At 42.3% G+C, this 144,179-nt stretch overlaps 1 protein-coding gene and 1 long non-coding RNA gene across 2 annotated transcripts; one reads left to right on the forward strand and one right to left on the reverse strand.

Annotated features, from left to right (window-relative positions):
• The first annotated feature begins 11,738 nt into the window (after positions 1 to 11,738).
• On the forward strand, positions 11,739 to 97,218 carry htr2aa (5-hydroxytryptamine (serotonin) receptor 2A, genome duplicate a). Its single transcript, XM_033617027.2, has 3 exons — positions 11,739 to 13,675; positions 65,193 to 65,393; positions 95,587 to 97,218. The coding sequence occupies exons 1-3, from the start codon at positions 13,207 to 13,209 to the stop codon at positions 96,447 to 96,449; spliced, it is 1,533 nt and encodes a 510-aa protein (XP_033472918.1). The 5' UTR covers positions 11,739 to 13,206; the 3' UTR covers positions 96,450 to 97,218.
• Positions 51,688 to 52,435, reverse strand: LOC144466878 (uncharacterized). The gene is made up of 3 exons (XR_013493294.1): positions 52,369 to 52,435; positions 52,049 to 52,139; positions 51,688 to 51,800 (listed from the first exon to the last, which is right to left on the reverse strand). It is a non-coding gene; the product is annotated as an uncharacterized LOC144466878 (long non-coding RNA).
• Positions 97,219 to 144,179: the final 46,961 nt, after the last annotated feature.

Genomic DNA, 144,179 nt, shown 5'->3' on the forward strand with positions numbered 1-144,179 from the left:
AGTTAATAACAGGAGGTTATGGTGTTTCATTCTCTCCTCTCTATGACACTTGTATCTCGACCAGTAGCCTACTTTTGTTGCGTTTGCTGATCCTCTATGGTACACAAATACAGTACAGCCTAGTATAATCACATATCGGAACAACGGGACGTCGGACCAATGGGCTGTCGGACCAATGACATGGACCCAACATAGCTAGTATGAAGCGTGGACTCTTTCATGACCAGTGTAGACACAGGTGCCAGGAAATGGTCATGAATGTCATGTGATTGGTTGCCACATGCTTATTTATGTCACAACGTTTTGTGTATGTTTACTTGTCCTTTTGAGGACAAGTTACGCTGATGTTTTCAACAGCATCATGGGAGCACAACAAATTCTAATTTATTTTTTCAATGTAATAAGACAACTGCTGTGTCAAAGATGCTGCATCATCACCGTATTATATTAGGATATTACCACTTGTTTACTAGAGTTGGGACGATATGCTTAAGCCCCAATTCAACTAATTCTGTTGGTAGGAGAGCTGGGACGGACTCAGTAGCAGCTGTAGCAGCTTGAATTGAGCTGGTGCAAACCTCAGTGCCAGAACAACACTGGGATTCACAGTAGGCTGGTGGTCTCCTCTGTGTAATGGCAGCAACTGAAAGTTTACTGATCCAGTGGCAAGTTTGAGCTGTACTGGCTGAATTTGAGTTTCCATTAGAGCGACTGAAGGTCTGTTCTTGGACTGTCCACCATTTTCTGCTTCCTCGCTTCAGCTTTGTTTTTCTTGAAACAGATATGACATCACATTACTTGTAGATCGCCACAATAAAAGGTGCAACTCCTTCCCACCTCTGCATTTGAATTATATAATCAAGCATTGCATCAATTAGAAATTGTACAAAGAAAAAATTGAATCAATTTGCTTTCCAACACCTATTTTCTTATGATAACTTGATGTACCGTGGTTCATTTGTCTAATTTTATGCTCATATATAAAATTAAAAACACAGAGAAGCATAAATATGACAGTTTTCAGCCATCAGTGTTTTTCCATTGAAGGTGTCAGACAGCTGTTAGACCGCTAACACAAGCTGAGATAGTGTCTGTAATATTCTCCTAATACTGAGAACACTTCTCTGAGGTATAGTCCATATCTGGTGAGAAAAACTTGTTATATCTGCAAAATGTCAGCTTTCCAGGCACAAAGAAAAACGCAGCTTCCAGTTTGCATTTTTCATTGGATCCACTGAGGCTTTGAAAGGACTTCATGTGCCGGAGGGCTGAAAGAATCCGTCAACAATGGGAACATGTAATCCGTCAGATGGAGTCAAAATATGAAAATCAACAAAATTAGAGTGGCGAGTTTTTCAATCCGAGGTACGGGCTATTTAAAAAATGTTCTACCTGCCATTTCATTTTTCTATATCTTGTTCCGCTCTGCGAGGCTGACAAATATTTATGAGGCACAAAACTAAAAGTGCATCTGTTGTGTGTTTGTGTCTGTGTGTGGAGGACTGTGTTGTGTATGTGGTGAAGATAACACACAAACCACCACTGCCACTTCTTCATCCCTCTCATCCTCTTTGTCTCCTCTTCCTCCTATTTATCTCTGCCATCCATCTATTGCTAAATTATCTTCACCCTCTTTTTACTCCTACTTATCTCGGCTTCTCCTCTTAATGTTACAAGACAGTTCAGTGTGTGTGTGTGTGTGTGTGTGTGTGTGTGTGCACTGTCTATCCTCACTGCCTGTGCATGAGAGATATTCCTCCCATCCCATAGAGTTCAGAATAAGCAGCCATTTAAAGAGAACCTATTCTGCTCGTTTTCAGATTCATGCTTGTAATTTGGGTTCCTACTAGAACATGTTTAGATGCTTTAATGTTCCAAAAACACTTCATCTCCTCACACCGCCTGTGCTGGAACACCTTCCCTCTGTCTAAGTGCCTGTCTCTTTAAGCTCCTTAAAAAAGCCCAGTCTGCTCTGATTGGTCAGCATTTCCGGGTCTTCCACACCTTGGCATCTTTACATCATCAGTGCTGCAGGGATTAAGTTTTTGTCGCATTTAGGTCAACCTGGACGTTGGCGTTGCCATGGTTCCCTCGACAAAAAGCCAATGGGATTTCCCAACTGCTATTTTGTCAGTGGACCTACATGACAAAATACGCTGCCACCAATTTAAACTGTGAAGCTGTGTTCACGCTACACAACAATTTTGTTTGTCCTGACAGTCACTATGTCAGATTAGGAGATTATGGGGTTATGAAATTGTGGCGTGACTTGGCCGACAGACATGACAAACACGTTGGTCCACAACCAATCATCGCTATCAATCATCGTGTGTAATGTCATTGGGTTGTTCTTTTAGTATCATTAGGGTCCGGGCAGCTAAACTGCCAGGACACTATTGTAATCCTCGGTATTCTTCTTCAGAGGAAATCATACTTCCCATGGGTGAAAACTCACCAAACTTTGCACAAAGGTCCAGTCTCATGCCAGATATCCTCAGCTGTAAACTCAAGCCAATAGTCCTGATGGTGGCGCTACAGCAAGCGTCTAAAGTTCAAAACTTTGAAAATTCATAACAAATCAACCATATGTGCTACAACTTAACAACTTTCATCAAACTGTAGCCCCAATACTGAAGAAACTTTTGTACATTTAAACCTATTAAAAATTATGAAGTCCATCACTTTTCAAAAACTGTAAAACTTCTTAAACCTATCTCCTCTCACAATTTTTGCTCAATTGACACCAAACTTGCTACAGAGCATCTTCTGTAAACGGTACTGTAAACATATACATGCAAATTCTTGCTAAATAAATCTTCAGTGTTCATGAAAAAAAGACAAAATTCTAGAGTCATGGTAGATGATGTGTGGCAAATTTCAGAATTTTATCTCAAAAACTGAATTTTTGACAGCATTTTGAATTTTGCTCTAATGTGAACAATTGGAGTCAATGTAAAAATGGCAATTTTAAACATCAGTTTTTCACTTATGGAGCAAATCAATCATTGTTACAAACAAATTACCAACATCTTCATGCTGTCTAGATGCAATATGTGTATTTTCAGATTTTTGTTTCGATAACTGAATTTTTTACAGTGGTTTGAAATCTGCTTTTCCATGCATGGACGGCTGCTAAACCTGCACGTCTGGCTTAGTCAATTTGTGAAGCTGCACATGAATTGTCACTGACTAATTAGCTCAGTGAGATAGAAATTGATTCTTAGTTTCAGAGGTTGTGAGTTCAAGCCTCAGCTGATGCAAAAGGCTGCTTGTTGCTCAGAATTGCCTAAAAATGCCCAGACCCGACCCATCGCTGCACAGCAGCTATAATTATTACTGTTATTTTAGTCACTGTGGCTGTTCATGTTCCAGCTGAACTACTATTTTTTAATGTTATTACTTTTATATTCATCTCCATTATGAAGAGATAACAAAGTACACAGCAGGTTGACAAAGTGCCTCTGCTGTTTCACGCCATCATTTTTCCCTTTTTATTCTGTGTGCTAACATCCTTACAGGAGATATCTAAAAGGCTGGGCTGTTGTTGTCGTTCAGTTTCCATGGCAGCAGATCACTCTGTGTTCCTATTGGTCAAATTGATGGATGTGACGGGAAAAGTCGTGAACGACAAATAGAATCAAACATGCTAGACTTTCAGTTGGGATGTCGTGAGGTGTTCCAGACGTGACGTCGGTTGTCGTCTACTATGTCATTCACGATCTGAGCCGACACCGTACGAGGCTGCGCTGGGCTATAATCTGGCTGATATCGTGTAGTGTGAACCCAGCATAATGGAAGACAGCTACTTGTATTTTGTATTTTAAATGTGCAGTGCACTTACTTGTACTTGTTACTCACAAACCCAGGATATTTGAAATTTTGACCGTGTTTAATACTTGATATTGTGACATTTTAGATATGACAGAAAACAAGGAAAAGTACATCTGGTCGTCTTTAAAGTTATTATTCTTTAGATTTCCATGAAATCAAACCCAGTCTATCCTCCTGAGACCCTGTGTCCTCATGTGAGCACACCACATTTTGGGTTTACCTGACCTTACACTTCATTCTACTTAACTCAGACCTTTTGTCCTCGTTCATGGACACTTTTTTGTGCCATCTAGTGGCAGTAAGAGGACAATACACTAATCCATGTAAAAACAAGATGGCAGCCATCTCTGCCAAGTCAGTCTGCAGCCAACCCCGACACAAAAGTGGACAAGGTATAAAACCTGATCAGATTTTATGTTTGAAACTTGTTTCTTTATGATTAATAATGGCTGTAGTTTGATATGGCAACCATACACCAGAGGGATAAAAGTTCAGGGGTTTTAATGGAGCACAAGTCAGCACACAGGCACAGGGATCCAAATCAGTGGGCAAAACAGGAGCAAATGATGAAACACACACTAAGAATACTACAACAACATCCACCAACTCGCATACTGAGGCAAAGACGATCTGACACAGAAGAAGACACAGACGAAACACACTCAGAGAGGGAAAACAATGAGACCCAGGTGCAACACGTTAGGGCAGGGCAGGGAATCACACAGGGGGGAAGCCTCTGTCAAAGACTGACTGCTTCAAAAAAGGCAGTAAATCTGACAGTTTTCATTAATCAGCTGTCTTTTCAAATGTAGAGCAAATTCTGACACTCAAACACACACACACACACACACACACACACACACACACACACACGCACACGACCGAGTGTGTCATTGCCGAGACCTCATTTGATTGATTCATGGATCAAGATTTTCTGAGAGGCTCTTTAATGGTGTGATTCCTGCTGTCGCTGCACAACACAGAGACGCAGGAGACACATCAGAAAATGGAAATGCAGAGAGACGGAGCAAGAGGGGTTGAGAGACAGTCAGCTCGAAAGAGAAGGAGATTCAGTAAATGACAGAGAGTGTAAGAGACACTTTGAGACTGAGCGGCTGAACGAGGGAGACAGTAATTACCCTTCAGACTGAGAGGGAGCATGAGGTGGAGACACACAGAGACTCCGTCAGACCGTTTCATTCATCCACTCTGAGTCAGACTTAATGTCCCTGATGTGGTTTTAAACTGAGGAAATCTTAATTCATCAGCAGAATATGCAACAGCTTCAGGATTCATGTCAAGATTTGTTTTCATAAGTGTCGGCAAACCACTTACAGAGCAGTTTATACTCCGACAGAGGAGGCTGAATGAAGGTGGATGGTGCAACAGCTGATATGATAAGATTAAACTTTATTTATCCTGAGGGAAACCGCTGTGCAGCAATTACAACACAAAGTGGGAAGAGTGAGAATACAGAGTGGAGATATAAAAGTCTGAGGGGCAAATACAGTCCAAATCCAAAATATTCAACAACATATACAATGCTAAAATACATCCTGATAGATGCCTCCATTTTGGATTCTCCGTCTCCTTCAATGTCAGCACTGTGACGACCGCCAAAATCAAAATTCTGCTAAGTTGAACTTGATGCAAAAAAATGTGCAAGAATATAAAGTTTTTGGGTTGTCTATCCATCCTTCCCATTCTCATGAACGCCTCGAGGCAATGTCTTCAAATTTGGCACAAACATCCACTTGGACTCAACGATGAAGTGATTGAATTTTGATGGTCAAAGGTCAAGGTCACATTGACCTTGTGTAGGTCCTATTCTTGTAAACACAATATCTCTAGAACACCTTGAGGCAGTCTCTTCAAATTTGGCAAAAACGTTCACTGGGATTCAATGATATACTTGTTAGTTTTGGTGGTCAAAGTCGAGGTCACTGTGACCTTGCATCCGTCTCACTCTCATGAATGCAATATCTCAAGAACGCCTGGGGGAATTTCCTCAAATTTGGCAAAAACCTCCACTCAGACTCAGCAATAAAGTGATTTAATTTTTAGTGGTCAAAGGTCAAGGTCACTATGACTTTGTGTATGTCCTATTCCTGTAAAATAAATATCTCAAGAACACCTTAAAGGATTTTTCCCCCCAAATTTGGCAAAAAATGTCCACTTAGACGCAGCAATGAGTGTTTTAATTTTTGGTAGTCAAAAGGTCAAGGTCACTGTGACCTCGTATATGTCCTTTTCCTGTAAAGACAGTATCTCTAGAACAGCTTAAGAAAATTTCTTCAAATTTGGCGCAAATATTCACTTGGATTCATCGATGAATTGATGACATTTTGGTGGTTAAAAGTCAAGGTCACTGTGTCCTTGCATCTGTCTCATTCTTGTGAACATGATACCTCATGAACACCTTGAGGATTTTTTTTTTTCAAATGTGGCACAAATGTCCACTTAGACTCAACAATGAAGTGATTCGATTTTGGCAGTCATAGGTCAAAGGTCAAGGTCAGTGTGACCTTGTCTGTCTCATTGTTGTGAACACGATATTTCAAGAACACCTTGAAAAAATTTTTCAAATGTGGCACAAACTTTCACTTGGACTCAGAGACAAACTTATTAGATTTTGGAGGTCAAAAGTCAAGGTCACTGTGACCTTGCATCTGTCCTACTCTTGACGATAACACGATATCTCAAGAACGCCTCAATGAGGGAATTCCCTCAAATTTGACAAAAACATACACTTGGACTGAAGAATAAACAGATTAGAATTTGTGGTCGAAGGTCAGTGTGACCTCACAAAATGTTTTTGGTCATAACTCTAGAATTCTCACGCTGATTATGACAAAACTTCATACAAATGTTCGATTGCTTTGTCGTTTTATCATAAGGGTCAAAGGTAACTTCACTGTGACATCATAATGTTCTGCATAAAACACTTTCCAGTCCATTATTCAACATCATATCTCAGGAACAGAAGGGGAGACATTTGGTCAGATACTGAATTGGTGACTCTAATCTTGAAACTGTGCTGACTGTATAGATCTTCTGTGTGTGAAGCATCCATGTTTTCACTGACATGGATGGAAACTGTGAGAGAAACTCAACTGGTGTGCGCAGTCAATAAAACAGCAAGGTGGTCATTCTGGTTTTATTTTTAATATTCTTTTCTATCAAAATACAGAAATACCTGATGGTTCAAAGGAGAGAAAGAAAGAAGCTAAGACATAATTCTGTTGCGTCAGAGAACACACATAACATCCATTAAGTGTGTGTGAGTCACAGGAGGAAATGTTTTATAATCTTCATTGTGATTTTAACTGTTCTGTGCTTCATTGAGGAGCTTCTGTCTGATGATGGCTTTTTTTATTCCAGCAGCTGTTCTGGAGCGTAAAACAGCTTTTACTTCACCTGAAGGGACGTGAAAGGAAAATGTCAGCAGAGCAAAGAAATTACATGATTTAAAATTGGTTTGTAGCTGAAACAACGAAGCGGAGACACTGTTTGATGTGGCCAAATACAAAGACTCCAGTCTTTTCCAGTCATCATTAGACAGATAATTAGCACCTTCATTACGGCCAGTTACAATACACCACGAACAAATGAGGACTGGTTGCTAATTAGGCCGCAGTGGGGGTCACATGGTGAATTCCAGGTGACGTACATTCCCACAGCTCTAATATCTTAGCAACAGGGTCTTGTCATGCTGTCAGGTTCTCTTTCTAGCAACAATGATGTGCAATACTCAGACACAGGGGGTTTGAAGGTTTAATATATTATTTTATTTTTGGATCAGTGGGTGAAGACTGTGCCATACTGTTTACCAACGGATTCTGTTCGGGTTTTTCCAAAGATGTTTATTAGGGACTGTTTGTTATTTACTAGAGGGGAGGAGTGGTACAAAAAGAGGTGAGTCAATATTTCAAATATTTTGTCATATGTCAAATATTTTTTAAGCACCTGGCAGAACTGTATGTTTCTTATTTTGGCTTAAAGGTGTTCACACAAATTTAAATGGTTGCATTTTGTATTTATTTTATCACTATTTTTTTTAAGAAGACATGCCTTCCAAACTGGTGGGTGGGTTTAGAAAGCATGTTTTATTCAAAAATCACCAAAATACACCATTTTTTACAGCCAGAAACTGTAAAAACTGAAATTATCATTGGATTTTCAAATTCCTGATGTTCTTCAGACACATGATGTGCGATGAACGCATCCGTCAGAAAAATACACAACCATATATAAGCTTAATATAGTGATATTTTATCTAAATCATTTTGTTCTATGTCTCCTTCAAAATTTGGCCAAAAATAAATCGTTTATATGAACAGCATGCAGGACAAGAGTGAAAAACCGAGGCTGTTTTCAACTCCAGGATTTCGTCATCAAATTTTAACTTTCAAACATCAAAGGGTACAACACGGTCTCACTCCGAAGTCGTCGAAAACCGGCACTTGGGCAGTGACTTGCAGCGTGAGGGAGGCTCAAGGACAAATATTTGTAGCTTCAGGGAGGATAAAAAAAAAAGCCACTTCCCCTAAATACAGAACAGTCCCTTATCTCTGCGGCTTGAGTGCATGAGGCACAAATATTACCACAATACAGTTGAGATGAATGAAGACTCCAGACAGTGTTTAATATCATGTAGAAATGATCAATTACTTTACAATTGGAAGACCATTAATGCAACATTAAAGGTATCAACAGCTTTTAAGTTGATCTGTTGAACTTGTCAGCCAACAGTTTGCATTTTCATTTCCTCTAACTCTAATGCTTTCCATGTACACTCTTGCTTTCCACCACACCCATCAGTGCTCTGCACAGGGGTGTTAAACATATGGACAGTTGGCCAGAACAGGCGGCCAAAAGGTCCAATTCATGACTCTAAACATATAATATTGATTGATTGAGCTTCCTTTGTGAAAAATGCAGCTTCAGAGGCTTTTTTTACCCTTAACAGAAGACAGTTCTTCAAACAGTGAAACAGTGTGGTCATATTTAAAGATATTGAACATTGTACAAAATATTGTCAATCAGCAGCTTCGGCACAAAACAATCTGTATCAGGTGGAGCCCTGATGCCAAGGCACTGCAAACTGCCTACATGTTAATGTGCTTCCTCAACAGCTTCCACTTTAGCTTGGTGTGGTGATGCCAGCATTACAGGAGTGGAAATGTTTGGGGAAATGCACCTGTAATGACAGTCAGAAGTCGACTGACTGAATGTGGAAAATCTGAGACATATTGTTGAAAGTCCACATATTTCTCTAGAGACATCTCAGGCTCTGCTTCTGTTTTGTAAATGGATGAAACTTTTTTTACTTCTTTACACTAAAGCAAGGGAAACCTCCAGAGGTGTTGTTATGCAATGGCTTTACTGGTGTGAACACAAGAGCTCAAAAATATCACCCCCCTTTTTTTTTTTTTTCTAGGAAGCAGCAACCACACCTCACACAACCAAACCAAGAATCAAACACAGACTGAACTAAAAAGGGCTTAAATACAGACTAGTCTAATGAGGGGATGAAGTGCAGGTGGAGGAAAAGGGCGGAGCAGCTTAGATGAGGGAAATAAAGTCACGAAGCAGGGAGCTGATAGGCTGGGAGAAACTCAGGAGCAGGGACGGACTAATGAGGCTAACGCAGGGCAGGTGTGCAGCTGGGTAAATAAAGGAAAGGCACTAACTGGGGGAGTGAGAACAGGTGAGTGAAACTAATCAGGGCAGGGCTGACAAGGCGGGAAAAGACACAAAGACAGGAAATAAAATTAGACATGACACATATGGAGTGAATCTACAAAGGAAGAGTACAAACAGAAAACCCAGCAAACGAAATCTGAGAGATCCCACTAGAGATCAAACTGGATCAAACTAAAACCAGTTTGGCACACCTGTCCTGTTATGTTCTGACTGTAAAGATCCCTCACTGACAAACACATAAAGATGGACTGCATTGCCAGGACAGACGGACCGAGTGTTAGCATCAGGTCTTTAGATCTTCCTTTATGTTAAAAAAATGAAAATAAGGTATGGTGGCGGCTCAGGAAGCGGCCTGTGTTGCCTGTGGGAACATCCCCCACTGATATCAGTCCAATATTCTCCCTCTGTTAGCTCTGTTTTTGGTTTCCACCGACTCCTGAGGGAAATTTCTCTTGAGCTGCTCAATGCCAAACCTCCAAACTACTCATGAAGGTTGTGCCATCGATATGCGAATATATGTGTGAATGATAAGATTGGAACCTGATGAGCAGGTTGGCACTTTAAATGATAGCCTCTGCTGTCAGTGTATGAATGTGTGAATGTGACTCTGGTGTGGAAAGTGCTTTGAGTGGTCAGAAGACTAGAGGGGGTGCTGTGTAAATGCAAGTCCATCCATGCATTAATGACGTCCATTTTTACAGTGTAATGTTATGTAAGTGTGTGTCCTGCAACAGAACAATAATCCCCCTGACAGGAGTGGGTGGAAAATTTGAACTATATTTGGATGGAAAACTGAAGACGACAGTGATAAGAGATAATGGAGCTAATCAGACATGCAGGTTAATTGGTGACTCTAGATTGTCCGTAGGTGTGAATGTGAGTGTGAATGGTTGTCTGTCACAGAAGCCCTTTTTAGATAGGAATGGTGCAAATTTGCAGGAAAGCCCAATCAGTCTTTTTTCAGCATTGGCAGTGTAAAAACAAAATCGGGGAGTGCAGCAAAATGCCGCCTACCTACTTTTGTTTATACAGAATGCATCTTTTTTGGGGCAATAGGGGGCGTGAGCAAGTAACAAAACGTGTAGCTCAGCGTGTGACGTAAACAGTGACGTGGGAGGGAAGCCGCGGCTGGTCAGTCCTTCGGTGATTCTCTCATAAGTCGGCCCGTTCTTCACCGTCCCCGTCATCTGACGGTTAATGGCCTCTTCGTTTGCGAGGACAAGGAGGGCGCGCAATTCCTTGTCTCCCCAGTTGCTCATCTTTACAGTGTCTGTCAGGTTTGTGTTTCCCTCTTGCTACTAGCTGCTTGCTAATTTCTGCCATCAGCTGTTTCCTGTTTATCCACAGCCAGTGGCTCGCACGTGCGGCGTCATCAACAGCTCCTCCCACAAGTCTTCAACAGCCCCTCCTGTTGCGGAAGGCCGCCTTGGTCTGTTTAAACTAAAAGGGTTCCAACAATATGTCTACCCTACGAGGCGGAAAATTGGGCACCTCAGATCAACTTGACAACACAACACGACTTGTGTGTCAGTCCTGTGATAGTCTGGTGACCTGTCCAATGTGTACCCTGCCTCTCACTCAATGTCAGCTGGGATAGGCTCCAGCCCCCCCACAACCCCCAACAGGATAAGCAGTTACGGAACATGAGTGAATGAATATTCTGTATGAATACGATATCCATCTATCGAATAAACAGTATGAAGAATACACCATTATACACTTTAAATGTGCTAAAATAATAATACTAAAATAGTATAAAAAATATAGACATAGAACAGGTGCACATTTGTTGAAGTTTGTTTTTTAGTAATGCAGTGAGGTGAAGTGGGAGAATGATTCAAATTTGCCCTATGCAAGGTTTAGCAGTTTAGTTGGGACAGAACTACACAGCTGACAGGTTTGTTAGACAGAAGTGAGATGAACTTCCTGTATCCGTCCTTGTGTCAGTAAATTTTCAGGATATTCAGTTAAAATCTTGAATCACATTTGGATGGAAACTTGTCCGTAGAGGCAGAGGGAGACTCACAGAGGTTCAGCTGACTTAAGGAGTTAGTAAAAAGCAGAGAGAACAGGACTTACAGATTCAGCAAAAGAGAGAAAGGCAATGAATGCGAGAGAGAACGAGAGACGCTTAAGACAGAGAGAGAGAGCCAATACGATACGAGGGAGAGAGACCCTGGGTACAGAGACGGAGAGGGAGCACAGTGAGAGAGCTGCGGAGAGGAGCAGCGTGAGGAGAGTGAGAGCAGAAAATCATTCAGCTCCTGATTATCACTGAGGACGACTCAACAACTTACACACTCACGCTGGAAACCTGAAATCCACATGGAGCCTCCTCTGTGAGCTGCTGGGAACACGCGTAACATTTCCCTTCTTCTTCTTCTGTTTTCTTTCAGGAAAGAGGTGTGGAAATATCCCAAAACCTGAAGATTTATGGAGCTGAAGGAATACTGAGCCAGGATCTGTGGAGTGACTGACATTTTCCACTGAGCGCTTGTGCGAGCAGGAGGAAAAATTAAAGGAATATTTAAGATCTCTGGGGGGCTGACATTGTTTTTGGGAAAAGAGGAATATTTTTGCTGTGAGTCAGGACTTTCTTATCGCCAAACTGAGTGTGTGAGTGTGTGTGAGGAGGGAGGAGAGGAGAAAGTTAGTGAGGTGTCTTTGGGTAACACACACACACACACACGTCAAATATCATCATGTTCATCATCAACCTCTGTCAGCTGCCGACGCACTCTCACAGGTGCAGGGATGAGTTGAGACAAGGCGGCAAGGACACTCGAGGATTTCCACACACATTCATGAACACGCACACACAGTGATACATCTGTGCAGGTATGTAGTGCAGAGTAAACCCAGCCTTACACTCAGTATGTCTTAAAATCTGCAGCAAAACTGATAAAAGTTTTAAAATGCAAAGATTAGTGCTGCCGAAAATCAAAGCCTAAAGGTCAGACTTCATCTTGTTTGAAAAGAAACAGACACTTTGAGGAGATGAAATTCAGATTCGTAACCTCCAAGACTTCAGATGGGCGTGATGTTTTTACCATGAGTGCAGCTTTGGCGAGGCCAGACTTCAAGGATGAGAAACCTGCAACAGTGTCCCCCATCGCTCCGGCTTCAAATGGATTCTATAATCAGAAGATGAGAAGAGAAGGAGACTGAAAACATGTGAGTCAAAATCACTCCATCTCCAACATTTGGTTTTGGGAATATTCTGAGCCGAGCTCAACTGGAACACTTCTTTCTGTTTGTTTTTGCAGGACTGTGGGACGGGGCTGCACAGTCACGATATTAACCAGGCGATTTAATTTTTATCCATTCAGCATTGTCCTTTGAAAATGAACAGCTGCTCTTTCTGTTGTGCTGAATTCAGCAGTCTGCTATTTTTGTTTCCCCGTGTGGACACGATCCGTTGATCCTCTGACGGAGAGTTCCCTCTGAGATGATGGAGCAAATAACTGACAGCACATATTGAAACACACAATTCATTACTCGGGTGATAAATGGTGTTATATTTATGGCTTTCACCTGGGGAGAGGAAACGGAGCGCGAGTAAATGATGACAAGACTTTCCTCTTTCTTTCTCCACTCTGACCCAATTTCCAGGCGGCGGTCCTGAGGCGTTTCTGTCTCCGGCTGTGACGGTGTCACCGAGCCGACACCATGAACCTGCGTGGTGGGAACGTGTCAGAGTTGATCTCTAACACAGTCAGAGCCATTACCACTCTGGAGTCCAACACCTGGTCTCCACGTGGACTCGAGGAAAACACCCTGCGACTCAACAACGTGACAAACTCGGGGTGTCAGGGAAATGACGTGGTCCGTAATGGCGTTGACGCGCAGTTAGGGAACTGGTCATATCGTAACGTTGGAGTTTACAGCGAGGACGGTGGCAGGATTTACGGGTCTCAGTGTCCTCAACAAGAAATGGCGGTGGAGAAGAACTGGGCGGCGCTGCTGATCTTAATCGTCATCGCCGTCACGGTCATGGGCAACATCCTGGTGATCCTGGCGGTCTCTCTGGAGAAGAAGCTGCAGAATGCCACTAACTATTTCTTGATGTCCTTGGCAGTCGCTGACATGCTCCTGGGCATCCTGGTCATGCCGGTCTCCATGGTGACCATTCTCTACGGTAAGCTCTGAGTGACACTGATATTGGGCTTTATTAAGTTGACATTTGGTGTGTTGCTGACTCGAGTTCACACAGCTCCCCCCTCCCCAAGTGTTTGAATTGTTATCTGACTGCACAAACTGCACCTGCCTGCATGTTTCAGGCTTCACTCTCTCTGCAGGAGCAAGTGGGACAAATCGAATGGTAATGACAGCAGGAAGAAAATAAATTAAATCTGACATTCCCTCTCTCTGCTCCCTGTGTGTCTCTCACGTCTGCCGTTCAGATCAGGTGTCTGAGTTGTGGCGACGTGACCTCGGTTGTATCGGAGCTCATGCCTCATGACTCTGTGGGCAGATGGAGAGCAGCAGTGATGGAGGTGTTTGGCGTTGTTGTTGACTGTGATGTGTTTATTCAGAGTGATGCTTCAGTGCACAAAGACGGTGGCAAAACCAGTGCACGTACAGAGATGAGTGAAGGGGCCACAGGACGGTGTGGATGCAGTAAAAGTTTCATGCAAAAAATATCTGTGAGGAAAAATGAAATGAAAGAAGCATGAAGGCAGGGAAAGATCTCCAGATCAACCTGTTTGAAGCGTGCACCCTATCACCTCCTAGTTTCCTTTACATACAGTGCACAGAGCAGACTCACAGAGACCAACCAGTCCTCCTCTGCTGGAGTAACACTCAGTGTGTTCGTTTGTGCTGACTGGATTTGATTATGCACCGTGTGAGCACATCCATCCATTTTCCTCCGCTTATCCGTGGCCCATTCGAGAGGCAGCAGGCTGAGCAAAGCACCCCAGACGTCCCTCTCCTCAGCAACACTTTCCAGCACCTCCTGGGGGACCCCAAGGTGTTCCCAGGCCAGATGAGATACGTAGTCCCTCCAGCGTGTTCTGGGTCTGCCCCGGGGCCTCCTACCCCTGTGTTTATTATGCTCCTATGTGAACACAATAATGAAGTCTGGCAAAATGATTTAAACTCTGGGGTTTGGTTCAGCTGTCACCCTCTAACAGCAGGTGCTCATATATGACGAAAGCTATAGGTGGACCTTGTGTTATGAATATTTGTCACTAATATTTGCTTCTCTCAAGGTCAATGAAGAATAACACTCAAGTCTAGAGTTTAGATTTTGACATCAGAGCCCTGGACAAGACAGTTAAAGCAGCTATAAGGAGCTTTGACTTTTTGTTGACTGTGGTGCCTCCCCACACCCCAACGGACGAAAGCAGCGGTGTTTCCCATTTAGCTGACCCAAATAGTCTACTGCTGTACACTTCAATCTAAGGCGCCTGATTCGACTGCCAATCTCACAGCCGAATTGTCGCAGTTGCAGGAAGATGTGGTTATGCAACAAAGGCTCATTCCACTTGGGCTAAATAGGGGTGCTTGCTGTCTGATGTTACATAGAATTGCTTGGTTTCTCCCAATAATTCATGATATGTCACCTATGTTGGTATAAATGTATTAGGCATCTGAGCACTCACATTAGAAATGGCTGCTTGCAGAGTTCAAAGTATTTTTTGTACTTATAAACGTCTGTCAAAATAAACTGGGGGAGGCGTGTAGAAACAGCTGTGTGCTGCTTAAGTCTCTCTTTTGCTTTCTCATTCTAAGACAGGATTGAAAGTTCTTTCTACAGCCATGTAAAGCGAGCAGAACCCGAACTAACTGATGTGTCTGTCAGTGTCTCAACCTCTTCTGTCCCCTTTCAGTACTGTGGACAACACCACTGCCACACACACACACACACACACACACGCTCCTGCAACACACAACAAGCAGGGCTCGGACAAATTGTTTCAGCTTTTTTGTCTGGTGTGGAAAACAATTGGAAACTAATGTCTTAGATGACAATATAGACCAATGAACCAAAAAAAACATGATTTGATAATCAGTCAAAGAAGACCTGATGAATCAGACTCAAATAAGTAAATTCCTGAGTCCAATTCAGACCAATGATTTTGCAAGATGAAACTGTTTTAGAACTGGCCTGTCTCAGCTCAACTCAAGTCGGCTGATGGTTCTCTAGTGAATGATGGAGCTGCACGGTGCTGAGCTGTGAGCACAGGTCCCACTAGAGGACGTGGGGCCCTCATGCCTCCCTCATGGAGTCTGTTTCTGACAGTGTGGTCAGAAACATGCACACCAGTAGCCTGCTGGAGGTCATTTTGTAGGGCTCTGGCAGTGCTCCTCCTGTTCCTCCTCACACAAAGGAACAGATACCGGTCCTGCTGCTGGGTTGATGCCCTTCTACGGCCCTGTCCAGCTCTCCTGGTGTAACGAGTGGTCTCCATGCTCTTGAGACTGTGCTGGGAGACACAGCAAACCTTCATGTATGGATGTGCCACCCTGGAGGAGCTGGACTACCTGTGCGACCTGATTGGGCTGCAGGTACGGCCTCATGCTACCAGTAGTGACAAGGACACTAGCAGAAGACCAAACTAGAGAAGAATCAGTCAGGAAGGATAAGGAGAGAGCAGCTGTCTGTGGACACCACATGTAAAACCATTCCCTTTTTGGGTGTTGTCTTGCTTTTGCCTCTCCATTGCACCTGTTGTCACTTTGATTTGCACCAAAGCAGCTGAAACTGATTCACAATCACTTGTGCTCCCTAAATGGACACATTGATATCGCTGATGTTTAACTGACTTGGTGTTTTACTGTTCCTTTAATTTTTAAGCAGTGTATATAGACAGTTAATCTTCTCACTGATGGTCTTGTTTGCTTATGTGGGTCATACAGAGGCATCAGTATTAAACTGAGACTGTTTCATAACCATTAAAAACTCCTAGTAGCTGCTTTAATAATGCAGGACCCCCCTCTCAGCAACCAGATGTTTGCTTTGTTGCCTCAGGGCAGTCGTCCATATGGGTGTTAACATTTTCTGCACTCTGCCTTCGCATAAGAAATACAAAGCACAATATATATATATATATATATATAACCTTTATTTAATCTCACTGAGATGAGATGATGACCTCTCCTGAGAAACAGACTGAGTGCAGCAGAGAGAAGGACACAGGCACATAACAAAGCAGAGACAGCACCACAGACAATCACAGATGTCACTAAATTGATTATAAGATGAAAGTTTAAAATTGGCCGGCAGGATGAAGTTTTAAAATCCTCTATAATTTATTTGATTTATGAGTAACAAAGTCTAGTATTTACCTGAGGGTTAAACTGCACTTTTTAAATTGGAGGAGTGATAAACTGAGGCAGCTTTTACCTTTAGACCTTAGAATAATAAACTTGTGTGTGTTGTTGCCAGAGAGGACAAGTTAGTCTGGCTCACAGGATACAGACTGTGGGTATCAGCCCATCAACTCTCCAGGAAAATATTGACTGTGGGTATCAGAGATTGACGTTGCTACGTGAAACTACTCTCACAAAACACTACAGTATCTGTGGCATTTTCTTCTGCCAGAATTCAAGCATGTAAATGTCAGGGCTCGCTGCCACACATGCAAATTTCCCACCAAAACAAGCTCCCTCCTGAATCTATTTTGAAGAGCACTGTTGCTGCTTTCGCTGCATCCTCCACCTCTTGATACTGCGCAGACTCTGGCTCCTAATGATGTCACCAGCGCAGGATGGCACCAGCTGCATCTGGGATATTTTGGCTTCATTTCTGTACAGTGGGAGGAAGTTTACATACACAGTGTGCATTCAGCAGCTTTATAAGTCCTCCATCCAACCACTTATCTGGCGCCGAGTCACGGGGGCAGCAGGCTGAGCAAGGTACTCCCGATGTCCCTCTCCCCAGCAACGCTTTACAGCTCCTCCTGGAGGATCCCAAGGCGTTCCCAGGCCAGATGAGATATATAATCCCTTCAGCATTTTCTGGGTCTGCCCTGCGGCCCCCTACCAGTTGGATGTACCCGGTGTTGAACCACCTCAATTGACCTGTCGTCATTTTTTTAAGCCAAAGAGATTCGCTTCAGAGTTTTGGTTCTCTCACTCTCACAGACAGACACACATGAAGAAAGACTAACAGTTAAGATACGTCACACACACTCCTTCACCAGGTCAGAGCACTCTCTTCAAAGAGATTGCAGGAGAGACGTGTTTCTCATCTGCAAGGCTCCAGAACTTTTCTGTTTAGTCTCATTTTGTGACCATGGAGCACCAGTGCAACTTACAAATATTTTTAATATATGAATTGGAGTTCTGTTAGTTTGTTTCCAGCTCACAGTGAATAAGTCATCACCTTTTAAAGCACAGCAACAACACTTTAACTTAATAAGTTTAACAATAGTGTGAGCAGATGAAGCATGTTTTTGTATCTGCAGGGCCCTGACAGTGATTAATTAGTCGTATTTTGGAACCATGGAGCACCACTATTATTATATGAACTTGAGGGCTGTGAGGGTGTTTCCAGCTTACAGTAAATCAGTCTTCACGTTTTAGGATGCAGTGGCAACAGTTAATCTTTGTGTTAACTGCTAAAATCCATTACAGCACAGCAACACTTCTGGCCTATGATGAGCTTTATTCAACTTTATTGTAATTGTAGAACATTTATAATTTTGAATTTCAGTAGTACAGTACTTTGGAGGAGATTTCAAAACATCACTATATATTTGTGTATTGTGATACCTAAAAATATTGCAGTATTATTTTTAAGCCATATCGCCCAGCCCTACTCTACAACCATTCTCACAGAGTGCAAATAGACATTCCAACTTTTTAGCAAATTGCATCTCTGCAGCAAATTCGGTGGCAATCCAGGAAACAGTTGGCAAGATGTTTCACTCTGAACCCTGCATATCAGCGCTGGAGGAAAAGTCAGGAGGATTCATGAATGTCATCCAATAGCTGTTGAGATATTTCAGTCTGGGCCAAAGTGACGGAATGAAATTGCCATCCCTTAAACCATGCCGTGGCTAATAAATCTTTAAAATGTGAATTTACAGTTGGGAACAATAACTTCAGAACCTGCAGCTCTTCTCTGTATCTGAAAACTCTCCTGGCTGTTCAGGTGTCTGCTGACTAATGCTTGTTGCAGTCAGCTTCAGGAAGCTGAATGTTTCCTCTGCTCGCCCTCATTGTCTCTGTTTATCTGTCTGTCTCACATACACACACACACACACACACACACACACACACACACACACAACGATAACCTCTCTCAAACACACACACACACCTTCCTCCGTCCTTTACTGTCGCCCATGCCCATCGGATCCCTGCTCCTCTGCCTCCCTGAGCTTCCTCTCTGTGTCTCTGGAAATGTCACGAGCCGCTGCTCACATAAGGAGCTTTAAGCCCTAAGCAGCAAATTCATTTGCATGAGAACGAGCGGCGGCAAATTAGTCAGAAGGAAGAGCGCTTCCAAAAGAATGACCTCCAGTGCTTATTACTCGCCTTCCCCGCTCTTTAATGAGAAGACAAAAGAAGTCATTAGCCACGCCGACGCCAAACACAAACACACACACACACACACACACACACATGCTGCAGTTATTCTCTCGTTTTGCTTCACGGCTGCAGCATTTCACATTCATTTACTGACTGAGGGAGCAAACACTGCATTGTGTCAGGGTGAGAGGTCACGACGATAATATCACAGTGAGATGGCGGCCACCAGAGAGGTTATTATTGGTGTCAAAAAGAAGATTATAGGGGGAAACCAGAGATGGGACTGTGAGTGGATATTAATGAGGTCATAGATTGGTTTGTGGTTGATGTCATGGCCGTGGAAATTAGATTATTAATGAGGTGTTGGGTGCTCATGCATGAAATAAAAACGTGATGTCACAGGTGATCATTTCAGGGATGACATAATATATTAGACAAACTGAAATGATACGTGACAATATAATATGAATAAGATAAATTAAGTAAAAGCAGCTGCAAATTCAGTCGATGCATCATTAAAGGCTTAGCGCCCACTAGCAGCAGGAACTGGAAAATTACTGTTTAGGCATCCGTTTCACTGGCATCCTCCAGACAACCTCTGGCACACTTTCTGCAATCTGAAAAATTGGAACATGACATTGCAGCTCTCTGTCCATACTCCGAAAATGTGATTTTATGATTGGCAAAATTTTTAACTAAATAAAATAGTGATAATTTGGCTAAGAAGTGCCGTCCAGTGCTGTTGCATGTTTGTGTCATATTTTTTTGATATGACACAAACATGCAACAGCACTGGACGGCTGTGTCAAATGCAGTATGCCAAAAATACCGGGATGTTCTACTAAATCCGGTTGTATTTTGCAGTATAGAAAGCCAGCATGCTTTTCAGGCTATTCCCACCCACAGTCCTCTGCACAGTGGAAGACTCATCACATCAACTGAGCCGCAAACAGATGACAGCTTGACAGCTGAATGACAGCTGTCAGAAGTCACAATGACGGCTGACAGCCAATTCAAGTAAGTGATGACCAGTCAAATAGTAATAACAGGAATATTAATTGTTTAAATGAACAAAATATCAGGAAGTTGACCACCAACAACAGGACATGAATTGAGTATAACGTTACTTTAGGCAGGACAAGATCACATCCCAGCTACACTGAACAACTGATGGGTCAGCTGATTGATGGATCACATGATTCCTTTCTATGCAACCCTCATTCAGGGCACCCTGTTTAAACTGCTCTGGCCTGCCTACTGTTGCTGCTTCCTCCGTAAACCACTCTGCAACCTGCCTCCACCCCAGCTCCTCCTTTTCTTGCTGTGTCTGACTTATCAATGTCATTTCTGTTTGTCATTGATGCTGCTCTGTTCTGTTCCTGGGGGGTCTTTGCTGCTGCTCTCCCTAACTTAGGCTCTCAATGTAGGTGCATGGAAGGGCAGGGAGGTTTGCTCTCTTTGCCTCAGGCTTTCCTCATTTGCACGAGGAAGGGCAGAGAAATGTGCTCTCTGTCTTATGATTTCCATGTAGGTGCATGGAAGGGCAGGGAGGTTTGCTCTTTGCCGCATTTGCACGAGGAAGGGCAGAGAAGTGTGCTCTCTGTCTTATGCTTTCCACGAAGGCACGTGGATGAGCTGACTACGTCACTTTAGAAACATTGATATGATACATATGAAATGTGCAAATGTTACGTGGTTGTGGTTTGCCAACTTTTTCTTTCAGCAACTGGACTGGTAAAGGCACAAGACAATAATGTTTCTGCATGTAGTGCATGTGTGAACAGTTAAAAGTCACTAGCAGTGCCTTTTGTCATGATCTATTTAAAAGAGGCTTTAGAAACTTTGCACTCTCCTGAATGTCTTCATGGCCCTGTAGGTGTCACTCATTTAAGCTTTAGATTTTAGAATAAGTTTTCTGAACGGCATAATATTTAGCTTCTGCCCACCTAAGTGGCACACACGCTCTGTAATTGCATGTTTCTTGGGAGTCAAAGTTAACTTCTCCCCAGGTGTGTACCTTTGACTTTTACGTGTTGAAGAACCAGATATTTTCTAACCAGCTGTAAATCAACCAAAACTGTCCATGGAGGACTTAAATGAGATGAATTTATTTCCTCTAAAGTTCAACACACAACAGGGATGTACGCTGCATGTTAAAACCGCTGTCTGGATTCTAAAAACATTCATGTACATCAACTCTCCAGGAAAATGTTGATTTGATCAAATTTGTTCCCTCGATCAGCAACTGCCAGCTCCACCACTGTGACTACTAATGCCAATGATGCATTCAGTGTGTGCTTCATTTTACATTTAGACAGAGAATTATCTCATGTTGACAGCAACTATCTGCTAAAGCTGCATTTCCACCCCACGTACAACCAGTCCATAAGAGCTCACTGAAAATAAAATGCAAAATTACTTCCTTTACGAGGTTCACCTCAGAACATTTTCACATGGAAATGACAAATGCTAAAACTCAGTATGTTTTATTGAACGATAACTGTTCAGTCTTTTAAATACTTACTTAGAGTACTGCACTTTAAATCCTGCTCCCCATAGTGTCATAGAAACAACATGAGGCATGTCCAGCCCGGTGGACTTATAAAGAGAATAGCTACTGATTGAAACAGAGGATAAGTGCCTTGCCAGCTGGAAGACATTGTGGTTTGCGTCCGCCAACAGGAGCAGTGGAAATTGACACTGAGCCCTTTGGAAACTGTTGTTACCTGTAATCACATTTTTCACAAGTGTCCAAGGACAAAATGTTCTGTTTAGAGGTGGAAATTTTGGTTCAGTGTTTTGGTCGAAACTGAAATATCTCAACAACCATCTGATGGATTGGCCATAAAATGGATGGATGGACACTCATTCATGTCCATTGAAATATGTCAAGATCTATTTTATAGATTGGGACATTTACAATTCTTAGACGTTATATCCTAATAATGTGTAAGTTTTCTTAGCGCCCCGAACATGTCAAACTTTAAATGCATCCAACACAGATAATGATGGTTCCCAGATGATGACTCTAACTGACCTCTAGTGACACCATGAGGTAGACTTTTTAGTTATTTAGTGAAATATATTAAAGGGATAGTTCATGTTTTTGGACATGAAGTTGTGTGAAACGCTGACCATCTGTAGCTCTGATGTGACGGTGTCACTACTCTCAACGAGCCTCCTGCTCTGAGAAATCACCCGTAGCTTACCGGAGAAAAAGTAGTTATGAAGATGTACGGGGGACACGTAACCAAAAGGTTTTAAGCTACAAAAAAGTATGCATGTGTTTTGTTAGACTACTTCAATTGTTTTAAAACATCCCTGCATTACGTCAGACTTTGCTATCAATTGGAACTATTTTCTGGCCAGTATCACTCCGCCGTGCAGGCCCGCAAGACAGCACGGCAACAGAAATCAATAAGACAGTTCATCACCACGCCGTGCAGGTGCACAGGATAGCAACGGCTAACGAAAACTTCATCGGCTGTTTCCAACAGAGAACCAGTAGGCTATTATTAGTGAAGATGTACTAGCCCTATATATACCTACTACTACAGCACAAACACCGGCTCAGGCTCATGACACACCCTCGTCAGCTGCTGTAGGTAAACAGAGGAATACCAAGATAGTGCAAACTTGTGATTTCCCTAGCTGTGGGAATAAAAACATTGCCAGCTCCCAATTTCCTGTTACAGATGTAACCCGTAGGCAACTTTGGCTTGTGTCAATTGGGATGAACCTCGCTACTGCCGCCCTAGTATTTGGTCATAAACCAAAGACAGTCCCATCAGCATCAGCAGCATATCTTAACATGCTAATCTTCTGAACCAACATGGTCCCAAAGTCTCTATTGGGCTGGTTGGAGTGGCGGTGAATGGATCCAACAAACCCTGGACTTTCACCCAGGAGCCCGGTGTTTGCTTCCTGTATGAATGTAGAGCTAAACAATTATTTTCTAAACCTAACAACGTGCTTTTGTTGACGTCCTGGCATTGGTTGTTGCATCCTGGAACAACAACAGCAGGCACAAGAGGATACCTAGTGTGTAATATGTAGAGGTGAAAGTCTGCTGACAAAGCGGTGACAATTTGGGATTAGGAAGTGTTGGAATGGCCCTTTATTCTTGTTTCTTACCAGCGTCTGATTAAAAACTATCCATAATTTAAAAGATTCCTCTTGTCAAAGAGCGGCCCCAGAAACCTTCTGTCCTCCCAAAATGTGTCATCTCTGTATAAATCTCACTCTGGGACACATTATGAGGGTTTGTGTTGTTGTTGTCTTCGGGATTACTCTCTGTTATTTAACCCAGTGACGGAGTCCAGTCACATCTGATACGACGGGGCTTATTGAGCATGTCAAATACTAATCAGCTTTGCAGCCAAATGCTGATACACTTTGGCTGATGTGTTTGTTTTGTCTGGCCACTTTGGCAGGTTTCCCAGCGATGATTTAGAGATCCAGTTCTAAAACAAGCATTTGGAGTGTCCTGGGAAATTAGGGATTAGCCCGAGCACTGTGGCTGTGTGGACACCGTGGACAAAGAGCTGGAATCCTGTCTGTTGTATATGAACATACAGAAGGCGAATAGCGTTCCTGCTGTGTGGTTCTGGTTTGTTTCTCCCCGTCGTCGCCTTGTTTTTGTCGTGCGTTCCCCGGGGACGGGCTGTCAAAATAAACTCGACAGACTGATGCGCGTTCTCACCGTAAACAATCCTCCTGACACTCCACTCACTGGTGTAAAGAGCTTGAATAACTTAGGGTTTCACTTGACTACAAGTTGCACCCATGATAATTGGAGAAGTAAAGGGCTTCTGTTTTTAAATATCTGGCATCTCAAACAGAGGAAAGGGTTGTGATTGGCTCCTTTTAAAAGATGCTTCCTGCATATTTTGAAAAGAAATTGGACAAATCTATCTTTTCCCAGAGAGATCGACTGCAATTTGAAATCCAATTGTTCATTTCAGTTTGTCAGACTGAGACTCAGGTCAGCTGCTGCAGCAGCAGTTCGTCACATTTGTTAACATTTGTCAGCAGCTGACCTGCTTTGGAGGCAGAAATAATCTCACTCAGTCAAGTTTAATTTGCTGCAGTGTGAAAAGTCTAGAACTGGAAGAAGCCTTCAGAGAGAAACTTTAGCTAATTGGCAAACTTGAATTATAAACAGGGAACTCACAAATAGACATGGCGCTGGATTTGTTCCTTATTCATTGTGTTGAAGGTCAGCTCAAATATAACTCCTCTGAAACCTTAATGTGTTGGTTTAAAATCACTTTTATTCCATTTTGCTCTGTACAGACTGATTCATGATAAACACTGTCACCAACAGCAACCTGTGCACTGCAAATTCAAAGATTTAGAAAGATTTTACACCCCTACAACAGAGGGAGAGAAGAAGACTTGGAGGACTCGGTATCTTAAAAGACTTTGTATTTTAAAGTGTGGTCTGTGAAAAGTTTGAGGGCCAGTGGCAGCCCTCAGAAACATTGTGTGCAGCCTCTGAACATGACATGAAATGTGTGCATTATATTTTAATCCATTTCAGTACTTTCACTTTGAACAGCTCACATTTAAAACACTTTTCCCCTATTGTGTCAGACTGCAGAACTCTAACAATCGTCTGTCAGGTTACACCATCTCTTAACAGCAAGCGAGCTGCATTGCATCACATCTGACGCTCTCTGTCCACACTGAATCCATTAAATATAGAACTCTGTTAGGTCATGAAAATGATCTCTTTCAGGGGTGCAATATTATGGTATGCCAATCTATCATTGTTGTAGCTTCCATACTGTATCATACCAGCAACTTCTCTTTGTTAATCAAGCTAGCCCTGCAGAGCATCCCACACAACAATATTTAGAGAAACTTTCAGCGCCCTGGTGATCTCCCTCCAACCAACTGTCACCTTATTTAGGTTTTGTAGTGAAATGTTGTATCTTATACTCCCCATTTCAACCTTTTGAATCAGCTGTTCCTCATCTATTGCAGCATGTTAAACACAAGCAACAGGAATAAAATAGAAACAGGCAGCCAGTTAGGACAAAGCATCAAATTGATAGTCGCTGACACTCGCTTGCATCACATCCATTATGGACACGGAGTTAAGAATGACAACTAAGTCACTGGTTCAGACTGATCTCATGTAGTGTTTGTACATTTTCCTACGAAAAGTCATCCACCAAAATTCATACGTATCATATGTGATCACGAGCCAGTAATTTGTGTTTATTCCATATATTTGTGAAGGCTGCAATCGTTTGACCAATGCGCTGAAGAAGAGCTAAAGAAGGGAGGGGGCTTGTAAGGACGCAGGCTGGGGTGGTGGATGGGTCACAAAACGGACGTTAAGGATGTATCGTCATTCATGGGGTGCTGATTCATAGGATATCATACGAACCACTGTATGAGGATTCGTTGACTGGTTTCATGCTAACTACACCTAACGGGTGTCATAGGGATGATGATTTGTCATCTGTTGTTAGCTAAAGTTAGCAATTACAACAACCTGTTCTCACTCCACAGTCATCAAATACTATAGCTTGAGCAGTGACTTCCGGCGTCAGACACTGACGAAAAAAGCCGTCCTTTCATGTCAGCACGATACACAGCCAGTCACCCTTATCATTTAACGCTGCCCAGTGGCGTCAGGGGTAAATGTGCGGAACGACATCATGAGATATGGGGGCAGAAGTCTGAGTGGGACTTTCAACTGGCAGGCCACTGTTCCTTTTCTGTAAGATTGTAAAGTTTGCTAATCCCATGCGTTAGTTGATAAAAGAAAACACGTCCATTTGCGGTGTTGTACCGACATGTGTGGGCATTTGTTTTGAAAGAGACTGTATGCAAACCGTACGTTTCCTGTGAAACCAGAAGTGTATTTTGTAAAAGGCAGTGCATGTAACAACCAACGCACCCAGGATCTCCACATGGAAAGTCCATGACCAAACATTGATATGTTACGAGGTTGGAGTGAGACTGTGTTGACCTCAGTGGACACCTCACAACGGCACTTTTCCTGTGTAGCCCTAAATCATATGCTGGCTTCTTAAAATGGCCCCCCTGCGTTTACTTAAATTATCATGACAAACCCTCCTTAAAATTATTTACTTATATAAAAAAAGAAGCTTTGCAGTTTAACAAATGATATTTTGACTTTTAGATTTAATGGGTTACAGGATCATAATCTAATCTAAGATAAGATAAGATAAGATAAGATACATCTTTACTGATCCCATAATTGAGAAATTCCAGTGTTACAGCAGTCAAGGAAAAAGAGTCAGATTAAAGATTTCAAAATTAGACTTAAAAAACTTAAATAACTAGGCATGCAGATAAGTACAAAAATCCAAGAGTCGGCGATAACGAATTCTAAGTTATTAAAAATAATGAGAATGTGTTATTCAGCCAACAGTATGTGTGCACTAAAGTGCAACACACACCACCGCCATATGCCACGCATCACAACGCCCGCCTCCATTATATTCTATGAACAAACCCACACTGGTCCCGGCCGCTGCGCCACTCTGCTTCAGCCCACTGCTCTATTTCCAGCGTGGCCGACACTGCGAGAAAAGCCTTTTATATACGTCTCGGCCGCCGTAGTTTCATTTGCAGCTTTCAAAGGGGTATCTGGATGCTTAACGTTATTAAGTTTTTCAAATTTTTAATAAGACGATTTTGATAAAAAAAACTCACTCACCCATCAAATCCAAGTTGTTGTTGCCTCAAAGTTTTTCCTCTTCTTCTTCCGTTACTAGCAGTTGGCAACTGTTGGCAACTAGTGTAGGTACAGCCGCTTAGCGGGCTGGGGTGGGAAATACACTCAATGGTGCCGCTGTGTGCCGCTGCCAATATGTGTTGGGGGACGGTACTTGATGGCCACCACGCCGCACCGGCGGCAGTGTGTGTTGCACTTAAGAGTGAAGCGTACTGTGTGTGTGCGTGTGTGTTCTGATTACACTTGTCTCTTGATTTGTCTTTAATAGATTTTGTTTAAGTACAGTGTGACATGCAGCTCACTGAATTGGTGCCAGTTGCATCATTTTATGGCTTTTTGGGGGTCGAGATGCAAATGTTTTTGATGCCCGTCTAATGTCTTTCTAGTGCATTTATCTTGTCTGTTCTTTCACATAACTGAAAATATAGAGGTGTAAAAAAATAGGCCAAGTCAAATTATTCCAAGGGACATGATAAGGGTGTCCCTGGTGTAGTCTCTACCTTGTAAGGGTCTTTGGCCAAAAGACAACAAAACAGTTGAGAACATGTGCCTTAAAGGACAGGTTCACCATTTTTCAAGTCTGTCTAAAATATTCCCTTTGTGTCACCCATATCCATATCCTCATAATAACTCCAGATCAACTTTGGTATATATTTTTGTACAGAACAAAGACTGTAGATTTTGTCCCCTGTCCTATCAGATTAAAAACATGTACATACAGTAAAGTGACTTTACAGGAGCTGTCCGTTCAGCACCACAGAACACACCAGACATCACTGACTCTGACCACAGACATGTCACATGACTGTCCACTTTATTTTTGTAGCCCAGTATCACAAATCACACTCTAGCCTCAGGGGGCTTTCATTTGTATTTTTCAGCATCTCCAACACTGGAGTCACGCCATGTTTCACCAGACGACAGATCTGTCTCCTCGGCAGGATTTACAACTCCGAGGAAGCTCTGGAGACTCTGCTGTTGGCATCGTCGCTCGATCAGTCCGCCGGTTTGTTTCTGACTGAAATATCTCAGCAACTATTGGGCGATTTGCCATGAAATGTTTTACAGTAATTTGATTCCTCCGGCAGTAATCTAGTCGTGTTGATCAGGTTATTCCTAATCCTTTAAAAAGATTTACATATTAATTATTCTTAGTCTTAATTCTTAAATCCCATTTTGCCATCAGATTGATGCTGAAGCTGAGAAATGAACAGATTTAACTTGTTCTTTAGTGACCTTCAGTTAAAGGTCTTCTCATATGTCACATCTCCAGCCTGGTTCATTAAGCAGAACACAAACACCTTGAGTGGCGGAAGTGAGCTGGACCTACTGTATCTGTGTGTGGAGCTCTTACACAGTTTGCTTTTAGCATAAAGTAAATTCTCCCAACCCCCCGTCTCTTTGCACTCAGGAGAGAGCTTTTGTGATGCAGTTGCTCAGTAATCAGTGCCTCTCGCTGTAAAGCCTCTCAGCCTTTGGTCCTTTGGTCACTAGAGGCAACAGCAGAGAAACAGAGGACCTGCAGGAACACAGTATTCCAGTCTGAGCTCGGTGGAAACCTGCCGAGTCTCCCAGTCTGCCAGCTCTGATCTCTGTCCTGCTTCAGTCCCACCTCTGCTCTTTAGAGGCTCACACATAAGTTGATTTTCTCTGTCGTCCCTGTCTCTGAGCTTCTGATGTCTGTCAGCCGGTTAATGTCTCTCCTCTTTTTTACTTTGAAGACTTTAACCCCGCCATCTATCCATCACTCCTGCCTGGTTGTTGGCTCTCCCCTCGGGCTGTATGACAGACAGAAGACAAACACTCGTGTTTCAAAGCTCTCGGGTTTTGTCCTCTTTCTGTGGACGGGCAGCTGTGCGGGATGAGATTTACTGAAAAGATTAGGTTCAGTTTCTTTTCTGTGATTCGTGCTAAATCCCTGCAGTTTTCAAGCAAGTGCTGCCTTTAAATCCTGCAAAGTTATTCAGGAACAAATAATCTCATATGAGGACAAACACTGGAAGTCTTTTTATCTCTGGTCTATTTACTCTGCAGATCACCTGTCAGTCAAACGCTGTGACGTCACCTTTGGATTTTGGATTTTCTCGTTCTTTTTTAAAAAATTACTTCTAGGATTGTTATAATATACTGACTGATTGATATATTGATTACCAGGGGCAGAGTGGCCCATGTCGTCTGAGGTTGCTAAGGAGACAGTAAAGGTCCCAATCTGACACAGCTCCAAATCAATAACATCATAATTAAAATATCAACATTTTATGTTCTGAAAGAATACCTTAAAATCCCACATAAAGCCACACCATCTATTAGCGTAAGAAAGTTTATTAAGTGAGTACACCACATCCAGGAAATACACTCAGTTGCCAGTTTGTTAGGTACACCTAGCTAAAACTAATCAGTCCTGCAATAAATCTGCTTCATGAAGGTTTTAATGGCGGCACGGTGGTGCAGTGGTTAGCATTGTCACCTCACAGCAAGAGGGTGGAGGAGCCCTTCTGTGCAGAGTTTGCATGTTCTCCCTGTGTCAGCGTGGGTTTCCTCCAGGTGCTCCAGCTTCCTCCCACAGTCCAAAGACATGCAGGTTAACTGGTGACTCTAAATTGTCCATAGGTGTGAATGTGAGTGTGAATGGTTGTCTGTCTCTATGTGTCAGCCCTGTGATAGTCTGGTGACCTGTCCAGGGTGAACCCTGCCTCTCGCCCAGTGTCAGCTGGGATAGGCTCCAGGCCCCTGAGACCCCTAACAGGATAAGCGGTTAAAGAAAATGAATGGATGAAATGAAAATGAATGAAGGTTGAAATGTTTTGAACACAGTTTTATCTTCTATTCAGATCTTACCGCATGCCAATCCGTTTGGTGACCTCAGAATGTCATCTCTGCTGTTTGCAGATGATGTAGCTCTGTTCGCTGTATCACACCGTGACCTCCAGCATGCACTGGGGCTGTTTGCAGCTAAAGTGTAAAGCAGTCAGGATGTGAGTCAGCCCCTCCAAGTCTGAGGCCATGGTTTTCTGCTGGAAAATGATGGATTACCTGCTCTATGTTGGGAGAGGCTCAAAATTTCCAAGGGGGGGACCTCCAGACCGGCCACTTTATGTGTCCCTCACAATGTTTAAACAATATGACGCCCGTGTCTGCATCACTGCATGGGTTTTAAAATAAATATGTTACTGAGCAAAAAGTGTCACTGTATATAACTTTTAAAAAAATGAATAATCGTTAGATAATAATGTGATTATCATAATAATTATGTCCGCATACTTGACACAAAGACAAACATGTTCTCAGTGGGTGTTGGCCTCCACCAGGGTTGTCCCTTGTCCCCGATTTGTGAAATTCATGGACAGAATCTCACGGGGAGGAAGGGGTCTGGTTTGGTGACCTCAGAATTGCATCTCTGCTCTTTGCAGATGATGTAGCTCTGTTCGCTGTATCCCACCGTGACCTCCAGCATGCACTGGGGCTGTTTGCAGCTGAGTGTGAAGCGGTCAGGATGAGAGTCAGCACCTCCAAGTTTGAGGCCATGGAAAAGTGATGGATTGCCCCCTCTATGTTGGGAGAGAGTTGCTGCTCCAAGCGAAAGAGTTCACTCGGGGTCTTTTTCACGAGTGAGGGTAAAATGGAGCGTGAGATGGACAGGCGGCCTGATGTGGTGTAATCAGTGATGTGGATCTGTGGTGAAGAGGGAGCAGAGCTGGAAGGTAAATTTACTGGTCCATGAGCTTTGGGTAGTGACCTAAATTATGAAATTGTGGGTACAAGCAGCTGAAATGAGTTTGAGGAGGAGCTCAGACATCCAAAGGGAGCTTAGAGTAGAGTTGCTGCTCCTTCACGTATAGAAAGGGGTCAGTTGAGGTGGTTCGACATCTGATCAGGATCCTCCTAGGTGCCTCCTGTTACAGGTGTTCCTGCCCCGGGGCAGACCCAGAACACACTGGAGGGATTACATATCTCATCTGGCCTGGGAACACCTCGGGATCCCCCAGGAGGAGCTGGAAAGCGTGGAGCACTTTGTTTAACCTGCTGCCCCAACAGGCCCCAGATAACTGGATGAAAACATAAGTATGGAGGAATCTTGGTCAATCGTGACATCACTTTTGGGTGTGCTTACAGGTGCAACAGAGAAGTTACTTTCTTATTCCGGTCAGTGAGTGCTGTGAAAGAAGTACTGTCTGTGCAGTGATAGTTAGCAAGACACATTGAGGATGCTGCAGCATACACACACTGACATAGACCTCCTGCCAGCATGGCGGTTAGAGATAAAGTGATTACATGACATGATCGTTGAGCAGATGAGCCATATGACGTCGTAGAAGCAGAAAAGGTTAAATAGATGACACATGGGTCAGAAGTTTTTGCTTTATGTTGCTCTGGAGTCTGTTTCCAGTGGAGTTAAAGCCTTGTGACAGGCTCTGGACACAGCTTGGGCTTTAATAATCTGAGCTCACATTTTACTCTGAGAAGTAGGGCGGGGGTAACAAGTCTTATACAACAGAGGAAACGTCCTCAGATGCTGGTTCGATGAGGCCGTCCCTGAGCAACAATAACCTCTAATTCCTCACTTGATAGAAGAAAGGATGAGGAAGGGATCCGGGCGCAAAGTGAGATAGAGAGCCCTGAGTAGAAAATAGCCGGTGTTGTGCTCATCCATTTGTGCTCAACTGCATGAGATTGAGGAGATTTTTCTTTTTGTGTGTCCCTGTGCTGCAGAGAGGAGCACAAAGCAGGCGGTCAGGCAGGCGGCCCTCTCCTCTCTCTCGCATGACCAGACGGAACAAAATGAAACAGATGCAAACAAAAGGGCAGAGCCATTATCAGGCTCTGCTGGCCAGATGTGAGACAGCAGGCCAAAAGGTCAAGATGTGGAGGGGAAATGCAAAATTAAGAGAGGGGAGGGTAAGAGCAGATGAACACCAGAGACAGAGGAGACAGAGAGATGAGACGAGGCTTTAAAGTTGCTTTGTAGCAAATACAATAGCTTACACATTATATAATCCATTTAAATAGCGGAAAAAGAAAAGCAGATTTGTTCAGTGTGGCTCAATGATATAGACGAAGTCCCATTTTACTGAGAGCCAGGCACTTAATGGTTTAGGTTTGATAAAAACAGAATTATATATGTAGGTTAGAAGGTCACTCTGAGAAAGCTTTGGAGACGAGGAGATCAACCTTTTATCAGAGGGGACAGTGTTCATATGTTACATACATTAACCTGTGGATTTATAGATAATGTTACAATTGCTGTTTTTCTTTTGGCTTTTTTAATGCTTCACCGGAAGACGTGTCGTAACCAGGCTTTTCCACCCAATCAAGATATTTTTGACGAACCAATAAAAATATAAAATCACCACCACAGTTTAATTGTTAAAGCCTCTACAAGGAACTTTCATTTTGAGTTGATTTTGACGACCCTGTGGACAAAAGCGGTAGTGTTTTGCAGAATGAAGCCTACATTTCCCATGAGCTCTAGCGCGTATTGTCGTAAAGACGCTTACCTGGCTCGCGCATGTGTTTGTTTTGGGGATGAATGAAACAACAAGATGGGAAAACTTTGCCCCCGCTCCTATTGGGGATCCCAGCTCACCTCTGCCGCGCCCCAGCTCCACCTCTCCGGCGTAAGCGCCACCGCCGGCGGGGTAAACGCAGCGGTCGGCTGGTAAGGCTGAAGGCCTGTTTGGCGAGCACTTCCACAGCTTCTTGGACTGAGTATGGAGCGGTGCCTCGCCTCTTTATTTCTCGGCACTCGCTGGACCCTGTAGACGCCTGGCTGGTACCTGTCGTCGGCCCGGATGAGGTGTTCCAGCCCCGCGGCCCCTGCTCTCCTCGTCCCCGCTGGCGCAGGGTGAATCTGCGCAACCTGCGGCCTCTGTGTGTGGCTCCCCGGACAGCTAACGCCGTGGACCCGCCGGCTCCTGCCAGGATTGGGCTGGTAAATGCTAGATCGATAGCGAACAAAACGTTTATCCTGAAGGATTTCCTGACTTCCCGAGGATTGGATTTTCTCTGTGTGACTGAGACGTGGCTGACTGTTGGTGAGTCCAGTGCTTTCACAGAACTTTTACCCGATGATTGCTGCTATTTTAACTCCCCGCGGATGTTGGGTCGAGGAGGAGGAATAGCGACTATTTATAAGAGTCACTATAAATGTAAGCAGCTAGGTAAGATGACGTGTGCCGTCTGAGTGCCGTAAATCGTTTCATCCTGGAAGCGACCTGGGGCGGACCCGGAGACAGTTTCCTAAAGGTATGGATATACACTATATAGAAATAGCTTATCTTCACACCGATGGTCTCATTTGCTGTTGTAGGTCACGCACAGACATCAGCAGAAACCAGAGACTTTTGCATATCCAGTTAAAAGTTCCTTGTAGCGGCTTTAAGCTGTATTTCCAGTATGAATCTTTCATAAATGTTTCCAAGCCTTCTCCACACTCCCAGGATTAAAACACACCTCTTACTTTACTGAAATGTTTTATCATTTTGCTGGAAAAAGCAAGAATTGAAAAACAAAAATCTAATTAAGCCAAAACCCCTTCATGTATTATTTGTGTGTAACTGTTCAACACAAACTCTTCAGGTAATTAAAACCCTCCTGGAAACAACACAGCAGAAGATGTTAGATGTTTGACATACAGCTGTGTTTTGTATTCATGTGTGTCAAATGTTTGAGATAATGATTTAGGAATCAAAACTAACAATTTTTAATAACAGTCTAGATAACTATAACATATCATATGACTCGACAGATATTTAGTATAACATAATGACGTGACATGTAACACTAGAAAAGCACTCAGAGACTGCAGACCTCCGGCAAGTAAGTGATATTCCCTCTCCCTCTGCACCAGATTTTGCAGCCTGCATCACAGTTAGGTTATTTGCATCACTATCATTATTAGGTTATATATGCCTTCACCATGGAGACACTGTGGTGTATTTATTTCATTTTTATTTTGTACCAACACAGAATATAATGTTTTTTTCTATTTTTCACTTTTTTTCCCAACACAAAATATTTCAACTTTAGAATTACAACAATATTTAGCAAGTAGAACAAGACGTGCTTTCCGGCCACCAGATGGCGCTATTTTCATGGTCTTTAGAAATTGGAATTGCTGCTGAGGCTGTCAGACCATAGACTTTATTATTTTATCCACTTTGCTTCAACTGGCCACCACCAACATTTTATCATCTGTTCCTTGTCCCATTATCCACCTGAAAATTTCATCCAAATCCGTTCATAACTTTTTGAGTTATTTTGCAGACAAACAAACTAACAGACAAACAGACCAGCGCCGGCGAAAACATAACCTCCTTGGCGGAGGTAACTATGGTGAAAAGTATCACTATTGGGGCTAAAATGTGGTGAGGTTTGAATCCCTGCATCTCTTTTTCCATGTTTAGCAAATATGGAAAATTCAAAGCTAAACAAGAAAACAGAACAAAAAATCAGGAAATAGATCATTTTTCTTTTGAGAGTTTGATCATTATTTGTATGTCCAGGGCATGTTTAGTTTAGCTTAGTTTAGCACAAAACTGGATGGGCAGAAACCGCTAGTATATCAATAATCGATGCTGTGTGGACTCCTACAAAAGTAATCCATCTCAATCGTCACTGATAACCCACTCTGCAGAGACTCTGCCCTCTGCCTGGACTTTATCATTTTCTTCTTATTTCCTGTTTGGGATGTTTATCGGCGTGTACCCCTACAGTGCTCAGGTGAGGTCAGGGCTTTATAAAAAGGTACAGTGAACAGGTGTCAGATAGTAAGCAGCAGACGAAGTGCCAAGATTTTTTTTTTTTTTTTAATATAGTAAGGCAAAACGAATGAGAGTAAATCTGCGTGTTGGTTGTTACTGTCACTTTCACTGCAGTTCCTCTTATGGCCACTTGAGGTTGGCTCCAAGAGCAAGTTAGTCCCAACAGACCCCCGTGATAAAATGTTCAGCTATACAGCAGAAATAAACATGTTTACAGCCTGGTACAAAAAATGTTTTTTGTCTAATTTTAACATTCATGACAACTGTACAGGGGCTGAATTTATATATAACTCACTTGTTTATATTTTATCAAGGCTTAGAGTTATGCATAATTAAAGGCGGGTCATTCTGAGTGACAGGCTGTCTGCTGTAAGTGACCGTGGCTTCTCAGTCAGATCCACCTACTCGCCAAAATATGGCCACTACTGGCTCCAAAATTTCAAAATAGTGAGGGTTGAAATGTTGAACTGAAGGTCTTAAAATGGGAGTTCACAAACCAATGGGTGAAGTTACAGTGCCGACATCCTTTATTTTATACAGTCTATGTTGTAAAGGCCCTGACACACGAAGCCGACAGCTGGCTGTTGGTCACAGTTGGGGTGTCGGTGAGCATCTGCTGCCCTCATTAGAGCAGTGTGTCTTGCACTGTTGCCCCTCATCCCCCTAGGTTGGCTATTTTTTGGGTGATTCAACATGTTGAGGATTACAGGATTACAGGTGACTGCTATCTAACAGTATGGTGAGTAACTTCATCTTACGTAGGCGTAGAATGTACGTGTTGGTTGGCTATCGGCTGTAGTCTTTGCGGTGCGTACATGTGCTACTTTTTTGGCCGAGGCACAGTGATGTCAGGCGACGCAACAGAGGGGCTTTTGTCGCCACTAGTTCTCTGTGGTTCAGTGTGTCTGTTCTTAACATAGACTCTATCACCAACAGTCAGCCTTTCTGGCTACCTCCCCCAGTCCAACCACAATTAAGTAAATTTAATTTTGCAAGATTTCTAAACGCAACATAACCTTGTCAGAACCCTGAACCCTTGTCTTGATGTGTAGAACTGTAGTAAAATTTTCTGGCTGTCGATGGTTGTTGACGTTCACTTGTGGAAACTTTTCGACGTCCTCCTGAGAGCAGCGTGTAATTAATGTGAATAATTAGAGCTTATGATGACACACTGCTGTGGCACGCTGTAATTTGGATCCAGCACGTTTGGTTCACTCTCAGGGGACCAAACTCACTTCTCTGTCCAAGACACCCATCAGATTCTCCCTCACATGTACGGTGGCCATCTAAACACTGTTTCATCTGTGAGTGTGTTGATTGTATTTATGCACTTCCAGTTGTTCCTCTCTCTGGCCTGGAGCACTTTTCCGTTTATAGCCGTGTTGAGCGCACTCATGCTCACCCTGCCATATTTTTACTTAGCCATGTTGCACCAGTGGTATTTTCTAATCATGTACATTTGACTTATATTGGTCTCTGCTGCCCCGTCATGTTTCTCCCTCATGGTTCGTATTTGTGTTTTGCCTCTGCAACAGTTGCTCAAACAGTTTCCCCTCAGCTCCTCTTTGGCTTCAGCGCTCGTCTGTTCCAATAAATATGGACTTGATTATTATAATTACCGCTGCTGCCGCTGTTATTCTAATTATGATTGAGAAAAAGTCTGTAAAGCTGCTGCTAAACAATGACATCATTTCTCTCAGTGATTTAACCTCTGCACCTTTTCTTCTTCTTCTACACCTTTGACGTCTTACATGGACACAGGTTGTGTTTTATCACTGGGGATTAACTCTGCAGGCCGCCGTGGTTCCTTTGCCTGAAACCTGCGGTCACGCTGCTTCCTTTTTAATTGGTCCTCCTTAATGAGTTAATTAGCGCAGAGCCTTGAACTCCTGTTATATGGAAAGTCATTGTGTTCACCGCTTATATAATGTTGTCAGGCCTGTAAACTGTGAGCTGTTTATTTCTGGTTTCTTTATGTAGCTGTAGAGATCTTGAAGCTCATAATAATGTGACAAAAGAGCACATGAAGCTCCTGCTGCACTTTGTTTACAGAGGCGGAGGCTCTGAGGAGAGGAGACAAAGAGCTAAAGAAGGAGCTTCTTTAAAAAACGGCACCCAGCTACTCATTAATATCCACTGAACACTTCTTACACACTTTATGTCTTTTAAGGAGCTGCAGCGTCTGTACACGTCTCCGTCTCTGAGAGGAAGAGCTTTCGTCTCACTGCTAAAGAAAAAATGTCTCCTTGTTAACAAACAAATAAACAAAAACCAGAGACAAACAAAGCAAATTTCATCAGAATGGATTGTCGTGCAGCTGATTACCAGAATTGTTTGGGGAAAAAACATGAAGCAAACATCTTGTAAAGATGTGAGTCCTGTGAGTGAAGGAACTCTGTTCTGTGAGGGTTATTAGTGGCTGTCAGTGTCCTAGATGTGGATTAGCAGGGTCCTGTTACACAGACTTGTATGTAACAGAGGAAGTGAGCTGATGTAATGTTTGTATATGTTTGGGGTGGCTGTGGCTCAGCAGGAAGAGCAGGTTGTCAGCAGCTCGAACCCCGGTACCTCCAGTCTGCACGTCGAAGCATCCTTGAGCAAGATACTAGACCAGTGGCTGTGTGAGTGTGAGTGGTAGGAAGACTAAAAAGGAGCTATACAAATGCAGGTCCATTTACTGTTTACCAAAAAGAGCGAGAACATCCTTGTAGAAACATCTCATCTAGCCTGGGAACGCCTCAGGGTCCTCCAGGAGGAGCTGGAAAGAGTTGGTGGGGAGAGGGACGTCTGGGGTGCTTTGCTCGGCCTGCTGCCCCCAAGACCTGGCTCCAGATAAGTGGATGAAAATGGAGGTGCCCTTCTGCAGGATCCTGAGGCCTGATGGGACGTTTAATCCCTCCTGCAGGTCCTGCGTCTGCCCCACAGGTCTCTGTCCACTTCAGTGAGTTGGAGCCTGATTTTAATTCAGCCTTTATTTGGTAGGCTTTTAACAATAATGTAAATTAGTCACATACTATATTGGTTATTTGCATCAGCTGTTTATAATGTGCTCCACAGTCATGGGCTCATTCACAGCTGTGCAGCTCGTAACATCATATGCTGTGCAGGAGTACAGGCGGTTAGTCTGCTGATCTGCGCTGCGTCCACTGCTCAAATCTTCCTCCGTATCACTGTGGATTTAACTCTGATTTATGTCCCTGTATGTGTTCATTAAGTTGGATTAGCTCTCTCTTGGCAGAACCTTGTCGTTCTTCAGATTCTTTGAAAGCTCAAACAGCAGAAACCTTTTAATTGCGACTATTTGCAGGACTGCAACTAATGCTCATCTTCAATGTCAGTCTGCTGATTACTGTGTCTCCAAGTCCAAAATTCTAAAATTGTCAGTTTAATATGAAAGAAAACAGAGAAAAGAAGCATCCATCCATCCATTCCTTTTCATCTGCGTATCCGGGGCTGGGTCGCGGGGGCAGCAGGCTGAACAAAGCACCCCAGACGTCCCTCTGCCCAGCAACACTTTCCAGCTCCTCCTGGGGGACCCCAAGATGTTCCCAGGCCAGATGAGATATATAATCCCTCCAGTGTGTTCTGGGTCTGCCCCGGGGCCTCCTACCAGTGAGGCGCCCGGGAGGATCCTGATCAGATGCCAACTCAACTGACCCCTTTCGATGCAAAGGAGCAGGACCTTATTCTGTGTCAGAGAATAGGAAAGTAAAAAACCTGGAGTACATGTGTCTGAGGTTTTCTTCTACATGTCTGCAAATATTAACTCAGTCATTAGACGTCAGTTTAATGACACAGGAGGATCACTCAGTGTGTTTGGTAGTTTACCTTTGTTCTCATGTGTGTGTGTGAGTGTGTTCATGTGTGTGTGTGCTCTGTGCGTTCATTGCCAAACCTTTTCATGTGCAAAACAGATTCTCTGCCGGCTAATTAAACGTCTATTTACATCTTTCCTGTTTCACTCTGAAGTGTTCTACAACAAAGACAATTAAGACGTCATGACAGTTCCTGCGGCTCCACACGCACACACACACACACACACACACACACACACACACACACACACAGACACACACACACACACACACGCTGGAGAAAGGTATGTGAGGTTATAATAAATGCAGGTGAAAGGGAGAGTCATGTGACCACTGCAGCCGTGTGACTCAGAGACGGCTGTTTGCCTCATGGCGGAGCTCTGGTCTCCACAGAGATGGAGGTTGTGAGAGCGCGTCTGGAGTGTTACCATGGCGATAGTAAAGCCACCATGTTGCGGGCTGGAGATGATTCTTCAGCTGACAGATGAGAGGATGTTTGACTGTGTTTGTTACAGTGGATTAAACATCTGTGAACACTTGGTGAGATGCCTCAGTTCACAGCTGAGGAATGGAAGTCAGGATTCTACACACAATGTGATGAGTTAGTACAATGATGTTCATTAAAACTTCACCTTGGAACCAGAGCTGACAATTTTTCTTGTAGTTTGGAGTTTGGAGAGTTTCATGGTCACAGTCCGGGTCGTCCTGAACAAGGTTACATTACAAACCTCTAAAGGAAACATTATATATTTAATTTACAAGTTTAGAAATGAGCATATTTTGTGTGTTGGTGTGAGTTGACTTTCTTTGAACAGTAATGTGCTGTGAGGCCACTTCACATTTTATATGGTCACAGAAACATTTTGAGCAGCTTCTCAGCAAATCAAACTGTTTATCAAATTAGGATTTGTTTCCTTATGGTTTTATTTGGTGAATAAAATGTGAGAAACTGTTGCTTTGAGTCTCAGCTCCAAGTTCAGGTACCGTACCAGCATGCATAGATGTGCACCAAAATCAAAATAAAGGCTGGCTTGATCACCTGCTGCTCTGTGCTGCTCTGTCTGTACGATGTCCTTGTCTTCTTTTTGCAATGCAACTTTAACAGTTAACTTTGTTTTTCACTGCATGAGAAAATGGACCACGGTGAAATGTTCTCACTGTATTTAAAAAGGTGTTGGTAGTGGTTATCAGCATTATAGATATACAGCCCCTTCTTACTCACAACTCACCAAATATCGCAGTTTTGACAGTGTCAATGCACAACAGATGCAGCAGGGTATGATACGTACCCTGGGTCAGCAACTGCCGTAGTATAAAGAGCGAGAAAGTCTGTGTAGGGCGGGCAGGAGGGGAGGTGGATGGGTCAGACAAACCCAGGACTTTCACCCTCGAGTCTGCTGTTGGTTTCTCATGTGAAACCAAAGTCAGTTGAGTTGCTTTAATACAAAGGTAGTGTGCTTATATGCATGCAATGCTACTTACATATGTCCCATGATTTATGTCCAGTGACGTTAGTAACAACTGTCATTTTAAGACAAGCCATTATGTTTTTTTCTAAACCTAGCCACATGCTTTTTGCGCCTAAACTTAAAGAAATAAACGTGAAAACTGTTCACTTGACATTGTAAGTTCATCATTAAAGACTGTACGCATGTTACGAGCAGAACATGTACATTTCCTGTGAAAAGAGAAGTGTATTTTGAAAGGAAACAATGCATACAACAAATGTACATTTACACGCCATCCCTGAATGTCTAAAACAGATACAGGAGGGTACAGAGCGCATCATATTTTGACATATATGTCCATGTGAACGTGTTGAGATACAGGTTAGAAGGCTCCTGCTACATCATGTTTGGAATGTTGTTAACAGCTGTTTAGGTTGTGTTTAACATGCTGTGACATGTATACAAGATGAGTTTGTCATCTGGAGATGGAGTGGATGGAGGTTAGAATGGCACCTAGGCAATATGGCTGCCAAGATGCTGGTTGTTTTTTAGTGGGACATCGAGGCATTTCGTTTTATGCCTGGACCACAGCCCTGGCAACGGCTGTTTAATTCAAAACACTGATGTGTGATTTGGGAATGTGTGAAAAGTGAAGGTAGACTGTTTTTAACACAGTATGAGGTGGAGAGTTTAGCGTATAGTTCAGGGATGGGCTTTGATAGCATCATCAAATCTGAATCCTCTGAATTTCTTGTCAACTCTTCTCAGAGAGCTTGTTCAGTGGAGAATGAAGACATCTCCGATTATATTTATTTCACTCAGTATCAAACCTCGGTGCAGAGATGCTATGGTGCTGGAAGATATGAACCCTGTCCTGTTGATTTACCTATAATGTAAATAAAATATTAAATCTAATTTATCACTGAGCAGCAAATATCCACTGAACAAACTGTCTGCGTGTGCTCATTGTTACCTGAAGGTAAATTTGTTGCTGCTCTGCTGCAGGTCACAGAACATGATGTAACATCGGCAGCAGGCTGAGCACGAGCACTTGTCCTTCTTAAGTTATCAAAACATGATAGAAGCTAAATAAATATCTCAGCAGGGACTTGAACCCTCCTGCAGATATTACATTTGTTTGATTGACTTTGGAGAAGTGTTTTCATTCTTTAAATGAAGGTTGTCAGTCATGTTCACACAGCCAGTCTTGTTAACAACTGTCTCACTGAGTTAAAAGCGTTTGTATATGCCATCAGTTTTTATTTGCAGATGTCTGAAGTATCGGAAGGTAGTAAGAGGGATGATTTAGGGAAGATTGTGAACAAACGACTCCATACGAGTTCATTTGTTTGCCACACATCTGCGTATTTTACCAACATCGAACCATATCCAAAGTTTAGCTACAAAACACCGGAGACATTTGAAGGTTTGGTGCTATGGTAACATCTGACATTAGCTCTGACACAACGTACTGAAACAGTGTGCTTCACAGGAGTGATAAAAAGTTTTGATGCTTCGGTATCATTCATGTTCCACCTCTTTGCCTGAACAACTGGGAAAAGATAGGATGCTTTTCATCATGACATCTTATGCTTTCTCATTTCCTCTAAACTCCCGTGGGAAATCGATTCCCCGTTGCCATGGAGCGCCCTCTAATCCCTTAAACGTGTCTGGAGGCTTTTGTAGGAGCTTACAGAGCGAGGAAACACAGGTGTAGCCTACGCATCTCTTCCTCACATCTCTGCAACATCCTTGCTGGAAACAGCTAAACACGTTAGCATGAAGGAATGCACCCATAATCATAAAGTCCAGGCTTTAAAGACCAGTTGGGTCCATGTTCTGTCAGCGAGGCCGGGGTGGAGGAACGGATCCGTCAATGTTCTCAAGAAAGAGAGAGAGCATTAATAAAAGGATCTGGTGAAGCACATTCGCCTGGAATATCTTTACAATAATCTCGTGTTCTTTGTCTTCGCTCCAACAAAGCCGGAGGAAACTGATATTAAGATGAAACGTTAACTGACAGAAAAATGACTCTGCTTTTTATTAAGATGCTGTAACAGACTGTGTGTTGTCAGAGTATCAGACACAGAATGTAAAGTGTGGAAACAGATGAGTGAAATGTTCAACACTCTCAGGTTTACTACGGGTTCACTGTGAGTAATATCTCTTTGTTTTTTGACCACAAATAACAGATTTCAGCACCAACTTCTCTGCATAACATTTCTCACTAACTGATTAAATGCATGCTGTTGAAGAAAAACAAACTTTTGAGTAGAAGGCTGCAGGGCTTTTGTTTTCCTGCTGAATGTGCACATTAAGTGGTCAGTGTGGGTGGAAAACATTAATCTGTCATCACAGCGCTGTTACCATGTCTTTGTTGTGGCTGCTGCCGCAGCTCCCTGTGTACTGATTACAGTCATCACAGCTCTTATTTGTGCAATTACATTAACACTTAGAGTGGGCTGTGAACCTGTACCACGCAACAAGCTTTAACTTCAGATGTAGAGAGAAATGATGATGAAGAGGAGGAGAAAAAGGTTCATCATTCAGAGATCTTGTGAGAGTAATCACAGGTTTTTGGAGGCTTTCAGGTCAAAAGATGTCGAGCTGGAAAACTACACTTTAAGTTTAAAGTATTTGAAAAGTTTGTTTGCAGCTCTCTGTCAAGGTTCACTTAAAATTAGGGCTGTCAGCGTTAATGCAGTAATCAGATGTGATCGAGGTCTGAACATAGCACTTTTTTTTTTTAACCACATGCTGCTATTTTGTTACTTCAGTGCACCTTTATTTGTAGTCAAGCTGCGGCTTCCTGCTGCAGCAGAGATGGAAAATAAGACACCACTGAGCTGCCGAATGGCTCATTTCACTTTAAAAAACTCCCAGAGGGCTCAGTTAACAAGTCAAAAGTCATATGCACTTTGTGTCGTAGAATTAAATATGACCAAGTTCTTCAAATTTAAGCTTGCACCTACGAGCTGAGCACACAGGTGCAGCTAATCAGACTGATGTCAGCGGGCAGCAGCATCACTGAAGATGGCAAAGAAGCACCAATTTGGAGTGAGTGAATCACCACAGACCTGTGGATGAAACTAAATCAAAAAAGTTAAGCACAGCGTTTGCTAAATTGGTGGAAACTGACTACAGAGCAGTCAACATCATGACAAACTCAGTCTAAGGAAAATCCTCAGGTTGGCACGATGTGATCAGTTATGTCTTACCATCGCAGGAACAGTAGTTTCAGGCATATAGGACCTCTATGAATCAGAGAAAGCAACTTAACTAGACTCCAGACATCCCTCTCCCCAGCAACGCTTTCCAGCTCCTCCTGGGGAACCCCGAGGTGTTCCCAGGCAACCCGGTCTCACTCTGAAGTCGTCGAAATCCAGCACTTGGGTAGTAGTCTCTATATACAGACTCTACATTCAGTGAATGTAGAGTCTGTAGGCAAACCCCGGAGATCTTGCCTCTGGAAGAAGAGCGGAAGAGCCCTGAATTCCGGTTGTAGGCTGTTTGTAGTCCGCATGATATTGACCAATCACGTTTGTGCCGGCTGCAGTTGTTGCCAGGTTAAATGGTCCGTGCGGTGAACTAACCAGGCGGAACATAATTGCCGTCACTGCAAACTCTGAATCCATCACAATGGTTCAGCATATTATTTATATATAAACGGAAGTCGCAAACGGAAATTTGCCTCCTCTGCCCAAATCAAACCGGAATGCCAAAAAATCGGGGGTCTGCCCCCAGAGGCTGTATCGCCGTCTGACGCAGAGTACAGCCGATGGGTTCAGAGAATGCTTGGGTAGTGACTTGTGGTGTCCGACACTGACGAAAAAGCTGTCCTTAAATGTCGGCATGATATGTGGCCAGTCGCCGTTACAGTTTAACAACACTTGGCGGCATCATGGGGAAATGCAGCAGGATCAGAACAAAAGTTAAGGCGGCAAAAGTCTGAGTGAGGCGGGGGAGCTGTGGTGGATGGGTCCAACAAACACCGACCTTTTTTCCTAAACTCAACCACATGCATTAGTTGTTGGAGGATAAAAAACATCAATTTACGGTGTTGTACTGACGTAGTGCTTTTATTTTGAAAGAGACTGTATGTAAAGGGTACATTTCCTGTGAAAACAGAAGTGTATGTTGACATGGCGTCCCAGAACGTACCTTGGATGTCATACGTTGACGTGGAAAGTCCATGACCAAATGTCAATATGTGACGAGGTTGGAGTGGGAATGTTTTGTCCCAGGCCTGTGTGAGAATCTCTGGGTACGATTTTTAAAATCGGATCTTGTTCTGGATCTTGTTAATACCAGCTCACACTGTACGAGTGAATCGTCTGCGATGTGCGGCCAAAGCTCACGATTTATGTGCTCACACTGTACGTTCCGATCATAAAGCACGATCAGAGAGCTCACACTGTACGGGTGAAAACGGCTCGTCGGCCCCTGCTGACTGTCCTGCCCGTTGACAGTTGTCAATAAAGATACATTTGAAAGCTCCGATTTGTTCCGGAAGTGCCAATGTTGCCAACGAAACAGGACAAGCGGTTTGCTTTGATGAGTTGCGCTATACTGTGTGCTGAAACGTCCAAAAAGAAGAGGCGTCAGCGCATATGGACTCGCAGATGTCTTGAGAGACATGGACAGTATGGTTTGTCCATTTTACAACGAGAGTTGGAGGTAAGCCAGCTACAGCCGGGTGCACCCTCTGTGTGTGTGTGTGTGTGTGTGCGTGTGTTGTACCTCGTCTACCGTGCTAGCTTGTATGTTTGTTGCGCTTGCTTGAAAATGAGAGCAGAAAAAACTTAGCAGGCAGCTGAAGAATATTGGCTATCTCCTGCCAGCGTTTCTCTCGCTGATAGCGGTCGTGGTCGGTGGAAGAAGAAACGTCAAACAGGCACTCATACTGTTGCCACAGCTCAACCGACCTGGCCTCCATATTTACAGTCCACCGACGCGTCGCCATGGTGATCTATGTCTTCGCGCAGGCGCAGTGAGGGATAAATGTAAAGACGTTGGTGAATCGGCTCGTGGCTCTGCTTCAACTGTGCGAATGTCTGTGCCGGCCGACCAAAATTTCTGACATGTCAGAAATTCATCCGACCGTCCGACCGTGGTTCTGGAACAGATGATCTGGAGCTTTCCAGTGGGAAGCACACACACAGCGACACAGAGCTCCAGGTCAGAGGATGCACATCTAGCTGGCAAAAAACCAACTGCACTGCTGTGCACAAAATGTCAGATGAAAGACTTTTGTTGACTGTCTTTATTCTAATCACCCTCTGTTGTGATCTGTGTTGACGCCTTTTAGATTTCTGCATCCCGCCGACACTCAGACACATTTTACAAGATTTATCTGAGGAATAACCTTGTTTTTATTAAAACAGTTTTCATCTGTTTGACAAAGTGCTGAAAGAAATAAGCCAGAACAAACAATCAGCTGTGATTAAAGAGGATTTACATGACAGGCTCTATTAAATCAGCTTGTTAAAGCCAACTTGGCACGAAGCTTCACAAGAGGCCCAACAAACAAACAGGTTGCTTTAAAGTCTTCACTGCAGAGGTACGCTCCTCCATTCTCATCACAAGTCGTAGCCTCTGTGTTGAGAGTCATAAAATACACGCTGTGCTTTTGATACGAAGAAATTTTGTGGCAGCTTCACACAGAAAGAGACGCTGGGTCGCTGAGGAGTCTGACGAGCTCATCTGGATTCATGTTGGAGAGGAGCTGGTGTCAACATTGTGATGATGTGTCTGACCAGCTCATCCTGTTTTTATCTCTAAAGCAAATCCCTGAATGTCAAACAGAACAACACATCTGAAGGAGAAGAAACTTATTTTGTTTTCACTCTCACAAAGTTCACGTCTACACTCACATTTCTGAGCGGCGTCCTGTTTCCGTCACCTTTCATAAAGAAGAGATGACATTTAAGAGACGACCAGCTGTGTCTCTGTTAAAGCTTATTCAGACTCAATCCTGCAGGCACCGTCCTGCTGCCACAAATACTCACTACAGCATTAAAACTGGATTCAACCGCTGCTGAAAATAGTCTAACATACTTTTTCATCCTGTTTGTTTGATAAAAAGTCAGTGAACAGTACTTAAGGAAATTACTCAGACTTTTAAAGCATAAAACTATATATTTATGCCTTCAGTAGGAACAGGTGGGCTTTGAGCTGAGAGACAGGAAGTCAGACAGTATGGAGACAGACCAACATGTTGTTGGTTTCGGTCTTTTCATACTATTTGTTAGGGCTGCACAAGTGATGGGCAAAGCAGTTCTTTAGATGTTACTGAATCACTAGAATCAGTTCATTAAAAAGATTTGTTCAAAAGATTCGTTCATCGTATCGTTCAGTGCTTGGCGGGAGGAACCCTGACTGTGTACTGCTGCGTCAGCCCTGCACTGGTGAGTCTCATTACTGGCCAACCCAACGTTTTAAGTTTGTTTATCTGGAAATTAAGGTGTGTGATTGTGTTAATGTGGCTTGACTCCTGGCTGCATTAGCCGTTATCTTGGAGAAAACGGTCCCTATGAAAGTGTATTGCTGAGAAGAAATGATATGAATCACTCAGTGTTCGGGGTTACGTCGTTCACAGAGTGATTCGTTCACCGAGTGATTCGTCACGCGGTAGGCAGTCCCTTCCTGCACCCTGGCTGCCTCGCGACTCATGAGTGATTCATCGTTCGCATGGACCGAACCGGCAGTTCAACTCCTGGCCTGCATGCTCGCTGCTGAGCTCAACTGAACTGAGAAATGAACGAATCAGTTCTGGAAGTGATTCAGTTCAGCACGTTCACTCAACAGATTCGTTCTTTTGAACGATTCGTTCGTGAATGACACAACACTAGGCTGCCCCCTAATAGTGGACCTAACATTCGTGCACCAGAAAGGTCATTAGTTGGCAAGATTTTATCAGTCACTTAATGGCGGAACTCTGTTAAAACTGGAGCTGCACCACGTCAGAATAAATCCAAACCTATCTGACTGGATCATGTTTGACTTTAATTTGAAAGGACAGACACAGGAAGTGTCCACGCTCAGCAGTCAGACAGGAGTCAGATTAATTTCCAGGGCTGGTACCTGCGGTTATTCCACAGGCTAGTTAATAACATGTCGGGCAGGAAATCCAAAGTGTGGGATCATTTTGAGAAGGTGAAGGACGAACCCAAGGTGATATGTAAACTCATCTTCATTGGTCGACTACAAACATGACGTATCATCTGAAACATGGAAGTAGCTACATGCCCATTAGCCCACAGCGTCATTAACAGGCGGCTCGCTCAGTGTGTGACGTGCACTTGTAGATAAAATATAGGCCTATATTAATGAAGATTCATTAGTACGGTTTGTATTTCTCTGTAATGTAGCACAGTGTTAACAATGTTACTGATACTATTCTTTCTCACACCTTCAACTCAAACCACCAAAATATAGCATTTAATCATTACAGTCATATCAGAAACATGCAGGAGACTAGTCCATTGATGGACCCTGATGATGACTGTTGGTCGACTAGGAATATTCTTGGTTGGGGGGGGGCAGTAGGGTTTGTCGACAATACCAAAAATATAGAAAAGCAGCAGACTTCTCCTTCAACAAGAGGCCAGAATCTTTTATCAGTCCCCCAGTGTTCACATAACTGTTCCCAAACTAGAGGAAATAGTTTTATTTCTTTCACTTTCCACCTTATCTATTTATTGTTTCTTTGTCTTCATCTCTCTCCGCTCAGAGTTTTAATCACCTGCATTGTTTCTTCCTTTTCGTGACTGCCGCCCTCATTGTGTTGCTGAGATTCTGACTTCAGTTTGCCACCTGGATGTGAATTCACAGACAAGATAGCACTTTGGCAATTTTCCTGCCTCCTCTCTTCACACTCGACTCTCTGTCGACTCGTCAATTGTTCGGCTGATGTCTCGTCTGCGGCGCTGTCATCCCGCTGCCTCAGGAGAGTGAGGGCTCTTGAAAAACACAATCAACTTATTTTATCGCCACAAACATACTTTGGATGGAACGCTGGAAATAATTACGAGCACTTCCCACCCACGTCTCTCAGCTCTGCTGGGTGCTCGACAACAATCAGACAATAGATTTTAAGCAGAGCTTCTTCAGCCTGATCTCTGAGGAAACACCTGAATGTAAAGCTGTTCAGCAGCTGAGTCAGCACTAAATGTTCACCAACATGATCAAGTCACCCTCTATACATTAAATTAAACCCAAATTAGGTAATATTTCTCTAACAAATGACATGCAGGTGGAGGAAAGCACATACTGAAACTGGGTTTGGCAGAAATCTGGAGGAAAAAAAAGGCAGAATTTGAAAATACAGCCTCCTCCTGCAGCTCTCTCCTCTCTGTCCTAAGCCCCATCCACCAGATGGCCGCTGGCATATGAAGGTATAGTTACTCAGTGTTTCCTGTACATTGATTTATTTCATTGTACAGCTCTTCACTGTGGACTGCTTCACTGGAAGGAGAGCGGGGGAGACAGACCTCCAGTTGGCAACACAAACCCACCAGCACCGCATGTCACAGTGGGCTGCGGGCCAGCAGCAGTGCTTGGTCTACCCTGTGTAACGGCAGCAACAGAAAGTTTGCTGACCTGGTGGAGAGTCAGGGCTGTTTGGCTCTCTGGAGCTGATGAAAAAATATTGGGTCCCAGTTTCTTTTTACGTCTTTGTAAGTTTAATATCTTTGTGGCTGTTGGTGCGTAACTTGAAGACATCATCTTCGACTTTTTATTTCCACTTTTTACCTTTTTTTTTTTTTATAATGCTGCCATGACCGGCTCAGAGAGCTGTGGTTAATAACAACACATTCTCACTCTGACCTCGTCACATATTGACGTTTTGGTCATGGAAATTCCAGGTGCAAGGTACCCTGAGTACGTTTGGTTGTGAAACTGTGTCAAGTTCCACCTGTTCCCTAGAAATTTACCGTTTACACACAATCTCTGACAAAATAAAAGCACTATGTTGGTACAACACTGCGAATTGACTTTTTTTTTCCTTCATCAACAAACACACATGGTTCAGTTTCGGCAACAACAGCACGTGGTTAAGTTTTAGGAAAAAGGAACAGGGTTTGGCTTTAGAATCTCAAGAGACAAACACCGGCCTCTCGGGTGAAAGTCAGTGTTTGTTGGACCCATCCACCACCGCTCCCATCTGCCCCACTCTGACTTTCGTCACCTTAACCTTCATCCTTGTCCAGCTGCATTTTCCCCCGATGCCTCCGGGCACCGTTGAACTATGATGGCAACCAGTCGCATATCATGCCGATGTTAAAGAACGCCTTTTTTCCGGTGGTTTCTGACACCGCAAGTCACTGCCCAAGTGCTGGATTTTGACAACTTCCGAGTGAGAAGGTGGGAAGAAGAGAGCTAAAATTACTGTTTTTGTCAGAGGAGTCTGGCTTTGAGGAGATCGAGGATGAGTTTCACTTTTGGTTCAGTTCCCCGTCAGAAAGGACTGTTTGGGAAGTACTGAGCATACAGTTGAGACTTGATTATCCTGCACTTGTTGTGTGAGAGTTGTGGACCCCACTGACTTCAATTTATCAAGAATTTTTCTGTTTTTTGATTCTTCATTCAACATAGAGACCTGTGATAAAAAAAAGGTTTCTTTACAGATTCATGTAACAGGGCGAGTAATCGATATACGTACAAAGGGGCATTTGGGGGTTGCAGTATTCCTTTTAGATCATTAACTTAGCACTTTAAATTAATGATGCAGAGCAGGAAGTTATTTTTATTCTGGATCGTTGACTTCTGACTGAAACTAAATCTCTTTTATGAGCTCAGTGTCAGATCAATGCTTCCACATCTTTTTATTATCATTATCAAAACGAATATCAGTGAGCCTTGTGTTGTCTCAACTAGGCTTTGTATTCTTTTTCAAGTGCACTTTAGATTTATGAAGAATGCTTTGATCTTGTCGGTCTATAGAAACATTCGGACAGGAGTGTTTTTACGAATTTGCATGTGTGTGTGTTCTTGGCTTGGTCATGTGACACCTGGCAGAGTTTGTGACGAGGTAAACATGTCAGATTTGGGGAGACAGGAGCACGAAGCCGAGCCAGGTCTCTGAATCTGATGTGTTGTGATTCAGGTGTGTGTGTGTGTGTGTGTGTGTGTGTGTGTGTGTGTGTGTGTGTGTGTGTGTGTGTGTGTGTGTGTGTGTGTGTGTGTGTGTGTGTGTGTGTCTCTTTCTTTATCTCTGCTCCTCCTCCTCTTCTTCTTCTGCTCTCTCTCCAGATTTCTGTCTTTTCTCTGCTCCTCTTTCATCCAATCAGCGTCTCTGTGAGCCTCTCTGGCCTCTTGGGAACTCATTTTCCTGCTCTCCATTTCCACTCACTCTTCCTCTTCTATCAATTATTTTCATGTTTCTTTGCTTTTGAGAGCATGCACACTTGGCCGTGCACGCTGCTGTCTCTGAGCCTTCACTCCATGTTTCCTCTCACGTTCACTGTTCTTTTTTCTTCTTAATCAGGACTCATGATTTGTTTCTAATCAAACACCATTAACGTCTCTCTGTCTAAACTTGAAGAGAAATCAGGAACAGAAAGCAGCACATTTTGGACAGAGGAAGCTTGCTTTTCCTCTCCAGTGGTCGGACTTTGTTTCCTCTAAATGGTTTTTGTTGGTGAATCTGGATTTTCTCACAGATTACACGGAGCGCTCACAGTCTTTGTTTCGTTTTGGTCCAACGAGTTTAAAAATGCATGAGAGCAGTTGTGGCTGTGTATAGCAGAGTCAGATGTTAACCAACAGCTGGCACATGTTCAGGTAAAAATTCACTGTAACTCAGACAAACACAAAACACACACAGACGTGGTTTTATTTAGCTGCAGCTGAAAGTACAAAGGTCTCCATGTTTGTCTGTTGTTGTTCCTCGGGGCTCAAACTGCTGCAGAGCTGCAGTCTAACCAGCAGGTTGTGTCACATGAAAGCCTCCATTGTGATTAACCATCTGCAGCGTTCAGTCACCCAGATCTTACCTCCCCGAGAGACGACGCAACTGATCGAATCTCTTCATGCTCAGACCATCGATCCTCAGCACTCTGTTCTCCTGAACTTTCTCTCTCTAGACTCAACACATCAAAAAGTGAGGGAGGCTTGAAAGACTGACCGACTGTTCACCTTCACTGTTCCACCATGAAAACCCCCAAAATCATTCTGCTGTCCTCACTGGATCATCCTGTAACTGCAGGAAGTGTGTGACCACAGGTTATTTCAATTAGGAAGTAGTGATTCAGAGATATGTTGCCAACGAGGTTTATATTTTAAGTCCAGTTTATTATTAAGATATCTCAAATATATTCAAATGTAGGGCTGAAACATATTCAGCAGGCTGATTGATAAGTCGACTGACTGAATTTATTGGACTAAAAAGAGAGAATAAACATAGGGTGACCATATTTTGATTTCCAAAAAATAGGACACTCAGCCGGCCACGACATAGCCTACTTAAATGATACTCGCAGTTTACTCAAAGATGCCTTATAATTTTTATTTATTTATTTATATGTATGGATAGAAAATTCAGTTTTATTACAAAATAATATCTCTCAAAGACAGACATTCAGATAGGCCCCTCTATGTAGGGGACACATACACACACTAGAGTGTGGCGATCCAAGCCTGATGGTACCCGACCGGTCGGCTGGGTTTGGTCAAAAATGTAGAGCTACATTTTTGACCAAACCCGGTCATAGCTTATAGCTATATAAATTGTATTCGGGCTCGGGTCGGATTCGGTCAGCTTTCAGTGAAAATGTAGTGTAAAAATAAATAAAATCCTATTGTCTGTCCTGTTTATTGCTTGGGCACTGTTATTTACGTGACAACATCTGAACATAACACACACAGACACACATTGGCTGTTTGTTTCTATGGCCCAATCCCAAACCACTCCCTACTCACTACCACTTCACTACCGAGTGTCACTCCAAATCAAGTTACACTCGCAGCTGCGGAGGGCACTCCTGATTAAGGGGAAGTGTATGAAAGAGAAGCCAAACCATGGGACGCTCTCGCCACTCTACCGGAAGAAGGAAGCAGATGTAACCATGGATACAGACAGATGCTTTGTGAAAGCAAAATAGAGCAACGGGCTATTAAAAAAAACATTTAAATATTAATTAAAATGAGTTAAATTAAAAAAAAACTTTAATAAGTCAGATAAGAGATACAGTGCAGTGTAATCAAAGTAATTAACTTGTTCATATTTTATAGACACAGTTTACACATTCACAGATGAACTTTATTAATTAATCAGGGCAATCTTACCTCCATCCCTGCTTTGCAGCATTCCTTTTTTAGTAAAGAGACTCATTTTTAATCCGTAGATCGATTAACTGCTTTGTTTTTTCTTCTGTCCCTGTGAACACATAATTAGGGCCGATATATTTTTTAAAAATCATGAGAATGGGATGAGGAATTTTTTAGACAGTTTTAAATAGTTCATTTAAGCATATGGACATGTAGGTTTTCATCTTTTGACACCAAACATTCTGTGAGTTTGTTTGAGACTGTAAAGTCAGTGTGAGGAAAACAAATGTGTGTGTTTGATCTAAAATATTTTACAAAGTAGAAAGACGGAACTCTACATTTGTACGTTGTTTCCTCCATTGTGATGTTGCGCTTCCTGCTGGGCTCATCAGAAGCCTGCACTGATGCACACTAGCTATCTAAGGGCGGAGCAGTCCACTCGCACTCAGCGATAATTGGTTTGGGACGGCCCTTAATATGGCGGAGCTCTGCGTGACCGCGCAAACGGAGGGGGAGTGAATAGGGCGAGAGGATAGGGGCCGGTTTGGGATTGGGCCTCTCTCTCTCCTCTCTGGAAGTCTCGGACCTCCAGCTGCCCGCCTCCGCCTTGATTAAACGCTGAAAATAAAATAAAAGAGGGAGACAGGTTTTTCCTATTTTATCTTATTTTGTTTTATTTCTCCTCTCCTCTCGCTAGAAGCATCGGACCTCCCGCTCCCGTCTCAAACACGGAGGTCTCCCTCTCCGCAGCTGAGCACCCATGGCGCACGCCCGGCCTGTTAAATAGCCTGTAACCACTGTGTGACACAAACTCAGTGCTTTGGTCGTTAAATAATGTCGGGCTCGGTTCGGGTTCGGCAGAAATATGCAGCCTGTGCCGCACTCTCACACACACACACACACACACACACACACACACACACACACACACACACACACACACACACACAAAACACACAGAAAACCAGACATTATCATCAGTTTATAAAAGACCCCCGGACGCCCGGGACGCCCCGGATGCCCTGGACGGGACGTGAAAAGTGGACATGTCCGGGCAAAAGAGGACGTTTGGTCAGCCTAATAAACATCCTTTTGTAGGTTTAATATCTTTGTGGTGGAAAAAAAATAAAATCAGTTGAATTAACTGATTTATTTACGGAAGTATGAACTAAATAATAAAAGAGACAAGGTGTGGACTTTGGTAAACTCAGTGAGTGGACTCGTGTATTAAAACACATGGAGAGAGACTCTTTGGCAAGACAAAGGGCCTGTCCCAATACCCCCCCTCAGCCCTGCCCCTTGGCCCTACCCCTACATTTGCACGTTCCCGCGAGGGGTAGTGGTGTCCCAATTCCTTTTTGCGTGTAGGGGTAGTGGGTATGAAACTAGCCCTTTGGAGCGAGGGATTTCAGATGCTGACGTCGCCATGGCTACCACCGAGCAAGAGCCGGGGAAAAAAGTTCATGCATAGCTAACGTTACTGTCGTCAGGTTGCTTGTTAGCTAGCTAGCTAGCTAGCACTATCTGGTATCTGTCATGTTCTGCAAAATTGTCGGACTTTTCACATTACGATAACACGCCAGCTAGCATAACTATGCTGTCTCGTAATGTTAGCTGGTTAGCTAGCTAGCAGAAGTCCCCTGTTGTCTGTTGTTCATCAAATGAAACATGATGAATGCTGCAAACACGATCGGTCGGATGAATGAGACTCCATTGTTGATGCTGGTTGGAAATATAGATGGCTCACAGCTTCCTGTTTAAAATAGTTATGTATGCGTGAACATAACCAATGCGGTGACGTAGTGAGTGGTGTCCCAATTCCTAGGGAAAGATTTCTACCCCTACCCCTTGTTGCTTCATTTCGAGGGCCGAGGGGTAGTGGGCAATGGGGTTATTGGGATTGGGCCAAAGTGACAGCTTTTTTAGTGAGTGGGAGCACTGGGAGCACTGGGCCAGGTGTTCCCACTCAGCCCTGCCCATTAATCAAAGTGAACCTGCTGGAATAGAAAAATAAAGACAGACACAGTGCAATTAAATGTATTTTCAGAAGGCAACCCCTTTGCAGCAGTGATACTTAAAGTAAACAGATTTAGAGTTTGAGAAACTGATTGTTTGGTCTATAAAACATTAAAAACCTAGATCCCAATGTGACGTCTGTAAATGTCTCTTGTTGTACCATACAGTGGTGTAGTGGTAGTTGTTGAGGGAGGTGTAGATGGTTCACTGTAGATGGTTCACATGGTTGCTAGGTAGATGGGAAGGTTACAGAGGAAGAAGTGGGCCTACTCCTTTATATTCCAATGGACTTTGGACTAATAGGTGTGCTGGGTATACTGTCAATGGACAGAGAAAGAAGTGGATACACCTGTGTCTACCCTCCACTACACCACTGGCTCCACCAACAGTACAAAACTTAAAGATATTTAATTTACAATGACATTAAAAGGAGTCAGTCTTCACATGTGAGAGAGGCTGTGAACCCTCAGAGTTGTTGCTAATTAGTTTTGTGTTGATTAAATTAGTTCAGCTCCGGTGTTTGTGATGATTGTTGGTTACAAAGCGACTAAAGGTTTTATATTTCAAACACAATCTGAGCATGGAAGCAAAGAAATAAGACCCTTGAAAGCAAAGTTGATTTTATTTTTTAAACTTTAATAAAAAGAAAAAGTCATCTGTGATCACAGTGTCATCAGACACTGCAGAATTTAGTGTTACGTGTCCTCACTGTCCTGAGCAGAGTGTGATCTGCCAGGCGTCTGAATCATAATCAATTAAAGGAATTATTCTCCATAAATCATTAGTTTATCAGTGTAACACGCCGACTTCTTCAGGCTGCTGTGAACAGGTAGAAGACAGTGTGTCCTTTCCCAGGTTGAACCCTGCTGCAGAGCTGACTGGGTCTAATTGGTGTCAGGTACTGAGGAGTAATGTTGCAGTCGCAGCCTTTCCTGTGTTGAGGTTTTACAAGCGGAGGAAGCAGAAACTGGCTCCCGGCTCTCTGAGAGGAACAAGGCCGAGGTGACAACGCCACAACATGTTGAGTGTAAAACCACAGCGGCGCTTTCATAAAGACGGCTTCGTCTGCAGCAGCAAAAAGTCACATCTCAGCAGCTCCTGTGGGAATTCTTCTGTTTGTGTCTGCGAGGGATACTTCATTCTTGTTTCAGGTCATCACCATCAGAGGTTGTGGAGCCAGTAATAACGTGATACTCTATCAGTCCCCGAGGGGGAGTTCGCTTTTCTCTTTGTGCTTCTCGACGGGATAAACTGAGAACAGAGGATCAACCGTAGAGCAAAGTCTGTTAGAGAGTATTTGAGGTGAAAACAACAAACATGGGTCGGCCAGTTTAAAGCACCAAATTTGTGTTAACGCACGTTTTAGTCCACTAACTTTAAATTGATTTCCTCCCGTCCGTGCAGCCAATTACCTCAGTCGATCTGTGAAAATCGACATTCACAGCCTTTAAACTCTCCTGACATGAGTGATCCATCATCGTGGACTGACTTGACGTTTAAACTTGAAATCAAACAAATTTAAATTATTTTTTTTGTGAGAAGGCATGATGATGCTGCGGCTGTAATTTTCTATTTATGAAAAGGTTAAAAATGTTGGATATATTTGCTGAAATTTTGCAAAAGCAGTTTAACACATTTCTCCCTTTAGAACAGAGGTATTCAAAGTCTGACACTGTCCTTCAGCTGAAGAACGATGGAGGTTGCTCTGCTCTTGAGAAATTTAAATGCAGCAGACATGTTTTGCTGTGACCTTCCCCAGCACTGTGTCTCTGAGCTCCGCAGCAGCTCCTTCCACCTCATGGCGTTGTGCTTGTCAGCTGGGAGACCTCAGGCCTATATATAGACAGGTGTTCTGACACATGTCCAATCAGCTGAACTGACTACAGGTGGACTCCAATCAAAGTGTAGAGACAGCTCACAGGTTATCAGGAGAAATGTGAAACACCTGAGCTCAATTTCATGTCACAGCAAAGAGTCTCAAAACTTCTGTCAATGTGATATTTCAGTTTATTCTTTTTAATAACTTTGCTAAAATGTCTGAAATCCTACATTGGCGTCCTCATGATGCCTGAGGTATTGTGTGCAGATTTATTTTAGCATAAAGCTGCAACATCACAAAATAAAGTCAAAATTTTCTGAATGCACTGAAAAGTGGTTTCAATTTTAGTTTAGCTGTATAGGTGTGAGTTTCAGGGGGGGTGCAGGGGACACTGTAGAAGCAAAAAAGTCAAGGTCCCGAGCCGGGCCAGTTAGCTCGCAACCTTGCTCTTCCCCTCTCAAACGGACTTTCTTTATCTTCCATTAGATATCAAAAACTCAAATACTCAGAGGTCAAAAAAAATCACTGGAGACACGTAGAATCAGATGCAACTGAGTTTAATGTGCTCGCAGGCAACAAACACATCACAACCCAAATGAGCCAAGCTCCGGAGCAAGGCTGGAATTTCTTTGTTTGCGCTCGCTCTTTTATCGTAGAATTTCTGCTGAGTCATCTCTTTCCCTTAATCCTTCTCACTTGGCTCTGATCGTAACATATCCCACCTCTGCTGAGTCACTTTTTCTCCACCATATTGGTGTCATATTTCTGCTGAGTAATGTTTTTCCTAGATCTAAGACCGCCTCCTCTTACTAGGGTCATTCTCAGGACAAGCTGTAATTCCCCTAATTTTCCACTAGTGTTTTCTGAACCCATCCTCATGCTATTTTTAGAAATGATTCACAGTGAGTCCTAGGTACTTCTCCACCACAATGCTTAAGTGCTCAATGAGTGTGTGTGTGTGTCATAAGAATACATGAAATATTAAACCAGTGTGTAATTTGTCAGTTGCACAGATTATATTGCTTCAACACATATCTTTTAAAGGTCAGCTAAAAGGTACAGTATATGTCTTCAGTAAATCAGTACATTAAACTACAACACATGCCACTCAGTATTTACAACATGTGCATTTGTTCCCTCCAATAAAAAGTTTCAGCTGGTTGCAATCTGCAATCCTCATCAGAGTTGGGTAAAACACATTACAAAGTAATGCGTTAGAGTACTTTGATTACTTTTTGCAGTAATGAGTAACCTAACACTTTAGTTTGCTGTTTGAGTAATCAAATACTTAAGTACATTTTCAAACAAGACATCGGTTACTTCCGTTACTTTTAGAACGCTGGTCCTTCAGCTCCGAAACAGCAACAGCTGTCGTTTGGTTCTAATAATGGAGATAACGTTAAAGTTATCAGTCTGAAAGAAGCCACGGAGCTTGTGGCTCGCTACGTGGTCAGAGAAATGCTGCCATTGTCTACGGTGGAGTCTAAATAGGTGGAGTAGGACTCGGTGACAGACATATTTCAGACTCAGGACTTGCATTATGCCTGGTACACGCTACACAATGGTACTCACCAATTATGCCCGGTCGTCTTTCACGGCGTGTGTGATGTCATCGGGTTATTCTTGTCCTATTTTTATTACTTTCACTATTATTTGAGTCACTGTGTCTGTTCATGTGCCAGCCGACATGTTGTTGTAGTCACCTCTGCTGACGCTTTAGCGCCATATGTAAACTGTCAAGCTACTGTATCTTCCACAGGAAGTTCTGACAAATGTTTCAGAATAAAAGCCTATTTAGAAAATGGAGGGATTCTCTCAGCCGAGGTTATAAGGGGCTTTTAATTTGAAACAAGTGTTGAGTTTGAAATGACGGTGCGATATGTTAACTTTACAAAGACAACGGAGCGGATAAAAGGTAAATATATAAACAAACAGAGGGATTAATAAATAACGGACCGTCTATAATGTAGTTTGTTTCAAATGAAGCTGGGAGCCTCTGCAGTTGTGGTGAGTAAAAGCCCCGCTACGCTTTTTTTACTCACCTAAATTCTAACTTAACTTTTTTTAAACTTAATTTTACTTAATTTTTTCCTCTCCTGCCAATTTTTACGTATGCTCCATAGCTGTAGATTTCAGGGGGGGACACAGGGGACACGTCCCACTCAATATTTAGAACATGTGCATTTGTCTAACCCATTAAAAAGTTTCACTAAATTCCCTTAAATCCTACACAGTGAACCTTAGGCACAAATTTGAGTTGATTTAACTTTACATACTTTTTTCCTCTCTTGCCAATTTATGCTTTGACTCCATAGGTGTAGATTTAACGGGGGACGCAGGGGACACATCACCCTTAATATTTAGATCATGTGCATTTGACAGTAAGCAGGGGGGAAAGTGGAACTGATTGCCCAGGGCCCAAATGGCAGGGGGTCTCTGGAAAAGTCTGGAATTTCAGTTTGGTCTGTTTGGATTTGCTTTTATTTCTAATTAGTGCCTTACCTAAACTAATATTGTGGAATAAATCAGTTAAAAGACGGAGCTTTGAATGTCTCTGAGGCCCCTTTCACCCCTTAAAAGGTGCCTAAATACAGTAAGAGTCCAGTGACTGCTTTTGCTGTTGACATGTAAGACAAGAAAGAAAGAAAGAAAGCAAACTGACTTTGTAAACGTTGCACCAAATTCTGGACCCTATGCCATGCCAAGGACCCAGACTTTGGTGCTTTGCCCCTGTATAAAAGTAGCAGATGTCTTTTATTTTGACCAATTGAAATACATTTACACCATAAACTAATGCACAACAGACACAAATAAGTGCAGGAAAATTCATCAGAATGCAGGAAGTGAAGTGCTTCATTCCTTAAATCGGATGGATTGTCATGAAATGTGGCCCACATTCTCACAGTCCTCAGAGTTCCAAATAAACCACTAACTTTTTATCGAGCAGCACCACCAGGTCGACAATTCCATTTGTGTACGTTTTGGGAAAAAGATTTCAGGTAGTTTGTACGTGTTTGTACAACAGCATTTCCTTTGAATCTGTCTGCAAACAACATGAAAACAACCACAATGTCTCCATCTGAAGTGCACAAAGACAAACTAAACTCAGACTGAATGAAAACTCAAGTGCAGCAGAAGTAGAGGGAACAAAAAAGGCTGTTTGAGACTGAATGAGCCTGAAACTAAAAACGACTCACAGACGGAAAACAAGGTGAAAGAGGCGGAGGACAAACATGATTTGACCATCAGAGGACTACGATGAAATGAAAAGCAGGAAGAAAAGAGAAAATCAGAAAACAGGAGTGACGATGAGGAGGAGGAGGAGGAGGAGGAGGAGGCTGAATGTGGCAGTGACCATGGTGACATCGAGCGACGTGGATGAGTCATCACCTCCCAAATAATAAAAGCATAGACCAGGTCATCCCTCACCTGTCGTATGGAGGGAGCGACAGAATTAGGAGGAGGAGGAGGAAATGCTTCATCCTGACCCTGATGGTCTGCCTCTAATCCCCTCGGCTCTGAGTCTATTTTTGTCAACAGTCTCGGTGGTGATGACGCCTCCCAACTCGACTGCTTGCAGTTTGAATTCCTTCTGATTCACTGTAGTGTCTGTGTGTTTACTCTGTTTAGAGTGTTTAGAGTAAATGCCAACTGTGGAGACTTAAAAAGAAAGTAGCACTGTGGACATGACTGATTGTTTCTTTTTAAGAAACTAGTTTATTATTCTCAGAGCCATGAGCTTTGAGATCCTAGATCCAAGCGACCAAGTCCAACTATCCCGCAGAGTTTCCTCCACGGGATAGTTGGACTCTCCTTGAGATGAAGAGCTCGGAGTAGAGGAGCCAGTTGAGGCTTCTGATCAGGATTCTCCTGGACGCCTTCCTTTACAGGTTTTTCAGGCAAATCCAACTGGTAGGAGGCCCAGAACATGATGGAGAGATGATATAGTTCATCTGGCATGGAACGCCTCTGGATCCCCCAGGAGAAGTTGGCAAACCGGCTCAGCCGCCACAAGAAAATTTTGGCATTGTACGTGTCTGCAAACTATAAATATATTTATATGTTTCATATGTATTAATGTTTGTGATGAGCTGACTTTGTCATCTGGAGGTGGATAGATGGCGAGACACCTGCCAAGCCAACCTGTTCTCATTCTGAAGTCGTCAAATACCGCCAATTTGTTGGTGATTTTGGCGTCAGACACCTGATGCCAAAAGCCTCCTTTCATGGCAGTATGATATGTTGATGAGGAGCGTCGGTTTGTAACTTGGCAGGACAGTAACCTTTTGTGGTGTTTGATGCAGGATGGCACATGTCACAGGAGTAAGACACACTGCTGAGTGTCATCAGGGTGGACACAGCCAACATGATGTCACCTTCTGGTTTGTGGACTGCGGTTTTGAAGCTTTGAGTTTAGCATTTTAGCCGTTGCAGTTTTTGGCACGTCAGTGTTGGCTTAGGATGATGCTTGGTGACACCCAGGCCAGACGCCTGCCAAGCTGCAGAACACTGCTGAAGACCAACAAACAACAAAAACCAGTTGTTTCTTAGCGAGTCATTGCTGTATTTTCAGTGGCTTTTTGGGTGCCAAATGTGGGTGTGTTTCTGCAACTCATTGCTGATTTTCCTGCCAGCAAAGTGGCACAAAAAATGGTTGTTCTTTATTGAGACATTGCTGCAAACCCTGCCAGAGTTGAGCCCCCAAACTGGGTATTTTAAGCCAAAACATTATCTTTTTCCAATCAAGTGGTTTTTGTGCCTAAACGTAACCACGCATTAACCACACTGTTCCGTATCCACTACATATTAAGGTACAAATATAACGTACCTGTAGTTTGCAGAATGCCAAATTTGTTTTTGTGATTCGGTTGGGAGAATGTTTCTGGGGTAAGGGACGTCTGAAAGTCTTGCTTCGCCTGCTGCCACAGTGACCTGGCCCTGTATAAATGACAGAAACTAGATTGGGTCAAGGGGGCAGGTAGGGAGTACCCTGGAAATCCAGAGTTCTCGCGAGAGCACAATTTGAATTTGCTCAGCGAGTCACTCTGGCAATCAGTAATCATTACCCATGCCGTTGGAGCCGAGCTGCACCAGTCACATCGGTGTATCTGATATAGGCGGGCCAGAGGCGAGCTAAACAGATGACGACAGTGCTGCGACGACGAAGTCCGGAATCAGTCAGTTAACATTGCCAGATGGCTACGGATGAACACCAGTTGTTTGAAACGGCTTTGGCCGCTACAATGAACGAGTTAGACTTGGCTTTTTCTCTAAAAGAGGAACAGAAGACGGCGCTCAAATCTTTCCTTTGCAAAAAGGACGTTTTTGCTGTTTTACTGACCGGATACGGCAAGAGTCTAATCTACCAGTTAGCTCTGCTGGTAGCTAAGCTCTGGATACGTCACCCCGTGTATTGTTCTGATTGGTTGTAGTGTTATCCAATTGCGTGCAGTGATATTTTCAAATGCATGCTTGGTGCTGCCCCTTGAGTTGGGCCATTTTCATTACTCATAACCAGACTCTAAATCTTTCTAGATTTGGGTCTGGATTTCCAGGCTAGGTAGGGAGCAGTCTGGCCAGATGTTTATAACCTGATATAAAAGAGGTCCTCTTTATGGATAATGCACTTTTTCTGAGTGTCTTACAAGTAAAATGTGTCAGTAACCATACATAAAGTAAAATCCTCATTTGGGAAGCTGTGTTCAAAGTTTTTACTCTCGTAAGAGATCTGAAGTTCAACCCTGTGATTGTTGTGTTTTTCTAACAAATAGTGAATATAGCCATTTCTAATCACCCCGTATTAATTTCAGCCTTGAAATAACTTCTGGTGAGGTCCCACCCACTTCCTGTTTAAATCCCACCCATTCCAAGTACATATACGTATACAGGTAAACGTAAATCAGTGAGTATCTGCTTAATTGGACGTGCACCTGTAGCAGTGGGGGTCAGGGGAGAGTAAACAGTTGTGTGATGATACCATTGGTTGGAAGGGTTATAGGGGGACTTTTTTTGCTAGCATGGATAGAGACAACTGTCAGAGGACCATCTGTCTTTAACTTTAACTTTATTGTCCTTGATGGGAAATTTGTCTTGGTCTTAAGATCATAAGCACAAGATACAAAAAAAACCAGGATAAAATACATAAGACATGAAATGACAAAAAACAAAAAACAAAAACTTGAGTAGGTATACCCTCTGCCATTCAACCAAACCTGATATATGTGAAACTGATCATTAGCTAGAGTTTAACAGATAAAGGAATTGTTCATCCTGTGAGATCTGGTCTTCTGTAGTCTAAATCTTAAACCCTCCATACAGAGGACGACAAGGACACTGTAAAATATCTCAGGTCTTTCAGAAATCTGAAATAGACCGGGCAGTTTAACAGCCACTTTGACTTTATTTTGCAATCTGTCCTTGTCACCTGTTTACTCCAGTGGAGCAGAGACTCCTAATGACTTCAGTGATCCTCTGACTTTACAACTGACACCATCAGCTGTCCAGAAATCTAAAGAAGGGGAAATGACAAATAGAGTACAACTCATGACAAGTCTTTTCAAAGTCTTCTAAAGTCTGACAGCCTCTCACATCTAAAGACAATGTGAGGTTGTAGTCTCACAGTATAGGATTTTGTCAAAGACTGGGGATCTTGCAGGGTCAGTATTGGCAAGACTACAACTAGATTCCATTTAAGACGAGATAAAAGGCGTCATATGTCGACAGTATTCTTGTCAATTCAGCATCAATATAATCTATAAAGATAAAGTTAGATGGATTATTTTACTGGGAGGAGACTGTTGGAATGAGAGAGATGAACATTTCAAACATTAAGATTTCTCACTAAAATAAGCACTGCTTGATGGATCAGAATTAAACACAGGCTTTTGTTCACTTCACAGGTCCATTAGTTTCTCCTCTTTTACCACAGAACAAGAGGCGAGGCTTGTCCACATTCTGGCGCCTCCCAGGAGTCCCCTCCGTGTTTACTGTCTCCCCAGTTTGCTGCTTCCTGTGTGGTGCTGCAGAGAGCGCAGCTACTGGTTGTTGATGTTCATGTCATTGAAGATCAGCATTTGCATGAGACAGATGTGTGGACTCAAGTCACATGACTTGGACTCAGGTCAGACTTGAGTCAGACAAATTTGATGACTTGACTGAAATAACAAAGACTTGAAATGTTGTTCGGTGTAAAGACAGCATTAGACTTGGTCTTAAAGGAACAGTGTGTCAGATTTAGGGGGATTTAGTGACATCTAGTGGTGAGGATTGCAGACTGCAACCAGCTGAAACGTCTCCTGGTTAGAATTCCTTCAGTGTTTATTGTTCAGGAGGTTTTTACCGGGAGCTGAATTATTCACAGAGGCTCCAAGACAAACAGACCAGCTGACTTAAACCAGTAAAAACACTGAATAAACCAGTTTCATGTTACAAATCAATGTTTTATTTCCGACCATGCTCGTCCCGGAGGGGCTGCTATCCACAGTGGCCGAAGTGAAAACATGAAAACGTGAATGTCCCTATCTAGAGCCAGTGTTTGGTTTGTCCATTCTGAGCTACTGTAGAAACATGTAGCTCATAATAATAAGTCTGTTTTCTTCAGTGTATAATCACCTGAAAATAAGAATCATTGTGGTTTCAATACCTTAGAATGAGTCGTTTCTAAGGTATTGAAACCACAATGATTCTTATTTTCAGGTGATTATACACTGAAGAAAACAGACTTATTATATTATATTCCATTTATTTCCCAAATCCTACTCAATGGACTTCTTAAGAAGCCACCATATAGAGGATAAACCTTTTTGATCTCCTCTGGTGATTAAGACCCGAGAAGAGCTGAGTAGCTGTCTCTCTATTTTTAATATTCTTCCTGCAGTGTAGTGAGCATTACGTCCTTCTGGGGCTGACAGTGTGGCTGTACACTTTTAGACGTGTTAAAGTATTTTTTCTTTTTAGTAAAGGAATGCAATCTCTTTCCTTTATCTGTTTCTTATGATCTCATCCTCCTCCGATTTATAATGCTCTACACCTCTGAAGTGCCTCGTGTTAAATGGCCTCTACAAATAAGCCCGCCTCACCTTGACATATACAATCTACCTCCATTTACGTTAATATTCCAAACATTGTATAAAATCGTTTCTATCTGCAGCTGAATGGTTTCAGGGCCGATTTACAGACTATATTTAGAGATGGCTGCTGTAGGCGGCCATGAGGGAGATGTGATGGTGTGTGTGTGTGTAAAGGTAACGTGTAGTTCCAGCCCATGCACCTGCAGCTCCGACTGTGTGGATGTATGTGGAGCGTGCTCTCAGGTTTCAAAGCCTTCGGCCATGTTCCATCTGTATGACTCACTCCATTTATCGCTGTGTGGTCACTGTGTAATTAGCTTTTCAGAGGCTACAGACGGGTGGCGAGTCCATGAAAAGCATCACTGAGGCTGCGTTAATGCTTTTTATGACAGGTGGCAGTTACAATAAAACAAATACAGTCAGACATAAAAATAAATTCGGCTTCAGCATGTTGTTACTGACTGTTCACATGAAAGAAAGCAGCTGTAAAAAACACAATTCAATTCAATTTGAAAAAAACTTTATTTATCCCTGGTGGGCTTTTAGTTCTGGTCCATTTTGTCTTCACACTGACTTTTCCAGAGTTGGAATGTGCCGAAGTACATTTAGTCAAGTACTGTATTTTTGTTTCTGTACTGGGATCCTCATTAGCACCCCTTCCCATGTTTCTCACTATCTATTTGTTTAGACCATGATAACGTATTATCTAAGGGTATACCCAACAGTTTTATGTTATTAACATGTTCAGTGAGTAAATTGTTTAAATTTAATGTCAGTGCAGGGTCGGCTTTTAACTGATAACTCGATCCTAATACCACAGACTTTGTTTCACCAACATTAAGTATCAATTTGTTGTTTGTAACTCACTCAATCACTTTTTGTAACTGGTAGTAGAATCATCCACATGCATAGCAGTTTGAGCCGTTTCTAAAACTGAGGGAAGATGATTTACGAAGACAATAGGGGCCCCAAACAGCTGCCTTGAGGTACACCACATGTAACAGCTCATCTTTGACAAACTGCCATTAAAGAAAACAGTCTTCCTCCTATTTGTCAGGTAGCTCTAGAGGTAGCGCTTCCTACCTCTAATGAAAAGATTCACGTGTTCACTACAACATCAACTTTTGATTAAAAGAAACGTTTCTTAAAAAGACGGTTGAAAGGTTTTGTGGGAAATAAAATAAAGCTGCTGATTAACTCAACTGATTTGGATACTGACATTATTAAACGTCCTTTCTCTTCCTTCCTCCTCCTGCAGATTACGGGTGGCCGCTGCCCTCTGACCTCTGTCCCATCTGGATCTACTTGGACGTCCTGTTCTCCACGGCATCCATCATGCACCTCTGCGCCATCTCTCTGGATCGATACATCGGCATACGAAACCCGATCCACCACAGCCGCTTCAACTCCCACACTAAGGCCCGCATCAAGATCATGGCGGTGTGGACCATCTCAGTGGGTAAGAACATACACACAGGAAAACACACCAACTGTTTGAAACAAAAACAGGTTGAAACCAAAGACTTGTTTGGCACATAAACACAGAAAATAAGAGGGTTATATGTGACGATGCTGTATGAGTCTATACATTGTTTTTTAGGAAGAACCTGCACAGTGTCCCTTTAAAATTCTGCCTGTATATCTACATGTTTGTTTGGGAGGAGGATGAACACAAAGAACTACACAAGTCAAGTTTTGTTCCGTGAGGAAACGGTGAGCCGAGAGGGAGTTTGGGGTTTTGCTTTGATTTGAAGGTTGAAGTGGAGCAGCAGTAGTATTGTATGACACATCTCTGATCACACACACATTATAAATTTACCGATCCAAGGCTGTAATAATAATGGTGTTTGTATTTTGTGGTCAAGGATGAAACAGTTCTTCTCTGATGTGTGCGTCCTTGCTCACTGTGACACTCCCCTCTTTGCAGAGGGACAATAGCTGCTCAGAGTGGGTTGGTTGAATGGAATATTATGAATTTAAGTCCTTTGAGTATATAAATTGATTGGCTGAATTCTTTCAGTTGAGAGGCCAGGGCTAAAAACTGTGAGGGAATAAAGAGCGGAGAGAGAGCAGAGCCTCTAACCATGAGAAAAGAAGGCAGCCGGCTGCTCATAAGATGCAATTTTCCCCTGGTCAAGACAAAAGTGACGTTTATGACTCCATGTAATTTTTATGGAGGTGAAGGAACAATCAGGTCCTAATAATTGGCTTCTGGCTGCCTGGCTGGTATCCAGCTGCTCAGGTCAATGGAGCTAGATGAGCAGGAAATGTAATGATGGGGCTGCACACGGTGGAGGTGGTGGGAGGGACAAGCAGAGTGCACATTAGCTCGCCAGCTGAAAACAAGGAGGAAAATGAAGATCGTTATGAAAATGTATTTCAGTTTCCGCTGTGATAACACTGCAGTTAGCAAACTGCAAAAACAAACCATCAGTTATTGTTTGATTGAAGTTGAATTATCCCAAAACTTTTCCACCTTCCTGTCCTGATTGATTTGTTTTTCTGGTTGTTAGCCGACATGCTTTCACACTAAGCTAATTAAGAAGAGAAATGGTGGAACGGTTCATTTTTATCCAGGTGGCAGAGTGCCCAGCCCTGATATTGTATCTACTGAATGGATGGCAGGAACATCACAGCTCGACGTCAGTGCTGTTAATGATTTACAGCCCACATAACTGACTTACCCTGATTTCACAAGATAAAAGGCGAGCGGAGCTTTGTTCAGGAGGGTGACGCACATGTCAGATCTACAGGATGGAGAGTGATATATGGAGAAATGTCACCTTGAGAAGTGTGATGTCACTTTTGTGTGACTGGATTATTGAACCGGCCCGAGTGGTCAGGGAAACAATCTTGTTCAGAAGCCACAGAACTCAATTTAAAGTGTCCTCTTTGGGATGGTTTGTTGGTTAATATTGTCTAAATGCCATTAAAGCAAATCCTGAGTTTGTACCTGTCACTCTGTTGTTGTTACCATGGTTACAACTTGCCTATTTACCATGATACACTCATGGCACTTTATAAATAACTGTCAAAAGGCAATGTCATTTCACCTTTCAATTTTGAGTCTTGCTATTGGCATACGTTAAAGGGATAGTGCACCCAAAAAATGAAAATTCAGCCATTATCTACTCACCCATATGCTGAGGGAGGCTCAGGTGAAGTTTTAGAGTCTTCACAACGCTTGCGGAGATCCAAGGGGAGAGGAGGTAGCAGCACAACTCCACCTAATGGAGGCTGACGGCGCCCCAGATTCAAATGTCCAAAAACACATGGGTGCACTATCCCTTTAAGTCTTTATCTTAAGAACCTCTTCCTGACTAACAGCTGTTAATGGAAATATTTAAACCATTCATCCATCGTGGTTTATTTTGGGTTATCTTGGAGGAAGGTGACATCATCCACAGTAGATGGCATCAGCATTGTCCTACTCTGTTTGATAAGTCTTCCAGCAACACTAAAGTCACGTTCGCAGCTGCTAGAAAGACAAGAATATCCCAAGAAAGGACACCGAGCTTCAGGTAACATTAGGTGACATATTTTGTTTGACGTCCTCCATTGTTAGCTAGCTAATGTTAACTTACATGAATATATTACTATTAAGGCATCTCTAAACAGGCAAAGGCTCAACTAGAGACTAGAACATTTGAATATGATGCCAGATGCAGTTTGCAGGAGAAAAGGCAAACAAAAACAATACTTACAAGTCAAAGTAGGAAACAAAAGGGGCTGGAGATGTAGACTGAAAGAAATAAGAGATGGGGAGGTCACTTGGCCAACCCCTAACTACCTCAACTGAACTTAACTTAACCAAACAAAATCCAAAAACTGAAACTACAATAACAAAGCCCAACGGTCTAACTGATTTTCTGACCCTCAGAACAGAGCTTCTGGAAATACACCAACAAATATGACCATAGAAAATAAATGATTGACTGCTGTCACAGAATAAAGTGTCACATCACTTTCCTGCACATAACAAATCATCTGTCAGCACAAACTGTAAAAAGGTGAATGTACCTAAAGTCCATTTAACTCCACACTCCAACAGAAGACATAAAGAGAGAACTCATGACAGTCTTAATGACCTTCAATGTAACATCTCAAGCAGAACAAAAGCATCAGCATGATGTGTTCTGCTGAATGGTGCTCTAATGGTGGAAGCAAAGCCTCTCTGCACCAACGACACATTAACGCTGTTACTTTGTTCTTCTTCTCTGGTTTCTGGTAGCAGTCAGCGCTCTATTTATAAACGTCTCCCATTCAGATGCTTCTCGAAGCCTCGTCTTCTTTATGAATGACGCTCAGGTCATGTTGTTATCCTTTTCATTAATGTATCTATGATCTGCTGTGCAGATGCTGAGATATCAAAGAGTCCTTTATGGTCAAAAAGCACATTAACGATAAATGTATGCTCCTGATGACAACTGATAATGTCCATTTAATGGGCTGATAATAATTAGAGGCAGGTGGTGTGTGAGTGCGAGGGTCCAGCTGAGCTTTATAAACTAACGACCCTCCACTGTTAACCAGTTTCCTACTGTGGTTGGTCAGGACGGCATCCAAGGATGAACGGTTTCTTAAGGGAGTCGTAATCAGTTTAACCTGTGGGACTGTGAATGCTCACAGGAAATAAATTTATGACGAGTGAAACGAGTCCAAAGCGTCTCCTGACATCTTTACTGCAGACACTGACCAGGGACCAAATCGTCCCTGTTCTAATATAGACCATCTTATCCACTGTGTGGGAGACAGTCCCAGAGGAGGGTCTCTTAGAAAAGCTGCGGGAGGCGGAGGAGAAGATAACCAGACGTATTTATCAAAACAATCAGTCTCTATACTGAAAGTCTTTTCTCCTGTAATAGTGAAAAAAGTTGTTTAATAAACACAAACGTGAGATTTCTGCTTCGTCAAAGTGGTTTCAAACTGAGAGAGATTTTAAAGATGATGACTGACTTGTTGTTTTAGCAGAAAAAAGAAAGCTGCACGCAGTCACTCACCTGCCTGGACCATCAGGGATTGAATCATCTTTCAAACAGCTCAGAGTTTGTGCTGTCACAGATGATGAGGAACTCAAAAAGACAGAAAATTTCAGCAGCGACAGGAGAGTCTGTGACTGACGGACACGATTCATAAACATAGGATTTATATTGTCTTGAAATGATTTTGTTTCATGTTTCACGTTTACGAGAGAAAAGACTTTGAGGATGTGGACCGTCTTTTTCTTGGACATCTCACAGAAACTTTCCCAACTGAACAAAGTCTCAAGTGTGCTGCATCTTTAAAACTTTTTTTCTTATAAAGATGTTTGAAAAATCTCCCTATTGAAGTCATCACACACACACACACACACACACACACACACACACACAGTTAAACTAAGATGACGTGTGCTCTCGTTTAAACAAAGTGCTCAACTAAACCAGATTTACTAAAAAGAAAATTTCACACGTTAATATATTTACTGTTTACACCTCTGTATTTATAGATTTTATACTCATTATGCATATTCATTTACTACATTACTGTTTACATTCAGTTTATTCATTTACAATACTGTGTAATTTATATTGCTTTATTTAATATGCTGTATTTTATCCCTAATTTTAACTTGGACTTCTCAGTTTTTTTAAAAACTTTTTTTTTTCATAAATATTTAATGAGACTTGAGATTTTTGTTGCCAATGACTGCTTCTATTCAATTGTTGTGCGCTTGATAAAATCGCTCTCACTAACAACTGACCACAGGTCGCCTGTGAAAGCAGCTCATAACTCATGTTTATTATAAGGCAGCGCCCTCTAGCGGTCATAGTAATTATTACAGGACCAGAGGTGGAAGTGACGTGACGTGGCGTAGCATAAAAAGCAACAATCGCGTAAAGCTGTACAAATACTGAAAGAGCATTTGGGCTTTTTACACCCAGGAGACTAAAGTCAGTGTTGAATAGCAACATAGACCAGTATGCTAATATATGTAGCATGCATTGCTAGTGACGTATGTGACATACGTGACATCATGTTAGTGACAAAAGTACTTATGTATTGTTTATTGCGAAACCATGATGTTTTTCCTAACCCTATCCAGGTAGTTTTGAAACAGAACTGTGATGTGATGTCAAGGATACTGCAAAATGCAAACGTTAGAAAGGTAATATGTCATTTAGGAGAGAGCATTGCAATGGACAAACCCCCAGTTTGTTCTGATTAATGCCAAACTTAGCAATATAAAACAGAAATGTAAAGCACCTAAATGCCACGTCAAAGTTCATTTTGGTTGTGCATGAAAGTGTGTTACTGCAGAGGCTAATATGAGGTGGTGTTGTCAGTGTAAAGCACAACAGGACAACACAAATCTAGTTTGACATGTTGGACATTGACACCTTTGTCCACATGATGTAGATATTAAAATATGTTCACATACATCTCTGCAGAAAGAGAGAGAGAAGAGTTGTGAGGTTTGAGCTTGTGTTTAAATTTATTTACTGCGACAAAACCACTTTTGAGATGTGCCATCTTGTTTTCGAGGGGGTCTCAACATTTATCAGTCACTACAAAAAACAACTGAATGAGAGAATAAATTAATGAAAGAATAGATAACAGAAATACAATTATAAATGTGGCAACGTACGGACAGAGAGCAGAAGAAAAAAAATTCACAAAAACAAACAAAAACAAAACAACGTCAAGAAGAAGACAAACCTTGAACATTAGTTAATAAAAAATACCAGATACCAACCTGCACACCAATGTAACTGTAAAGCTACAAAAGGTACACAGGCTGTGATTAATGCAAAAATGGTCTACTTATCTAAAACATCAGTGCCCAAAAAAAAGTGCAAAAAAATGAGTAAAAACAGCAGCAAACGTTACAGTCTTTGACCATCATCAGCGAAGTAGCCAAACTGTCCAATAAAGATACACAGTAGAGAGTGGATCACTACATACAATCAGAAATAAACATAATGCAAAAGCATAACATATAAACAGCTTTATTGATAACAAGAGCTGTAGATTATAGATAATTTATTACAATCTGCTGTAGCTTTAAACATAAAAGCTCTTGTAACTGGTGGAACTTCATTTAAAGAACAATCAGTTCATCAAGGTGAAAGACACTCGTCAGGGTTATTTGTGTTGCCTGATATCTGCACGTCTCAACGGGTCCACAGATGAAATGGTTCCTGATTTCTAACACAACAATAAAAGAGTGAGAGAAAGTGAGATACCCTCCCTCCTCTGACAGCTGAGGGTGAAGAAAGAGCCGCGAGAAGAAAAAAGTCAGATTACAATAAATGAATATTGTAACAATTGACATTAATACTCAGTGGAGCAGCAGGATTATAATGAATCTACTCAGGTCTGTCGATATGTCAGGGCTGTGACAATAAGTCCAATTATACAAGTTCAAAAGAATTATTGTGTGAATAAGTTCAAAAGCAGCTCGTATATTGTTCACAGTCAAACAGGGGCAGGTGGAGAAAAAGGAGAGCTTAGGCAGAAAAGAACCAGATAAAAAACTCTTTTCATTAAACTAAATATCCCTCCCTGCGCTCGTTGTGTTTTCTCCAAACTTTATTGACCAAAAACAAACGTCACTAATTCATGTGGAGTGAGTTGTCAGCCTCGCCCGATGCCTCCGAGCTCCACAGCAGCCCCGAGGTCTGTGTTTGCTTCCTGTTGCCTCCACTTCATTAGCTCTGTCATTCCGCACTGTGGCTGCTAATGACCGAGCCCTGCCGGAGCTGCAGAGCGCTAATTTAGCTTCCTTCCTGGTCCAGATCCAAACACGATAGCTGGGATTCGCTCGTCATTTACATGCTCCTCCAGATGAATAATGCAGTTATGGACTTTATCAGAGATCTGGAGATAAGTTTGGCTCCTCCGTGCAGATGTAAACAAAGTAAAACAAAACATCATAATGAGATGGTTGAATAATTCCTGTCAGGTCCACACTGAAAATACAAATATATATAAATGCATATAACAGATGCAGGATGAGACCTAGCGCATCATATTTAGATGTTAAAGTCCACTGACAAAATGGTGGTATCTGACATCTTGGGTTCAGAACATGTTGGTGTATCAAATAGGTTTCGTTTCCATTTGCATTTTTAAATTTGCACGTACTGCACTGTAAATGTATTGGTCCTCCTGTTGGTGCATCTTTAGGAGCAAACACTGAAGTGAACACAACAAAAAAAAACAAAATAACTTTCTTAACACTAAGTACATTTCCGTCCACCAATTAAAGGGATGTGCAGGTTTTGTCCTCCATCTTATCAGCGCCCAGATCTCCCTGCTCATCTTCCAACTTTCAGGTCAGATTTGGGGTTGTGCTGGGCTTTGAGTCAATCCCCACAGACGCCCCCATGTTAACATGTCCAACTTTACAGCAGAAATAAACATGTTTACAGCCTGGTGCAGAAAACAGTTTTGGTCTCTGCAGCTAATTTCTCCCTTTCTGTACAGGGGTGATTTTTTTTTTATTTTTTATAACTCATCCATTTACATTTTATTAAGGCCCAAAGTTATGCATATTTTAGGGCGGCCTCTCACTCCTCCATAGCACCAATCTCTCGTAAAATAAGGTCACTTCTGACTCCAAAAATCTGAGATGGGACGGCTGAAATGCCAAAGTCAGGGCTTCAAAATGGCAGTCCACAAACCACACATGCTGCTTCCATTATTTATACTGTCTATGGCCAGGGGCGTTGCTAGGAGTTGAAAACATCTAGAGCTTTAGCCCTGAAGTGGTAAAGTGTTTTTTACCTGGGGGTCTCCCCTGGAAAAATTTTGAATAATTCCCTTTTAAACACGTGATTTTAACGTATTTTGACAAAGAATTTTGTCAAAGAATGAGCACTCGTCTTCTATTGGGCTGCTCAAATTGTTGCTTAAAAACCCTAAAGTCCCCCAATTGGAGACTTGGAGACTTTGCAAACACAGAGTGAAACAACACAGTAATCACGAGGAATATAGTGATGCTGCACATCAAATTAACAGCAGAACCCGGGCTACAAGGTTGTATAAACCCTTTTTACATGCCCCAAACACAGCTCAAACAACAACTAAATAAACAACAACAAATCAAATATCATACAGCACCGATGTGCTGACCCACTCGGTATATTTCGGGTTCTAACTTGACGCCACGTTATGCAAAACACGCCATTCATCTCAAATGTATGCTGAGACTCGCTGTTTCCACACATATGCACCAAAGCACTCCACGCTAAAGCTTCAGAGAGATAGAGGCCAAAGAAGAAGAAGAACAACAACAACAGAAATAGTTTTGCTGAGCCATAGTTGTAATATTTCTCTTACCTTGTTGTTTTGCCGTGAAATGGTAATTCTGCCGGTAAACATTCCTGGTAGATGGGCATTCTTCTTCTTCTTCTTCTTCTAGTTTTACGGCAGTTGGCAAACAACGCGTGGAAGCATTACCGCCACCTACCGAATGGAGTGTGGGTCTGGAAAAATTAATATTCACAAAACAAAACCTGAAGCAAACCTCGCCTGAATTTTTCTGAAGGATAGTCTTTATGTTTAAAGGCACACTTTCTGACTCCAGCTCCTGAATGAGTTGCTGTCTCTTCCTGGTCGGTAGATGGACATGTTGTGTTGTGTTCAAATGAATCTGGGCGAACATGACGGGCTATGGGTTCCAGCCCCACAACGGCGTTCTGCTGACTCTAATTTGCTTACAGTGCTGTCAGTCTCGTTTTGGTGGCTATAGCCATAGATATCATATACAGCTCACTCAAAAGTCTCACATTAGATCACCTATATTAATCGCTATTACTCTGTGTAATGAGTACTTTTACTTTTGATACTTAAAGTATATTTTGATGCAACTTACTTTTACTTCAAGTACATTTATTAATGCACAGAGGTGGGTAGTAACTAGTTACATTTACTCAGTTACATTTACTTGAGTAACTTTTTGGATAAATTGTACTTTTCAGAATAGTTTTAATGCAAAATATGTTTTGCTCTTACTTGAGTTATATTGTTTTAAAGCAACAATACTCTTACTTGAGTACAACATTTGGCTACTCTACCCACCTCTGAGTACATAATTACATATATATATATATATATATGTAATTATATGTACAGTATATATAAGAATATATTTGTGTTTCTTGTGCCTTGATTTATGTTATGTTTGTAAAGATTTAATTTATTTTTGTTTTAGTTAAAGGGGTATCGTTTAAAATACATGAATTTGCAGATTATTATTTTTGATTGATTGATTACGTTCATGTTCTTATTTTCCAAATAAATCAGACGTTACTCAACAGTTACTCAGTACTTGAGTAGTTTTTTCACCAAATACTCTTTTACTCTTACTCAAGTAATTATTTGGATGACTACTTTTTACTTTTACTTGAGTAATATTGTTCTAAAGTATCAGTACTCTTACTTGAGTACAATATTTGGCTACTCTACCCACCTCTGTTAATGCAGGACTTTTACTTGTAACAGAGTATTTCTACACAGTGATATTGTTACTTTTACTAACATAAAAAATCTAGTATTTCTTCCACCATGTCCCTGATGACGTCTCTAGGACATCAGACACATGCTGCCTTCACATTAAACTCATCAGCTCGTGGTAACGACATGGGAAACCGTGTACACGATGTGCTTGGCGTTCCAAGTTGTTAAGCTGTGAGAGCACTGCTGCTAGGCAACAGCAACATGAACATCTAGTGGCTAATAATTTAGTTAGCTAGCAAGGGTTTTTTATATCTGAATATACAAAGACAGAGGAAAAACATTAGGTCGCTGGGGATTTCAACATTTTCTTTAGACACAATGTAAAATTACAAAGAAAAACTCAGTATGACTGAAGTTACAGTGAATTATCTGACCATCTGTCAAACAGTCAACATCACCAACACGTCACAAATCATGACATTAGAGCTGACAGAGAATTTCCATCTACGAGGTCAAGAGGAAGGCGTTGATACAGACTCTGATGGCAGCAATACTACAACACAGGCTGAGCAACTGCGATGAGTGCACTGATCTTAATGAGTAAAATCAGTGGAGTGCCCCTTTAAACTGCTCCTGATCACAACTGTGTAACAACACCATATAAATGAAGAAGAACGTGTTCTATGCACTGAGCTGAGGAAACCAGCGGCTGCCTGGAAGGTGAGACATCAATCTGAGGAGTGGAGTGAAACTCTGCAGTGAAGAGGACAGTCTGGAAATAATTGGCAAAAACAGCAGTGTGTTCCTTCGATAGCTCTCAGTTTGTTCCACAGTAATGTTCTCCTCAGGAGGAAGGCTTGTAATTAGTTGAGTTTGGATATTTTTACATTTTGTCAGAGTAACTCAGTCTCAGTGACATGTTCGCTCCTCCTCGCTGTGAGCGTTCTGTTCGATGCTCCCACACAGTTTCTGAGCCTGTGTATGTTTTTAATATGTACATGTAAATAGATAAAGCTACAAACTGAAGCTCCGCAGAGTTACCAGGAGGAAGACTTCAATAATGTGATGTCAGCGTGGTGGGCAGAAGGTCCCGCCCTCAGGCAGCATCACTGCAGGCCTCAGTGCGGTGATAGGCTGTGTTGCCCACGAGCCCAATGAGATTATCTCAGGGTTCATTTTTAATTTTTATCCACACACCACTTCACTTCACTTCACTTCACTTCACTTCACTTCACGAGAAACAGCAGTAAACAAGAAAAACATGATTTACAAAAGGAAACCATGCAGCATTGTAATGAATTGTAGTAGCATGTTTATCTATTTTAAAATTACAGCTTTTACAATTCCACTTAAATTTCAAAAAACATTACTGATGCCATCACATTCATTTTAATGTCTTTCATGTAAGAAAGAGAATAGTGTGTGTTTAGTCTGAGCTGGCAGTTGTAATCTTGGGCACATTGCCTAATAGCACATAAATCATCAAGTTAAATGACACAATAAAACTCTGATAAATACACTGTGTATTGAGTTTATTTACTCCAGCACAGCTACAATAATACAGCACTGTAGTAGAAGTTCACACCACACTGCAGTACTGACAGTCTCTCCTTCAGATCTTGCTGTAAGTGACGTTGTTTGATGCTTGTTTCAGCTCCTGTGAGGCTGCCACCTGCTGAGCTACATCAGCTAGGTGGATCACAAGTTGAGCTCATGGTGGTTGTTATTGGTGCAGCATGATGCTCAGTGGTTAAAACTGCTGCCTCACTGGAATCAGACCTTTGTGTTGCTTTGAGCTGAATACCTTTCAGATTAAACCATAACAAGGGTCTGATTTTCAAAGGACACAACGACATCATGGACGAATCATTAAAAGTTTTGCATTAACCAGAAACACAGACCTGTTCTTGGGATAAGACAGACTGTACATAGTGCGTGTGATCTGCATAATATGTGGATTTTGTGTGTGTGAGGAATGTCTGGATGTAAACTAGATTAAAAAGAATTTTTGAGTATGAGACATGACTTTACTCAGCATACTCAAATATGACGGATGAAATAATTACAAGTGATGGTGAGTGATGTGAAGGCACACACACACTCAAATATTTGATCATTTTTATTTTCTTTGAAAAATAATACAGGAAAATATTGAATTGCAAAGGAGGTAATATTTATTTCAATGTATTCTCATGGACAGTTTGTATGAAATCCTACAATAAACGCATGCTCAGCAGTTCGTATAATATCCTATGAATTGTGCCCTGCAACTGATGTTACGTCCTTAACGTACAGATATGTGATTAACGTTAAGTTATGGACGTTAGGTTTAGGAAAGAAACATGGTGAAGATTTACCTTAAGATGACTCAGGGGGAAAGTCCCAGTGAAAATCTGTTTTGTGACCCATCCACCACTCCAACCAACACATTCTCACTCCGACCTCGTCACATATCGACATTTGGTCATGGACTTTCCACATCCACATACAACGTGAAAGGTTACCTGGATGCATTGGTTGTTGATGTTCTGGGACGCCATGTCAAGTTCTCTTCTTTTGAAGATACACTTTCGTTGTCACAGGAAATTGATGTTTTGTTTTCTTCAACAACGAACACAGTTAGGTTTAGGAAAAAATAACAGGCTGTGGCTTGGACCACTTGGACTTTCACCACCTTGACTTTCGTCCTTGTCCTGCAGCCTTTCCCCCTGACGCGACTGGGTGCCGTTAAACTACAACAGCGACCAGCCATGTATTATGCCGGTGTTAAAGAACACTTTCTCGTTGGTTTCTGACGCCACAAGCAGACCGGATAACCTTTTGAGATGTTATGATATGCTGCCTTTTAGCTGGATGGCACTTGCTGGCGGTTTAATACGCTGTCGGGCAGCATCAGTTTGAAATGCTGATGGTAACGATAAAATATAAGGAGCTGGAAAGTTCTTATAGAAGTGGGCGAGAGTGTGTGGATGTAGAGCCAAACCATGATGTTTTTTTTCTAAACCTAACCACATGCTTTTTTTGATGTCTCGCAACATAGAATGGGAAGGATGCAGCAAGCAGGGAGGATGAAAGTGGAGTGGCAAGGATGTAGAAAGCATTAGGGATTTAAGTAGACAGGGAAGGACACAGGAAACAGGAACTATGAAGGTAGAGAGGGAAGGATGAAGGAAACAGGAACTATGAAAGCAGAGAGGGAAGGATGCAGGAAGCAGGGAGGATGACAGTAGAGAGGGAAGGATGCAGGAAGCAGGGAGGATGACAGTAGAGAGGGAAGGATGCAGGAAGCAGGAACTATGAAAGCAGAGAGGGAAGGATGCAGGAAGCAGGAACGATGAAAGCAGAGAGGGAAGGATGCAGGAAGCAGGAACGATGAAAGCAGAGAGGGAGGGATGCAGGAAGCAGGGAGGATGACAGTAGAGAGGGAAGGATGCAGGAAGCAGGGAGGATGACAGTAGAGAGGGAAGGATGCAGGAAGCAGGAACTATGAAAGCAGAGAGGGAAGGATGCAAGAAGCAGGGAGAATGAAAGTAGAGAGGGAAGGATGCAGGAAGCAGGGAGGATGACAGTAGAGAGGGAAGGATGCAGGAAGCAGGAACTATGAAAGCAGAGAGGGAAGGATGCAAGAAGCAGGGAGGATGAAAGCAGAGAGGGAAGGATGCAGGAAGCAGGGAGGATGACAGTAGAGAGGGAAGGATGCAGGAAGCAGGAACTATGAAAGCAGAGAGGGAAGGATGCAGGAAGCAGGGAGGATGAAAGTAGAGAGGGAAGGATGCAGGAAGCAGGAACTATGAAAGCAGAGAGGGAAGGATGCAGGAAGCAGGAACTATGAAAGCAGAGAGGGAAGGATGCAGGAAGCAGGGAGGATGACAGTAGAGAGGGAAGGATGCAGGAAGCAGGAATGATGAAAGCAGAGAGGGAGGGATGCAGGAAGCAGGGAGGATGACAGTAGAGAGGGAAGGATGCAGGAAGCAGGAATGATGAAAGCAGAGAGGGAGGGATGCAGGAAGCAGGGAGGATGACAGTAGAGAGGGAAGGATGCAGGAAGCAGGAATGATGAAAGCAGAGAGGGAGGGATGCAGGAAGCAGGGAGGATGAAAGTAGAGAGGGAAGGATGCAGGAAGCAGGAACTATGAAAGCAGAGAGGGAAGGATGCAGGAAGCAGGGAGGATGAAAGTAGAGAGGGAAGGATGCAGGAAGCAGGGAGGATGACAGTAGAGAGGGAAGGATGCAGGAAGCAGGAACTATGAAAGCAGAGAGGGAAGGATGCAGGAAGCAGGGAGGATGACAGTAGAGAGGGAAGGATGCAGGAAGCAGGAATGATGAAAGCAGAGAGGGAGGGATGCAGGAAGCAGGGAGGATGACAGTAGAGAGGGAAGGATGCAGGAAGCAGGAACTATGAAAGCAGAGAGGGAAGGATGCAGGAAGCAGGGAGGATGACAGTAGAGAGGGAAGGATGCAGGAAGCAGGGAGGATGACAGTAGAGAGGGAAGGATGCAGGAAGCAGGAACTATGAAAGCAGAGAGGGAAGGATGCAAGAAGCAGGGAGGATGAAAGCAGAGAGGGAAGGATGCAGGAAGCAGGGAGGATGACAGTAGAGAGGGAAGGATGCAGGAAGCAGGAACTATGAAAGCAGAGAGGGAAGGATGCAGGAAGCAGGAACTATGAAAGCAGAGAGGGAAGGATGCAGGAAGCAGGGAGGATGAAAGTAGAGAGGGAAGGATGCAGGAAGCAGGGAGGATGACAGTAGAGAGGGAAGGATGCAGGAAGCAGGAACTATGAAAGCAGAGAGGGAAGGATGCAAGAAGCAGGGAGGATGAAAGTAGAGAGGGAAGGATGCAGGAAGCAGGGAGGATGACAGTAGAGAGGGAAGGATGCAGGAAGCAGGAACTATGAAAGCAGAGAGGGAAGGATGCAGGAAGCAGGGAGGATGAAAGTAGAGAGGGAAGGATGCAGGAAGCAGGGAGGATGACAGTAGAGAGGGAAGGATGCAGGAAGCAGGAACTATGAAAGCAGAGAGGGAAGGATGCAGGAAGCAGGGAGGATGAAAGTAGAGAGGGAAGGATGCAGGAAGCAGGGAGGATGACAGTAGAGAGGGAAGGATGCAGGAAGCAGGAACTATGAAAGCAGAGAGGGAAGGATGCAAGAAGCAGGGAGGATGAAAGTAGAGAGGGAAGGATGCAGGAAGCAGGGAGGATGACAGTAGAGAGGGAAGGATGCAGGAAGCAGGAACTATGAAAGCAGAGAGGGAAGGATGCAGGAAGCAGGGAGGATGAAAGTAGAGAGGGAAGGATGCAGGAAGCAGGGAGGATGACAGTAGAGAGGGAAGGATGCAGGAAGCAGGAACTATGAAAGCAGAGAGGGAAGGATGCAGGAAACAGGGAGGATGACAGTAGAGAGGGAAGGATGCAGGAAGCAGGAATGATGAAAGCAGAGAGGGAAGGATGCAGGAAGCAGGGAGGATGACAGTAGAGAGGGAAGGATGCAGGAAGCAGGAACTATGAAAGCAGAGAGGGAAGGATGCAAGAAGCAGGGAGGATGAAAGTAGAGAGGGAAGGATGCAGGAAGCAGGAACTATGAAAGCAGAGAGGGAAGGATGCAAGAAGCAGGGAGGATGAAAGTAGAGAGGGAAGGATGCAGGAAGCAGGGAGGCTGAGTCTCCCAGCAGCCGACAGTAACAAACATGTTAATGTGTTAAACTGTACCAATGTGAGGCTCCATCTGCTTCTGCTGCTGCACAAACAACAAAGTGTAAACACTGTTATGAGTTTCCAGCGCTGCTTGTTGAACACGACAAATATTGATTCACTGGAGTGGAAACATCTTTTGACACAAACCACATTCATCACAGACCATTTCCTGCGAGGCTTGTTTTCACTTTCCGCTCAGTGAAGTCTGAAGAAGACATCTGCGTCTCTCTGCAGTCAAGTTTTTACTTTTACTTCCTGCTGATGATTTAACCTGACTTCATTTATTGTACCAGTGAACACATGAGAGGAAACATACAGACTGTGCAGTGGGACAAACACAAGGGACTGAGGACACGACATGTTTTCTTTTCTTCAATCTTTATTATTACTCAGCTTTTCAGTCTTCAACAGTCACATTATTTAGCATAAAAGACTCTTATTTTCTCCTCAATAACTAAACGACTTCCTCCACAGACTGCTGGTTCACTGCAGGGCTAATCACAGTTTCATGACTTATGTGGTCCACCATTGTGGCACCCTTGTGAGCAAACCCAGCCTCTTCTAACTCGTTGGCTTCAGACTCCGACCCAAAAAGCACCGAAGTTAAACGAGCGATTTTTTGAAAATAAAAAACATGAGGCCCGTTTCCACCGCACAAACTTCGGGGTAATTTTACGGGGCCGGGGCCGTTGGTGCGTGTCTCCACCACAGGAACCACCCCTGAAGGACAGAGTTCCAGAACTTTTACAGGGGCTAAACAAGTCCCTGCCTCGGAGTAGGTACTCAGAACGGCCCCGAGAAACTCCTGGGTGGGGCTTGGGGTTTACTTGGTGCTGATTGGATATACTCAAGGCGGGATGTGATGTTTTGTATATAACAATATGGTTATCGTAGATTAGCTAGGCTAACTGTTAGTTGTTAGTGGTGTCTGTAATAACTCCAGTCATGGTCCGTGAAAAAAATATTTTTTCCAGCGGATATCTTAGTTACAAGATGATTGAGCTAGCAAAGTAGTTTTGTGTTGCTATGTGTGGTATTTATTCAGTTTTGGGAAATCACGATGTCTAGAAAGCATCAGCTGACAGGGACAGCTAACAGCAGCAGCAAAGCTAACATCAGGACGTCATCTGTTAAAAGCCTCCCGTTGTCGGATACGACATGAAACTACTCCAGTTAGCTCAGACACCGCTAATGGCTAACGGCATGGTCATGCAACAATTACGTCACATCTAGAGCCCGGTAACTTTACAGGAACCTTCCTCCTACTCCACTCTCTCAGTGGAGACACGGCGGTTGAGAGGGCCGAGCGAGAGGACGTTCCTGTAGTAGTTCCTGCCCCCCAAATAGTACCAGGAACTTCTTCAGTGGAAACGAGCCTATGGTTTTCAATAAATGTGTTTCTAATTTGATAGGACACATTTAGTGTGAAAGGGGGAAAGAAAGGATGGATGGCATGCAGCAAGGGGCTTTGGGTTGGATTCAAGCCCACGGCTGCTGCAGGAAGGACACAGCCTTTGTACATGGGGCACCTGTTCTAGGTTAGGGTGACCATATTTTGATTTACAAAAAAGAGGACACTCGGACATAGCCTACTTAAATGATACTCGCAGTTTACTCAAAGATGCCTTATCATTTTAATATATTTAAAATTTATATGTATGGATAGAAAATTCAGTTATATTACAAAATAATATCTCTCAAAGACAGAAATTCAGATAGGCCTCTATAGGGGACACATAGGCTACACACACTAGAGTGTGGCGATCTGAGCCCGACGGTACCCGACAGGTCGGGCCGGATTCGGTCAAAAATGTAGCTATAAATTGTATTCAGGCTCGGGTCGGATTCGGTCAGCTTTCGGTGAAAATGTAGTGTAAAAATAAATAAAATCCTATTGTCTGTCCTGTTTATTGCTTGGGCACTGTTATTTACGTGACAACACCTGAACAGAACACACACAGACACACATTGGCTGTTTGTTTCTACCTCTCCCCTCTCTGGAAGTCTCGGACCTCCAGCTGCCCGCCTCCGCCTTGATTAAACGCTGAAAATAAAATAAAAGAGGTAGACAGGTTTTTCCTATTTTATCTTATATATATAACATTATTTTGTTATATTTCTCACCGGACATTATCATCAGTTTATAAAAAAACCCCGAACGCCCCGGACAGGACGTGAAAAGTGGACATGTCCGGGCAAAAGAGGACGTTTGATCAGCCTATTCTAGGTGAGCTAGTGGGTGCCACCCTTTTTTATGTTTGTTTGTTTTTAATTGGAAACGCTGGAAATTCAAAAACAAAAAAAAGATGAGCATCACAGGCGTTCACACTTGTCTGAAGGTTTTGTTTGTAATAATATTACCCAAACTTCTGTGATGCTTTATACTACAGTACTTTGTCACTGCTAAAACATACTGTGGTACTGTGGTAACACATTTCCCCCAACACTGCTGCTGATACTTCTGCATTTTTATTTTGAGTGCAGGACTTTTAGTTTTAACAGAATTTATACAGCGTGGTATCAGTGACAGATCTGAGGGCTTCTCACACCTTTGTTAATAAATAGAGTCAAACTCTGCATGCAGCAGCTCAGAGGTGACTCACATCAATACAAAAACACACTGCAGCGTGTGTGTGTGTGTGTGTGTGTGTGTGTGTGTGTGTGTGTGTGTGTGCGTGCATGCGTGCGTGCGTGCATGTGTGGGCAGACAGACGGCTCAGTGTTTCCCAGTGGGTGTGTTACAGTGGCTCATCCAGAAACTGGAAGGAGACCAGCAGATCCAAACACACACACACACACACACACACACACACACACACACACGAGAACATAAGAAAACAGATTAACAGACATATACTGTTCTTGTCTGTGTTAACAGATCAAACCTTTCTGACTCACACAGATGCTTAATATTTTCACTACTTACACTGACTGGAAACACATTTGATTAACCCTCCTTCTTCCTCGCCCCATGATACCTTGTGTGAATTATGGGTGTGACTTCAGGCACTGAACCGGTACCAGCATTTTCTGAAAGGTCACAGCAGCATGAACTGTACGCTAATCTTCTTTCTCAGAGCGACTGAGAAATAAAACTTGGAACCACCACCTGTTAGACTTTAGACAGGAGAGCGTGATCAGACCTCTGTAATCTCTGACGGCCATCTCAAAGTGTCAGACTTTACCTTTAACCACAGTTTGCTACACCTACAATCTTTCCCACACTTTCACCACACCTTGCAAAGAAAGAACTGCAAAAACATTTGCATTGACCATAAACAAACTTTATTATCCAACATAATCCGGGGCTTCACAGAATCGCCTGGCGCTACAGTCGGTGTGTTCACAGTCGTGCATATGAGGACAGTAAACAAGCAGATCTGACACTACAAAGATGAAGTGGAAGCTGCCGGCTATTTACTTGTTTACTTTCCTGTGAAACAATAAGAGCCAGCAGCAAAGACCAGTGTTGGCTCTCTGTCATCAAAACACTCGTGTTCAAAGTGTCTTTCGGTGCATTTTAACAGCAGGAATTAAAGCTCTAATCCATCCAGAGCTGCTGCTTGTTGTGATCTGAACCCCCACAGTCTAATAATCACACAGGCTGGCAGATACAACACAGAGCTACAGGCTGGCATCGAGTGCTGCTGGAAAAGAAGGCCACTGTGTGTGTGTGTGTGTGTGTGTGTGTGTGTGTGTGTGTGTGTTTTCATTTGTTGCTCAATGCTCTGAAGTTTTTATGTTTGTGTGGGGTTTAAATGCTCCTCTCCTTTACACCCTTCTTTCCTTCCCTCCGTTTTATGACCCGAAACTTTTTCATCAGGACCGAAAGATGAGAAAAACTCTTCAGACTGGGCGACTGAAGTTTGGTCTTGTTGCAAATGTTTGTGTCTCTTTCTGTCAGTGTGAGAGTTTGCATGATGTGCGTCAGGTGTCAGCGTATACAGCACATTCTCACTCCCAACTCGCTACTTTGTCAGCAATCTTAGAGTCAGATATGAGTACTCAGAGGCACCTTTCACGGCAGTGTGATATGCACCTGGTGTTGTTGATACAGCGGGTAACAACCCAACTCTTCAAATACCGTTGCTTTGTTAGTGGACTTCCACATCAGATGCCAACACACAGAGGCACCTTATGAAAGGCAGTTTGTAACGCCGCTGGCAACCACTGTAGTATAAAAAAGGAGAAAGTCCGTTCAGGGCGGGGGGGGGGGGGGGGGAGGTGGATGGGGCAAACAAACTGTGAACTTTCACCCGAGAACCTGCTGTTTGTTTCCTGTGTGAAACCAAAAGTCAGTGGAGTTATTTTACTAACAACTTAGTTTGCTAGTATTTGTAGCATGCTACGGTAGTGACGTATGCCATGTGACGTTACATGATGTTACTAACAAGCAAAGCCATGATGTTTTTTTGAAACCTAGCCACCTGCTTTTGTTGTCTAAACTTAAGGGTTTTTGTTTGTTTTTTTGCCTTTATTTGTTGGACAGATTTAGTGTGAAAGAGGGAGAGAGATTGGGGATGATGTGCAGCAAAGTGCCACAGCCAGGGACACAGCCTTTGTGCATGTGGCGCCTGCTCTACTGGGTGAGCTGTTGGGTGCCCCAGAAACTGTACATTAGTTGTGAAAACAGAAGTGTATTTTAACAGACACAATGCATGTAACGAGTGCAAATTAACATGTCATCCCTGAATCTCCAATTCGACGCAGCAGAGTAGCTAGCGCCTCATATTTAGACCTGTAAGGCCAGTGACAAAGTGGCAGTATTTGACGAGTTGGGATGAGAACACGGTGTGTCCGGTGTATTTACTGGGAAAGTAACACTGTCTATTCATGTCGAGCCATCACAGTTTGGGGGGTCAAAGTCTGGTGAACGCAGCCACATGCAGAATACACCGAATGTACATTAATGCATGTGATGTGGGAACCAATATTTCCAAACGCTAGCTCCACCTACAAACTTTTAGCGCTGTACACTGTTAGCAACATGTGCTGAGGCTCCTGATTCAGCTACAACAGCTTCAGAGAGTTCGTACAGTGTGCTACACAAGTGTTTGTAATGTTCCTTTTTTTTAATCATGAAAATAATTGGTCAATGTTATAAGTGGACAAAATGTTTCCTCATCCACAGCAGGACCATGTCTGTTTTTGACATTTACCACTGTGGTACAGTGTATGCTGTATGACACTAAACATATATATGCAGCCCTTTTGTTTTTGCTCCCATTTTTCACAGGTTTAACTTTAAGATCTCTGATTTTATTCTGTCAAATGTTGGCCACAGATGTGTTCAAATCTGTGCTGAAGTTGCACTGCATGAGGCAAATGTTGGTCACAGCAGATACTGACTGATTCTCTGAGGTATCTGTGATCAAAACATGTTTCTGTAGCACCAGTCGTGCAAGATCCTGATAAATGTCTTTTTTTTTTTTTTTTAGGAGTGTCCTTTTATTGTGACCATTCCAAGGCACACCTGTGTAATGATGCTGTGTAATCAGTGTCTTGATATGCCACACCTGCCAGGTGGATGGATTATCTTGGAAAATAAGTGCTCACCAACACAGATCAGAACAAATTTGAGACCAGATTTAGGAGAAATATCTATTTAGTGCATAAAAGTCTCAGATCTTTAACTTAAACCTGTGAAAAATGGCAGCAGTTGAGTTTATTCACAGCTTCAGAGGACACATACATGGACTCTGTCTAACATTAGGGTAGACTAAGGCCAACTAAGCAAACCAAATCTACAAGAAAACCTGAAGAATTCAAAGAAACCGAACTACATTTATGCAGATAAACAGGAGAAATCAGAATCAATAAGAAACACACATACATGCAACAACATGTGGCTTTAGACAGGACAATAAGCCAGCTGAGGTCTGACGGCTGAGTTTAGAATCAGAGCCCGACTTTATCAAACTGCTAAGAGTGGAATTTTGGACTTCAGTGAAAGATGAAGGAAAACTCCTCCTTTTACTCCTCCGTGCACACGCAGGAGTAAAGCCACAGTTTTTATCAGTTCTTTGAACTTAAACTGCTGAAGTTATGAAAGCTCAGGAGGACTCTGATGTTGGTGAAGAGTAGATCCTAAATGGCTGCAGTTCAGAAACAAGTGAGCACACACTTTGACCGTTTATTTTTACAGTCACTCAAAAACACATGCCAGAGTGTCATTATTCAGAATATAATAGTTCCAGTTGTTCAATATCAAATTTAATCTGGATCAAAAACTGATTCTTTTGGATCAAACTCAATCCCCTGAAAAAGTTTCTGACAACCAACCCGGTGTCTTCCATTACCAGTGCTTGGGCAGTGACTTCTGTGTCAGACACAAAAAAAAAGCTGTCCTTTCACGCAGGCATGATACACAGTCGCCGTAGTTTAACAGTGTCCGGAAGCGTCGGGGGAAACGTGGTGGGAGAACAACGTAAGTTAAGGGGGCGGAAAAAAAGTGTCAATTCACGGTGTTGTACCAATGAAGTGCATTAATTTTGTAAGAAACTATGCAACCGTAAATTTCCTGTGAAAACAGAAGTGTATTTTGAAAACAGGCAATGCATGTTACACACATGTTCACACAGCAACAGCAACAACCAACACACCCAGGGTACCTTTCACATCATATCTCTATGTGGAAAGTCCATGATGAGGTGGGAGTAAGAGTGTGCTGGAACAAGACTTACTGAGGGTTTGATCCAGATCAAAACCAAGACTGCATTATCAGAGTCCTTTTTTTCTTTTGAACCCATTTTCAAGATCTGATCCAATCAGCCGAATAAGATTACTTCTGAATTACTGGACCTTCGTTTACATTCATTTTGAACGTTACTCATTCGTCATGCGTGCAAACAGCACAACCAAAGCTAGTATCCATTTTGTTTCCATTCACTTCCCCATTCATATTCTTTGTGTTACAATGTGTAACAAATTATGATTAAATTGGACACTGTGCTTCCCACAATAATCATAATAATATGAGTAGAACAAAAAGTAGAAATGCTGTTTAAACATCTTTACTGTCGATCACTAAACCTTCTCCAAATCATTTTAGTGACCTCATCAATAATTGATACGTTCTGAGAGACGCTTTCACTCTTGTTCAGTTCAGGTACTGTTAGAATATTTTATGTTTAAAATAATGTGAGTGAATTAACATTTTTATGAACTCAGATCTTCTTTCATCTGGATTTTGGCAGCTGGACAGTCAGAGAACAAAGTTCAGAGAGAGTTTAATCTGAAACAATACCAGTGAGGACCTTTAGAGAGAGCGTTAACACACTGAGGGTCTCCTCACAGTGACAGTGATACAAACATCTGTATGTGCGCTGCAGAGCACAGCCGAGCACAGCCGAGCCGTCAGAGGAGTACACAGTAGTTTTGGGTTAAACAGTTTTTTCGCCTCAGGACTGGATCTTCCAGATGAATCGCTGCTTTCACCGTCCGTCAATTCATTCACAGTCACTGTAACTCAGGCAGAGCAGAACGTCGGGTTTCCCTCCAGGCGTCAGACAGACAGACACAATGAGCTCAAACAGGATAACTCCCTCCCAAACCTCCGTGAACAGATGTGAGATCATGAGTTACAGATGAGACGCAGCAGCAGAGAGCAGGTTCCCTCAAACAGGAGGCTGAATATCTACCAACAAAATGTGTCTTTAGTCACAAAATGTTGCCAAATGACATTTATATACTGATATCGATCTCTTTTCAATTTAATGTTGATGTTAAACACTTTATACAGCTTTATAGTGAGTTGCAGGTCACTGTTTCACTCTCACTGCTGTCAGTGTCCTTTCCCAGCCTGTTCTCATCCTGAAATCATTAAATATTGCAGTTTGGTCACTGATTTCTTCGTCAGACACTGGCGAGAAAAGAGGGGGTGCCACACAGCATCAGTCTGAAACACCACCGGAAAACAACATTTAATTTGCTAAGGTAAAAGTGTGCAAGCCGTTGGAATTCTTCTGTGGATCTGTCAGTCAAGTAAAAAATCGTCTCATGTAGTCAGACCTCCACAGCGTTGTGTCAGTCTGGAATTGCCATGTTTGCATGATTGTGCTCAGGGGGAAAAACATTCTGGATTGTTTGTGTTTCTCTAAACCAATGACAGTCATCCTGGGCGGTGCTGAACCCAGGATGCAGTGACAGTGCCCTTGCAGAATAGTGTCGGGGGAACACACAGCGACAGGGCTAACTCTTAGCATCACATGGCTAACGTTACATAACAGTAAGTAAACGATTTAACGACACAGTCCAACCGTTTCAGTATCATAATGGCTCAGTGGTGGGTGTTAGCCAGTGTTGGGCAGTAACGCATTATTAGTAACGCGTTAGTTTTGGCAGTAACTAATACTACGCGTTAGTTTTTAAATTCAGTAACTCAGTTACCGTTACCAAACGGTGCGTTACTCTGTTATTTTTGGCCAGGTTTTAAAATGACACGCAGCATGCAGTATTCCTTCACAAACTGTAGTTCCCTTTCACTAAAACATTTTAGCCCTGAACAATAAAAAGATAGTCAAGTCAGATAGAGATATATGAACAATTCTTACCAGAGCATCTTAATGAAACACGTCTCTCACCATCTCTGAAGTCACTGTCGACCTCCTGGCCTCACCACAGTGCTGTAACGTTACATTAAGCCGTATCGCTTCTGTAGATTTTTAGTCCCAGTAACGTTATATCCAGTGACGTGATATCCATTGTTATGCCGAGGAAGCTTTTGTTGTGGACAGATAATGTCTGCGGTGGGCGACAGACTCATGTAGCTCTTCAAATGTTCTCTTTAGCTCATTTTCCATATTTGTATCCGAGTACTGTCGTTGTAAAACATTTAGCTGCCTGACAGCGAGTGACTCCACTTTAGTTACTTTGCTCAGTAACGCATTACTTTTTGGTTTAACTGAGTTATTTTTTAATGAAGTAACTAGTAATGGTAACTAGTTACTATTTTTCAGTAACTAGCACAACACTGGTGTTGCGCTGCTGCTGTGTTAGCTCCTGCTAACTGAGCAGACTCTCCAAAAAAGGATAGAATTCAGCTACTCGTTGACTGGTGATATTTCGAAAGCTGTGACAAACTAACTCCAACTGGTCGTGTCAGAAAAGAGAACACTGGGCATAAGAGTCCTGGGACCTCATTTATAAAAGAGTGCTTAGGATTCATACTAAAAGTTGACGTGCGCCCAAAAGCTGAAAATGGCGTGCGCCAAAAAATAATCTGATTTATAAAACTGTGCGCATGCACACTTGCACGCAATGTTCTCTTTATAAATCACAGACCTCCTGGAGTTGTGCGCACCCAGATCCGCCTCATATTCCGCCCTCTACACGCCCTAGTTCAACCATAAATGGCCATGCAAATCACCTCATGAATGCGATCTGCATATAAATAAGCCGGCATGCGAGTGTTCTCTCGTTGTGTGAGTCACGGTGACGGGTGAGAAATGAACCAAAAAATGGAATTTCTCCGAGACTGAGCTGGAGACCCTTTAACGGGAGGTGGAGGACTGAAGAAAGGTTTTATTTGGTGGCCACAGCAGCGGGATCACTAATAAAAGAAAGCAGAAAAAGTGGCAACACATCAACGCTGCTGATGCTGTCAGCTGTGTCTGTGGGACTGCACGGACAGTGACAGAGAAAAAAAAAGTGGTCTGATCTAAAGGTAGACCAAATATTTCTCCTCCTTTACCAATATGTAGTTAATGTGTTGCGTGCTTTTAAATTTGAGGATGTTTGACATTGATGTGCGACATAAAGAATCACATTTATTAAAGGTGGAGGCATAAAGGAGTATGTGCCAGTGCCATTTTGCGCAATTACGCACGAGGGTCACCGCAGTATTTATATGTTTATGGCAATTAGTCTGATCAGACACCCGGCCTGAATTACAGCACGAACCAGTGGTATCCCTGTCCCAAAATACAACGTGTAATTTGAAAAACAATTCAAAGATGAAAGTGTAATAGGCGAACACATTTCTTCATGCCGGTTTTGCCATGAACAGCAAATGTCTAAGTAGGGCTGATGAACGAGTGTAATGGTTGTGCGTAATGGCTGTATTTCGAGACATGATAAATGCACTGGAAATATTTAGCTAAATAAATAAATATATTCCATGCAGTTGCGCCATCCTCTCCCCCTCCTGCGCTCACAGAGTGGACAATGAGACGTTAGAGGCAGTGCGGATTAAATACGTATTTAGAAAGAATTTCAATTCAGGATTTGAGTTGGATTTTACAACGTTTTTATGAAACAATTATCACTCGCTCCAAGCGCAAAATAAGGCTGCTGGATTTAATTTCAATGATAACGTGGATCTAAGGTGGATATAGCGTGACATTAAATTTCTGTGAGACATCAATAAAAATCTGACTCCACTTCTCCACCTCGCTGTCTGCGTCGCCACTTCCCAGTGTCTTCCAAAATGTGCGCACGCATGACTCAGAGTTTGCTTACAGGTTTATTTTTATAAATCACAACCTTTGCGTGGGAAGTGGCGTACGCCACTTTCAAGCCCCGTTGTGTACACAAGTTGTTTCATTTGTTGTAGATCTTTACAACAATTAACCGTAAGAACAAAGCAGGTGAGCCTCATTGCTAGATCCAGATCTTAAGGATTTTAGCTCGGACATTGTTGTTGTTTACCAAAGATGATTTGGAAATGCTGACACACAGATAGCAGAAGGAACGGAGGATGCCGGCCAAAACAGTCAGCCAATGGCAGTGCATCAGGCTGTTCCCCCAGATTTTTATGTTTTCCTAGAAGGGCTGGGGGGGGGGGGGGGGGCAAGCGAGCAAGGCCTTTGAAATAGTAACCTCTAATCCAGGAGTGCAGAGACAGAGGATGGTAGGCATGGCTGTTCCCTGTGGAAATAGGATGGAGAGGCTTTCCCGCTAAATCAGCATGGCGGCTGCCTGGACGAGAGGAGCAAAGAGCAAGCTGCTTGAAGGATGGGGGAGGCTGAACAAGCCTCCTGCTGGCTATGGAGCAAGAGAGAGAGGAGGGAAGCTGGAAGCCAGGATCAGATGGGCAGTGACTTGGCCACAACTGCTGACCCACCAGCTGGAGAGTGTTGAAACACTCAATGAAGGTTGGGTACCACCTGACGACGTCTGATCCTGGTCAAAATCGGTTTGGATCTGTGTGAACTCTGAGTCATTTTCAGATACGTCCTAACCTAACCTCCATAAGTTTACATTAATTACGTAACTGCATGTTAAAGATGTAATGTCATTCGTGGGGCACAAGTTTGTAGGATATCATACAAACTGTTCTATGAGAATATGTTGCAAGTTTATAGCCACAGTCTACATCCAGTAAATCAGATTAAGAAAATAAAAGCGCTTTCTTGTTGCTCTGGTGCTGTCTGGTTGGTGGTGTCTGAGCTGCTGTCTGGAGCTTCTCCACATAAACTGAGAGGATGATGTGGGTCTGTAAGAATCGGATCAGTTTTCAAGCTGCAGATTTTCTCTTAAACTTCCTGTGCTGCATTTTGAAATGAAACCCTGAAAGTCTCCATCTCCTCTCTCTCCTCCTTCATCTCCTTTGTGTCTGTCGCTTCTCCCTCCCCTCTGTTTTCTCTCACTTGATCCCCTTTCATCTCCTCACCCACTTCTGTCAAGTTTTTCTCTCTTCCGTCTTGTGTCTGTGATTTCATGTATTTAGAGCAGAGAGTTGCCATCAGGGAGAAAAGGAGAAGACCAAAAAACTGACGGAAGCTGGCTTTTGATTCGTGGATTGTGGAGCGGTGTGGGGTGATGGATGCTCGGGGGGTTTTATCTGAAAAACGCAATGAATCCGAGCGCTCGTATCAACAATGTCACCTCGACAAATAACATTTGATCAGCAGATACGAAGCAGACAGTAATGATATTTTAGTCTGCATATAAAGTGTGCTCCCCCCTCCCTCTCACCTCCAGTGTGTCAGACACAGAACATTTAAAGACTGTGATTATGGATCCTGTGATCATGTGATTAGTTTGAATCGCCTGTATTTTAAAACATGAACCGTTATAGTCACAGCAGACAGCCTGTATCCACCCTGTAAACCTCAGTCGGTAATGAGGAGCCTGAATCTCATCACCATGGAGTTTTAATAAGAGCAGACGCCAGAACAGTGTTTGTCCCTGAGCTTCAGGGTCGGACGGCTCTTATAACTGTCTCTGCTCTTTGAAGAGATCACCTGCCAGTCAAACAGTGTGAGCGGGACTGTGATGTCATCTGTCTTATCTCACTTTATGTGCAGAAGTAGATACGTCAGTTTCAAACGTTGCTAACGTCACTGCACCCCTGCAACCACAAATAGCCCTCTCCCGTCATGCTGCTTTCATATGTCAGCGGACTAATTTGCCTGATCTTAATTGGTCTTTAGATCGTGGTATAAATGTAGATTAAAATGGGCTGAAGGAAGCTTTAAGTGCCTTAAAAAGTAGCTCCAGGAATGTAATTATGGTGGAAACAAAAGTCAAAACAGCTATTAAGTCTGAAAATGCGTCCATTCCTTGATTATATACATGTCTTTAGTCCATAAGGGTCCATTGGTCGAAAGAATCAGTCGTTCGCTCACTATCTGCTGACCTGGAGTATGAAACAGGCCCATGAGGTGGAAAATAAATATTTGTGTCTGAGGCTGGAAAGTGAGAAACCTTCAGACTGAACCCCTCCGGCTGCTTTTCTGTCAAACCATCCAGACTTAATGAGAATTATCCGTCTCTGACCCTCCTGCACCTGATGCGCAGCAACAGTTTCTGTCCACCCTCGCTGTGTCTGTCAATCCCCAACCTCCTCTTCCTCCTCCTCCTCCTCCCTCTATCTCTTTCTCTCACCTCCCTTGCGTTTGTTACTGGTACAGGTAATGAGAACACGACGTGAGGAAGATTGCTCAGTCTATCTCCTCCTGCCCAGTCCTGATGGTATGGGCTGAATATTTACAGCTTTCTTATCCTCACCCAGGAATTTATTTGGCTAATTTTTCATTAGATTTATCGTGACGTGTGACTGCAGAGGCAGTTTATTAAAAAATCTGACACAACAGTTACAACAGGAATAAGAGTTTAGGCTGAGGAAACTAAACAATGAGCAGCACATTTCACCGGGAGATCTGGACTCAAAGTGACCCTATTACCTGGACGCCCCCGTTGAGAGAACGATACAGAAATGTAGGTTAGAAATTGGCAGAAGACAATAACACACAGTGAACTGCCGTAGTGACCACAGGCTCAACCAACAGAGAGGCTGCTGACGAGAGGAGGTGGAGGTCAAATGGTGGCTTCCTCCCACTCTGTGACAGACAGACAGAAGAGAAAATTGAGCTTTACACCAGACTTAATGGAAAAGTTGACACATTTAAAAGTGAAGAGGTAGTGTGGCAGTGCTAGCAGTGCTTGTCTGGTGAAAAATTTGACAGACTGTACCTGCACTGCCTGCTGGTACCTGCTGGAAGCCACCGGAGAAAATACACAGCAAGAGTTTGACTGTTTGGTAGATTTTATGTTGATTAGACTTTTATTCAATAAGGAATGAAAATATTAGTGATAGGTTCAGGTCCAGGACTAGTAACAGCTCAGACTGTTAATAAAGTGAAAACAAATATAATATATAAATATAAATATACCATATTTCTTTGATTTAGAATAAATAGAATTAATAAATGTTGGAATGCTAAACTATATAGTAAACATTTTGTTAGTTAAAGGATGAATAAACATTTAACACGAAGATTTAAACAGGATTAAAGCGTGTAAAATGCAATTCATCATATTCTATATATCATCAGCATATTTCATCTTATACAACCCAGTCACCAGAAAAAATGCTGGCATTCAGACATTCTGTAAACCACAGCTATCTTACAGTTTTACATTATTATGTAGCAGATACGTTGAAACTTTACATTTCAACAAGGCTGTAGTTAACGTAGTTATGTTTAGACACAAAAACCATTTGGTCATGATTAGTAAAAAAATGTGTTTTGGCTTCAAATACCCAGTTTTGGCAACACAGTTCCTGCTGAATGTGCAGCTTGTCTCTGTATGAAACAGACACTTTTGGTGCTACTGTCCTGGCAGGAAATGCAGCGATGTCTTTGGAAAAAAAAAACTGCCGCTTTTGTTCCACTATCCCAGCCAGAAATGCAGCGGTGTCTCTCTGAGTAATAACAACTTTTGGTGCCACTATGTTGGGCAGAAAAGCAGCATTGTCTCAGTAAAAACAACTGCTTTTCATGCAACTATCCCAGCAGAAAAAGACCCGTTGTCTTGGTACAAAACAACTTTTTTTCTGCCACTTTCACAGGGCAGAAATGCAGCAAATCTCAGTAAGAAACAATGGCTTTTCATGCCAGCAGGAAAAGCCACAGTCTCTGTAAATAACAACTGTTTTCTGTGCCACTATCCCAGAAGGACAAGCAGCAATGTTTGGTAAAAAATGGCTGCATTTCGTGTTACTATCCTAACTTGAAAACCAGCAATGTCAGCATATATAATAACCCCTCTTTGTACCACTATCCCAGGTGGAAAGCAGCATGTCTCAGTAAATACAACCACATTTTGTATTACTATCCAGGTTGAAAAGCAGCAACATCTGTGTAAACAGTAACTGCTTTTCTACCCAGGATAGTGGCACAAAAAGGGGTTATGAAGACAGTGATTTCTCTGTAAAGAACAACAAAGCAGCAATGTCTGTGTAAATAATAACCCCTTTTTGTGCCACTATCTTGGGTGGAAAAGCAGCGATGTGTTGGTAAAAACAAGGGTTTTTCCATGTACAAAAAGCTGCTGGAAAGACAGAAATGAGTCATAAAATCATAAGCTGTTTTGTTGCTTATAAACTATGTTACTTTTTTAATAACATTAATGTTATATGTATAAAACATGCATATATAACATTCGAGTTTTGCAGAAATGTACAATGCCAGCATTTTCTCCTGGCAACTGGGCTGCTTCATATATACATATCAACTTCCTGAAATGTTTAAACTTCTCATTATGATGATCTCTGTATACTGAGATACAGAACATCTGCGCATTATTACTGTTAAATTATTCAAATCAGAGTCGTTTACTTTGATGTATGAAATTAATTTTGCTGCATTATTAAGTTTTGTAATCACCAATTTCTGTCTGCAGCCTCGAAATTAACAGGATTTATTCTGAGACACTTTTTTGTACTAATTAAATGCCAACACGTATAACGAGAAGACCTTTCACCCCGTCACACAAGTCAGACTGTTTGTCTTCATATTTGTAGCCTATACATGTTGGCTTTAACGCCCTTATTGTCTTATTGTCTTGCTTTATACAGTTTCTGTATTTCTGCTGAATTTTGGTGTGTTTACACCGTTACAGGCGGTGGAATTTTACATTGTTGATGCTTAAATAAAGGATCTGAATTCCTCTCACCCACCAGCTCAAATCTCCTCTCACACAAACAGCCACAAATATTGACATGAATCACAGCGATTGTTCTGGGTTTTTGATTTTCCTCTCATCTCTGTGCTGCTTCCTTCCTCTCTGCAGGGATCTCCATGCCCATTCCTGTGCTGGGACTCAGAGACCACTCCAAGGTCTTCAAAGACGGCAGCTGCCTGCTGACAGATAACAACTTTGTGCTGGTCGGCTCCTTTGTGGCCTTCTTCGTGCCCCTCACCATCATGGTCGTCACCTACTTCCTGACCATCAACGCCCTGCAGAACGAAGCCACGCTCTGCCTGGACCAGCTGGTCCCGCGGCCCAAATGGAGCACGACGTTCACGCTGAGCTTCTTACCGCAGACCTCGCTGTCCTCTGAGAAACTCTTCAGACGCTCAATTAGCCGCGAGGCCGGCGGCAGAGGAAGCAACAGTGGCCTGGGAGGCGCTCGGGGGAGCGTCTCCGGCTCGCTGTTTGGACGCCGCACCATGCAGTCCATCAGCAACGAGCAGAAGGCGTCCAAGGTACTCGGGGTGGTGTTTTTTCTCTTTGTGGTCATGTGGTGCCCGTTCTTCATCACCAACGTGCTGGTGGTGGTGTGTGACCCGGCGGTGTGTGACGCAGGACTCATGGGAGGCCTGCTGAACGTTTTCGTGTGGGTCGGATACTTGTCCTCCGCAGTCAACCCGCTGGTCTACACACTGTTTAATAAAACATACCGAGCAGCGTTCCTGCGCTACGTCCGCTGCCGGTACCAGCCGGAGAAGAAGCCTCTTCAGCTCATACTGGTGAACACCATCCCACCGCTGGCTTACAGCTCCACCCAGCTGCCCCTGGGCGACGTCGGGAAGTTAAGAAACGGAGTGACGCATTCTGGTGGCGAAATGAAGGACTTCTCTTTACCCGGACAGGAAACAGAGAAGTCTAGGTCAGATAGCAGTCGCTGTGACAAGGATGAGAGCTGCGTGTGAATAAACACCAACATAAAAGGTTGATCCTATGAAACTCACGGATCAGATAAACTTCTGTGGTCACATCATATGTGGGAGCGAGGTTTAAAGTCAAAGTGCCAAAGACAAAGTGCCTCCCAGTCAGCGGTTTAGAAACTGAGGTCATGAGCTCCCCGACATGTCAACAAAATAAAAATATAGTCTGAATTTGTACATTTCACTGTAGTCAGCTTCTGATCCATGACTCACCAACAGAGTCTGGATCAGCTTAGTGAAGTTTGTAAGTTCCCTATTACAACACAAACACCTTTTGATCACCCAAAATTTGTTAATCAATGCTTGCGTCATGGATTAAACGAGAAGTGTGTCAGATTTAGGGGGATTAAGTGGTGTCTAACAGTGAAGATTGCAGATTGCAACCAGCTTAAACTTCTCCTGGTTAGAATTCCTTCACCGTTCAGGAATTATCCACAGAGGTCTCTTCCTCTCTAAAACAAATGGACCAGGGGCCTCATGTACAAAGACTTGCGTGGATTTCCTACTAAAACATGGCGTACGCTTAAATCCAGAAAACGTTGTACGCACAAAAATATCCAGATGTATGAATCAGTGCGTATGCATGAATCCAAGTACATTTTTTTGTACATCCCAATCAACGTGGAATTGAGCGCACATGTTGGAGTACCCAACCCCTCCCTGTCCATGCCCCTATTTAAATATGCAAATCATATTTAAATGAACCCTGCACCTGAGATTCCCCTCTCTGCATGATCAGAAAATTAAAACAAAATAATGAATAAGACAGGAAAAAAAAGAAAATCTTCACAGAATGCGAATTGGAAACGCTACTCACTTAAGTGGAGGCGCGCAAAGATGTACTTTTTGGCACACTGTCCTCCGGCATCAATACAAAACGCAAGGTGAGTGAGTGGGAGAGTGTGTGTGAGGCTGTCAATGCTGTGGGGACAGAAAAGCGTACACACGCAGAATTAAAAAAGAAGTGGTCTGACATTAAGGTGGACGTGAAGCGGAGGATGGCTGCCCACCGTGTTTTGTGGCCAAAACAGGCGGGAGGACAGGAGAGGAGGAGCTCACCCCGTTTGAACAGAGAGTCGCCTGGGGTCAATTGAAAGCAGACAAATAATTATGTGAACTGGATTTACAGTTTCCATTTGTTAATTTTATACACCACTTACACGGATCACACACTATTGTTGTAAATGAATGCAGAAGTGCGCCGGGGAAAAGGTGTGGCTGATTAAGAAATGTCACACTTTACGCACGGGTTTATTGACATGAGTACTTTACACACAGAGACAATCAGGGGCTTGTTAGAAAGCTCTGAAGCTGTAGTTTAAAAAACAGCAAGTCACTAACTTTAACCACTGACTAGTACTGATGCTGTGAAGGCAGGATAATATTTGAGGGCGCACATGTTCAGTGCGCATCAGGGGGATTAATATTAGGACAATTAGAGGAATAAATTATTTACTCACCAAGAAGCCACCCATCACGCACAGTGCCAGCTACTCTGTTCCCAACCATGCTGTTGGGAACAGAGTAGCTGGCACTGTTCCCAACAGCATGGTTGGGAACAGAGTAGCTGGCACTGTTCCCAACCATGCTGTTACTCAGAATGTAGGCTATGACTCGTGTGTTGAACCAGGCCACCTCGCCACAATGTTGGTTAATTGCATTTGCGCATCACATATGATCTGTACATTGATCGAAACAAAAACAAATTCATCCTGTGATGGCGCTTTTACAATGTGTGTGCATTCGATAGCTCTGGTAACATTAGGAAAACCGGCTATCACTGCAAATTGCGCTTTAATGTTGGCCTGTTCAGCTGCATATGGGAATTTGATATACCTGGCTGACATGCGGATAATTCCGTCCCACACAGCTGGCATGACTCGGCTCAGGGTCAACTGGCACACTCCCGATCGGTCGGCCAGCTCCCTCTGGAATGCCCGTGTTGCTAGGAGTCCCGGTGTGGTCAGCACCTGTATGGATACAGGCAGCGTATGGCTCCTCGCTGTATCGTGCTCCAAGGTCGGCCGCAGCTCTGCGCACAGTTCCAGGAGGATTGCCCTCGGGAACCAATGCGGCAAATACTGCTAAAACAGCCATTGTTGTTAACGGTATTTTTGGCACCACTTTGCGCAAGCTTTTATATCCACTCATCTAATTGCAAACACGGGGGTGTGTTAATTGTTCATCAGTGTTAATTGTTGATGTGTCTGTGATGTACACATCACTCTGAGGACTAATTGTTTTCACATTTATTTATTAAAACAGTTTCCCAGCATCACCTCTAAGTGTCGCCAAAGGATCAACAGCTGTAGAAACGTGCGTACGCCAGCCATGAAGTTGGCGTAAGGCACCGCACATTTCCACGGTCATTTCACTCTTGATACATCTGAACTTTGCTGTGGAAAAGGACGTACGCCACGTTTTTGTGCGTACGCACTCTTTGTACATGAGGCCCCTGGTGATTTAAGCCGGCATCTGAAGAGTTGGACTGAGAACACAATGGCTCACCTTTTTTATCCCTTTGATAACACAAGATCCAGACAATCAGGAGGTTTTACTGGGAGCTGAATTATCCACAAGGTCTCTTCCTTTCCAAAACAGACAATAAAAATACATAAGGTAGTTTCACATGGAAAAACATCAGTGTCTGCTCCCTATGTAGGTGTAAACGGCTCATTCTAAAGGTAAAAAAAAAAACAACGATTTTTATCTCTAGGTGATTATAAACTAAAGGAAACATACTTATTATATTATGTTGCATTTCTGCCAATATATCCCCTTAAATCCTGCACACTGGAGCTTTAAAATCCCCAAAAGGTTTCAGAGTCTTCTCCACACTGCTAGCAAAACATATCAATTATTTGTCAAGTAATCTTTTAAAGATACTGAGTCGTTCAGTATCTTCCAATCTGAGAGCTAAACGAGATGAGAACGAGGAACAGTCCATGAAAATGATGTGAGACGCTCTTTTGCCGGTACAAAAGTAACAGAATTTACCGACTTTATAAACTCTTTGGACAGAAGGGTAAAAAAAAAAAAAAAAAAGTTTTTATAGATTCTTCACATTATTTCATTTTTCACGGATGCTCAGCTGCAGTGACCTCGGCTCCCCCCTCATTTCGCCGGCTCCTTGGCATCAGTCAGGTGGCCTTTACCTCCCATCATACCTTTGGGTGGATCAGCAGGGATTAGACTGGATTTCCTACCACCTTATCAGATGTTAGAGTCAGGGGAGGAAAATCCAGGATGAGCCTGAAACACCGGGACTCCAGACTCTCACAGAGGTCAGATAAATAAGAGAAGGAAAGGCTCCTGCTGCTTCGGTATTTTCTGTTGAAAATAACAGAGAATAAATATTCTGTCTGAAAACATGTTACAGAGAGACGACGTAAATAAATCTATATTTGTATTTTGTGCAGATATATGTGAATAAATGTAAATGATTGTTGAGGTTTTTGTTATTTACAAGTAGGAAGAGGATACCTGATGATGCAGTGTGAAGGTTGTAAAATGAGATTACATTGGCAGGAAATGAACTGCAGATGTTTCCACTGTAAAAGTCACTTTTCATTGTGTTCCTCTCAGACTACCAGTGCACACATTGGCATCAGTTCTCCAGAAGCATCGAGGTTTCTCCTTCAGTCTTTACATGTTGTAAAACATGGTTGCCACATCTTTTAAAGTTTATTTCAAATTGTGCTGATATGGATCTGTTGTGTGAGACGGGGGGGGGATCACCTGGAGGAAGGTCAGACGCTGGATTAAAGCACGAAGGTTGTCCTGAACCATGGATGTATTAACATGATGTAGCTCAGATCAGAAGTAGACTTCTTATTAAAACAGTTGTAGTTGAAATTTGAACACGACATGAATTTTAGATGCTGCTGCAAACAAAGTCAAAAGAAAAACTTGGATGCAGCACACGTTCATTCACAAACACCGACTGTGAAAAACAGTTTGCTCTACAAATGATCATAAGGAGCCCTGTGGAGTTTTCTTCTAAATAAACTGGAGCTATGGTCACACTCAGTGCTGTTGCCACCGTATTTTAGTTCCTGTCCCGTCACCTCTCCCCCTGACTCTGCCAGGTGCTGTTAAACTGTAATGGTGACTGGCTGCATATCATACTGACGTTAAAAGGAGTCAGTCATTGCCCCCGCACTGGATTTCGACGACTTCAGAGTGAGACCAGGTTGCATTGAGTTGTTTTTTGGAATGTTGCTTCCCCATACTCTGATCTTCTACTGAAGTAAAAGTAGTACTACCAGAGTGTAGCAGTAATCAGTTGCAAGGGAAAATCCTGCAGTCAAACTCTGGTTGAAGTAAAAGTGCAAAAGTCTGAACATCAAAACACACTTAAACTACCAATAGTACAAGTACTTATTATGCAAAATGGTCTATTTCAGAATAAATGATATAATTTTATTGGATCATAATTATTGTTGCATTAATGTTTTCATCACTTAAATGCTGCATCTGGTAAACATTAAGCTACTTTATGTACTGATGAGTAGTTTAATCTATGATAATAATAATTTATTTGTTGATTATATTGTGTATTAATAATCTGAATTTGAAAAGTCAAAAATATGTAGTGCAGTAAAAAGTAAAATATTTCACTCTGATATGTAGTGAAGTAGAAGTACAGTTTATAGAAAATAGAGTAACTTAGGTGAAGCAAAAGTACGTCAAGTGCAGTACTTAAGTACTTTCCATCACTAGCCATGTTTCCATCAGCCTGTGTAGATGCGCGTCTAGAAGTATCACATTGGAAAATTATGATGGAAACGCCAAAATTCAAATTAAAATCCCCTGATTCGCACAAACTAAAATACACTCACTTTAGCCGGGTTTTGGTTGATTTGAAAAAATGTTGGTGTGGTGATATCCACACTCCGGGTCGGGAAGGTGGTAATGCATTTACAAGCTGGTTGCCAAACGCCAGAAAACGTAGAAGAAGAAGAATGCGAGACTTGTTTTGTTTCCGGTTCTGCAGAAAACTTGCGCGAGTTCGTAGTTTTCACCAAAGTCCGTACATTTAATGGAAACACACAGGATTCATATTTATTTTAATGCACATTTCCCAATGATTCAAATCACTTTTGGATGGAAACATAGCTGCTGCCACCTGTCAATCAGTGAAATAGCACAAAACTATGAACAGTGGGGTTGAGCCGAATACGCAGATGACACGAGTATCTCCTACTGATAATGTACTGTGTACAAGCACAAGTATTACTCAATTAAAATGTGTAAATATCTGAACTTGCACTTCAGGTAGCTAAATAGCTCACTTCTGGTTAAGCCACACCCACTTCAATTTAAACTCCGCCCATTGGACCTGACATGGTGCGTTGGTAAATTCAGTCTGACGCTTGTTAGCTAGTGTTGGCTCATGTCTGTGGAGAACTGAGATTGACGTGCTGACGTATTGCGGTAAGCGAGTTGTGTCATTTCCGGTGTTTCTGTGACAGTGTCTCTGTACTGCTCTGGTGAATTCTGCTAGCCTGCTTTCTCACCTCAGTTGCTTTAACGCTGCTTTAACGTCTACTTCAAGTCATAACCCACACTGGTTCTGTTTAAGCACTTATAGCTCTCCTTCTTTCTACGACTTTCTCGCTAATCTCTTAGCTGTTGTTTGCACGCTCTTAGCCTTGTTAGCTACTTTAGCTTAGCCATGGCTTCTCCTTCTCATGCTCTTTCTTGCCCGGTGTGCCAAATGTTCAGTTATGCCTCTGCCTCCTTTAGCGACAGTGGTAATTGTAATAAGTGTAGCTTATTTGCTGCGTTGGAGGCGAGGCTTAGTGAATTAGAAGCGCGGCTCCGCACCATGGAAAACCATTCAGTAGCTGCGGTAGTTAGCCAGCCCCCTGTAGCCGGTGCGGAGCCACATAGCATAGCCTTAGCCTCAGCTAACTGTCCTCCGGTAACTCCCGTTCAGCCGGGAGGTTGGGTTACGGTTCGCCAGAAGCACAGCTCCAAGCAGAAGCCCACGGCTCACCACCAGCCTGTTCACGTTTCCAACCGCTTTTCCCCACTCAGCGACACACCCGCTGAGGATAAAACTCTGGTTATTGGCAGCTCTATTCTGAGGAACGTGAAGTTAGCAACACCAGCGGCCATAGTCAAATGTATCCCTGGGGCCAGAGCGGGCAACATTGAATCAAATTTAAAACTGCTGGCTAAAGCTAAACGTAGATTCAGTAAGATTGTTATTCACGTCGGCGGCAATGACACCCGGTTACGCCAATCGGAGGTCACTAAAATTAATATTGCCTCGGTGTGTGAATATGCAAAAACGATGTCGGACTCCGTAGTTTTCTCTGGACCCCTCCCAAATCTGACCAGTGATGACATGTTTAGCCGCATGTCATCATTTAACCGCTGGCTGTCCAGGTGGTGTCCAGCAAACGATGTGGGTTTTGTTAATAATTGGCAAACTTTCTGGGGAAAACCTGGTCTTATTAGGAGAGACGGCATTCACCCCACTTTGGATGGAGCTGCTCTCATTTCTAGGAACCTGGCAAATTTTATTAGTAATTTAAATCCCTGACAACCCAGAGTTGAGACCAGGACAGAGAGTTGCAGTCCTAAACGCCTCTCTGAGCTTCTAGTTCAGTTACCCAGCCATAGTTTTCATAGTTTTATACAAACGGTGTCTGTCCCCCGACCACCTAAATTATTTAAATCTAAAATTAAACAAAGAGAAGTTGTGCATAACAACCTCATAAAAATTAAAACCTCTTCTGTGACAGAAAGACAAAACAGGAGAATTAAATGCGGACTGTTAAATATCAGGTCTCTATCGTCTAAAGCAGTGTTAGTAAACGAATTAATATCAGATAATCATATTGATTTACTCAGTCTCACTGAAACCTGGCTGTGTCAAGATGAATATGTTAGTCTAAATGAGTCCACTCCTCCCAGTCATAATAATACCCACATTCCTCGAGGCAGCGGCCGAGGAGGGGGAGTTGCAGCCATTTTTAACTCTAGTCTGTTAATCAGCCCTAAACCTAAACTAGATTATAATTCATTTGAAAGCCTCGTTCTTAGTGTTTTACATCCGACCTGGAAAACCTCGCAGCCACTTTTATTTGTTATAGTGTACCGTGCTCCTGGCCCGTATTCTGAATTTGTATCTGAATTCTCAGAGTTTTTATCCAGTTTAGTTCTTAAATCAGATAAAGTTATTATTGTAGGCGATTTTAACATTCATGTCGACGTTGATAATGACTCCCTGGCTACCGCGTTTATCTCATTAATAGACTCCATTGGCTTCAGTCAGGGTGTACATGAACCCACTCATTGTTTTAACCATACCCTCGATCTAGTTCTGACGTATGGAATTGAAATTGATAACCTAAAAGTCTTTCCACAGAATCCCTTGCTATCAGATCATTATCTGATTACTTTTGATTTCTTTTTACTCGATTACACGCCACTCAGCAACAGTTACTATACTAGATGTTTATCAGATAGTGCTGTCACAAAATTTAAGGAAAAGATTACTTCGTCGTTAAATTCAATACCAATACCTTCAGTAACAGAGGTTTCCCGTGCCGACTTTAACCTCTCCCAAATTGATCATTTTGTTGATAGCGCCGTAGGCTCGCTGCGAACAACGCTCGACTCTGTAGCTCCTCTTAAAAAGAAGTTAACAAAGCAAAGAAAGTTTGCTCCTTGGTATAACTCTCAAACCCGTAGGTTAAAACAAATATCGCGAAAATTTGAAAGGAATTGGCGATTAACCAAACTGGAAGAATCTCGTTTAATCTGGACAGACAGTCTCAAAACTTATAAGAGGGGCCTCCGCAATGCCAGAGCAAACTATTACTCAGCATTAATAGAAGAAAACAAGAACAACCCCAGGTTTCTTTTCAGCACTGTAGCCAGGCTGACTGAGAGTCAAAGCTCTATTGAGCCTTGTATTCCTTTAGCCCTTAGCAGTAATGATTTTATGAGCTTTTTTAATGACAAAATTCTAACTATTAGAGGCAAAATTCATGACCTCCTGCCCTCAGATGGTAGGCCTACCTATCTAACCTCAAACACAGCTGTAGAATCTAATATATATTTAGATTGCTTCTCCCCAATTTCTCTTCAAGAATTGACCGCAGTGATTTCTTCATCTAAATCATCAACGTGTCTCTTAGACCCCATCCCAACTAGGCTACTTAAGGAGGTCTTTCCTTTAGTTAACACTCATATATTAGATATGATCAATATATCCCTATTAACAGGCTATGTACCACAGTCTTTTAAGGTAGCTGTAATTAAACCTCTCCTAAAAAAGCCCACCCTGGATCCAAAGGTGTTAGCCAACTATAGACCAATATCTAATCTTCCCTTTATGTCAAAGATCCTTGAGAAAGTAGTCGCAGACCAGCTGTGTAATTTTCTCCAGGATAATAATTTATTTGAGGAATTTCAGTCAGGATTTAGAGTGCATCATAGCACTGAGACAGCTCTAGTTAAAATTACAAATGACCTTCTGATTGCTTCAGACAAAGGACTCGTCTCTGTTCTTGTTTTATTAGATCTTAGTGCGGCGTTTGACACAATTGACCATCAAATTCTACTGCAGAGACTGGATCACTTAATTGGCCTAAAAGGTTCAGCACTAAGCTGGTTTAAATCTTATTTATCTGATCGTTTTCAATTTGTTGACGTTCGTAATGAATCATCCTTATGTACCAAAGTTTGTTTTGGAGTTCCGCAAGGTTCTGTGCTCGGACCAATCCTATTTACTCTATATACGCTTCCTTTAGGTAACATCATTAGAAATCACTCTATAAATTTCCATTGTTATGCAGATGATACACAGTTGTATTTATCGATGAAGCCAGAAGAAAGTAATCAATTAACTAAACTCCATAACTGCCTTAAAGACATAAAAAATTGGATGAGCACCAATTTCCTGATGTTAAATTCAGACAAAACTGAAGTTATTGTTCTTGGCCCCAAACAACTCAGAGACTCTTTATCTGATGACATAGTTTCTCCAGATGGCATTGCTCTGGCCTCTAGCACTACCGTAAGAAACCTCGGAGTAATATTTGATCAAGATTTGTCTTTTAATTCTCATTTAAAGCAAACCTCACGGACTGCATTTTTTCATCTGCGTAATATTGCGAAAATTAGGCCTATCCTGACCCGAAAAGATGCAGAAAAATTGGTCCACGCTTTTGTTACCTCAAGGCTGGATTACTGTAACTCTCTATTATCAGGTAGCTCTAGTAAGTCCTTAAAAACTCTCCAGCTAATTCAGAATGCAGCAGCACGTGTACTAACAGGAACTAAGAAACAAGATCATATTTCTCCTGTTTTAGCTTCTCTGCACTGGCTCCCTGTAAAATCCAGAACTGAATTTAAAATCCTACTGTTAACTTATAAAGCTCTAAATGGTCAAGCTCCGTCATATCTTAGAGAGCTCATAGTGCCATATCATCCCACCAGAACACTGCGCTCTGAGAACGCAGGGTTACTCGTGGTCCCTAAAGTCTCCAAAAGCAGATCAGGAGCCAGAGCCTTCAGCTATCAGGCTCCTCTCCTGTGGAATCATCTTCCTGTTACGGTCCGGGAGGCAGACACCGTCTCCACATTTAAGACTAGACTTAAGACTTTCCTCTTTGATAAAGCTTATAGTTAGGGCTGGCTCAGGCTTGCCCTGTACCAGCCCCTAGTTAGGCTGACTTAGGCCTAGTCTGCCGGAGGACCCCCTATAATACACCGGGCTCCCTCTCTCTCTCTCTCTCTCTCTCTCTCTCTCTCTCTCTCTCTCTCTCACTCTCTCACTCTCTCACTCTCATCCTATTACTGCATCTTGCTAACTCGGCCATTCTGGATGTCACTAACTCGGCTTCTTCTCCGGAGCCTTTGTGCTCCACTGTCTCTCAGAATAACTCATACCGCAGCGGTGCCTGGACAGTGTGACGTGTGTGGTTGTGCTGCTGCCGTGGTCCTGCCAGATGCCTCCTGTTGCTGCTGCCATCATTAGTCATTAGTCATACTTCTACTGTTATTATACACATATGACTATTGTCACACAAGTATACTGTCAGATATTAATACATACTTTCAACATATTGTACCACAGTAGCCAGAACTATAACTATAATATTATTACTTTCATTAATGTTGTTGTAAGCTACTGTCATTACCTGCATCTCTCTCTCTCTCTCTCTCTCTCCCTCTCTCTCTCTCTCTCTCTCTCCCTCTCTCTGTCTCATTGTGTCATATGGATTACTGTTAATTTATTATGCTGATCTGTTCTGTACGACATCTATTGCACGTCTGTCCGTCCTGGAAGAGGGATCCCTCCTCAGTTGCTCTTCCTGAGGTTTCTACCGTTTTTTTTTTTCCCCCGTTAAAGGGTTTTTTTTTGGGGAGTTTTTCCTTATCCACTGTGAGGGTCTTAAGGACAGAGGGATGTCGTATGCTGTAAAGCCCTGTGAGGCAAATTGTGATTTGTGATATTGGGCTTTATAAATAAAATTGAAAATTGAAAATTGAATTCAGAGTTCAGATTCAGATACAGACAATGATGCACTTGCTCATCCCTAGTTGTCAGGATTTGAATCGTGCATCCTTATGCACGAAAAACAAAATGGAGACCCACTTTTATGATCATATTGCTCCACAGCGCTGGTAGTGGTCAAGAACTCCACAGGGTGCCTTTATGTGAGGTGAATGTTTTCTCCACGCTCTTATAAACCTGATGCAGTGTTCCAAGACAATGGTCATTCATTCTAATGAAAGTTGCTGCATCAAGAAAGGAACTATTCCCTCCTGATTTCTTTGGTGTTGTCGTCTACAATACTAAATCTTAAAATTCACAATACAAATGGTTATATTTAGCCTGGGTTTAACCATTTCACAGATGCCTCTTGTACAGTTGCAGTCTTCAGGGAAAATCCTTTTCAGGGCACATATTAATTTTGTTGCAGCAACACATTTAGCCCTTGGGACAAATTGGCAGTTTTGCTGAATGTGAAACACCAGGTGCTTCTCAAAGTCAAGACAGGATGCATAAGGGCTGAATTTCAAAGAGGCTAGGTCATCGAATCCTGCTGAAGGACTGTTCCAATGTCAAGGATCCTTTGAATTCTACCGAGGACTGAGTCCTTTGTCCAGAGAATTTTAAAGGATGCATGTGTGTGTGTGTGTTTCCTTTGTGGGCATGAAATTCGTTGAATTCTTAGCGCATGATTTGCCAGAACTGAAGACGGGGCCTCTTCAGTGACACACACCTGAGCACTCACTAGCCTGTTTTGATGTGTTTTAACCGAATGCTGGAAAGGAGTCTTGCGTAGTCTCTGTAGGGCCCGACTTGGAAGAACCCGTCCTACCAAGGAAGCATCCTTGACTTTGAGAAGCACCAACTGTATGTTCAGTTCTGTTAATACATCCACGGCTCACACAATAACGACCATGTTACGAAATGTCTTTAAGACTAAAGGCAGTAAGACGTACAGTGAAATATAAAGAACAAGAAAATCAAGTTATTTTTGGCCAGAATTTGCAACAAATTTGTTCTGATGTTACCTGATAAATGGGATGTAATGACGACTTCACTTCCAACTTGTTAAATATCGATTTACAGGATCCAGCTTGTGAAAGGTTTTTAATTTTACTAGGGTAATAACCTAAAAATAACCTAAAAACAGTGTTTGTTAAAGTTTTATACTATAAATCATATCACTGTCACTTTCTGGAGGCTTTCATAGTGGAGCAGAACTCTTCACAAGTGATGAAGGCTACAGTGAGCTCAGGGTCTATACAGAGGCAAAGAAAGAGATGATTATTGCACTAAATGTCGAACAGAGTGACTAAGTTATCTGAAGGTAAAGCGTGCAGCAGGTGGGTTATTTATCGTCACCACAGCAGCGAGTGGGGAGCTGTGGCTCACAGGAGGACTCATGCCACAGAGCACCGAGGCTGCTCATAAACAACAGTAATGAAGGGAGAGAAATATTCGCTCAGCAGGCGGCTGCTTTTAGCTTCACAGCAACATTTAGCTGTGATGCATTTTCTCCTACCTGCTGAGTCACAACCTGCATTTACATAGAAACAGCAAAGTCTGATTCTTCAGCTTCTGTCCAAGTGAATGATGACCTGTTTGGGATTTTTTGTCAAAAGGATAATTCAGTTTATTTCATGATCTGGGTTTTATTTTCATAGTTTTGGGCTTTGGGTATTTTATCATGTCAGTGTTCCTAAAGTGACGTAGTGTATGAGCTGACATTCATCTTGAGGTGGAGGCTATTCTCATAAACTGTACATTTTCTTCCAAAAAGTAATGCACCCAATTTTGTACTTATCCCACATATTTTGAAAGGCTGCGATCATGTGACCAATACACTGACAGGAGTAAACAAGCAAGGAGACCACTGTTAGAGACCAACAAACAACAAAACCAGTTGTGATTTACGGAGTCATTCCTGTTTTTCCACCGGGTTTTTAAGTACCAAACGTTGGCGATTTGTCGTGACCTGTTGCTGTGTTTCCAGTGGTCCGAAAAGTGTTTGTTTTTTCTGAGACGTTGCTGCGTTTCCAGCCATTTCCATCACAATCAGGTATCTTAAGCCAAACCATGCTCTTTTCCTAACCAAGTGGTTTTTGTGCCTAAATATGACCACACACATTGTTGAAACATAAAGTTTAAACATATCCTCTACATAATAACCTGCAAATTTACCGTATCTATGGTTTGCAGAAGCCAACATGTGTATGTGCGGCCCATGTGGGTAGTAGATGGTCTGAAAAATGGGTTCAATATTGACCCTATGCCAACCGCCAACATGGCGAGTTTACCCAAGTGGCCTCTACATGGGTTATGTTAAGACTACCAGGGTACAAAAGTGGGAATAGGCCCAAAATGGACATCTTATCTGGGGCCTACTTCTGTAAACCCACCCATGTGGGCAATTGGCATGGGGGCCAATATGGAACCAGTGGACATTCCCATATGGGGCCCATTTTTTTGCCCCTTTACTGCCCACGTTGGCCCCAAATACAAACATTGGCCAATGCCAACATTCTTTATTTCGCAGTTGGCTTGGATGATCAGTTAAGCTAAATTATTTGAACCACTTGGAGGTGAAACGGACTCCTCTCTCCATTGCATTGAAATGTGTATGTGCAGAGCTTGCACTTTAAATTGAACCATTAAGTCTTTCAGCGAAATCTAAAGGATGTTTATTACACACAAACTGTAATATTACTTTAAGATTTGCTTTTTTTCTCTTCCAAAACAAATGATGAAACTGGGGGTTTGTTTCCAATGGGTTGAACTGGTGCATGTAACAATATATTTCATTTTGCCATTTAAAAAATATCAATAACAGGAAACTGTAGGATGGTTCCAGACTCCTGCATCTCTGCCCACATCTCAGATTTGTTTTCAGTTATTCAGACCTCTGAAGCTCACTAATTAACATGTTGAATCTTGGCATGAAATCCCCTAAAACCATAACTCTTCCGCTTTACACCTAGGGGAGCCCCAAGGAAAAAGTAATTGGAGGCCAACATTACTTTCTTTAAGAGACTGTGGCACACTAACTTTTTAAGCTGGCATGAAGGTGGTGGTATCTTGGCAAACTAGACAACCTAAGGCATCCATTGGTACCAATGATAACAGCAAAGCTTCTCTAAATAATGCTCAATATTTAGGCAGAATTTAGTCAAGGGAGAAACTGGCATGGCCATTTTCAAAGTGGTGCCTTTGAACTCTCACCTCAATATATCTGACAGAAAATGGGTTCTATGGGAACCCACAACCGCCCCATCTGGCCACCCCATCAAAACTTTCTACCAGCACAACTGTTTAGCACATTTCTTTGTACAGATTAAACAAATCTTTGGACAGAGCCAGGCTAGCTGTTTCCCCCTGTTTCCACACTTTATGCTAAGCTAACTGTCTCCTGGCTACAGCTTCATATTTAACAGACAAGTCTCGATCTAAAACTCTCAGCTAGAGCATGAACAAACGTGTTTCCCAAAATGTTGAATTATTTCTTTAAGACAGCTTCTCCTGGCAATCTCTACCAAGGCTTCTGTGTCATCTAGAATTAAAATGTCTCTAGCTGCTGATTTGATTAAAAGAAAAGAATAACAGTTCTTCCAAACAGAAAAACATGAACACAATGTCAGACTGAATGATAAAGTGGAAAAACACTGGCAATCAATTCTGATTGTGAGGCCAGGAAAGCTGAATAACTATATCTAAGTTTCTAAAATTCTGTTTCTTCAAGAAATCAGTGAATAATTTAGATTTTCTACTGCTGGATTTGTCATCTGGTGGCTCATGTTCCTGTTTTTTGGGGCAATACCAGTCCAAGTCTGTATTGACAGAACCACAGAAATAAAACCCAGCATGTAAATTATCCTTCAGAATCAGCCTTCTCTGTATCTGTGTGCAGCCACGGCGGGTTGAGGACCATCTTGTTTGTTGTGTAGCTCATCCTGGTGGCTAACAGGCCCAGTGTGGGTTTATTTACATGGATCTGAACCCCAACGATGGCGTAGCTGCTCTCTGTGTGTCGTTCTGTTGCTGTTGCAGTGATGTGAAGACCATCAACACCTTTCTGCTGACATAACTTTGGATCCACAAACTGAACTCTGGTTTGTTTTTTCTTGTTTTTTTTAACTCAGTGTCTATTTTGGAATTTGATGTATGATGGTGACAGTCACGTTTCTTTTGTATGTCAACTGTATGGACCAGGTTTCTGTTTTTGTCAAAGTAAAAAGAAAAACTGGAAATGAAGTGTTTTCCCTGTGTAAGAGTTTTATTTATTCAAGTCTTGAGTGGATGAATAAAAGTTGGAGGAGATAGAGTCAGCAGGTTAATCGTGCATGGGAACATATTTTTTCTGGGCGGTGCTGCACAGAATAAATATGTGCACATTCTAACAATAGCGACAGAAAAAGCTGTCAGACGCACTTCCACCAGCTGTTAGCCCAAAGAATGTGTGCTCCCTTGCCTCAGACACAATTCCTCTCTGGACTGCATGTGCAAAAATTTCTAATGCATCAGTGTAAATGGTGTCGGACATCCAGTTGTCTCTTTCACTCATTCAGGGGCGTTGTAGTGGGGGGAACCATGGGACTGATTACACAGGGCCCCAGCCGGAGGAGGGCCTGGAATAAAAAGTTTGGTTTTGTTTGAAATGTTTTTAAATTTCTAAATACTCAGTGCCATAACTAAATCAAATTGGCAGAATACATCAGATGCAAGACTGAACTTTGTATAAAAAAAATATTGGAAGCCCTCTGAGGCGCCTTACAACCCTTAAAAAAGGTGCAAAATGGTTTAGTCCGCCCCTACACTGGTATCAGTCTCTAAACACAGCTAGAGCCGAGTGAGTGACTGTTGGACTGCTGGTACACACACTGTCATGTCTTTCCCAACAAAAGGAAAACAACATTCCAAAGACAGAAAAGAAAGAAACATAAGGAAACAAAGCAAATTGACTTTGTGGAAAAAAAACAAAACAAAAGGTGCTTGAGACAGAAACAGATTGAGAGGAAGGGCAGGGGCTCCACAGAGACTGCACTCATCACCCACTCCATCATTACCTACCACAAAACTCATTTTGATGCTTATGGTCTTTACTCTGGTTACCTATTAGTTGTTGCATTGATTTTAAAATTATTTTATTAGTTTAAAAGGCGCTACATGGCTGTGCAGCAGCCTTCCACATAATTCGAGGAGCTGAAAATATAGATATTTTAAACAAAAACTGAAAACTCATCTAATTTTCTGAATTTATTATTTATTTATACTCATGTTATTGTCATTATTGATCATTTTACTCTTGTTTTTTTTTTTATTAAAGTGTTATTTTTTTATTCAATTTTATTTCATCTCATCATTGTGATTTTTTTTTAAATTTTATTTTATTAACATTTTCCTATTTTTAACATCCTTTTTGTCAGTGGCTTGCAAGGCACTTTAAAGTGCATTGATTTGTCTGAAAGTGAAAGGTGCTGTATAAATTCAGTTTAATATGCCTCTGAAGTGGAGGTCCTTTGTGTCCAAGATATTTTATGGATCTAAAAAACAGCTCCAAATCTGCCCCGCAAATTTTCTGGTCTTTCTCAGTCTCTGCCAATGCTTACACCTGCCAACGCAAATCTCTTTCGTAGCATTGCTGTCCCTGTCAATCGCACTTTGACCTGATGTGCTGACGTCAAATTGGAGGAACTAATTAAACAAACATTTTAAACATCTTTTCTTCATATATTTTCTGTCAGGCACCTCATCATATGCTGTTCAAAATCTAAAGCAAATGTTTAGAAAGCCTATTAGATATTGTGAAATCGCCAAGTATTTACAGACTGTGTTGTTCCACCCCTCGTCAATAGAGGGTGCTCACACCTTCCTGCACCCATGGGGTTAATTTGTGTTCTGACGTTTACAGAATTTGTGTTGGGAAAAATACAGCACAACAATATCAAGTTCAAGGTAATAGCTGCAGAAATAGCATAAAAAGTTGTATAATTATTATGCAACCTTTGTTGTTGTTGCTGAATCATTAGTGGCCCTGCAGCAGATGTCCCGGGGCCCTGTGCTGGTCTGTGGCCCTGCATTTGTACACGGCACAGCTCTCCTGTTTAGCCCCGAGGTCCTTGAAGTCCCTGAACCCAAATAACTTCCAGCACAGATCCCCCGAGACAACAGCATGTTGTGTTTTAATGCAGCATCACAAACACACACATTTACATTCACAAAATAAAGTGGGTTACTGGGAGAGAGCGGGCGGAGGCAGGAAATCAGAGACTGTGTTTACATGTACTGCAGAAACATGGTGACTGTAAGAACCTGTGTTTCCACTCGTCCAACACTCACTGCCTTATTTCTTTCTTAGTGCATTAATAATGTATGATTCTCCAGTCTGCTCTCGATTTATTTTTTTTTATTTTTCTTGGTCGGAGACAGTTTCTCTTCACAGTGTGAATGTGAGAAAACTGACTTACAGTATGTGGATTAAGTTGACCCACATAAACACGTCAGGATACACCACCATCCTACACTATGTCAGCACACACCAGCTCTCCAGAAAAGCTGTAAATTTATTACATCTGCTCCCAGAACCAGCACACTTCAGCTCCCGTACCTTCATTTATTTATTTATTTAGGCCTATCTGTCTTTATTAAGAGTCCTCAGTCACAGCCCCATTTACACTTCATGCGTTAAGGGTGGATCACATAGAGACAAATCGAAATCTGATTGCATTACAGCCAACTGTGAAAGTGGAGAAGTCTGAGATGTGGAGATGTTTGTGCAAAGTGTGGATGTTTGTAAAGTGGGTCATATCAAAAGTGGGGGACATTTGAAAAGTGAGGATATTTTGGAAAGTAAGGACATTTTTGGAAAACTGAGAATTCTGTGGATGTGTGGGCATCTTTGAAAATGTGAATGCCAAAGGAATACAACTTTGCAAGTCGCCAAAGCTGCATCATTTAATTGTTATGTCTTCACTGTGAGGAGGTGAAAATTTGTGGAAAGTGAAGACATTGAAAAAGTGGGCATGTTTGTAGAAAGTAGGGATATTTGGAAAGTGAAGACACAAAAAGTGTGGACATTTGTGCCAAGTGGGGACATTTGCAAAATGAGAATGTTTGTAGATAGTGGGAACATTTGAAAAGTGGAGATATTAGTGTCAAGTGGGGACATCTCAAAAGTGGGGATGTTTGGGCAAAGTGGGGACATCTCAAAAGTGGAGATGTTTGGGCAAAGAGAGGACAAATGAAAAGTGGGGATGTTTAGGCAAAGTGGGGACGTTTGGGATGGATGGCTATGAAAAGTGGGGACATCTGAAAAGTGGAGATGTTTTTAGCAAAGTGGGGACATTTGAAAAGTGTGGATGTTTGGGCAAAGTGGGGACATTTAAAAGTGTGGATGTTTGGGAAAAGTGGGGACATCTGAAAAGTGGAGATGTTAGTGTCAAGTGGGGACATCTCAAAAGTGGAGATGTTTGGGCAAAGTGGGGACAAATGAAAAGTGGGGATGTTTAGGCAAAGTGGGGACGTTTGGGAGGAATGGCTGTGAAAAGTGGGGACATTTGAAAAGTGTGGATGTTTGGGCAAAGTGGGGACATTTAAAAGTGGGGATGTTTGGACAAAGTGGGGACATCTCAAAAGTGGGGATGTTTGTCCAAAGAGAGGACATTTGAAAAGTGGGGATGTTTGGGCAAAGTGGGGACGTTTGGGAGGGTTGGCTGTAAAAAGTGGGGACATTTGAAAAGATGGTAATTTGAAAGTGAGGATGTCGGTGATCAAACATTTAAACTGTTTTGATAAGGAAACTCAAACCTGTGATACAGTGAACTATACACTTTCACAACCTCACATACAGACTCCTATTGGCTCTGACACTAACTACTGAGAGGCCATCATAAAAACTAATATCAGGTTAAATCTTTCAACATTAAAGGTGCAGAGTTTATTTAGACACAGGTTTCAGCTCATAAAGAACTGAGTCGGTTACAGTTTCTACTTTCAGGCGTGTTTCTTGTTTCTCTGCGTCACAAACAACAGAACGTCCTCTCCTAACAATAACGCTGCTCCCCCTACACCACTGCTCTTTATAATAATAACCCACCTCTCCTCTGCTTCATTACTAATGATTCATCTTCAGACCAAAATAAAATTGGAGCACAAGCTGGAACTTGTGATGAAAATTTTGGAGGAGAGAGAGAGAGAGAGAGAGAGAGAGAGAGAGAGAGAGAGAGAGAGAGAGAGAGAGAGAGAGAGTCTGATATTGTACTAATCTGATTCGCCCACAGCAAGTACTGTCCAACCGTCCAATTTGTCTTTGTGAAGAATTTATCTTTGCCGCATCTGTCTTCCGCTGTTTAAAATAGCACAGGCCAAGAGCACACACACACACACACACACACACACACACACACACAAACACGTAATTACAAAGTCAGCTTTAATCTGAGCCTGAACGACACAATATGAATATTTGTTGATCCATTTATGTTAGTAGCTGTGTGTATGCTCCTTTATTTCTATCTTTGTGAGGACCATGTAGTTTAACTACCTTAAGAGGACATTTTAAGAAGCAAAGACATTTTTGGAAGGTGGGTACATTTTTGAAAACTGGAGAGGCTTTTGGAAAGTGACGACATTTTTAAAATGGGGAATTTTGTTGAAAGTGGATACATTATTGGAAAGTGGAGAATTTTTGGAAAGAAGAGACATGATTAGAGAGTAAAGAAGTACAAGTACAACATTTCTAGAAAAGTGGAGAATTTTTTGGTAAGTCGAGATGGTTTTGAAAAGTAAAGACATTTTTGTAAATGTAGACATTTTAAAAAAGTAGACACGTTTTTGGAAAGTGTATAAGTTTTGGGAAAGTGGAGACATTATTTTGGAGAGTGAGGCCTTTTTGTGAAGTAAAGATTTTTTTGAAAGTGGAGAATTTTTTTGGAAACTGAAGACATTTTTGTAAAGTGGAGACATTTCCGAAAAGTGAGCCCTTTTGGAAAGTGCGGATATTTTGTTTTTTATAAATGGGGTCATTTTAAAAGTGAGGGAGAGTAGAGACATTTTTGGAAGGTGGACACATTTTTGAAATCTGGACATTTTTGGAAAGTGACAACATTTTTAAAATGGGGAATTTTGTTGAAAGTGGATACATTATTGGAAAGTGGAGAAATTTTGGAAAGAAGAGACATGATTGGAGATTAAAGAAGATTTTGGAAAGTTGGGTCTTTTTTTTGAAAAGTGTCAAAGTTTATGGAAAGTACATTTTTGGAAAGAGAAGTGTCTATAGAGAGTGGAGAATTTCATTAAAAGACTTTTTTTAAGTAGAGCATTTCTAGAAAAGTGGAAACGTTTTTGGTAAGTCGAGATGGTTTTGTAAATGTAAACATTTTAAAAAAGTAGACACGTTTTTGGAAAGTGTAGAAGTTTTTGGAAAGGGAACCATTTTTGTCAAGTATTGATTTTTTTGGAAAGTGGAGAATTTTTTTGGAAACTCAAGGCATTTTTGGAAAGTGGAGACATTTCCGAAAAGTGAGCCCTTCTGGAAAGTGTGGACTTTTTTTCTAAATGGGGTAATTTTAAAAGTGAGGGAATGTAAAGACATTTTTGGAAGGTGGAGAAGTTTTTGGAAAGTGGACAACTTTTTTGAAAGTGAGGACATTTTTGCAAATTGAGGACATTTTGAAAAAAGTGGAGACACAGAAGTACAGTTTTTAAAAAGGAACATGAAAAGTACTCACTTTAAAAAACTACTTTTTTAGTCTCGTGCGTTACGCCCCATCCTCTGAGTGCTGGACACATTAAAATGTTGATCTGATGACGGCGCCAGGTAAAGTCAGAGGTTCACCAAAGTTATCACAATTCATCATCACATGACAAACAACATTACATCACAATCCGTCTGACAGTTGTTGGAAAAAAAATGGGAACCATGAATGCCAAATATGTTGTAGCAGTACATTCAACAGTTGCTATATTTTTCTGTCTCTCAACCAATGTGATGGACTGACAGAGCGACACTGCTATCCCCACTGTAGCGCTACCCGCACGGCTCAATGAAATGATAGAAAGTAAAAGATAAACGTACAGAAGTCAGCTGAGAATTTTTGTGACTTGTTACACATTCATTAAGTTGACAACACCTCCCGCTGCTCCTCTTCACCACCTCCACCCCCCGCTTCTCCTCCACGCTGTCAGTCGTCCCTGGTTTCTAAACGAGCTCATGAAGGCTGTGAATGTTTAATCCTCTGGGTGGGTCATAATCCATCAGCCTGCTTTCTGGGTGTAAATCATGGTCGTGAAATGTCAGTCAGCATGACTGCTCTGATTGGTGCACCTGCTGTCACACATACACACACACACTCTGGCATCATTACCCTTTAAACACACTTATTTTCTCTTTTTGAAGCTTGTTTCATTGAGCTATAAATTATTCAAACAGGTGATCACTTAAATATTCTCCACTCCACAAGAAAACAGATGAGGCGGAAACCAGCCACAGAGAAGAACCTTTAAGAGTAACGTTTGGTAAATACTTTACTCTCTGGAAAAATCTGAAGCTGTAAAACTTCAACTAACCAGAACTAACTGAGTAACACTTTTGTCCAAAATTCAAAAATGTCCTTCCAGACTTCCCTCTGAGTTACGGTCATCTTAGGCGAGGTTTTTATCGGGGGTAGAAAGTTTAGTTTTTAAGTGGTTTTAGTAAGCATGAGGTAATTAAAGGATTCCTCCCAAATCCCTCTGGAGATAGGCGTAGGCAGAGGAGGGGATTAATTACAAATCAGAGGAGGAGAAAGAGGGAGACATGAAATGAGAGAGAGGTTTGGAAAAACAAGGCAAAATGTTAAATACACGACAAGAATTAAATGCTCAGAGTGGAGGGACCAGAGGAGAGATGGTGGCATGAAAGGGAGGAGAGGATGAAGAAGAAGAAGAAGAGGTAATAAAAAATGAAGGTCATTGAGAGGAGATGAGATGATGAAGGGAGAGTTTAAAATGAAACGATGCTAGACAGAGAGGAAGAGGTGGTTTCAAGAGGGAGAAGAGAAACAGGAGGATTGAGTAGTCAATACATTTGTCAATATACACTTTAAGCTTTCTCTTCTCTCGTCTTCCAAACACTCCTCTCTGCGTTCTGTTGTTCTTTGCAGTCTGCTTCAGAGAAGAACATTTGGAGTCACAAACGTCTCCTCTCGTTGTCTCTACACACAAACATGAGACGATGAAGAGACCTACTGTGAGGCTGGTTTGAGGTTACAGACACTGTAATGCCATTATAATGCTCCAATGTTTCTGTTATTTCTAATAAAGACTGTTACTTTAATGGGTCTCAAGTCAAACCTTAAGGTGGCACAGTGGACGACTCTTACAAGTAACTACTTTTGTTTTCTCTGCACTGGAACATTTACTGCCCCTGGCATTTTATTCTCAGGATTCATCATCAGTACCTCAAATTAAGAGGTAGAGCTGAGCCAACCAGCTTCCTTAACAGGCTGTTACTGAGCTTGGTCACAAACATAATAAGATCAGAGTTAGTACAAACACATGTATCTGTAGCATTGCTTTCTGTCTCATAAATGTGGGTAAACCGCTTTATACTCTGACACATGAGCTTCAAAACAACTAGAGGGTTACATGCAGCTCATAAGCTTCCTCCATTCTGGATTCTCCAGCTCTCCGTTCACTCAAAGGTCAGCTCCATCAGGATGCTAAAGTTCATCTCGACACAAAAACTGCACATGTTTCCTTAGCAACTTTGCAGTGATTCATACTGTCACAAACCAATTGTCATATGATGAACCTGGAGCCTTCAGGGGCTACCGAGGATCTGCCTGGTTATTAATCCAACCTTATAGGCAGAGAGATTAAAATGAAAGATGAGCGCCAATGTGCTGATTGTTTTCTGATTATTTTTCTGTGGAAGACTGATGTGAAGGATTAGGTTTTAGGTTTAATTTAGCACAAAACAAGAAAACAGAAATACAACATGAAAGGAATAACAAGGTGTGCAGGTACGATTCAAGACCTTATCCTACAAAGCTTAGGAAGGTGAGCAGGATAAGTAGCTCCCAAAATTACGTTGCAGTATATGAGGTAAGAATGGATTACAGTAATGTCTTGGGAATAAGAATGGGCTTTGCGACCAGTGCACACAGCAGAAAAGAAGGAAGCGGTCCTGAGCAGTCCTGGTAGGAGGCAGGTTGGAGTGTTGAATGGGTCACAAAACACAGGACTTGTCCCCTGAGACTTTCCCCAGGAGACCGGCTGTTTGGACACAGTCTCACTCTGTCTGCGTCACATATTGACATTCGGTCATAGACTTTCCACATCGAGATATGACATGCAAGGTAGCCTGGGTGTGTTGGTTGTTCACATTCTGGAGCACCGTGTAAACTTCAGCCTGTTACATGCGTCTGTTTTCAAAATACACCTCCATTTTCTGAGGAAATGGACCATTTACATACAGTCGCTTTCAAAATAAATGCACTACGTTGGTACAGCACTGTGAATTGGCATTTTTTTTCCTTCAACAACAAATGTGATTGGGTTTAGGCAATAAACCGCACGGTTGGGTTGAGGAAAAAAGAACAGGGTTTGGCTTCACAGTCACAAACATTGGCCTCCTAGGTCAAAGTTGGTGGTTGTTGGACCGATCCACCAATCCTCCTACCTGCCCTACTTGGACTTTCACCCCCTTAACTTATGTTGTTGTCCCATCCCATTTCCCCCTGACACCGCCAGGCACCTGTAACCGGCAGGTTAAGTTTCCCTTTTGCCCTGCCCCCTTACTACCTGCAGTCAGTGTCAATTAGTTCCCCTGGAAATAAATACCGGTGGGAAGCCATCTACTTCCGTTTTGCTGCTGCTGCATGGTCTCCCGTCTACAGCTACCGTGACTTTCTCCCCTGGTCTCAGGTATGTGGCGTTAATAGTTTTACCAGTCCCTTGGTGTTGAAACACGTGATTTTAATGTTGTATATATCCCCGACAGAAGCGCTGTTGTCTGTCGCTCCGGTGTGTGGTCATAAATCGCTCTTTGAAAGATCTGGCGTCTGGGTCCGCTGGCTGAGTATTAGCCACCGCCACACGGTGTACAGCCAAGACCAGAGATTGCCACTGCTGCTTTGTCTAGTCTAAAATTTGTATGTACTCACTCGGTTTTATTAGGTATTTTTAATTTGTTTTACACTTGTGTTGGTTTTATTTAACGACCGTTTGCGAACTTTTATAGAAGTGTTTTGCTTGTAGTTCTGTTTATTTATTAAGTTAGGAGGATGTTAACGGGTGTGTAAACTGTAAACAAAAGCTAAAGGCAGATTCTTGATTGTGATAATTTTAGTGCTCTCGTGCATGGTTTTATTTTGTGTGTTTTATGTTTTATTTTCATATATTTATTGTTGTGTTTTAAATTGCATGCTGAGTGTTGCCACTGGATGCTGTAGAATCTGCTGCCGGTTTTAGTAGTTTACTCCGTCCTCCCATTTTATTCTTTTTTACTTTGTATAGTTCACTTGTTTATGGTCGTTTTATATTACTTTTACAACTGTGTTTTAGAAGAGTTTTTAGTTATATTTTTTTTATTGGTTTAAGCATTAAATTAAATTATTTTAATTCCCGTCTCTGACTTTTAATTGTGGATCAACTTGTGTTGGTGGAACCCCTTTTCAAGAGTTTTTACAGTAACCGAGAAAATTCCAATTTTTACTATTTGGGTGAAAGTCCCAAATTGGCGTTGTCAATGTTTAATCAGTAAACCCTTATAGTAACCTGGGCCCTCTTCTGGCCTGGTTACACACCATTAAACAATAATAGCAACCGGCCACGTATCATGCCGAAATGAAAGGACGGCTTTTTTCGTCAGTGTCTGACGCCGGAGGTCACTGACCAAGACCCAGTATTAGACGATCGGAGTGAGACCAGGTTGGCTGTTCAGAACCATGTAAACTTCGAGTGAACTTTAGCCCCGTTTCCACTGAGCAGTCCGATACATTCCGATAAACAAGGTGCAGACGTTCCATCTATGAGGAAATACAGTGAGTGCTGGATGGAGCAGTGAGTGACAACAACCCCACCCACATTTAAGACTACTGTTTGCGGTGGAAACACTAAACTGACCTAGGGTCTTGGCACTATATCTGAAGGGTTACTTTGGGCTCTAAAGGTACCATACTGAAAGTGTTTGGTGGAAACGGGGCTTTTGGGTCATTTTAAAGTACATGCCCTCCATGTTTCTTCTCCTACACTGAACCACAGTAACTTTACTCACCTAAACTCAACCTCTGCAAAAGCATATTTGTGGGCTGCTAATTTGTAGCATATCATACGAATTGTTGTGTGTGTATTTTTGTAGGATATCAGATTAACTGTCGCGGGGAAACATGGGGATGACCCCCATGTGGGAGTAAGCATTTAGCTCAAAGCTCCCCACAGAGCCGCTGGGAAGACTGTGGACTCTTAGTCTGGTTATTAGCAACAAGTGCAACTTAATTCTGTGGCTAGATGATTAGAATGAATGCAAAAGTGTCAGATATTAAAACCCTGATTAAATACTGTGAGAAGAAACCTACAACACATAAGTGATTTCCTTGAAAGAGAAAGAGGTGATGAGCTTAAAGTCAGTTGTTTTGCTGTCAGCATTTAAACATGGCAGCTCTTTGTATCCAGTGATTACTCCTCTGTGACAGTGACAGGCCTCCATTACCTCCTGAAGTCACTAACTAAATGTTCAAGATTACAGTAATTGGTTCTTCATTATTTTCTTCTTCCAGCTTTTAGTCTGTTTTGTTTGTTTCCATCAGCTTCCTGTCGCATCGTGTCTCAACTCTTTATAAACAACCACAGAAGATGAGATTTACCATCTTACGAAGCTTTTGTTTCCACTTCAGTCCTTCTTCAGGCGACAAACTCTAATGACTTTAACTTCAGTGAACACAGCTGAGAGATAAAAGTGTTATTGTATCTGAAATCAGGAGTTTATCAAAAGCTTTTTAAGGTTAAATATTGACTCTGAGGATTTCAGCGCACCTTCAGCGAATCCCCCGAGGATGTTTCTGAGTAAACAAATATAACAAGAGCAGATATCAACTGAACCAGAGGGCATGTTGGCAGCAGAAGATACCACAGAATTGATCCCAAACATCTGACTCATTTACTGCCTCCTGATCCTTTCTTCCCGGTCGTCCCCCCAGAGGATCTAACAGGGATTATATTTTAGATTTGCCTCAGCGTTCAGGCTCTGCAGCGTTATTGATCATCTTCTGCTGCTGCTTTTTCCCATTTTTCACACAGTGTTTACACTCAGCATGATGGCCACAGCCTGACTCGATTTAAACCATTTCTGCTGAGCGGCCGTACATCATCTTGACATCGATGTATCGGCCGGAGTTTCTTCATCACTTATGGAGGATTGAACCATAACTGCAAATAATGAATTCACTGGCCACTGCAAAGTTATTCTGGATGTAGAATTCAGCTCATCTGTATTTGCATTAACGACACCAGACCAGCACTGAAATATGTTTGGAGAGTTTAGAAACTAAAAATTGTTTGTGTGCGTGCAAAAATCAGCAACATGTGCTTAGAGTAAAGTTAGACTCCTGAGTCAGTTCATGTGCTCAAAGTATCACAACTGGGAGATTCAGGCAACAGTGGGCGTTAGACTGAAATGCACATAAACAAACACAAGGCAAGCAGATAAGATGAAAGGAAATTTAGGCAATGAAAGCCATGGTCAGAAACAAACTGGGCAGCAGGTTAAAGTTAAAGAACAGGTAACAAAGAAAACAGGAACAGGTAAATGTGCCTTGATGCAACAGCTGTGAGTAACAATCTGACTGCATTGAGTGGAGAGGTGGCTGGTATAAGTCCCGACAGGGTGATTAGGGAAATGAGACACAGGTGAGGAGGTAAATGTGGGGAGTCAGGTGAGTTTGCTGGACAGGTACAGAGTGGCAGTGACTGCAGAAGTCACAGAAATGTAGAGGCCAAGGAAAGGTTTGGACAGAAAGTGTAAACACATCCAAGAAGCATTGTTCAAACCACCTCCAGAGTTGCAGATTCAAGCTGATGTCAAAACAGTCACTGTTCTTTTGTGCTATCCTGAGAAATATGTAGCTGGTGTCCCTTCAGCAGCAGCAACACTAACGAGTACTGTTGCATACACAAAATAGCCCTGTTTTTGCACTTATTCTGAAAAAGAAAATATTCCTACAGAGCTGTTCACATGGCTCAGGAAAATAAATATTCCTCTTATCTTTCTGTTTACATGCAGCCGTGTATGCTCTGATTAACGTGCCCTAACATGTCATTTATCACATTGCAATTAGTAAAAGAGGAACAGCTGAAGCCACTTGTGCTATTTTGTTTTTTTGTATCAAAATAGGATTTTTAAACTTCAATAGGTGCTGGAATTATTGGACCGTGTGAACACAGCCTCCCGCTTTCATTTCTTCAACCACCTTTTTGAAAAGGTCAGTGTTGCGATATTTGCACATAGTTGTGTTTCTCCTTCCACCAGACATTTGGGCTTTTCTTTTGGGCATGCATCTCTATACCAGCCTTCAAAATATCGGCTAGTTTTGTGTACAACATACAGAGCCGACAGTAAACAGGCAAGAGGCAGTGTGTCACAAACTGCATTAAAAACCTCAAGTGGGGGACCACCCACTAGCTCACGTGGTAGAGCAGGTGCCCCATGTACTTGCCCCGCTTTTATTTTAATCATTTCCCCATGGTCTTGTATATCACAGAAGATCATCTTCTTTCACTGTGTTACTTTGTGCTTGTGAGCAGCAGGGGTGGAGCCAGACGGAAACCTTGGGAGGTCTGGGGAGGTTTTTTCCCCATTTACGTTAGCTATATGCACTATTTTTCAAGCCATTTTAGATAATAAAATACCTAAAAATCAATACATGTTGAAAAAATGTAGCGTACCCGTCAAAATAATACAAGCCTGGACTCTATGCAGTTAATTTTTGTTCCTCATTTACTTCATCGACCAACATAAGAGCTAAACAGAAGTTAAAGCCGTTACAAGGCACTTTTAACTGGATATGCAAAAGTCTCTGGTTTCTGCTGATGTCTGTGCGTGACCTACAACAGCAAATGAGACCATCGGTGTGAAGATAAGCTATTTCTATATAGTGTATATCCATAGCTTTAGGAAACTGTCTCCGGGTCCGCCCCAGGTCGCTTCCAGGACGAAACGATTTACGGCACTCAGACGGCACACGTCATCTTACCTAGCTGCTTACATTTAGTGACTCTTATAAATATTCGCTATTCCTCCTCCTCGATCCGACGTCCGCGGGGAGTTAAAATAGCAGCAATCATCGGGTAAAAGTTCTGTGAAAGCACTGGACTCACCAACAGTCAGCCACGTCTCAGTCACACAGAGAAAATCCAATCCTCGGGAAGTCAGGAAATCCTTCAGGATAAACGTTTTGTTCGCTAGCGATCTAGCATTTACCAGCCCAATCCTGGCAGGAGCCAGCGCGTCCACGGCGTTAGCTGTCCGGGGAGCCACACACAGAGGCCGCAGGTTTTGCAGATTCACCCCGCGCCAGTAGGGACGAGGAGAGCAGGGGCCGCGGGGCTGGAACACCTCATCCGGGCCGACGACAGGTACCAGCCAGGCGTCTACAGGGTCCAGCAAGTGCCAAGAAATAAAGAGGCGAGGCACCGCTCCATACTCAGTCCAAGAAGCTGTGGAAGTGCTCGCCAAACAGGCCTTCAGCCTTACCAGCCGACCGCTGCGTTTACCCCGCCGGCGGTGGTGCTTACGCCGGAGAGGTGGAGCTGGGGCGCGGCAGAGGTGAGCTGGGATCCCCGATAGGAGCGGGGGCAAAGTTTTCCCGTCTTGTTGTTTCATTCATCCCCAAAACAAACACATGCGCGAGCCAGGTAAACGTCTTTACAATAATACGCGCTAGAGCTCATGGGAAATGTAGGCTTCATTCTGGCAAAACACTACTGCTTTTGTCCACAGGGTCACCAAAATCAACTCAAAATGAAAGTTCCTTGTAGGGGCTTTAAACAGAAGACAAAACAATGATATAAACCTGAAAGTTATATACACCAGAAACTCAAAGTTATTAGACACAAATAAATACGGTAATACCTTGTTGTCCTCTCAATTGGAGCTGAATTCCCGTTAAACTATCTAACTTTCGTGTTGTTTACCTTTATGTCACTCTCTGTTACCTGTATGTCTAGTGTCTCTTCCATGTTCATGACAAATAAAAAAAAAAAAGAAAAGCAACATAAATACATTACAAAGCTGAATTTAACACATGAACTACTGAACATTGGGGTAATTTACAAAAAAACACAATTGTTATCAGGGGGAAAAACTCCATCATGTTTCACATCTAATTATTTCTCCAACTGTCTTCAATATTCTGAAACCAGAACACAACAAATGTTAAGGATGACTAATCTTCACTCCTGCCAGCTTAAAAGAGGTGCCAATTATCTTATGTTATTATTTCTAGGTTACATAACATAGGTAGTGTAGGAAATTGGCATGAAAATAATTATTAATAGAGAAGTAATACAAGTTTTGCACCATTGTTTTGCAGCTCCACTCAGAGTCAGAGAGACTGAGGGGGATCGACACAAAGCTGAAGGTATTTTAAAACCTGAAAGAGAAATCAGAAAAATGTCAGGACAATGAAACCTTCACAGCTGAAGTCCTGGTTGAGTCGCTCATATGAGAACTCAGTTTTCTTAAATATTTAAGACGAGTGTGTGCTGAAATGTTAAAACCAGAAACTGGGAAATGGTCCTCAGTGAAATGAGATTTCTGGAAGAAGCTCCGGGACATTTTTTAAGTGTTGATTATCACATTTTTATATCACATTTTTATATCAGAACATCGTATCCCCAGAGAGAACTCCTCTTCACACAGCTCCACATTTATTATCCAAGGAGAGGGAAGGTGGGAGGAAGAGGAGGAGGAGGAAGAAGACAGACTGACATGCTTTAATAAAACAACTCATCAGCACACGAGAGAAAAAAAAGAAAAAAGAAAGAGCTCGCTGCACTAAACTGAATCTCTCACACCCACACTCACACACCCACAAACCAGAGAAAGTTTCTGTGTGTGTGTGTGTGTGTGTGTGTGTGTGTGTGTGTGTGTGTGTGTGAGGACATGTTGGTCACTTTCCTCCAGTTTATTTTAACTTCAGCCCCACCCTGCAAGACAACAACAAAGCTGTTGCTTTATTCCCACGTCTCCTACATGAATCAACACTTCTTGATTGATTTGATCTTAATTTTTAACTTTAGTCATTATGCATCCTTCTCTTAAGTAAAAGTACTAACACCACACTGTTAATACACTGCAGTATGAGCAGGCGTCCTGCATTGAACGTCAGTATTCAGGTTTCAGAACAGGTTACTTAACTTGTACCTGCAGGTAGATTTGTTTTGCAGTAGACAAGGCATTCATCTTGACACTTAACATTTTACGTACTCAAGGCTCCAAAAATCACTAAACCACCAAAATAAAACAAAACAAAACAACTAATAAGCTTTGCTTCTATAGCATCTTGTTCATCTGAGTGATGGTTGCGTTAACAAAGCTGTTCTCATACCCCTTTGTCCTTCGCCTTGGGACTATGAACCTCCGTGCTGAAGAAAGAAGCTGAAATTCAATATGGGAATGTGGGAATCGTCATTTAAAATCAAATTATTGGTCTGGTGTGAAGGGACACTGGATCAAGCTGTGACTCACCAATCAGCCTGTCTATTCGACCGTTTAAAGAACAGAAACTCTCTCTTAATCAAATTGTTAGAGGTTTCCAAACCATGACACCAAAGAGAGAGATGCAACTGATTCAATAAAGCACGAGAGGATAAAGTCATCATGGTTTTGTGAATGTGGAAATAGGACAGTTTCCTCAAACAACACAAAGCTGTTTCTCTATTCCCATATCTTCTACATAAGTTTACAGGTTTCGATTCATTGTAAGTTTAACGTGCACTCATAAATCATTACCAAAAAAACAACAACAAAAAAAAAAAAAATCATTTTTCCATTCCAACAAACGAAGAATATTAATTAAAAAAACATGAGTTTATTTTTTTGTCATGAATTAACTCATATTAATTCATAAATTGATACTTCAAAACATGTTGCATATATATTTTGCTGCCCAGTCTCTCCATCCCTGGCATGGCGCTACTCGTGCTAGGTTGAGCAGTGAAAGAGCACTGTGCATCAAGATGGCAAACATTAGTTTTACAGGAAACATCCGAGAGATTCTGCCATTCTTGTTTGAGCCTCAGTCAGACTCAGACTCTTGGGGGGAAACCATAATAATTACATTTTTCTTTGGGCAGGATGCCAGTATGTGTATTTTAGGTTGGAAGAAATTCTTTGGCCACACTTCACTGCGAAATCAAACAGCTGCAGCTTGGAGCGGCCGCCGCAACTTTCCATCGAGACTGCATGGTAGCTCACCACAGACTGCACTTTACTAATGGGTTTCGGCAAGAGAAGCAAATTCCAGTTTGTTTTTTGTTGTTTTTAGAGAATAGGTGACCCATGACAGAAAATACATGTTCTCAAAACTCTTCATACGATCATCAAAATCACATCGTCATGTCTTAAAATAAAGAGCTCCTCTTTAATTTAAAGGTCATCAACAGAATAAAACCCTAAATTAATATCACTTGCTCACTGACACAGCTGTCATGTCAGCTGATTGAACCTAGTGAGAACTTTGTGTGAAGATCTGGAGCATTTTAGAGGGTTAATTCAAATAAATCTGTGTTTAGCCACACATGGCTGATGACAGATGATCCACCACTTCAGTCCAGAATGAAATATCTCAACAAATATTGAATGAATCATCATTAAATTTTGCGCACACATTTACATTCCCCTCAGGATGAACTTCGCTCTCCCTGTTGATCCTCTGACTTTTCATCTGGTACCATTTTCTCCAACTTCCTCCGATCGTGTAACAGCACTGAACCTCCTCCTCCTCCTCCTCCTGCTGCTGCCTGAAGAGCCCCCGCTGTGATTTACTACCAGATTACATTAATCCAGCCATCTTTACTCCCTGTTTACCCACAATTCATAGCATTACTGCACGCCTGTCCAGATGAATAATGCCCTGCTCCCACATGCTGGCAGATTCTAACAATGCTTCTCACTAAACCACAGCGTGGTGAATAAAGAAGAAGAAAGAAACAACCAAAGGATGTCATGTTAACTTTATATACTTCCTGTCATATATTTAAAAGTTTACATTATATATATATATATATATGTATATATATATATATATATATATATATATATATATATATATATATATGTCATATTTTATCCCTATATTTTACACTATTTTGTGTTTTGCATTGTTTTTTTTGGGGGGGAAAATACATATTAAATAATAGTTCTTGAAGAGAGCCTGAGATCTAACAACTGCTTTTGCCTAACTGTCGTGCATATAACAAAAAATTACTCAAAATTTGAAGAAAAGCATATAATTAATCAAAGAAAACGTAAATAAAAATGAGGGAAGAAAGAAGAGTGAAAGACTAAAGGGGAAAGATGGGAAGAAAGAAAAGCAACAAGGACAAATGAATTAAAAACAGAAGTGAAACAGAAAAAGAAGATAAAGATGGTTAGATAATAGAGAAAACAAATCAAGGATGGGGGGAAGAAAAATACAGAAAAACAAATGAAAAAGAAAAACACCAGATTTGTGTTAATTGGTAAGAAAAGGGACAAACATATTCAGAGACTTCTCAAAGGAATAATTCTCGGCCTCCACAGAGGATAAATAAGCTAAGGAGCCAAGAGCCAAAATTCATGTCTTAAAAGTTCACAAAGAGTTGAAATCAAAACAAAAACTGCTTCACTGCCGAGAGGAAATCCACCAACATTACTCTGTGTCACTGGAGGAGTTTGTGAACGTAAACACTGATGTGAAAAGAATTTTAAAAATAATTGATAACACTGAAAGAATTAATTTAAAAAAAGAAAACAGAAAATGATAGACAACATTAGATTGTATGAGGGAGATGTAAACCTAGACATAATACCTCATTTGTTTTTGTCACATATAGTTTTCTTGATTATTTGAGAGGTGTTGATGGCTGTTTTTTGTTGTTAGAAACAGAGTCAAAGAGATATTGTAGTTCAACACAAAACAGACAAATATTAGGTGTAATCTGAAGTTCTCTAGAGTGATGTGATATTTGCCAGAAAGACATAAGCTTCAGAGCACTTTTAGTAGATTATGAGCCTGTATTACAACTCAGAAACAAAAAGTTGTTCTCCATACAAAAAGAGTAACTAGCATCTAGATTAAGACCTGTGCCAGTACAATTTCATGACTCAGAGAATCACAATTAACTCTAGTTCTCACCTTAGTCTTAAAACCAAGTCTTAACTCTCAAACCAACCTGGTCTCTCTCTGAGATTGTCGAATACTGGTGCTTGGGCAGTGACTTCCAGCATCAGACACCACCAAGAAGCTGTCCTTTCACGTCGGCATTATACCTGGCCATTTGCCATTATTGTTTCATGGTGCCCAGTGCAATCAAGTGGAAATGTGGGCAAACAACATAAATTAAGGCGGGGGGCGGGTCCGAGTAAGGCCGGTGGAAGGGGTGGTGGATGGGACCAAAAACCACCGACTTTCACCTGGGAGGCAGGTGTTTGCTTCGTGTATGGATTTTAAAGCCAAACCTTGTTCTTTTTGTAAACCTAACCATGTGCATTTGTTGTAAGAATTTCAATCAATTTGCAGTCTGACGTAGTGCTTTTATTTTGAAAGAGACTATTTTGAAAACAGAAGTGTATTTTGAAAACAGACAATGCACCCAGGTTACATTGTACGTCATATCTTGACGTGGAAAATCCATCATCAAGCGCCAACATGTGAAAAAGTTGGAGTGAGAATGTCTTGCTCAAACAGGTCTTTGAAGAAGTGAGGATCGGCCAAAATGTCCTCACTTTCCACAAATGTCCTCACTCTGTTGGTGAGAAACAGGTCTTGGTCCTCACTTTGTATTAAGTACAAGTAACCATACACACACACATACAGGTGTGATGGGGTTGGTGAGTACCATAGGGTGAAGAATGAACTCCTGTGCAATTCTTTTGACTTTGATTATTTCATAATTAATTCTAACAATATACTGTATAATATAACATAACATCACAGTTAATAATGTCAATCTTTTGGCTGAGAAATGATTTCTTGTTTTGACACAGTCAACAACTTAAGAGTCTGCAGCCATGCTGTGTGAGACTGCACTTAGACACAGTGGTGCTTTGAGCTAAATGCTAATGTCATTCGTGTTCAAAGCTTCTTATTAAAGCATTTCTGATTAAGAAAATATGTTTTTATTTAATCTTCTTTAATCTTTTCCCTCAGTACCACCTGCAGGATTGAACTCCGTCATTAATTTATTCCTCAGGCGTTTGCATGTCACGAGACTCTGTGCTGGTTGAGTCCAGCTCCATTTTAAAATGTGTTGTTGTTGTTTTATTTGTGAATGAATATTCACTGCAGCTCACAAAGTGTAAATTATGACTCAGAGGCTCAGGCAGCAACGCCGTCTACGGTCTCCTCTGTCTGACTCAGATATTAAAGGTCGTGAGTTCATGTTGCAAATCACTGGTTTGTTGGAAACGTGTCGGCCTGCAGAGAGTCAAGCCAATATGGCTGAGAGAGAAACACCAACAAGATGTACAGTGATGGAGAGAAAATACATTCAGTGTGAGAGGGAGCTGTATGTTTAGTTCACTGTACGGTTGATCAGGTGCAGGACATCTCTAGGACTGTGTAGGAGACAGCCTGTAGGATGTTTGTCGTTATCAGAGATGGGAAAGTTAACCACAGCTGTATTTGCTAAACCAACCATCCTTGAAATCTTCTTTACCTTTATGTGGCTCTACCAAGTTTGTTTTCAAGTCTTATTCACCTCAATCTGGTGCTTCAAGCTGTAGTGTGCTCATCACTGCCCCCTGTGGGCGAAGCACAGAAAACACCCCCTGCATGTATGGTCAGTAGAAAAGATTGATGTGCCCCTCTTCTGTTTCACCTCATTTCTGCCATCCCCACTCTTTACAGTGACAAGTGATTGAGTACACCGGCATCTAATCACTTATCGAGAATGTGGTCATTAAAAAAATCCAGAAACAATCGGAGCCAATGCGGTACACAATACTTGAGTTGTGGTGCACTGGAGTTGGTGATCTTCACTCTTGTTTGGAGGAAGGGCATGGAAAGTTTTTGTTGGGTTATTAATTTACAATCCTGTAATTCCTCATTAAAGACAGTAGTGTTTTGTTTAAATTTTTAAGACTTATTATAGACCTTTATCTTATTGTTTTCTTTGGGAATAATCCCTATTGTTTGTTTATATACCTACTTTCGCTTGTCTTTTTCCCAGTAACATTTTATTGTTACTTCCCTCATCCCTTGAGCGTGATCAGGAACATAACAGTAGTGATGCACAGACTAACTCTGACGTTGTCTGAAACCAAGTGTACATATAAATCATCCACCTGCCACCCACCCAAATGAATTATTTTCACTGATTTAGAGACCCACATTGCATAGATTACATTTCATTCCTCTCTACCAGGCCCTGCAGGCTATGATGCTTTTTAATCATGTTATTGATGTGTGTGTGCGTCTCCTTTCAGTGATGTCACTGCAGCATATATCAGGGGACTTTTAAGCAGCCAAACTAAAACCTGTAGATAAAAACTTGACAAAGGGACAAACAGCTTAACTTTTAGCTTCCGAAATAATCAATGAAGTAACGCTGCTCTTCATGCGTAAATGTTCAGCGTCTTTCTTAATGTGGGGTCCGACAGCAGCTCTGCAGCTCTGCTCTCATCTCTGCTACGTTCACATTTTACAGAACATCATTACATGTAATGTTTTATTTGACCCACTGCCAACACATCCGCTATGAATCAGAATGTAAATTTTTATGACCCAACCTGCCTGATCTGTTGATTAACTGCCAGAAAGGTGGTGATGTCATAGGCAGATTATTAGACAAAGGGCTCCTGGGCACAGAAATGCAAAAGGCTGTCGCACCCCAGCAGCAAGACACGTAGACTTAGTGGTTTCGCATCTCTTTGTCGTCGTGATGCATCTTTTTGTGGGTTTTGTTGTGTGTCTTTTTTATCCTTTCGTTTCTCTTTTTGGTCATTTTGTGTCTCCTCGTGGTTGTTTTGTGTCTCTTTGTGGTCATTTGAAGTTCCCTCCTGGTCGGTACGTGTTGACATTTGACATTTTGCCAGTGAAGGCCAAGGGGCCCTCTGATACTATGGGTCCCCGTGCCTTTGCCTTTCATCTGTGGGTGTTGGATTTTTGGGCAAATTTTCCTTTCAGCTGGTCAACTTTACATTTGATTGGGTGGGTACAATCTCCGATTCTCCAAGTCTGATGACAGACAGAAGAAAATGTAATTTCAGATTATTACAACTGGACTGAAACTCAATGCCTGCTAATTATTGTACAGTTAGTGGAAATAAAGATTTTTTAATTGTACTTAACTGCATTAAAAGTACAAGCCAGTATACGGTGTGTGTTTGATCTCTGGCATATTCTGTGTTTCTTGCTCGTGTTTTGAACCTGGTGGCTGTTTGTGTTTCCTGTAATTACTGTCAGACGGTGACACAGCACACAGGCTCAGCTGTAAAGGTAATCCCCTCTTGTTGACTGTATGATGTGTTAATGAGACAGCCACACGGGAGCCTTCAGCTGTTTGTTACACACACAGTGAGAACGAGGAGACAACAGGACTCAGATTCCTCTGATCAAAGACTTCAGAGTCTCTCTCAAGTTTCTCCTCTTTTCAGACTTTTTATAGAATCTGTGGTTCCTCAGCAGCCCACCTGTCGCCTCCTCTCAGTCTCCCACCCCTATAAATCTCCTGACTTACTCACCTGCTTATCAGCAATCAATCTCAGAGCTACTGCTTGTCACACTGTCTCTGCTGGTGTAGCTGCAGCTTTCCAGCCATTACTGTCTGTTAACTGTTCCTCACTAAGACTTGTTTAGCTGTAGCTGATCTGTCTCTCTCTCAGCCTGTGTTCTGCTGCAGAATGTGCATCATTCGCTCATTTTGGCTGAACATTCAACCATATTTAACTTAATTCTGTCAAGTACTTTGGAGATATCCTGTTAAACAATTACAAAACCCAGCACAGTTTCCACAATAAAATGTTTGCATTGTACATTTCTGCAAGATACATTACATTTGTACATTTCACATATATCATATCAATATTTTTAATGTGACATAGAATTTAAGCTGACTTCGTCATCTGGAGGTGGAGGGGATGGTGGATGGCGTGCCACCTAGGCGAGACGCCAGCCAACCTGCAGACCACTGTTTGAAACAAACAAATGCCAAAACTGGTCGAGATTTAGCGAATCATTGTAAAGTAGAAAAATTGTTGGGTTTTTTTTATCAGACATTGCTTTTTTCCAGCAGGGATTGTGCCCCCAAAACGTGAGTATTTTAAGCCAAGACATGATCTTTTCCTAACTTTAACCAAGTACTTTTTGTGCCTAAACTTAACCACACCATTCTTGAAACATAAAGTCTCAGCATATCTGCTACATAATGATGTACAAATGTAATGTATCCATGCTTTCTGGGAAAGTACAATGCCGTTTTTTTTTTTTTTTTTTCTGGCCATTGAATTAAAAATCGTGGATACAGTGCAGAAAAAACCCCCCGCAAACATAGTGAGGATAAACACCAAGCAGACAAAGTTCATTCCAAAACGAGAGCGAATCACAGGTTGGCTTTTACTTTCACTCACTGGTGAGCACTTAAGGAGAGGATGGGAATTAAGTACAACACGGAGTTGGCATGTTTTCCGTTAAACAGATAGGTGCTGGAGGAAGGCTTAAGTATTGGCTTTTCCATTACAACAAATGTTAACGTTCCTACAATAGTGCAGTAGCTTGCAGTGTACATACAAGTATTGTAGGAAGGAAGGACCAAAATGTGCGTACAAACGATAACCAACAATTCCTGCACAGTTTATGTTTCAGCAGCAATTCACTTCACTTCACTTCAACTTTATTATGTCCCAATATGGGCAAATTGGGTTGCCGCAGGCACAGGCATTATAAACAAATTGCAGAAAGTACATTTGCAAAAAGTACATTTGCATGAGAAACAAAACACACAGATAAATAAAAATAAAAACCTAAGAGCATACGTCAGTCAGACAAGTATTTTTGCATGGGGGTGGGGGTGGGGGACAGAGTTCGTAAAGTGCAATTCAAAGTGCTATGTGCGATTTGCATACCAGTTAGAGAGAACCCATGGATCAGGCTAGGTCTCTCCGAGATCTAACGAGATCAGGCGTGATCAGTATCAGTATCAAATCACATCTGTCAATCCAAAATAGAAAGAAACCTAGGAGCATACGTCAGTCAGACAAGGTTTTTTTTTTTTTTTTTTTTTTCATGGGGGAGGGGGGATTGGGGTCAGAGTTCATAAAGTGCAATTCAAAGTGCTATGTGCGATCTAACGAGATCAGGCGTGATCAGTATCAGTATCAAATCACATCTGTCAATCAATTTCCCATTCTTTTAGACCAGAATGGATAATCCATTTGCCACACAGGTAATTAACTATGAGAGATTTAGACAATATCTGTCCTTTGTAAATAAAGTCTGCATCAAGTCAGTTCCACATTTTGTCAGTCAGAGCCAACACTCCCACCCCACAGAGTAAATATACAATAATACACATACAATATATACAATCATACACACGATCCAAATCCAATTTGTTTGATTAAATTCACAGACACGCCTTTGCAGTTACCTCCTACAGGAATCGTTTAAGGCTCTGATGGAGACTGGAATGAAGGAATTTTTATATCTGTTTTTTGTGGCAGTTGGAACTCGCAGCCGTTGGCCAGAAGGTAACAGGTTATATTCTGAGCTGAGAGGATGGTCACTATGGGACTGAATGGACACAGCTTTTTTAAGAACCTGCCTGGTAAAAATATGATTCAGACTGGTGAACTGCACTCCTACAATCTTACTTGCCACCTTAACAATCCTGTCAAGGGCATTTTTCTCTCTGGTCCCCAGATTGCCGTACCAACAAATAATAGAAAAGGATAGAACAGATTCAATAAAAGCAGAATAAAACAGCGACATCAGAGATTTATCAATTTGAAATCTGGTGAGTTTCCTTAAACAGAAAAGACGCTGCTGGCCTTTCTTGCACAGCGCTTCGGTATTACAGTTAAATTTCAGATTATTGTCAATCACAGTGCCTAGATATTTGTAGTTAGATACAATCTCCACAGCCTCACCCTTGACAACGCTGTTCTGGGGAGCAGGGGGGGATCGTCTAAAATCTATGCACATATCTTTTGTTTTTGTGACGTTAAGTTGTAGGAATGCATTTTCACACCACAAGATAAAATCATCAACAACAGGACCGTGGCTAGTTTCACTGTCATCAAGGAGGCTGACAATAACTGAATCGTCAGCAAATTTGATGATATATCTGTTTTTGTGGAAGCTGCGACAGTCATTTGTATATAGGATGTATAATAATGGAGATAAAACACATCCTTGGGGGGAGCCGGTAGAAGATATGCGGGCATCTGACAATTTCCCATTCACCTTTACTCTCTGAGTCCTGTTGATGAGAAAATCAAGAAGCCAGCCGACAATACTTGGATCTAAACTGAAATTGTGAATCAGTTTCTCAACCAACATATGTGGCTGGATAGTATTGAAGGCTGATGAGAAATCAACAAAAAGCAGCCTAGCGTGGTTCCTGTTTCCCTCTAGATGTTTATATAAGAAGTTCATTAAAGTGATGGTAGCGTCTTGAACACCCCTCCCATTTCTATAAGCGAATTGGAGAGGGTCCAGGAGGTGCTCAGTTTTGTCCAGCAGTTCTGCTTTAATCAATTTTTCAAACGATTTCATGACCAAAGAAGTTAAAGCAACAGGCCTGAAATCATTTAAAACTTTGGGGAGACTGCATTTGGCAACAGGAACCACAGTAGACTGCTTCCTTAATGCCGGCACTTTCTGCTGTGTGATAGACAAGTTAAAAATGTAGTTAAAAATAGGGCCAAGTTGCTCTGCACAAACTCTCAGCATCTTACTACATATGTGATCAAGTCCTGAGCTTTTCCTAGGTTTGCATGCTTTAAAGCATCTGATTACACTGCGCTCATCAAGGGAGGGAGAGAAAGAGGATGTAGACTGTAAACTGTTCCTGAGTTGAAAATGTTTGTCGCTAAAATCATATGTGTCGAATCTGACAAAAAACTCATTAAAATCCTGTGCCAGTTGAAAATCCGATCTGTAGCCTTGAAGCTCCAAGTTATTTCTACTATTTTCTCCTAAACCTGTAATAATTTTCATACTTTCCCATACAGAGCCTAAATTATTCATCCTGAGCTGAGTTTCAATTTTGTCCTTGTATTTCCTTTTACCAGCCCTGATTTCACGTTTAATTTCCTTTGTCAATTCACGCATTTCAGAGATATTCCCATCTTTGAATGCTCTTCTCTTTTTGTACAGTAATTTTGTCAATACTTTAGACACCCATGGTTTACTATTTGGAAAAACTTTAACAGTTTTCTCTGGTATAACAGTGTTCTCACAGTATGTTATCCAGCTGCTAACAACCTCAGTCAGTTCATCAATATCAGAGCATGACTCTATAAACATGTTCCAATCAGTGCTATCAATGCAACCTTGTAAATTTAGGCAGGCATCATCAGACCAGTCTTTCACGCGGGTTTTCTCCACTTTACCTCTCTTAAGCTCTGTGCGGTATGCTGGGATGAGGTGCACACAGTTATGGTCAGACGAGCCCAGGGGTGGGAGGGGAATAGACTTATATGCGCCTTTAACAGAGCAGTAACACAAATCCAAGGTCTTGTTAAGTCTGGTGGGGCAGGTGACACACTGATGGAAGTCCCTCAGAACTTTTGACAGAGAGCAGTGGTTCAAATCACCCAATATGATGTTTGGAGCGTCAGGGGACAAAAGTTGTAGTCTCTGTATTTTCTGACGGATAAGATCACATGCATTACTCTCATTGGCTCTCGGATGAATATACACTAAGGTAATAAATACCTGAGGAAATTCCCGGGGCAGATAGGGAGGCCGTAGTGAGACTGAGAGCAGTTCCAGATCAGCAGAACAAAACTTTTCTCTGATTAAAACAGATTTTGTGTTACACCAGCGTTCATTAACATAAAGGCATACCCCCCCGCCCGAGGACTTGCCCGTAGCTGCAGCATCTCTGTCCAGCCGAATTGGTACGCCAAGTCCGTCCATTTCCAGGTCCTTGTCCGGGTCTCTATCAGTCAGCCAGGTCTCGGTTAAGGCTAACATGCAGGCATCTCTGAATTCGTGATTATATCGGACCTGGGCCTGCAACTCGTCGGTTTTATTGCAGAGGGACTGAGCATTTGAGAGGATGATGGAGGGCAAAGGAATGCGAGAGAGGGGCTGTTTTTTCATCCTAAGGCGTACGCCCCCTCTGCTCCCCCGTTTTGTAATCCTTGGTTTACGGTGTGATGGTCCCCCGGGCAGCTCACTGCGTCCTATTAACTGCACCTCATCCCAATTTGGCACTCGAAGATCCGATGGGGGGACATGGACTGTACTCCATTGGAGAAGTAGCTCCCTATTGTACTGAATCCGCGGATGGGAGTCCATAGTATGTAAACCACCAAGACACCAGGCCAGGTGGAATAGCAGCCCTGTCAGGAGAAAGGTGAAGAGATCCATGGTTGATGCGATGTATTTTTAGCCTTCCTGGAGCTGCTAGCCGCTTGGCGTCGGCGCGTCCCCACTCCGGTTGAGGCAGCCGGGACGCTGGTTAGCCCTGGCGCTTGCAAAGGCGATGTTTAGCCTCCCTGGAGCTGCTAGCCGCTTGACGTCGGCGCGTCCCCACTCCGGTCGAGGCAGCCGGGACGCTGGTATGCCCTGGCGCTTGCGAAGGCGATGTTTAGCCTCACCTGGAGCTGCTAGCCACTTGGCATCGGCGCGTCCCCACTCCGGTCGAGGCCGGTCGAGGCAGCCTGGACGCTGGTTAGCTGGTTAGCCCCGGAGCTTGCGATGGCGATGTTTAGCCTCCCTGGAGCTGCTAGCCGCTTGGCGTCGGCGCGTCCCCACTCCGGTCGAGGCAGCCGGGACGCTGGTTAGCCCTGGCGCTTGCGAAGGCGATGTTTGGCCTCCCTGGAGCTGCTAGCCGCTTGGCGTCGGCGCGTCCCCACTCCGGTCGAGGCAGCCTGGACGCTGGTTAGCTGGTTAGCCCCGGAGCTAGCGAAGGCGATGTTAAGCCTCACTGGAGCTGCTAGCCGCTTGGCATCAGCGCGTCCCAACTCCGATCGAGGCAGCTGGGATGCTGGTTAGCCCTGGAGATTGCAGAGGCGATGTTAAGCCTCACTGGAGCTGGCGTCGGTGCGTCCCCACTCCGGTCGAGGCAGCCGGGACGCTGGTTAGCCCTGGAGCTTGCCCTGGAGCTTGCAGAGGCGATGTTTAGCCTCCCTGGAGCTGCTGTGTTAGCTATGCTAACTAGCCTCGCCGTAGCCAGGCCCCCGAGAGCGTCAACGCGGCTAGACAGTCCTTGAGCCACCGTCCAGTTTTCATGCATAAATAGTGGACTGACTGACTAACACTAGGATGATAAGAACAATAAAGCAAGGGAAACAGGGGAAAAAGAACGGCAATAAATGAAAAACACACAAGACTCTGACAAACAACTAACACTGAGCCTAAGCCTGCTGCCGGTCGCTGCACGAGCATGCGTCCTTCAATGCAATGTTGACCATGTTTGCCACCTTTGTGTTAGCATGCTAACATTTGTTAATAAGCAGTAAACACAAGGTAGCTACAGCTAATACCAGGTTCAGACTACACAGTATGCTTGTTCCAGCAGTCACTATGTCAGATTTGGCGATTATAGAGTCATAAAATTTTTCTATGATTTGGCCAACAGACAGGACGGACTACATGGTGGTCCAGACCAATCATTGTTGACTGTCTTTCTGTAGGAATGTTGTGAAGTGTCCTAGAGGCAGCATTAGTTGTTGTTTACTGTCACACTACATGGGATAAAATGATGGATCATCATGCACAACACTTATTGTCGTTCACAATCCAAGCTAACACTGTAGGACGGCCAGTTTGGGCTATATTTCGGCTGATATTGTGTAGTCTGGTTCAAACATATGGCTGATGACAATGTCAGAAGTTTTGCCAGACCAAATTATTGGTCACATTAAAATGCTGACCTGATCATAGCGTTGGATGAAACGTCACAGCAGTTATTACAGTTCATCCTGAGGGGAACATAAATGATGAACATTTCATCACAGTTGTTGAGATATTTTAGTCAAAAACATAAATGTGGCGCTATGGAGGAAAAATCTGAGGATCATCAAAGTCAGTAGGATTCATTCTTACAATGTCATAATAAGAAAGTCAGCAGAATTGAACATATTTGACCAAAGATGTGGAGCGATAGACCAACAGCAGGGCTGAAAAAAATGTGATGCAGCCAAAAACAAAGCTGCATTTCTTGGCTGCTGAGGCTTCAGCATTTTGAAAATGCAACAAAAGAGAAACTTCTCTTAAAGTCAAATCCTCTTACTCACAGTTTTTGCACTATGAGCAGTGTGACATAAGTCAGGCTCAACTTTCTTTTTGAGTACGTGTATATAAAGTTACAGTAGAATTAACAATCTGAGGAGAGACAGATAAGATACGATGCCTGGGGGGAAAATGTGGCGTTTCGGCATCAGAAGATTAAGACAGAGATAAAACTACAGCAGAAGAGGACAAGTACAACATGTGGGATTTTTAAAAGTGGAGATAAAATCAAAGCCAGCAGAGCATGTGGAGGACATCAGGAGATAAAACAGGATGAAGATTCAGTGGCTTTATCATATTTAACAGTTTTCTGTTCACATACAAGTGACTGCTGCGTCTGGTTTTCAGATGAAATCTCCAAATACTGTTCATAGAGGTTCATCGTTTATATACAATATATTCAGTATTCTATGAGAGCGTCATATCTTTTTTAGCATGGCTGTCCTGTCAGAACAATCTCTCTCTACAAAGTCAGAAACACAGCCTGTTTTCGGCTTTGTGACGATGCATTTTCCAGCTGATCCAAGAGGGTTTTTAAAGAGTTTATTTAGCTTAAGAAGTAACGATGGGGGAGGGGCGGCTTTTGCCGATGGTCAGCAGTTGTGTTGATGCACAGCTTGACTGTAGCCCGATTGTTCCAGCCAAGTTATTCAGACTTATAACCCTGAACACAGATACAGATAAATGCAGTTATCACAGAAAAAACATTCCTATATCTGCAGAAACCTGCCTGAGAATCGTCATGTTTTAAGTTTGCCTCCAATAGAGTCAAAAGTAATACGCACCTTGTGTCAAACAAAATTAAAATATCACCAAAGTACTGCATTTTAAGTCCTGTTTTGCAATGTAAAATTCCATAGGCTTATGCTAATATTGTTAGCATGTTGTATTTGTGAGGAAAACTTATCTAAGACAATTAATGTGCTGGTGAACCTTGTGAGTTACCTTTGTTAAATGTTGCTGTTGTTCGTGGCTTCATATGAGTGGAGGAAACCTCTGCTAGCTGCTAGGCTACTTCATACAATGTAAAATGCCTTAGACTCGTGCTAATAATATTAGCATGTTGTATTTGTGGGGAAAATGTGTCCTGTAAAAGACAAGCGTTTGTCTGGGAATCTTACAAGTTGTAATGAAGCCAACTTGTGTACTTGTGTTTGAAATTAAGCCATGTTTAATGTTTGTACACAAGTATGTTAAGTACTTTGCTCTGATTACTGCTTTGCACACTCTTGGCATTCTCTCCATGAGCTTCAAGAGGTAGTCACCTGAAATGGTTTCCACTTCACAGGTGTGCCTTATCAGGGTTAATTAGTGGAATTTCTTGCTTTATCAATGGGGTTGGGACCATCAGTTGTGTTGTGCAGAAGTCAGGTTAATACACAGCCGACAGCCCTATTGGACAACTGTTAAAATTCATATTATGGCAAGAACCAATCAGCTAACTAAAGAAAAACGAGTGGCCATCATTACTTTAAGAAATGAAGGTCAGTCAGTCCGGAAAATTGCAAAAACTTTAAATGTGTCCCCAAGTGGAGTCGCAAAAACCATCAAGCGCTACAATGAAACTGGCACACATGAGGACCGACCCAGGAAAGGAAGACCAAGAGTCACCTCTGCTTCTGAGGATAAGTTCATCCGAGTCACCAGCCTCAGAAATCGCAAGTTAACAGCAGCTCAGATCAGAGACCAGATGAATGCCACACAGAGTTCTAGCAGCAGACCCATCTCTAGAACAACTGTTAAGAGGAGACTGCGCCAATCAGGCCTTCATGGTCAAATAGCTGCTAGGAAACCACTGCTAAGGAGAGGCAACAAGCAGAAGAGATTTGTTTGGGCCAAGAAACACAAGGAATGGACATTAGACCAGTGAAAATCTGTGCTTTGGTCTGATGAGTCCAAATTTGAGATCTTTGGTTCCAACCGCCGTGTCTTTGTGAGACGCAGAAAAGGTGAACGGATGGATTCCACATGCCTGGTTCCCACTGTGAAGCATGGAGGAGGAGGTGTGATGGTGTGGGGGTGTTTTGCTGGTGACACTGTTGGGGATTTATTCAAAATTGAAGGCACACTGAACCAGCATGGCTACCACAGCATCCTGCAGCGACATGCCATCCCATCCGGTTTGCGTTTAGTTGGACGATCATTTATTTTTCAACAGGACAATGACCCCAAACACACCTCCAGGCTGTGTAAGGGCTATTTGACCAAGAAGGAGAGTGATGGAGTGCTGCGGCAGATGACCTGGCCTCCACAGTCACCGGACCTGAACCCAATTGAGATGGTTTGGGGTGAGCTGGACCGCAGAGTGAAGGCAAAGGGGCCAACAAGTGCTAAACACCTCTGGGAACTCCTTCAAGACTGTTGGAAAACCATTTCAGGTGACTACCTCTTGAAGCTCATTGAGAGAATGCCAAGAGTGTGCAAAGCAGTAATCAGAGCAAAGGGTGGCTATTTTGAAGAAACTAGAATATAAAACATGTTTTCAGTTATTTCACCTTTTTTTGTTAAGTACATAACTCCACATGTGTTCATTCATAGTTTTGATGCCTTCAGTGAGAATCTACAATGTAAATAGTCATGAAAATAAAGAAAACGCATTGAATGAGAAGGTGTGTCCAAACTTTTGGCCTGTACTGTATGTAATCATCAGATTTATGTATTTATGTAGCACATTTCATTACGTGCAAGCCCAAACCATCAACATCAACATAATCAGATAGTTACTCCCTGTTGTATTATAAAACAAGTGTAATCATATGAGAACACAGACACACACCTGTGGACACACCTGGCAGGCAGATCTCATAAGACTTCAAACCATCAGCTGTGATCTGTGATGTCACACCAGCTGCAGGTCACTGAGGTCGTCCTCCTGTTATTGATCAGAGTGGGACCTCTGGCCTCTCACAGCAGAAGGTGGTTCAGCCTTTTTCACACCTCCAGAGTAGAAAAAGAAAAGTGTGCCACCTTTCTAGTTAATAGTACAGCACTGTCACGCTCCATTTCCCTCCAGTGTTATTTTTCTCGCTGCTCCACCTCAGCTCTAGTGTCTGTACGTTATTAAAGTCGGACCCTCTGGCATCCAGACTTCTCCTCCAGTCATCAGAGCGAAACATTGCTATGCTGGAAAGATAAATTAACATCAAGGAAAAAGAATTTCCAAGAGATGAAAGAAACAATGATGCTCCGGCAGAGTTTAATGGTCTGTGCACTTGTTGTTATAGACTCTTAGTGTTTCTGACAAGCAGTGGAAATGATGAATGAAAAATAATGATAAGCAAATTACTTTGGTGCAGTGATGTCTTCACCTTGTTAAAGACATAAGGAGCGATCACGGCTCTGTGTGGAGAACACAATTACACTGTCAATTAACCTTTATTAACAATGTCTGTGCTCCAGTGACAGAGGTCATGACTGTTTCAGCCCGCAGCCCAAACATGACACTCTGTCATCTGCCCTCACACACACGTTATTGGAAAATGGTTTAATTATTAATGAATGGACACCAGCAGGTGAATGGATACAGGGAATGATAGTTTTGCATAACTGTACTGGGGGTCTCATTCCAGCCAAGGACCTGGCAAGGTCTCAGCGAGGATCTGCCGGGGCACCGTCACAAAGGAAATAGAGATTCTAGGTGGCTGCATCTGAACTTAAAAATGGTGTTATAACATACACCGAAATGTCTGTTGTTCTTTTTTTTAGTACATGCACATGCATGGTCTCATTTGAAAGGTAACACTTTGAAGTTTTTCCCACCTGTCAGAATCAATGTGCGTGTTTCCCTCATTGAGTTATAGATTTTTTTTCTTCACCTGAATATTTTCATAAAAAAAGGATGATGCCTGTGAATAGAACCGGGAGGTATTAGCTGGAAAACACAATGGGAACATATCACGAAGCCTCATATAGTCCACATTCAAAGTAGATAACAATATCACAGAAAATAAACATTTCACACGTTTTCCTGTGGTTTTGTGCAGATGCTTTTCAAAAAAAAGAGGGTGAAACAATGTACTGAATGTGTGATTATGAGTGAAAGACAAATCAGCACAAATCAGACAGAAATGTCTATTTAGGAGCTTACTGTAGATAAAAACCCTTCTAGAAAACTTCAATTGATAGGAAATACTTTTTTAGAGTTTAAAAACTGCTGTGGAGCTTCAGACTGTCATTGACTACAAGACCCATAAGCCTTGGGTGAGGTGGGCCAATCATCAATCACTCTTTAAAAAGCTCTCAACTACAGGAAATGTGTTCCTTCAGTTCAGGCCCTGGTTAGCTATGGAGGCCATAGCAATAGCACTGGAAGCTCCTATTGGCTCGAGTGAGGTGTCAATCACAAGGCCAGGAGCTTGCTTCCATTTTAAGGTCCTGTTCAGCTGGTTTGTGTTTGTGTCGTACAGAGAAATTATGGAATATATGTGGAGAAATATGAAGGTTTGAAAAAAATGCAACAGTAGTTTGTGTATTATTTTTCACCACACTATACCTCATTAATGTTAACAAATCTCAAAACCCTTTGAACTCTGCAATAGAAACGGTCTGCCACTGCCT

The sequence above is a fragment of the Epinephelus lanceolatus genome, chromosome 14 (genome assembly GCF_041903045.1).
Source record: "Epinephelus lanceolatus isolate andai-2023 chromosome 14, ASM4190304v1, whole genome shotgun sequence".
In the NCBI taxonomy this organism is placed as follows: domain Eukaryota; kingdom Metazoa; phylum Chordata; class Actinopteri; order Perciformes; family Serranidae; genus Epinephelus; species Epinephelus lanceolatus.

What these genes read in the sequence shown, in the direction of transcription:
- htr2aa (XM_033617027.2), top strand. Translation starts at nt 13,207, where the DNA reads ATGAACCTGCGTGGTGGGAACGTGTCAGAGTTGATCTCTAACACAGTC. An exon ending in CATGGTGACCATTCTCTACG is followed by an intron (nt 13,676 to 65,192) that starts GTAAGCTCTGAG and finishes CTCCTCCTGCAG; the next exon opens with ATTACGGGTGGCCGCTGCCC. An exon ending in GGTGTGGACCATCTCAGTGG is followed by an intron (nt 65,394 to 95,586) that starts GTAAGAACATAC and finishes TCCTCTCTGCAG; the next exon opens with GGATCTCCATGCCCATTCCT.